Source organism: Schistocerca cancellata, chromosome 10, assembly GCF_023864275.1.
Source record: "Schistocerca cancellata isolate TAMUIC-IGC-003103 chromosome 10, iqSchCanc2.1, whole genome shotgun sequence".
Classification (NCBI taxonomy): domain Eukaryota; kingdom Metazoa; phylum Arthropoda; class Insecta; order Orthoptera; family Acrididae; genus Schistocerca; species Schistocerca cancellata.
Window position 1 is genome coordinate 35,287,896 of NC_064635.1, and position 144,179 is coordinate 35,432,074.

At 45.4% G+C, this 144,179-nt stretch overlaps 2 protein-coding genes across 2 annotated transcripts; both read right to left on the reverse strand.

Moving 5' to 3' along the window:
- Positions 1-502: 502 nt before the first annotated feature.
- LOC126106838 (uncharacterized) lies at positions 503-67,102 on the reverse strand. The gene is made up of 6 exons (XM_049913235.1): positions 67,024-67,102; positions 33,496-33,606; positions 24,262-24,466; positions 21,608-21,693; positions 12,300-12,489; positions 503-3,685 (listed from the first exon to the last, which is right to left on the reverse strand). Exons 2-6 carry the CDS (start codon positions 33,550-33,552, stop codon positions 3,585-3,587), a joined length of 639 nt encoding a protein of 212 aa, XP_049769192.1. The 5' UTR covers positions 33,553-33,606; positions 67,024-67,102; the 3' UTR covers positions 503-3,584.
- A 27,314-nt stretch (positions 67,103-94,416) lies between these two features.
- Positions 94,417-122,388, reverse strand: LOC126106839 (uncharacterized). The gene is made up of 5 exons (XM_049913236.1): positions 122,293-122,388; positions 119,613-119,778; positions 116,382-116,467; positions 108,829-108,982; positions 94,417-94,613 (listed from the first exon to the last, which is right to left on the reverse strand). The coding sequence occupies exons 1-5, from the start codon at positions 122,365-122,367 to the stop codon at positions 94,513-94,515; spliced, it is 582 nt and encodes a 193-aa protein (XP_049769193.1). The 5' UTR covers positions 122,368-122,388; the 3' UTR covers positions 94,417-94,512.
- Between the last annotated feature and the right edge of the window lie 21,791 nt (positions 122,389-144,179).

Consider the following 144,179-nt stretch of genomic DNA (forward strand, 5'->3'; position numbering starts at 1 on the left):
AGCGTTGTTGGGCTGGGCTATTACTTGGATGGGTGAACGTCCGGGCTGTTGGCAAGTGGGCTGCACTCAGCCTTCGTGAGGCAAACTCAGGAGCTATTTGATTGAGAAGTAGAGGCTCCAGTCAGGAAAATTGAAAACTGCCGGGAGAGCGGTCTGCTGACCAAATGCCCCCCGGTGACGCTTAGGGTCTGAGGATGACACGGCGGCCGGTCGGAACCGTTGCGCCTTCAAGGCCTATGCGGAGGTTGTTTGTTTTTTTTCTGAGCCCTACAGCAGTTCAGTTTCCAATACATAGTTCATGTTGTGTTGTGCTGCGACTTAGTTCGTTTATCGTTGCGAAGTGCATAATGAATAAATTTGTGGTCTATAGCGGCAACTACCTGCGGATTCGAGAAAGCATATTCATGACATAGAAAGAGCAAAATAAACCTCAGGCGTCTGTCTGGTTTCACCAGGGAATAAACAAGAAGAAAATGTTGAAAACATATATTGAAATCTTTATTTTATTTTTAATTTTACGAAACAACAGTCTTTATTATACAAATGCACTTAGTACAGCTATAAACAATAAATAAATAAATATATGGGTTTATCTGCTACCCCTTTTGATTAAGTTTATTTCTAAGAAAATCAGTCTTCTTGAGGACATATATTGTCTGTACAAATTCTAATATAAGTGAGACGATCTGATGCGGTTCAATGCCGCGGAGCAAATGATGAAATAAAATTAGCTATGGAACTAATACAATAAACAGACAACGCCTACCCAGTGAAAAAAAAAAGTTCAAATGTGTGTGAAATCTTATGGAACTTAACTGCTACCATCATCAGTCCCTAAGCTTACACACTATTGAAACTAAATTATGCTAAGGACAAACACACACACCCATGCCCTAGGGAGGACTCGAACCTCCGCCGGGACCAGCCGCACAGTCCATGACTGTAGCGCCTTGGACCGCCGACCCAGTGACTCCGGACTATTAAACGTTAGTTTAAGAAATTTCACTCAACAGCTGCAGTCTTTCAGAAGAAAAGACCGGGGTATCATGATTTTATGATTGAACGCGACATGGCTTTGAGGAGTGTGCAGCCACCCGTGGATTGCAGAAGAAGCCTCCCCAGGAAGTCCACAGCGGGCAAGCCTAAACGTGGAATTTGGAGAAGAAACTGAAGAGCCCTCTGACGCTACTTGGTCCTCCAGAAGATTTTACCTTCAGTACATACCATTTGCCGGTAGTATGTTGCAACAATTAAAAGAATATGCCATGCTCTGTAGCCTATAGAGTACATGTCTTCTTCGTATTTATTCAGTAGTTCCGTGCCATATAGTCCTGATGGTATGGTTTTTCTTCCCGATGACATTAGGCGTACAAAAAAACTATTACGTCGCACTTAACGTATGCGTCCGTACGTGACCATCCTAAACGCTGGACATTAGCACGTACGTGTCACTTCTTCGGTGAATTACAGGAAATGGTAGTTGACATTGAATGTAAAGGAGAGAGACATGGAAAGAAAATTAATGCAAGTAAAACAAAAGTAACGGCATTCGGTGGAAATAAAATGGAAAAGATGATGCTGAACACGTGCAAAATTTCAAATAACTAGGAAGCAGAATAGAAAGCGGGTAGGAATTGAAGCTCAGAAATTTGAGCCAGGATACCAGTGGCTGAAAAACACAAGATGAAGGCAGTGGTGTTCGCCGATGACTTAGTGATCTGGGATAACACGGAGGAGGAGAGGAGGAAGAGCAGGGTGCTTTGGAAGAAAGTGAGATGGTATAGAATGAAATTCAACGTAAACAAGTGTGAGATCCTGGTTGCAGCTAGAAAGAAAGATAGACCAAATAGCTGTATAAGGATTGGAAGTGAACAATTGAAGATAGAATGTGTTAAGTTCTTGAGAAGTGTGATAGAGGAGAGTGAAAGAAATGAGAAACAGATCAGTGGAAGTGGCAGAGAGACAGCATCCCTGCGACGTGTTAGGAGCGCAGTTTGGAATAAAGGCGTCCCACAAAAAAGGAAAGAAGTAATATACAGAAGTTACTACATTCCGTTGCTGACCTATGCATCTGAAACGTGGGTAATGAAGAAAGGAGATGTAGGCAGATTAGAGACACGTGAAATATAGGTCCTCAGACATAGGACAGGAGTAACAAGGAGGGAGAGGACGAGGAATGAAAGATAAGGGAAATAGTGTTTTTGGAACCTTTGCAGAGCACGATAGCAACATGATGGCTAAGATGGTATGGGCATTTAAAGAGAATAGGAAACAATAGGATTCCCAACAAGACACATGAAATGGATGTGCAAAGGAAACTACAAGAGGAAGACCAAGGAATAGAGGGCTGAAAGGTGTGGAGGAGTATGTTAAAATAAAAGGCAAGGACTGGACCAGAATGAACACAAAAGAGAGTGGGAAAACAGGACTAAATCTGGAGGCTTAACTTCCAAAGAGACCCAGCTTGGGAGTGAAAACTGTTCAAGATCATGATGATGATTATGATGATGATGATGATGATGATGATGATGATGATACCAACGGCAAAAGGGATATTTTGTAAGCAGAGGAGAGTTTCCTGCTGCAATATGGACAGTGATTTGAGGGGAAGACTGATAAAGTACTTTATTGGGATTTCCTCTTGTGTGCTACTGGAAATTGGAACGTGATGAAGAAAGACAGAGCAAGACTGTCATCTTGTGGACGACGGAAATAATGCAAAAAAATAAGGTGTATGGAAAGTGTAGAATATGGAGGGGTACTGAGAAGCGTAGGAGACCAGAGTTGTTGAGTATGAGAAATGTTACAAAGACAGGTTTAGAAGCGTATGTGGAGGCGCAGAGGAGGCAAGGGAGGAAGAGATTTGAGATACAGGACGATGTGCTGGAAGGCAGCGCATGCAGCAGTTTTAAAAAGGAAGAATTGGACCGCCATACAGGAGACAGAAGGAACTTTGCTAACATAACAGAAAACTGATGATGAGGATGGCTTCTTCGTGCAAGCATTCTCAAAAAAGGTGTGTTGTACAAGAATCGGGAAACTTAGCTTTCAGTGAGACATGATTGTGGAGTTACGCCACACGTATTTCTTGAGATATTTGTCGGAGATTAATCACCAACCAACATAGAGGTGCGAACTAAAAAAAATTTTGAGGGGAAGCGTCTAACCTATAGAACTTGTTTTCATTAAGGGGTATTTACATACTGCTACAGTTATTTCATTCGAATTCTGTACAGATATTGTCCAAATTAAACGCGAGGCTTATGAAACAGTTGAGTGACATCTCTTGCGACACCCTTAGTGAACCATGAGCATCAGACCTCTCGAACATTTACTTAATTACTTCCATTTACTATCGCGTCTACGCTATTTATTGACTAGGAAACAAAATGACAAAGAAGGTGAAGAGAGCAGCATCTTAGCGCCAGTCAGTGCTGACGAGTCTGGCGCGCGGCAGCCGTTGGACCTTGCAGAGCTGCCGGCAGGTTGGAGCTCTCTCGTTGGCCGCAGACCGCGTCCAGCAGTGTGGCCGGATGTGGCGACTGAACTTCCTGTGAGCGGGATCCGCCGTGTGGCAGCCTTCTTCAGATGGGTGCAGCCGGCGGCAGAACGCAGGGCCGAAGCCGCTGCGTCCTCAGCTCGCAGTAGAACTTGCGGACGCACACCAGCGACACAACGTCCACACCTGCACACAGGGAACCGTCGTCAATACCATGTGGAATACGAACTCCCGAAAATACACTGGCAGCACCAAAGTCAATACTAAGCTAAAGCATAATGCACTACTGGCCATAAAAATTGCTACACCAAGAAGAAATGCAGACGATAAAAGGGTATTAATTGGAAAAACATATTATACTTGAACTGACATGTCATTAAATTTTCACGCAATTTGGGTGCATAGATCCTGAGAAATTAGTACCCAGAACAACCACCTCTGGCCGTAATAACGGCCTTGATACGCCTGGACATTGACTAAAACAGAGCTTGGATGGCGTGTACAGGTGCAGCTGCCCATGCAGCTTCAACACGATACCACAGTTCATCAAGAGTAGTGACTGGCGTATTGTGAAGAGCCAGTTGCTCGGCCACCATTCAGTTGGTGAGAGATCTGGAGAATGTGCTGGCCAGGGCAACAGTCGAACATTTTCTGTATCCAGAAAGGCCCGTACAGGACCTGCAACATGCGGTCGTGCATTGAAATGTAGGGTTCCGCAGGGATGGAATGAAGGGTAGAGCCACGTGTCGTAACACATCTGAAATGTAACGTGCACTGTTCAAAGTGCCATCAATGCGAATAAGAGGTGACCGAGACGTGTAACCAATGGCACACCATACCATCACGCCGGGTGATACGCCAGTATGGCGGTGACGTATACACGCTTCCAATTTGCGTTCACCGCGATGTCGCCAAACACGCATGCGACCATCATGATGCTGTAAACAGAACCTGGATTCATCCGAAAAAATGACGTTTTGCCATTCGTACACCAAGGGTCGTCGTTGAGTACACCGTCGCAGGCGCTCCTGTCTGTGATGCAGCATCAACGGTAACCGCAGCCATGGTCTCCGAGCTGATAGTCCATGCTGCTGCAAACGTCGCCGAACTGTTCGTGCAGATGGTTGTTGTCTTTGAAACTTCCCCATCTGTTGACTCAGGGATCGAGACGGGGCTGCACGATCCATTACAGCCATGCGGATAAGATACCTGTCATCTCGACTGCTAGTGATACGAGGCCGTTGAGATCCAGCAGGGCGTTCCGTATTACCCTCCTGAACCCACCGATTCCATATTCTGCTAACAGTCATTGGATCTCGACCAAAGCGAGCAGCAATGTCGCGATACGATAAACCGCAACCGCGATAGGCTAGAATCCGACCTTTAACAAAGTCGGAAACTAGATGGTACGCATTTCTCCTCCTTACACGAGGCATCACAACAACGTTTCACCAGGCAACGCCGGTCAACTGCTGTTTGTGTATGAGAAATCGGTTGGAAACTTTCCTCATGTCAGCACGTTGTAGGTGTCGCCACCGGTGCCAACCTTGTGTGAATACTATAAAAAGCTAATCATTTGCATATCACAGCATGTTCTTCCTGTCGGTTAAATTTCGCGTCTGTATCACGTCATCTTCAAGGTGTAGCAATTTTAATGACCAGTAGTGTATCTGTAATAATGAAAAAAGCTTTTAGAAACAAATGGGAGGCTGAGTGGCAGAGAACAAAAAATGGGGGACACGCAGTTTCCCTACAATCCGCCAACGTCTAACGATTAATTTGCCGCTAGTGCTGAACATTAGACCCGACTTAACAGGCCACAGAAAACTGAAAGCCTAATACACGGTGCCGTCACAGTAATGTGACCACCGCCAGCGTGTAAAACCACTCGCAGAGGTGGATGGCAGCACTAGCAGTGGAGGGTATTTGAAGCGTGTCGGGGAACGCGGAAAACAGTGCAGTCTTGTAATGCGGTAACCTAGCCATTCATCTGATTTCCAAAATGGCAGGGGTGGAAGCATTTCTTTGCGACCGAGCTGTTCTAGGCGCTTCATTCGGGAACCGCGCTTCTGCTACGGTCGCAGGTCCTAATCCTGCCTTGGACATGGATGTGTGTGATGTCCTTAGGTTAGTTAGATTTAAGTAGTTCTAGGGGACTGATGACCTCAGCAGTTAAGTCCCACAGTGCTCAGAGCCACTCGAACCATTTGAACCCAAGTCTGACGTCAGTTCCGGCAGAGTTCGCTGCCTGTTCCGTTTTGCCAGTCTGACCAACCTACGACGTTCGACATTTCTAATGAGGAGTGCCACCCAACCCCACGACGTCTGGACTTGGATTCACCTCGGTTTCGGCACGTGTTGAAGACACTCATCACAGCATTCCCGGAACACCCGACATGTCGTGCAGTTTCCGAAACGACCTTGCCGAGGCTCTGGGTCATCACAATCTGCCCTCTGTCAGACTCAGATAGATCGCGCGCCTTACCCATTCTGCACACGGACTACACGCTCACCGGTACTACATGCACCGTGCATGTGCCTGACCAGCAGTCATTCCTTGCCAGGTCACGAAGCAATCGTCTTCACGGGTTTATATAGACAGTATGTAGGTGGTCATAATGTTCTCGCTGGTCAGAGTAAACATAACAGAATCTTAGAAGGGCTGGGTAGGAGGCGAGAGGGAGAGAAAGAAAAGAAAGATCCCTTCTGGAAGCAATCCACCAAGCTGTGGCTATACCAGGGGCGGGCAAACGCTGCAAGCGGCTCATGAGCACACAGCGCTGCACGTGTGCTGCTCGCGTGCAACCTTCGAACGGGACAGTGCCGACAGCCTGCAGGTTGCGGCAGTGTAGTACCAGGCTAAGCTGCGGACGTTGAAGCGAAGCGATCACTACGTAGTCAACGTTGTATTTCAATAACCGGAAAATGCAGAGTGAATCGAGGAAACGGAGAATTGGACATTTTCTATCTTTGAAAAAGGAATGGGAGAATCATTTGTTCTCTGTGGAAAAACATGAAAATTGGAAATGTATAATATGTGACAGTATTCTCGCTGGTGAGCGGAAGTTTAATATTGAACGCCATTATAATAAATTTCAGTATGTCGCCGTTCTTAGTGCAATAAAAGAGGAATTTCTCAAGCGATTTGGGGATATGTCTTACTTATCCCAAGGTTTTGAATAGTTCTCGAGAGAATCTGGTTACTGTAGATGATATTCATCTCAGTTTGCAAATGGAATTAATAGATCTACAGAGTAATTCTCGTCTGAGAGACAAATTCCTTTTGGCAAGACGTGTAATAGATTTTTATCACGACTTTCCACAGCAAGAGTTTCCTCGTCTCCATCGTGAAGCCATGAAGATAGTTAATGTTGGGCTTGACATACTTTTGTGAGAGATTTTTTTCTGTTATGAAAATTAATAAGTCTCGGTTAAGAGCAAAAATCAGTAATGAAAATTTACGTAACTGTTTGCGTTTGTCTGTATGTAGAAATTTTGTTCCAGACATTAAACGTATTGTAAACTCCACCTGTGATAATTAAATAAAACGTATCGTAGGTAATAGGTACTCTTTCAAACCATGATTTCTGTCAAGCACTCCTACTAACCTTATACCTTCATTTTATATTTAATAAAGCAGGCCAGGTAACAAAACGCATTACAGAGGAAGAAGCGGAGAGACGGTATGGTGGGGAGGGAGATAAGCGGGTGGCCAGCTTGCTCCTGTGTGCACGCAGAACACCTGTTACCTGCACACGTGCATGTGCACCGCACACGTGCAGAATTCCTGCCCGCCCCTGGGCTTTACCATTAAGAACTTCTATGAAGTTTAGAAAGTAGGAAACAAAACTGGAGAGCAGATCGTGAGTGGCGCTTGGATAGCTAAGTCGGCAGAGCACTTGCTCGCGAGAGGAAGAGGCCCCAGGTTCGAGTCGCACTCCGTCACATGTTAGTAATACGCAAGCAAGTTCCAGTCAGCGCACACTCAGCTGCAGAGCGTAAAGATTCTTTCTGGACTTCCAATAAGTTTGCCGAGGTAACGCTTGAAATATTGCGCTGTTTGACTACCTTGGAAACGACTATCTGTGAACGTGATATTTCGAGCTTCGTTAAGATTTCCGCGATTTGCGAACTACCTTCCATCATTCGATTTTGTTTAGACAGCCATTCGGCCTCCGCTCCGTGGTTTGGCTCCGCGAAAATAGACCGCGCTGGAGCGGATCTGTTTTCAGCACTCCTGCTGATCCGCGAAGAGCTTCTGAAAGTAACGTCGCGTATCGGCGAAAGAAATACGGGGTATCGCTGCACGCTGGGCGCTCCTTAAATAAGTCGGAGGTTTTTGGCCTTAGCAGCCAGACTCGTACCTTGAACTGCCAGAGCGCAGCGCTGCAGCATTCGGACGATTCGTGAATGCGCGCGTGGACATTGGTATGGCAGTAATGCTCATGCGTAGTCACAACGTGTTACTAGCCATAAACGCCATAATTAAGCAAGTTATAAAATCGATGCGTGCAATCTCCACTACGGGTATTTCACTTTTCGCCACGATTTAGAACACAGTTCTGCAGACTATGCCCTGCGAGCGAGTAAATGCTGTTTCTTTCAATGATTTCCCAGACGCGCTTTTACCCAGAATATACTCATGCAGTATTTTATAATAAGGGCACACAGCGACTTCCAAAAACCTCTAAACATAATTTCAAAAGTTTTTTTCGCTGCCAGCCGGGGTGGCCGAGCGGTTCTAGGCGCTACAGTCTGGAACCGCGCGACCGCTACGGTCGCAGGTTCGAATCCTGCCTCGGGCATAGCTGTGTGTGATGTCCTTAGGTTCGTTAGGTTTAAGTAGTTCTAAGTACTAGGGGACTGATGACCTCAGATGTTAAGTCCCATAGTGCTCAGAGCCATTTGAACCATATTTTTTTTCTCACTTGCACGTTTAACGTCAGTGTTTAACACGCTATAAAGTTATCTATTTCATATGTGGGAGTTCGATTCTTGAAAGAATCGTCGGTTTAGTGGTGTGTACTGTTGAATGCAAGACGCTACTACACCACTGTCCATCGAAATTACTACAGTAAGAATTGGAAATAACGAAATTTTATTGTAGGTAAACTTATGCAGTATTTATTTTCAACAGTTCTCGAGGAAACATACACTGGTGACGATTTTGCAGCTGTAGTAAATTTTATGAAATTTATTCGCAACTGAGGAATATTTCTAACTAGCTAAATTATGTATGAAGATATTACCTGTTGGTGATACATGAAAATTTGTGCCGGGACTCGAATCCGTATTTCTTACTTGTCCCGAGTCGCGAACGGTCGCTTTGACCACTTCCTAAAATCGTGCTCGGACAGCCAATGTGGTTAAAGCAACAGCTCGCGACATGCAGCAAATTTGAGTTCGATTCTTAGTATGGCACAAATTTTCAGTGTCACAAATAAGTAATATCTGCATACCTAATGATGTTAATGTCATAAAGATTACGCAATTGAGAAAAAATTTCATAGAAGTTACACAGTACAGTAGAGAGAGCCCATGGTCCAATTTGTGTGTAAGTCAGGCAAATTATATGTTCCAGAGACATATCACGCCTCCACTTTATCTGTGATACTGAATACAGGTCGGAAGAAGGAATCAAAATTTGTACCAAGTACAGGATTCGTACCCAGGTCTCCTTGCGCACTAGGCAGATGGGCTAACCACTGAAACACTCTAACACAACTCCCTTGATTGAACTAGCACATCTCCTTCTCAGCCTTGGTACGAATTTTAATTCATTGCTTCGGTCTGTATTCATTATGTATGTGAATTTTGGGATATACAGAATGTGGTATTTAGTGTACAGAGGTGCCATCTCTCACAGCAACAGTGCTTCTAACCTGAATAGTCAGTGAGTCTAGCTGAGATTGGATGACAGGCACAGGTACATAACTCCATGCTGCTTCACCGCCATATCAGAGCCCTTCAACCGTAGTAGCTAGTGGAAAGCGGCACGCCAGTCTCTCAGCAACCCATTGTCAGATATTGTCATTAAATGAGACACCTGAAGAATGTACTGGGCAGGGCAACAGTCTAATAACTCCTTACATTAGGACAGCACGTAGGAAAGAAGGAGGTAATTAGAGATGGACCACAAGCTCGGATTATTCCAAGATGGGGAACCATCCAGGCATTAACCTGGAGTGATTTAGCCAAATCACGCAGTACCGAAATCTACAAGGGCGTACGCAGCTCTGAACCGTCGTCCTCTCGAATGAGAGTCAGTTGCACTAACCATTGTGGCCTCTTGCTGGGTTCGTTTCACCCTGTTAAAAACGTACTGTGACAAAGACTTTGAAGATATTGCACAGACACTAGCGTCAACAGTCAAAAATGTAATGGGTGCTGTCCAGATCACATGCTGTGGAATCAGATATGATGCGTGTTTACTCATTCGCACCCTATACCAAAACACCAGGTACTGGCCTGGTATGGCAGTGAAAGATGCAGTCTGGAAACGATCGTTCTACTTCACTCGTGGATTCATACTTTGCGATGCTGTACCACAGAACTGCCACTCATCTGAAAAGACATTCCTGTGTCCAGGGTTTTCGTTCTGCTGCTGGTGCTCCAACATCGTCGCACGGTACCTGTGCACACTTGTCTTGCTGCAAACGATTTACTGAGTCGAGGTATCTATTGTGGCTGTACGACCCTGCTCAGTCTAGTGAATAATATGACTGTCCTCTTGTGCGCTAGTCGGGCAGGGTGGTTGAAACCCTGCATGGCGTTGAGTATGTGTCTCCAAATCTCATTGATTCTGTATGCTCATGGCAGTCTTGATATCATGATCAAGACAAGTGGCTGTGTAGTGGAACTAGTAATGCAGTGTCATCGAATTCTGACGCATTCTGATAGACAAATTTTCTTCTTCTTAGACGAAGCGTAACATGATCAGAAACAAATAACAATTAAATGCCATCTGAAGAGGAACCCGCTGCATAATTTTATATTACGTACAAAACGCAGTTGAAATTACACCGATTCACTTTGCATGATTGCACTAAAACGCTGTTCATACTCATATCCAAGCGTGTGGTACATTTCGGGCCAGTTGGAATTTTTTTTTTTTTTTGCATGCCACCTTCATGGTGTTTTAATGGCCAGTGGTGTAATAATGCCCAAAGTAGTTTTGACAAGTTACGTCATAGTAGTCTCAGTCAGTGTGGAACAATGTATCACTACTTTTAACAGGCAACACTACTTCCAGGAGAAGAAACTCGAATTTTGGAGACCATTTATAGATGTTGTGTTCACATATTAAGTCCTGAAACAGTTTTCCTACACCAGTCAAATTTAGCTTTTGCAATCGTCATTTGTCTTACACAAATGGCGTCTGGAAATCAGCTGGTCAGTTTCTTCATTTAGTAAGCACCAAGGCGGTTTGTGTTCAGTTAAATATTCGAGGTAGACAACTTCATGCTCTGTCTTGTATTATTACTGCTCCTTGACTGCATAAAAAGTCACTCCATGCATATTATCTGAAAATTTTTAAGGGGCTCCGGAAAGGCTCAAAATCATGAAAAGTTCAATTTTTACTTTTTTGCGTTTTCTGAATCTGCAGACTATTACCTTTTAATAGATATATAATTTATTCAATTCCGAAGACTACAACTATTTTTAATTTTTTTTTTGGAATGTGTTCTACATGGGCGTGACCCACTGTGGCCCTGTTAAACTGCTGTCAAATGGTGTTATTATTAACGTCCGTGTTCATCAGGTACATTTTAGTGATGTGACGTAAAGTATGTGTTGTGGCTAACCTGTGATGGTTCAATATATATCGCTGGTGTGATTGTCGATTGTTTCATGTTTATTTACTCTGTCGTTATCTCGAAAATATTCGTAATTAATTCTGTTTCTTGAGTCTCTGTTTTGTTGAAGTATAATAATGAGTAAAAGTAAAGTTGCTGTTGCGACTTTCAATGATGGCAACATTGTAAGGTGCAAGGTATTTAGAAATATGGGAATGAAGATAGGTTCTAACATGGTACGAGCGATGCTTGCTTTAGACAAGGAACGCCTTCGGGCTGCAGACAGGGCTGTAAAGAGTCTAGAAATACAAGCAAGAGTAAACAGGAGGAGGAACAAGAGGAAGCTGGAGGAGGAGTTTGCACAGGATGAAGATAATCCATCCTATGGACCTGGAATGCACTAAAAAGTTAATCCAATCTTTGTCGCTCGATTCCCAAAACTTTTATTTTCTCATACTAATTACATGTTTTCTAAGGATCTTCCAAACATATTTGTTTCAAACTTTCAGTAAATGTTACACAGTACCTTCTGTATAATTTAACACAGCCTTTTTCCAAAAAACTGTATATTTTTGAATATATAAATAAAAAATTGCAAAAAAATGTTGTGAATTTTCATTACAATTGAAAAAAAATCATCTTTAATAACTGAACTAAAATTTTGTAAAATCCCTGTGTTAAGTTGTAGCCCATATTCCAATAAATAATCTGTAAGAAGTTCAACTTCCTACCTCAAATACTTTGTGAGGAAAGATGTAATTTATAAGCGTTATTATAACATTGCAAGTATAGGGCGTTCCGGAGCCCCTTAAAAACAAGACGTAACCTCACAATCCAAGTATGTTTCAAACTGTATTGTGCTTTTACATGGGATCGGAAATTCATTGCGGAAGTGGACATTTGGAAGCTGGAATTACAGGAACATCTGGGAACAGTATAGATACATTGGTTTGGGGATTCTGGTTTTGGGAGCCCTGTATTGACATAGTGTATGTAGCACTCACCGAGATACAAGATGGCGGACACAGGCAGCGCGATGGCAGCGCCGCGCATGGTGAGTGTGGCAGGCATGGCGAACTCCATGCCTGGCCGGTCTTGGAGGAGCATCACCTCCACAACCACCACCTGCATAGCTGCCACGCCCACCAACAGCGCGCCCCCAAACAGGAACACCTGCAGCACTCGCTCCAGCTCCTGGCAACACCACATAGCTCACTGAAACCATCGCACACAGTCTCAAAGCTGCACAACACGTGCCGCGTATACGGTTACTCATAAATACCTCCATGGTTAGAGAATAAGACTCTACATCTACATCTACATCCATACTTCGCAAGCCACCTGACGGTGTGTGGCGGAGGGTACCTTGAGTACCTCTATCGTTTCTCCCTTCTATTCCAGTCTCGTATTGTTCGTGGAAAGAAAGATTGTCGGTATGCCTCTGTGTGGGCTCTAATCTCTCTGATTTTATCCTCATGGTCTCTTCGCGAGATATACGTAGGAGGGAGCAATATACTGCTTGACTGTTCGGTGAAGGTATGTTCTCGAAACTTCGACAAAAGCCCGTACCGAGCTACTGAGCGTCTCTCCTGCAGAGTCTTCCACTGGAGTTTATCTATCATCTCCGTAACGCCTTCGCGATTACTAAATGATCCTGTAACGAAGCGCGCTGCTCTCCGTTGCATCTTCTCTCTCTCTTCTATCAACCCTATCTGGTACGGATCCCACACTGCTGAGCAATATTCAAGCAGTGGGAACAAGCGTACTGTAACCTACTTCCTTTGTTTTCGGATTGCATTTCCTTAGGATTCTTGCAATGAATCTCAGTCTGGCATCTGCTTTACCGACGATTAACTTTATATGATCATTCCATTTTAAATCACTCCTAATGCGTACTCCCAGATAATCTATGGTATTAACTGCTTCCAGTTGCTGACCTGCTATTTTGTAGCTAAATGATAAGGGATCTATCTTTCTATGTATTAGTAGCACATTACACTTATCTACATTGGGACTAAATTGCCATTCCCTTTACCATGCGTCAATTCGCTGCAGATCCTCCTGCATTTCAGTACAATTTTCCATTGTTACAACCTCTCGATATACTACAGCATCATCCGCAAAAAGCCTCAGTGAACTTCAGATGTCATCCACAACGTCATTTATGTATATTGTGAATAGCAACGGTCCTATGACACTCCCCTGCGGCACACCTAAAATCACTCTTACTTCGGATGACTTCTCTCCATTGAGAATGACAAGCTGCGTTATGTTATCTAGGAACTCTTCAATCCAATCACACAATTGGTCTGATAATCCATATGCTCTTACTTTGTTCATTAAACGACTGTGGGGAACTGTATCGAACGCCTTGCGGAAGTCAAAAAACACGGCATCTACCTGTGAATCGTGTGTATGGCCCTCTGAGTCTCGTGGACGAATATCGCGAACTGGGTTTCACACGATCGTCTTTTTCGAAACCCATGCTGATTCCTACAGAGTAGATTTCTAGTCTCCAGAAAACTCATTATACTCGAACATTATACGTGTTCCCAAATTCTACAACTGATCGACGTTAGAGATATAGGTCTATAGTTCTCCATGGTTACAGAATTGGACTGTGCCGAAATTACAATACATGCCGAAAATACACAAACATCAGTGGTTCGAGAATCTCTGCTAGTTTTGTTTCGATATACACTCCTTGGTGTAGTTAACACCAGGTGCATGCATATCAGAACAAGAGAGCAAATCATTCACTTCATATTGTCACACTGAATTAGTTTATGCCTGTAGATAGATTACCCATTGAACAGATTTCCAAAGTGGAAATGATGTGACGCCTTCCCAGGCAATTCATGTCAGCAACTTTAATGAAATGCACGCACATATTGATGCATGCCACGTGATAAACAATGCCCATGTTGGGCACCTGTAATGTGCATTAAAAACTTGGAGAGATTCACTATCCATTGCTATCTATTTTCGATGTGTCTTGTAGTTTTTTTTGTACTCAGCCTTTGAAACACAGGAAGTACTTACGAATAAACCTGTGTTCCTGAGAAAATTGAAATTGTGGCATCAGCTGTAATCGAGCACTGAAATAAATTCAGTGGAGACAAGTGACAATTTTTGTCCTACCGGGAGTCGAACTCTGGTTTCCAGTTTTACTCGAGCGATCGCCTTAACAGCCGAGCGTGCTTCTTGTTCAAACAAAATTCCCAGTTTGTCACACACAAATTCTGTAGTGCCCCCCCGTCCATCACCCTAACTGCTCGCATCTTCATGCTGATTCCTGCGAGAGGTTGGATAAGGGTTGCATCTGCGCTGAATGCTCAGTTGCCGTCAAGGCACATACTTTTTTTTCTATGTATAATGCTTCTTCTTTTGGACATTTCCGAAAGAACAGGTACCACACAGACAAAGAAAACCTGTGTTCAGTTTGGCACATAAGTCTAGCACTCTCCTAAAATAATCTTGTTGTTGTAGTAGACATCAGCCCAAAAGCCGGTTTAATGAGTTTATCTGTCATGAAATACCATCTGAGGTCTGTCAAGCCACCAGTGTTTAACATCCAATGGCAAGTTATCTGGAAGTACTCTCACTTAACGCCATGTGTTCCTTTAGCACGAACTGTGACTGAGGAACTGAATCGTATACATTTCTGACACCAGTTATCGGACTCAGGTCACACATAAACAGAATCGCTCGCATATTAAATCACTTCACTCCTGCATTTGCCATCATATGCATATATTTGTGTCGTGGGTGCCCAGAACTGCTAGAAGCTACTTGAGGTTTCCGCATGGAAGTCTGTTGGAACCCTTGCTGTTCATGTTGTGTATTAATAACGTTACAGACAGTATTAGTAGTAACCTCGCAGATGATGTAGTTGTCTGTAATGAAGTACTGCCTGAAAAAAATCGGCACAAATATTCAGTGAGATTTTGATAAGATTTCAAACTTAGGCAAACATTTGTAATTTTCTTCAGATGTTCAGAAAGGTAAAATTAACATAGTATCTTGTGAATGCAATACCAATAGGTGTAAGAGTTTGTAGGTATATACGTAAATGGAACGATCCATACGCTCAGTCATAGGTAGAGCAGATGGCAGACTTTGGTGCCTTGGTAAGACACAAGGAAAATGCAGTTACTCTACAGTGGAAGTTACTTACAAAACACTCGTGCGACCTATTTTAAAATACTGCTCTCATTTTGGGGATTCATACAAAATAGGTTGAAGAGGGGATATTACAAAGAAGGGCTCCGAAAATGGTCACAACTTCGTTTCTCTCACAGGAGATCATCATGGAAATGCTGAAAAAACCTGAATTGGAAGATGGTTGAAGATACACCTGCGAAAACTTCGAGCTTTAAGAACTGGTATTAAGTGAAGAAATAGAGATTTTATTCAGCCCCTTTATAACGTTCCCATAGGGCCGTGAAGGAAACATTAATTACAGTGGGCACGGCAGTACATAACCAATTAATTCTTCATGTGCTCTATTCGCGACTGGAACGGAGAGTAAGTGGTACAATGCTAAGTACCCTTTGCCATGCACCTCACAGTGTATGTGGACGTAGATGCAGCTGTCCACGCTTGCCGGACTTGTGAAAGTCTTAGTCATTGACGTATGACTACTGCACTCCAAATATGTTGGAACCCGTATAAATCTTGGTCTGCCTCTATTTTTACCAATCACACTTCCCAGCCTCACTAAACCACATGTTCCTAGCGCCTTATTCAACAGTAAAGCATGTTGTCCTAATAAACCGTACGTAGTGTTCGTCAGACGTTCGAAATACACTCCTGGAAATTGAAATAAGAACACCGTGAATTCATTGTCCCAGGAAGGGGAAACTTTATTGACACATTCCTGGGGTCAGATACATCACATGATCACACTGACAGAACCACAGGCACATAGACACAGGCAACAGAGCATGCACAATGTCGGCACTAGTACAGTGTATATCCACCTTTCGCAGCAATGCAGGCTGCTATTCTCCCATGGAGACGATCGTAGAGATGCTGGATGTAGTCCTGTGGAACGGCTTGCCATGCCATTTCCACCTGGCGCCTCAGTTGGACCAGCGTTCATGCTGGACGTGCAGACCGCGTGAGACGACGCTTCATCCAGTCCCAAACATGCTCAATGGGGGACAGATCCGGAGATCTTGCTGGCCAGGGTAGTTGACTTACACCTTCTAGAGCGCGTTGGGTGGCACGGGATACATGCGGACGTGCATTGTCCTGTTCGAACAGCAAGTTCCCTTGCCGGTCTAGGAATGGTAGAACGATGGGTTCGATGACGGTTTGGATGTACCGTGCACTATTCAGTGTCCCCTCGACGATCACCAGTGGTGTACGGCCAGTGTAGGAGATCGCTCCCCACACCATGATGCCGGGTGTTGGCCCTGTGTGCCTCGGTCGTATGCAGTCCTGATTGTGGCGCTCACCTGCACGGCGCCAAACACGCATACGACCATCATTGGCACCAAGGCAGAAGCGACTCTCATCGCTGAAGACGACACGTCTCCATTCGTCCCTCCATTCACGCCTGTCGCGACACCACTGGAGGCGGGCTGCACGATGTTGGGGCGTGAGCGGAAGACGGCCTAACGGTGTGCGGGACCGTAGCCCAGCTTCATGGAGACGGTTGCGAATGGTCCTCGCCGATACCCCAGGAGCAACAGTGTCCCTAATTTGCTGGGAAGTGGCGGTGCGGTCCCCTACGGCACTGCGTAGGATCCTACGGTCTTGGCGTGCATCCGTGCGTCGCTGCGGTCCGGTCCCAGGTCGACGGGCACGTGCACCTTCCGCCGACCACTGGCGACAACATCGATGTACTGTGGAGACCTCACGCCCCACGTGTTGAGCAATTCGGCGGTACGTCCACCCGGCCTCCCGCATGCCCACTATACGCCCTCGCTCAAAGTCCGTCAACTGCACATACGGTTCACGTCCACGCTGTCGCGGCATGCTACCAGTGTTAAAGACTGCGATGGAGCTCCGTATGCCACGGCAAACTGGCTGATACTGACGGCGGCGGTGCACAAATGCTGCGCAGCTAGCGCCATTCGACGGCCAAGACCTCGGTTCCTGGTGTGTCCGCTGTGCCGTGCGTGTGATCATTGCTTGTACAGCCCTCTCGCAGTGTCCGGAGCAAGTATGGTGGGTCTGACACACCGGTGTCAATGTGTTCTTTTTTCCATTTCCAGGAGTGTATAATGTGTACTTCCCTAATACTTCCACAAGGTTACCATAAAATAGCTTCATCGCTAGGACTCAACCAGTGCAGGGAATCAGAGAGTCTAACCACGTCACCAGACAGAAAACTAAGCTGCTGCTAGATATCCCGATGCCTGCAAAGGATGAGGTAGCCCCAGCAAACGATCTGCCCTACCCTGTTTAGAGATCAATCAGTCCTCCTAGGACGGGCGTCTCCCATAGCAAGACCAATGCACAGATATCTGGCATCCTTCCATCTGTTCTGCGATTATGGGATTAAACAAGATCCGGTAAATGGTGTTCGTCAGAAGTTCGAAATACCAAACAGTCTCACCATAAACTTGAGTTCCATGACGCCACTATAAAACAGCTTCATCGCTAGCCTCAGCAGATGGAACCTTGGGATCTAACCCTGTCACCAGACGGAATCGAGTAAGTTGCCGTGGGTATTCCTATGCCTGCAAATGAAGACCTAGCCCAGGCAACGATCTGCCCTACCCTGTCTGGAAATCACTCAGCCGCCTTAGGGGAGGCGTCCCCGTTGCAAGACCAACATATAAAAATGAGGCATCCTTCCAATTGATGGAGACATGCCCTGCAAGGGCAAAACGGCAAAAGATCTGGTACATAGTATTCGTTAGGCGTTCATAACATAAGATACACTCGCCATAAACCTGAATTCAGTAAAGTCACCATAAAATAGCTTCATCTCTAGACTCAGCTGATGGAGGTAATCTTGGAATCTAACCACATCACCAGATGGAATCAGGTAAGCCAGTGCTGGAATTCCTATGCCTGCAAGGGCGCAGCTAGACTCAGGAAATGATCTGCTCTGAAAGTTTGGAGATGACTCAATCGTCTTAGGGTAAATGTCCCCTATTGCAAGACCAACATGCAAAAATGGGGTATCCTTCCAGCTGAGAGAGACGTGTTCCACAAGTGCAGAATAACACAAGACCTGGTACATAATGTTCGTCAGGCGTTGAGAATATGAGGTGCACTCCCTGTAAAACGGAGCTTCATTAGGTCACTATAAACTAGCCTCTCCGCTAGACTCAAATATCAGATGGAACCATGCAGTCTAATCGCATCACCAATGGAGGGCCGGCCAGGGTAGCTGAGCGGTTCTAGGCGCTACAGTCTGGAACCGCGCGACCGCTAAGGTCGCAGGCTCGAATCCTGCCTCGGGAATGGGTGTGTGTGATGTCCTTAGGTTAGTGAGGTTGAAGTAATTCTAAGTTCTAGGGGACTGATGACCTCAGAAGTTAAGTCCCACATGCTCAGAGCCATTTGAACCAGATGGAGGAATAAACTGCAGCCTGATATACCTGTGCATGCAAAGGAAGCTCTAGCCCCAGGAAACGATCTGCCCTTACCCTGTCTGGAGATAACTCAATCATCTCGAGGTAGACGTCCCCCGCTGCAAAGCCAACATTCGGAAATGGGGCGTCCTTCCAGCTGACGGAGACGTTTCTGCAGAACAATACAAGCTATGTGCCACTTGTTGGTATGACCTCCACTGGAACCACCTTGCATATCACAGTACTTGTTTGAGGCAAATACAAGTTGCTGCGCTCTGATGATGCTTAACGGACACTGAAATGAATGAGTACCCACAAAACAAGAATTTTACCCTGTCTGGAGATAACTCAATCATCTCGAGGTAGACGTCCCCCGCTGCAAAGCCAACATTCGGAAATGGGGCGTCCTTCCAGCTGACGGAGACGTTTCTGCAGAACAATACAAGCTATGTGCCACTTGTTGGTATGACCTCCACTGGAACCACCTTGCATATCACAGTACTTGTTTGAGGCAAATACAAGTTGCTGCGCTCTGATGATGCTTAACGGACACTGAAATGAATGAGTACCCACAAAACAGCCACAATGTTATAGTGTGGAATACAGTACAGACAGAGGGACCGAGCGAGGTGGCGCAGTGGTTAGACACTGGACTCGCATTCGGGAGGACGACGGTTCAATCCCGCGTCCGGCCATCCTGATTTAGGTTTTCCGTGATTTCCCTAAATCGCTCCAGGCAAATGCCGGGATGGTTCCTTTCAAAGGGCACGGCCGACTTCCTTCCCCGTCCTTCCCTAATGCGATGAGACCGATGACTCGCTGTCTGGTCTCCTTCCCCAAAACAACCAACCAACCAACAGACAGAGGACGAATGATGTGAGTGTTGCAGAAGCATATCGTAACATGGCGGGCACCAGGCATTAGCCCAGCTGATTCCAATTCAATAAAATTTCAGGTAGTCATCATTGTTGTTGCTGTTGGCTTCAGTCCTGAGACTGGTTTGATGCAACTCTCCATGCTACTCTATCCTGTGCAAGTTTCTCCATCTCCCAGTACCTACTGCAGCCTACATCCTTATGAATCTGCTTAATGTTTCCATCTCTTGGTCTCCCTCTACGATTTCTACCCTCCACGCTGCCCTCCAGTACTAAATTGGTGATCCCTTGATGCCTCAGAACATGTCCTACCAAGTCTAGTCAAGTTGTGCCACAAACTCCTCTTCTCCCCAATTTTGTTCAATACCTCATCATTAGTTATGTCATCTACCCATCTAATCTTCAGCATTCTTCTGTAGCACCACATTTCGAAAGCTTCTATTCTCTTCTTGTCCAAACTATTTATCGTCCATGTTTCACTTCCATACATGGCTACACTCCATACAAATACTTTGAGAAACGACTTCCTGACACTTAAAACAATACTCGATGTTAACAAATTTCTCTTCTTCAGAAACGCTTTCCTTGCCATTGCCACTCTGCATTTTATATCCTCTCTACTTCGACCATCATCAGTTATTTTGCTCCCCAAATAGCAAACCTCCTTTACTACTTGAAGTGTCTCATTTCCTAATCTAATTCCCTCAGCATCACCCGACTTCATTCGACTACATTCCATTATCCTTGTTTTGCTTTTGTTGATGTTCATCTTATACCCTCCTTTCAAGACACTGTCCATTCCGTTCAACTGCTCTTTCAAGTCCTTTGCTGTCTCTGACAGAATCACAATGTCATCGGCGAACCTCAAAGTTTTAATTTCTTCTCCATGGATTTTAATACCTACTCCGAACTTTTCTTTTGTTTCCTTTACTGCTTGCTCAATATAATTTTTTCACTATGCTGTTTGTAGTAGCTTACCCGCACTCCTATTTTTTTTATTCATTATTAAACCGACTCCTGCATTACCCCTATTTGATTTTGTATTTATAACTCTGTATTCATCTGACCAAAAGTCTTGTTCCTCCTTCCACTGAACTTCACTAATTCAAACTATATCTAACTTTAACCTTTTTAAATTTTCTAACGTACATGCCCGATTAAGGGATCTGACATTCCACGCTCCAACCCGTAGAACGCCAGTTTTCTTTCTCCTGATAACGACATCCTCTTGAGTAGTCCCCGCCCAGAGATCCTAATGGGCGACTATCTTACCTCCGGAATATTTTACCCAAGAGAACGTATCATCATTTAATCATAGAGTAATGCTGCATGCCCTCGGGAAAAATTATCATGTACTGGCCAAAAATTTGTTTCGTGCAAACGTCCAGTGAATTTCCTTTCTTGATATCAGTGCACCGGTTCCAGTCCCGTTACAAATCTAGCAGTACGCGTCGGAATTGCTTCAATGTCTTCCTTTAACCCGACCACGTATGGATCCCAAACAGAACTCAAGAATAGGTTGTACCAGCGTCTTATACTTAGTCTCCTTTACAGATGAACCACGCTTTCCTAAAATTATCCCAATTAACCGAAGTTGGCCATTCGCCTTCCCTACTGAAATCTTTACATGGTCGTTCAATTTCATAAACGACGTGACTGTGCCAAACAGCATACTAATAATGCTGTATTCGAACACTACGGCATTATTTTTCTTACTCAGCTGTAATAACTTAAATTCTTGTATATTTACTCCATGCTTATTTCTGTAGAGATATTCCTTCTCAAGAACGGTCATATTAAGTGTGTATGGAACGTGTCCCTTAACTCTACTACGTATAGGTGTCTGTGGTATTTTGCCAATGGTTTCACATATGTAAATGTCCTGTTGCTGTCACCACTCACCATCAAGGCGGCCACTAGCAGCACGACGGACAGGCTGGTCTTGACAACTCCCAGCGCCACGAACGAAATCGCGATCATCTTAGCTTCTGTTGAAAGAAAGAAACGGAAAGCTCGTTAGTTGAAATGGCTGTATGTCTTCATACATCGTATCCTCCTTTTTATTAAGCAACCATAAATAATTGCTGGTTGAGTGTAAGACGTAGTCTACAGCAAAGTCTTTAGGCTACATCATTCATACCAGCAGCGTTAATCATACGGGAAGAATTCCATCGTACACTGATTGGCCAGAACATTATGAGCACCTACCTAATGGGCTGTATGTCAACCTTTGGCACAGATGAAAGCGGAGATGTGTCGTGGCATGGAAGCAGTGAGGCCTAGGTAGGTCGCTGGAGAGAATTGGCACCACATCTGCACACACAGAAGTTACCTGATTCCCATAAATTCCGGGGATGGGGCGATGAGCTCTGATGCCACATCCAATCACATCCCAGATGTGTTCAATCGGGTTCACATCTGCAAAGTTGGAGGGCCTCCAAATAAATTGGAACTCGCCACATTATTCCTCGAACCACACCGTCACACTCTCGGCCTTGTGACAAGGCGCATTACCTTTTTGAAAAATGCCACAAAAAATGGTTCAAATCGCTCTAAGCACTGTGGGACTTAACATGTGAAGTCATCAGTCCCCTAGACTTAGAACTACGTGCACCTAACTAACCTAGGGACATCACACACATCTATGCCCGAGGCAGGATTCGAATCTGCGACCGTAGCAGCCGCGTGGTTCCGAAGCGCCTAGAACCGCTCGGCCACAGCGGCTGACGAAATATGCCACAGCCATCCGGAAACATGATCGTCATGAAGGGGTGTACGTGGTCTGCAAGTACTGTACCATACTCCTCGTACGTCACGATGTCATCTATGCACGAGCTCCATTGGACCTATAGAGCCGCGCGGGATTAGCCGAGCGGTCTGGGCGCTGCAGTCATGGACTGTGCGGCTGGTCCCGACGGAGGTTCGAGTCCTCCCTCGGGCATGGGTGTGTGTGTTTGTCCTTAGGATAATTTAGGTTAAGTAGTGTGTATGCTTAGGGACTGATGACCTTAGCAGTTAAGTCCCATAAGACTTCACACATATTTGGACCTATGGGTGCCCACATGAATGGTCCCTTAGAGCATAATGGAGCCGCCACCAGCTTGTCTCCGCCCCCTTGTACAAGTGTCAACGAGCTGTTCTCCCAGAAGACGACGGATACGCGCCCTCCCATCGTCATGATGAAGAAGGTATCGGAATTGATCTGACATTGCAATGCTCTGCCACTGCGCCAACGTTCATTGCCGATGGTCATGTGCCCATTTCAGTCGCAGTTGCCGATGTCGTGGTGTTTACATTGGCACATGCACGGATCGCCGGCTGTGGAGGCCCATCGGCAGGATTGTTGGGCGCACTGTGTGTTAAGACACATTTATTGAAGTCTGATGTTAGTACCACCACTGTTCGCTGCCTGTTCTGTTTTACCAGTCTTCCCAACCTGCGACATCCGACGTCTGCAATGAGGGATGCCCGCCAAACCCAACGATGTCTGGACGTTGTTTTGCCACGTGTTGAAGACACTCACCATGGCACTCCTCGAACACCCGATAAGTCGTGCGGTCTCTGAAATGGTCATTCCTAGCCTCCAGGCCATCACAATCTGCCCTCGGCCAAAGTCAGATAGATCGCGCCCTTTTCACTTTCTACACACATACAGCACTGATGCCACACGGACCGTGCGTGTGTGTGTGACTAGCTGTCATTCCGCGCCAGGTGAAGCTGCTATCGCCTGGTTGGGGATTACATCGATAGTAGATCGGCCAATTTTCGCTGCCTGTTCTGTTTTACCAGTGTTTCCAGCCTACGACATCCGACATCTGTAATGAAGGGTGCACGCCCAACCCAACGATGTGTGGACGTGGTTCCACTTGGTGTTGCCACGTGTTGAAGACACTCACCACGGCACTCTTCGAACACCCGATAAATCGGGCAGTTTCCAAAATGGTCGTGCCGAGCCTCCAGGCCATCAAAATCTGCCCTCGGCGAAACTCAGATAGATCGCGCCCTTTTCACTTTCTACACACAGACAGCACTGATGCCACACGGACCGCGCGTGTGTGACTAGCTGTCATTCCTCGCCAGGTGAAGCTGCTATCGCCTGGTTGGGGATTATATCGATAGTAGATCGGCCACTGTTCGCTGCCTGTTCTGTTTTACCAGTGTTCCCAGCCTACGACATCCGACATCTGTAATGAAGGGTGCACGCCCAACCCAACGATGTGTGGACGTGGTTCCACTTGGTGTTGCCACGTGTTGAAGACACTCACCACGGCACTCCTCGAACACCCCATAAATCGTGCAGTTTCCAAAATGGCCATGCCGAGCCTCCAGGCCATCAAAATCTGCCCTCGGCCAAACTCAGATAGATCGCGCCCTTTTCAGTTTCTACACACATACAGCACTGATGCCACACAGACCGTGCGTGTGTGTGACTAGCTGTCATTCCTCGCCAGGTGAAGCTGCTGTCACCTGGATGGGGACTCCAGCGATAGTAGATCGGTGGTCATAATGTTCTGGTTGGTCAGTGTACGTAGCCACGCGGAAAGTAGGTAACGGACCGTGTAGATCCCGAGAAGCTGCGATGGCCTCCCTCTCGGAGGCGGACAGCCGCTCCAGGCGCCTGCTCAGCAGCCGGAAGATCTTGAAGTCGATGGGGCTGGCTCGGTACTGCAGCCCGGTCTCTCCAGGCTGGACCGCGGTCTGCGCCACCGCCGCCCAAGACAGCCACAGGCGGCCCGCTGCGATCACCAGCACCCCCACCACCTGCGGACGCGACGCACCCATTCTCAGCTGTGTGGCTAAATACGAGGCTCACTCCAAAAGAAACGCACACTATTTTTTTTTAAATCCATCTTTTATTCTACGTGTTTGAAAGTTTTACAGTGTGTAGATACGAGGGCAGTTGAATAAGTAATGGAACACATTTTTTTTCTCTGCCAATTTCGGTTGAAAAAACCGGAAATTTCTTGTGGAATATTTTCAAACATTCACGCTTCGTCTCGTATAGTTTCATTGACTTCCGACAGGTGGCAGCGCTGTACGGAGCTGTTAAAATGGCGTCTGTAACGGATGTGCGTTGCAAACAACGGGCAGTGATCGAATTTCTTTTGGCGGAAAACCAGGGCATCTCAGATATTCATAGGCGCTTGCAGAATCTCTACGGTGATCTGGCAGTTGAGAAAAGCACGGTGAGTCGTTGGGCAAAGCGTGTGTCATCATCGCCGCAAGGTCAAGCGAGACTGTCTGATCTCCCGCGTGCGGGCCGGCCGTGCACAGCTGTGACTCCTGCAATGGCGGAGCGTGCGAACACACTCGTTCGAGATGATCGACGGATCACCATCAAACAACTCAGTGCTCAACTTGCCATTTCTGTTGGTAGTGCTGTCACAATTGTTCACCAGTTGGGATATTCAAAGGTTTGTTCCCGCTGGGTCCCTCGTTGTCTAACCGAACACCATAAAGAGCAAAGGAGGACCATCTGTGCGGAATTGCTTGCTCGTCATGTGGCTGAGGGTGACAATTTCTTGTCAAAGATTGTTACAGGCGATGAAACATGGGTTCATCACTTCGAACCTGAAACAAAACGGCAATCAATGGAGTGGCGCCACACCCACTCCCCTACCGAGAAAAAGTTTAAAGCCATACCCTCAGCCGGTAAAGTCACGGTTACAGTCTTCTGGGACGCTGAAGGGGTTATTCTGTTCGATGTCCTTCCCCATGGTCAAACGATCAACTCTGAAGTGTATTGTGCTACTCTTCAGAAATTGAAGAAACGACTTCAGCGTGTTCGTAGGCACAAAAATCTGAACGAACTTCTCCTTCTTCATGACAACGCAAGACCTCACACAAGTCTTCGCACCCGAAAGGAGCTCACAAAACTTCAGTGGACTGTTCTTCCTCATGCACCCTACAGCCCCGATCTCGCACCGTCGGATTTCCATATGTTTGGCCCAATGAAGGACGCAATCCGTGGGAGGCACTACGCGGATGATGAAGAAGTTATTGATGCAGTACGACGTTGGCTCCGACATCGACCATTGGAATGGTACCGTGCAGGCATACAGGCCCTCATTCAAGGTGGCGTAAGGCCGTAGCATTGAATGGAGATTACGTTGAAAAATAGTGTTGTGTAGCTAAAAGATTGGGGAATAACCTGGTGTATTTCAATGCTGACTAAAACAACCCCTGTTTCAGAAAAAAAATGTGTTGCATTACTTATTGAACTGGCCTCGTACATCCTTCAGGAAGAAAATTTTTCATTTCTCCACATAATTTCCATCCCTCTCAAGTGCCTTACGCCATCTTGGAACCAGCGCCTGTACACCCGCACGGTAAAATTCTGGACCAACCTGTTGGAGCCACAGTCTTTGTCCTGTCTTCATCGCTCCCCCCCCCCCCCCTCTTGGTTAGTTCCTCGGCCTCGAATTCGGATGGATCTCCGCCGAGGTCCGAAAGATTCCATCCCACCGATGGTGTTCCGTTCCTTTTTCCGCCGAATTTTATAGGAGTTTCGGGAGGCTGTTATTCTTTACACTGATGGCTCTAAATCTGCTGATCATGTGGGATATGCCTTCACGTCCTCTGTTGGAACGGAAAATCATCTGCTGTCACCTACGTATGGGGTGTTTACTGCGGAATTGATGGCAATTTCCCAGGCCCTTACCTTCATTAAACAGTACAGACTCTCCCGCATTTTACCTTTGATGTTGGCTGACGATTCCCGGGTGGTCGACCTCGTTCTCGGTTTCCTCCGGGAAAGTGGTTTTTACTCTCAGTTTTAAGGTTTTTAATCTCTCTCTGGTGTTGGGGCAGGGCGGTGAGTGTTGGGTTATCTCCCACTGTAAGCCGTGTTTGGAGGTTCCTGACTCCCCTCCCTGGCCGAGATCCTCTTTTCTTCCCCTTTTACTCTATCATTTTTTAGGATTGGTTAGTCTCCTTTGCCCATACGCACTTCCACATTTTAGCGGTTGCACCTTTCTTTAAGTCGCAGGTGGTCTTACCTCTGCTGCTTCAGAGTTGGGATATTTCCTGCCTCTACCATAGCGATGGGTTCGCTCTCTTGCTGACTTACCTCATTTTGTTTTTACCATTGACAACATGACTGCCTTTTTACATTTTTTAGCCTTTTCCCCTTTTATCGTTCTGACTTTTCTGAGATGTCACGCTATCGGCATCGACTACATTTGAAACAAGGGACTGATGACCTTGCTGTTTGGTCCCTTCAACCCCAACCAACCAACCAACCAACCAACTGTTTGGCAGCGTGCACATGGGAGTCATCATCTTCAAACCTTGTTCCACGAAGAGAGTCTTTCAGTTTCACAAAGAGATGATAGTCAAATGGAGCCAGGTCAGGACTGTAATGCGGGTGTTTCAGTGTTGTCAATTCGAGTTCGCTTCCACGGTTGTTTGACTGACATGTGGCCGTGCATTGTCGTGCAACAGCAAAACATCCTCCTTTTGCCGATGTGGTCGAACACGACTCAGTTGAGCTTGAAGTTTCTTCAGTGTCGTCACATACGCATCGGAATTTATGGTGGTTCCACTTGCCATGATGTCCACAAGCAAGAGTCCTTCGGAATCGAAAAACACCGTAGCTGTAACTTTTCCAGCAGAAGGTGTGGTTTTGAATTTTTTTTCGTGGGTGAATTTGCATGATGCCACTCCATTGATTGCCTCTTCGTCTCTGGTGAAAAATGATGGAGCCATGTTTCATTACCTGTCACAGTTTTTCCAAGAAATACATCTCCACCATTCTCGTACTGTTCCAAATTTCGCTACATACCGTTTTTCTTGTTTCGATGTGAGCCACTGTCAACATCATGGGAACCCACCTGGCACAAACCTTTTTTGACGCTTTCAGTATTCTGCAAACACTTCCTTCCCCTATCCCAACGTAGCGTGACAATTCGTTCACTGTGATGCGTCTGTCAGCAGTCACCAATTAGTTAACTCTCTGCACACTGTCTGGAGTGTGTGCAGTACGAGGCCTGCCGCTGCGAGGACAATCCTCAATACTGCCGTCCCCGCTTTCACCACGTCACCTCCTTGCCCACCGACTAACTGTACTGCGATCGACAGCAGCATCTCCATACACATTTTTCAACCTCTTGTGGATGTTTCCCACTGACTCGTTTTCACAGCACAGGAATTCTATGACAGCACGTTGCTTCTGACGAACGTCAAGTGTAGCGGCCATTTTGAAGACATGGTGTGACGGCGCCACTCACGGGAACAGTTTGAACTAATTTGAAAACAAGCGGGAAGGATGTATCTACACACTGTAAAACTTTCACACATGCAGAATGAAAACTGTATTTTTACAAACATAGTGTTTTCGGATCGCAGGATTTTTTCCCCCAAGATTTTAATACACCGTATTATTTCCGACTCTTTCGACTACAAAACCCTATTTTTCGGCATAATCACCGTTCAGTGCAATTATATTATGGGACCTTAATGGCAGGGCAAATATTCCCACATGGTACGAGTCCAATGGTCGACTTGCTGCATCAGTAACCTCCCCATGTAGTGCTTCTTATGGAGTGCACCCTTCATTGGGTCAAGGAGATGAAAGATCTTCATGGTCTTCTGTGAAGCAGCGAGGAACCAAGCTGAGACACATCTCTGAGTACCCCAACAGGAGGACGAGAGTGATGGGACTACCAACAGAGACGTCCAGTTGGGCAGCGAGGTTTTTCATTGTGATCCGTCGCTCACCTCGATTAAGATTGCCCGCACAATCCAACACTGGAAAAGTCAGAGAGAGTGTCCGCACGCTCAAACACTACAAGAGCCTCAGCTATGTATGGTTGGCCGACACGCGACTTCGTTACAGTGATGCCTAGCCAAGGACTGACCGTGTTTTTGTTCAATGGCAGATCTCAGTGGACATTCTGCAAGCGCCTAAGAATATCTGTGATCCTCTGGTTTTGCGTCGAAAGAAGCTCAGTGACAGCTCTGAGCTTGGAAGCACCACCGTTACAGACGACATTTTGAAGCCTAGATATGGCGCCGCCACATATCGGAACTTTATGAAACTATAAGGGATGAATGATGGTCACGAAGTAGATGAAGTTAAGGAATTCTACTACCTAGGCAGGTAAGGAAATGTATCATGAAATGTTTCGTTTGGAGTGTGGTTCTATAAGGATGTGAAACTGGAAGAGAAAAGAGAAGACGGCTAGAGGCGATGGAGATGTGGTGCTATAGAAGGATGATGTAAATCAGCTGGAGAGACAAAGTAACAAATGAAGATGTGCTTAGAAGAGTACAGGAAACCAGACCTCTGTGGAGGCACATCCAAACAAGAAGAGAGAAACTTGTAGGGCACATTCTACGACGCAACAACATCATTAGAACAATAGCAGAAGGAGCTATTGATGGAAGGAATCGGCGGGGCAACCAAAGATATCATACATGCAACAGATCATGAATGACGTTAGATGTAACACATACGTGGAAATGAAGAGGAAGACAGAAGAGAGCTGCAAACCAACCTTAGGGTTGAACACTAAAAGAAAATAGCAGAAGGCAGCAAAATAGCCAATGACAGACACAGTCCAAGGAGGACATTAAAAGCAGACTAGCACAGGGGGCATTCCTGGCCCAGAGAAGTCTACTTGTATCAAACATAGGCCTTAATGTGAGGAAGAAATTTATGAGAATGTACGGTTGGAGCACAGCACTGTATGGTAGTGAAACACGGACTATGGGAAAACCTGAGCAGAAGAGAATCGGAGCATTTAAGGTGTGGTTCTATAGAGGAACGTTGAAAATTAGGAGTACTGGTAAGGTAAGGAATGAGATGGTTCTGTGCAGAATTGGAGAATAAAGGAGTATGTGGAAAACAGTGACTGACAGAAGGAACAGGATGACAGGACATCGGTTAAGATATATGGGAATGACTTCCGTGGTACTACAGGGAGCTGTAGAGGGCAAAAACTGTAGAGGAAGACAGAGTTTGGAATACATCGAGCAAATAATTGAGAACGTAGGTTGCAAGTGCTACTCTGAGATGAACAGGTTGGCACGGGAGAGGAATTCTTGTCTGACCGTATAAAACCAGGCAGAAGACTGATGAAAAAAAAAATAAAATAAAAAGTGGGGGCGGGGATGAAGCGGAAGTATTCCACGATGTCCCACAGCAAATTCCCCATTTTTTTCATCCGAAAGTGGCCGAGAAGAAAATGTGTTGCATTACTTACTAAGCGGCCCTTTTAGATACAGGCTACGAGTCTCACAGCGACTGGAGGTAACCGCACAAGAGTAAATGTACGGATGTTTTAAATAGCAGGCCAGTGCCCTAAGTGTCGGTCTAATGCAGGATCCTTGATCATACTCCAAGCTTCAATATAGTCCCTATCCTAAAAAGAGAGCAATTTCTATCAGAGGTGAATCAGCATGGATTTAAAAAGCAACGCTCGTGTAAAAGCCACCTCAGCCTTTTCGCGCACGATACACTGTGAGCCATGGATGCATGGCATCAGGCAGGTTCTAAGCCCACTGGACAAAATTAGTCATCTCATCCCCTCCCCCTCCCCCCACCTTGCCTCAAACAGCTCACTGGACACTTTGGACGTCTATGCAACTTGTAAAAGGTGATGATGTGATCCTTGTAATGAGTTTAAGGTACTGGAGTTGATTTCAATGGGTAACGATCTCTTCATTTTACATCGCGGTAGCGATAAGTTCGATTTGTCAGTTTTGTTTGAAAAGTTTTGGCAAATTATTATAGAGTTTCTTTTGGAGTATGAATGCATGAATGACCCTGTCAGTCCATAAAGGCATCTGTCAGGAAATTCATTGTCTTGCCTAGTTACAATATACAATAAGAACGTTTCAGAATAATTATTTTACTTTACAAAACAATTTTCTTATCATATTTCTATAACAAGTGAACAAAATCATAAAAGCAACATTTATTATTTTTTGTAAAATCGTATTTATCCGCCATGTTTCAAGTAAGAAGAGACGACTCTATATGGAAGTTTGGGTCTAGCGTTAATCGACGCACGGATAGCCAAAACGGTTAAAGCGACTGCTCGCGTAACTAACCTAAGGACATCACACACACCCATGCCCGAGGCAGGATTCGAACCTGCGATCGTAGCAGCAGCGCCGTTCCGGACTGAAGTCCCTAGAATAGCTCGGCCACAGCGGCCGGCCCATGCAAAATGAATGGGACAGTTTCGAATAGGGGGGAGAACATAGCAATCAACATCCTCAAAAACTCGTTCCACTACAGTGTATAACGAAATGTTTACGTAATGTGTATACATAAACATACAATTATAAATGGCTCCGTTCGTAGTCGCTAATTATAGCAATATGTTTACTTTTGTGCTGTAACATATAGCTATAATCAGCGGTGGAAACATATTTGCGAACGCCGACCGTGTGCGGCTGTCTCTTGTTGGATCGTCTGATCAGTCGGAAGTTGCATTGCAGAGGAGAGTAAATGTCTATTCAAAATATAATTATTTTTGGATAGCTCAACATAAATTTCCTAAGGGACCGTAGTTTATTACGCATTTACCAGTAGAATATGGCGCGGAGAAAATATTTCGCTGCATACAACTTCCGTCCGATTTCGTCGAAGGAATTCGTGACTGTGAACTCTCTATTTGGCAGAAACATAAAGAAAATTAAATAACTTCGTGAAGGAGTGAGACATAGATTCTGTATTAAATAAATAGTCCATACACCAGTTCCATTTAACTCTGAATTTATGGCAATTAATAGATGAACTTACACTGCGATGGACATTTAACATGGATGCTGTTTTGACTGGCACTTCTCGTAATAAAATGATTCCTTTGACGTTTTCACATACACGCCGCACAATAAATCTACTGCTATGCAGTATTGCACTTTCAGTATTACACATTTACTTTACACTAAAATAATATTTTTAACGATAATAATACGGCGGCAAGACATGAGCGTCCGACACAAGTTACAAGAGACAAGAGAAGAAATGAGTAACTGTTCATCGAGAATATCTCGTACATAAAAAAATTTGTGAAAGTGTTCTTCCTCTGTCCGTTTTTCGCGCCGCGGTTTTCAAAGTCAATAACTCACTGCATCTCTGACTGCGCTTCGACAATAAACAAGTTACGTCACAGGTCGTTCACCTTTTACATTCTCGCAACATTATTTGCTAACTGTACCTGTTGTCGAGCGACTGCTCGATTAGTGAATGATTTAAAATGATAAGGCAATCATATAATATTACAAGTGCTCTCCTTCAGCTGGATCTGACGTACCGAAATAAATTTCTGGATGAGTTTCCTCGTCAAACTGAGATAGTTATTAAGGAAACAGCCGGCCGGGGTGGCCGAGCGGTTTTAGGCGCTACAGTCTGGAGCCGCGCGACCGCTACGGTTGCAGGTTCGAATCCTGCCTCGGGCATGGATGTGTGTGATGTCCTTAGGTCAGTTAGGTTTAAGTAGTTCTAAGTTCTAGGGGACTGATGACCTCAGAAGTTAAGTCCCATAGTGCTCAGAGCCATTTGAACCATTCTACATCTACATCTACATTTATACTCCGCAAGCCACCCAACGGTGTGTGGCGGAGGGCACTTTACGTGCCACTGTCATTACCTCCCTTTCCTGTTCCAGTCGCGCATGGTTCGCGGGAAGAACGACTGTCTGAAAGCCTCCGTGCGCGCTCTAATCTCTCTAATTTTACATTCGTGATCTCCTCGGGAGGTATAAGTAGGGGGAAGCAATATATTCGATACCTCATCCAGAAACGCACCCTCTCGAAACCTGGCGAGCAAGCTACACCGCGATGCAGAGCGCCTCTCTTGCAGAGTCTGCCACTTGAGTTTGTTAAATATCTCCGTAACGCTATCACGGTTACCAAATAACCCTGTGACGAAACGCGCCGCTCTTCTTTGAATCTTCTGTATCTCCTCCATCAACCCGATCTGGTACGGATCCCATACTGATGAGCAATACTCAAGTATAGGTCGAACGAGTGTTTTGTAAGCCACTTCCTTTGTTGATGGACTACATTTTCTACGGACTCTCCCAATGAATCTCAACCTGGTACCCGTCTTACCAACAATTAATTTTATATGATCATTCCACTTCAAATCGTTCCGCACGCATACTCCCAGATATTTTACAGAAGTAACTGCTACCAGTGTTTGTTCCGCTATCATATAATCATACAATAAAGGATCCTTCTTTCTATGTATTCGCAATACATTACATTTGTCTATGTTAAGGGTCAGTTGCCACTCCCTGCACCAAGTGCCTATCCGCTGCAGATCTTCCTGCATTTCGCTACAATTTTCTAATGCTGCAACTTCTCTGTATATTACAGCATCATCCGCGAAAAGCCGCATGGAACTTCCGACACTATCTACTAGGTCATTTATATATATTGTGAAAAGCAATGGTCCCATAACACTCCCCTGTGGCACGCCAGAGGTTACTTTAACGTCTGTAGACGTCTCTCCGTTGATAACAACATGCTGTGTTCTGTTTGCTAAAAACTCTTCAATCCAGCCACACAGCTGGTCTGATATTCCGTAGGCTCTTACTTTGTTTATCAGGCGACAGTGCGGAACTGTATCGAACGCCTTCCGGAAGGAACCATCAAGGGCACAGTCTGTGCTAGACGGCATTAACGTCTTATCTTCTGGGGGTGACAGTCGAGCAGTCGCAAGATTGGACCTGCAGTTTAGTTTCGGGCAGTGGACAGCATGTTTATGAACGATCTGGATTCTTTGAGTGCGATTACAGAATATGCTACATGCAGGAAGCGCATTTGTGACTCACCGTGAAGAAAGCTCCGAAGGTGACGAGGCCATTCCGATGCCAGCAGCAGAGCGCCATCGTGGGCCGAAGTGCCGGCCCCTTCTGCAGCCAAAGCGTCCGGCAGGGCAGCGCCTGCAAAGACCACAGCGGGATAGTCAGAGGGATTTGCGCTCGTACGGCGACTCGCTGACAGTCGTCCACCTACTGTACCAATCGCGACTGGAAAAGAAAAGGAGGTACCCACTGTGAGCGAGAACGTTCTGACCACTGCCCACCGCAACTCTGGAACTCGCCTGGTGGCGTTACGAAGACGTGACGCGGTAACAGAAGTGTGTAAGTGGAGCATACACACACGGGGTAACCCAAGCGAAGATATGGGCTGTAAGTGGGGGACTCCATCAAAATAAGGGAGATAATTACACTACTGGCCATTAAAATTGCTACACCACGGAGATGGCGTGCTACAGACGCGAAATTTAACCGACAGGAAGACGATGCTGTGGTATGAAAATGGTTAGCTTTTCAGAGCATTCACACAAGGTTGGCGCCGGTGGTGACACCTACAACGTGCTCACATAAGGAGAGTTTCCAACCGATTTCTCATACACAGTTGACCGGCGTTGCCTGGTAAAACGTTGTCGTGATGCCTCGTGTAAGGAGGAGAAATGCGTACCATAACGTTTCCGACTTTGATAAAGGTCGGATTGTAGCCTATCGCGATTGCGGTTTATCGTATCGCGACATTGCTGCTCGCGTTGGTCGAGATCCAGTGACTGTTACCAGAATATGAAATCGGTGGGTTCGGGACGGTAATACGGAACGCCGTGCTGGATCCCTACGGCCTCGTATCACTAGCAGTCGAGATGACAGGCATCTTATCCGCATGGCTGTAATGGATCGTGGAGCCACGTCTCGATCCCTGAGTCAACAGATGGGGGCGTTTGCAAGACTACAACCATCTGCACGAACAGTTCGACGACGTTTGCAACAGCATCGACTATCAGCTCGGAGACCATGGCTGGGGTTACCCTTGACGGTGCATCACAGGCAGGAGCACCTGTGATGGTGTACTCAACGACGAACCTCGATGCACGAATGGCAAAATATCATTTTTTTTATGAATCCAGGTTCTGTTTACAGCATCATGATGGTCACACCCGTGTTTGGCGACATCGCGGTGAACGCGCTCATTCGAAGTATGTATTCGTTTTCGCCATACTGGCGTATCACCCGGCGTGATGGTATGGGGTGCCATTGGTTACACGTCTCTTGTTCGCATTGACGGCACTTTGAACAGTGGACGTTACATTTCAGATGTGTTACGACCCGGGGCTCTACCCTGCGAAACCCTACATTTCAGCAGGATAATGCTCGACCGCATGTTGCAGGTCCTGTACGGTCCTTTCTGGATACAGAAAATGTTCGACTGCTGCCCTGGCCAGCACATTCTCCAGATCTCTCACCAACTGAAAACGTCTAGTCAATGCTGATCGAGCAACTGGCTCGTCACAATACACCAGTCACTACTCTTGATGAACTGTAGTATCGTGTTGAAGCTGCATGGACAGCTGTACCTGTACACGCCATCCGAGCTCTGTTTGACTCAATGCCCAGGCGTATCTAGGCCGTTATTACGGCCAGAGGTGGTTGTTCTGGGTACTGATTTCTCAGGATCTATGCACCCAAATTGCGTGAAAATGTAATCACAAGTCAGTTCTAGTACAATCTATTTGTCTAATGAATACCCATTTGTCAACTGCATTTATTCTTGGTGTAGCAATTTTAATTGCCAGTAGTGTAATTTAACCTCTAAGGTGCAGGTACTGTATCTTCCTCTCATAAAACACATTTTGAACAAGACATGATTCCATGTACACCTACGACACTATAGACCAAGGTTTCCCAAACTGTGTTCCGCAGAACACTAGTGTTCTGTGGGAAGGTAATAACTGCTCGACGAAAAATTGTTTATAGCAGGGCGGTTTTCTTCGACATCTTCGCAATACTAATGATTTTTTATTATAATTTCTGTGTTATCAATCACGATTAAAATTGATGTAATCAATGAGTGAAATAAGCTGTTCTCATTCTTTAAAAAAAAAGTTTCTCAACCTTCAAAATAAACAAGGTATTTCATCAAAGAATCAACATCATCATAATTTTCGTCAGAGGACGAGTTTGGGAACCCCTGTACTACACTAACTGAATAATAAATGTTTTTGAGCTAAGTACACTGTTTACGTTATCTTACGCCTCTTTTTGTGTATCCTGTTTCACGTAACTGCTGCCATTGCATCAAGGTTTGACCTCGAACTAATTTCCGAGAATGGCGGATGCGGACATCCTGGTTGCAACGCGGGGATTTATCTAGTGTAGCCTGGACATTGACCATGTCACAATGTTGCCACCCTGCTAGACGACGGGTTGAGTGTTTGGATGTGGAAGGAGAGGGCACGGGTTTGGGAGGCACTGAGGCACTGAGGCACTCTATCGTTCGACAGAATTCTCTGGTGAGGACGATGTCTTGCCGCGTCAATTCGGGATAAAATGTCGATCTTTCGACGATAGCCTTCATCGTCACGAACAACTGTCGCTGACGATGGAGGCTATCACCGAAAAATCGAGATTTTATCCCGAATTGACGAGGCAAGAAAACCGAGAATGCTTTACATACAGCCATCTCTGATACAGACTTTTCTCGACACAAGAGGTGCAATTAAGGTCCTCGGTCCTTACTAAGAAACTTGTAGTGTATCATCTTCTAACCTTAGAGGGCAGTATGCAGAGGAGCTATAATCTGAATCAGATTATGCCGTGTTCCTTGATTTCAGTAAGCCATTTGACACCGTCCCGCATTGCCGTTTAACGAAAAAAAAAAAAAAATACGAGCTTACAGAGTATCAAAGCAGACGTGCGATTGGATTCAAAACTTTCTTGCAGATGGAACTCAACACGTCGCTCTTAACGGAACTAAACTGACAGATGTATACGTAATATCTGGAGTACTACTGGGAAGTGTGATACGACCGTTGCTGTTTACAATATATATAAATGATCTAGTAGGAAGCGCCGGATGGTGCAGTCGTTGACACCAAAGTAGCAACGCCAGAAGATAGGAAGAATTTGCAGAACGACCTGCAGAGAATTGATGAAAGGTGCAGACTCTGGCAGTTGACCCTGAACGTAAAAAAATGTAACTATCCAGAGCGACCTTAAAGGGCTCCGGATCTATTACATCATGAAAAGTTCAATTTTTACTTTTTTGCGTTTTCTGAATCTGCAGACTATTACCTTTTAATAGATATATAATTTATTCAATTCCGAAGACTACAACTATTTTTAAATTTTTTTTGAAATGTGTTCTACATGGGCGTGACCCACTGTGGCGCTGTTAAACTGCTGTCAAATGGTGTTATTATTAACGTCCGTGTTCATCAGGTACATTTTAGTGATGTATTTTAACATTGCAAGTATAGGGCGTTCCGGAGCCCCTTAAGTGGAATGACCAGAAAGAGATAGTGGAAGAGCAGACAACAGACTCAGATTCATCGGAAGAATCCTAAGAAAATGTAACTCCACGAAGGAAGTCGCTTATAAGGCGCTTGTTCGCCCGTTTCTTGAGTTTTGTTCATCTATCTGGCATCACTGTCGGGTAGGACTGATAGAGGAGATAGAGAAGTTCCAACGAAGAGCGGCGAGTTTCGTCACGGGATCATTTAGCTGGCGAGAGAGAGTCACGGAGATGCTAAAACAAACCCCACTGGCAGACGTTATAACAGGGGCGTTGTGCATCACGGAGAGATTTACTATTGAAATTTCGGGACAGCACTTACCAGGAAGCCGGCCGGTGTGGCCGAGCGTTTTTTTTTTTTTTTTTAATCTCATTTTGTTCGTTTTCGTTCGTTGCGTCTGCTCGGTGCGGACGTCGCAAAACACCCGTTTCAGTTCGTCGTTGATCCATTAACTCAGGTTTTTATTTATTACAGAGGGCAGCTAACCCTCTGACCGAACACGCCGAGTTACCGTGCCAGCAAACCGACGAACATCCTTCCCACGCACTTTTCGCGTGTGGAACAGGTTTGGTGGGATCAGATAGTGGCACCGAAAGTACCCTTCGCCACACACCATTAGGTGGCTTGCGGAGTATGATGTAGATGCAGATTTTGTGGGCCAGGAATGTCACGTTTCTCTTGGATCTGGCCAGATAGACCGCCACGCCTGGGGAACGTGGTCTTGGTTGATAGCTGCACAAGAGCCAGCATCGGGTTAGAGGTTTTCGCTTTCAGGGTGGGAGATACTACACTGGATTTGTCTAAACTGCATAAGGTGCGCTGTTCAGGAGATAAACAACGCACGCTGAATGTTGTAGTCAGTCGGGAAGACTCCGGAACGCCCTATACTTGCAATGTTAAAATAACGCTTATAAATTACATCTTTCCTCACAAAGTATTTGAGGTAGGAAGTTGAACTTTTTACAGATTATTTATTGGAATATGGGCTACAACTTAACGCAGGGATTTTACAAAATTTTAGTTCAGTTATTAAAGATGATTTTTTTTCAATTGTAATGAAAATTCACAACATTTTTTTGCAATTTTTTATTTTAACATTGCAAGTATAGGGCGTTTCGGAGCCCCTTAAGAGTCTTCCACTGGAGTTTATCTATCATCTCCGTAACGCTTTCGCGATTACTAAATGACCCTGTAACGAATCGCGCTGCTCTCCGTTGGATCTTCTCTATCTCTTCTATCAACCCTATGTGGTACGGATCCCACACTGCTGAGCAGTATTCAAGCAGTGGGAACAAGCGTACTGTAACCTACTTCCTTTGTTTTCGGATTGCATTTCCTTAGGATTCTTCCAATGAATCTCAGTCTGGCATCTGCTTTACCGACGATCAACTTTATATGATCATTCCATTTTAAATCACTCCTAATGCCTACTCCCAGATCATTTATGGAATTAACTGCTTCCAGTTGCTGACCTGCTATATTGTAGCTAAATGATAAAGGATCTATCTTGCTATGTATTCGCAGCACATTACACTTGTCTACATTGAGATTCGATTGCCATTCCCTGCACCATGCGTCAATTCGCTGCAGATCCTCCTGCATTTCAGTACAATTTTCCATTGTTACAACCTCTCGATACACCACAGCATCATCTGCAAAAAGCCTCAGTGAACTTCCGATGTCATCCACAACGTCATTTATGTATATTGTGAATAGCAACGGTCCTATGACGCTCCCCTGCGGCACACCTGAAATCACTCTTACTTCGGATGACTTCTCTCCATTGAGAATGACATGCTGCGTTTTGTTATCTAGCAAGTCCATATGCTCTTACTTTGTTCATTAAACGACTGTGGGGAACTGTATCAAACGCCTTGCGGAAGTCAAGAAACACGGCATCTACCTCGGAACCCGTGTCTATGGCCCTCTGAGTCTCGTGGACGAATAGTGCGAGCTGGGTTCCACACGACCGTCTTTTTCGAAACCCATGCTGATTCCAACAGAGTAGATTTCTAGTCTCCAGAAAAGTCATTATACTCGAACATAATACGTGTTCCAAAATTCTACAACCTATCGACGTTAGAGATATAGGTCTATAGTTCTGCACATCTGTTCGACGTCCCTTCTTGAAAACGGGGATGACCTGTGCCCTTTTCCAATCCTTTGGAACGCTACGCTCTTCTAGAGACCTGCGGTACACCGTTGCAAGAAGGGGGGCAAGTTCCTTCGCGTACTCTGTGTAAAATCGAACTGGTATCCCATCAGGTCCAGCGGCCTTTCTTCTTTTGAGCGATTTTAATTGTTTCTCTATCCCTCTGTCGTCTATTTCGATTTCTACCATTTTGTCATCTGTACGACGTCAGCGCAGGAACTTCGGTGACACCTTGAACCAACGACTGTAAACAACAGACGTGTGTTCACCCACTCAGGTGTGAGCAGGCAGTGTTATTAGACGTGCGGTCGTTGTGTACCAACGTTGTTGTGATACAAATCGCAATGGAGCAACTTAGCTAAGGTCAAGTGTTTAATATGAGAAAAGTTTGTGTAACGTATGACTCTCACACTTTGTCTCTAGAGTAAAAGCAGCGAGTCGTGGACGCCTGCCGCGATTTGACTGAAAGCAAAATGCTATTATCTAAAAAAATAAATAAAAAAAAACATCGCGGTTGACAAGACTACAAGACTTCGTGTTATCAATACGAACCTCACAGGAAATGACAAAGGACAGGGTCAATGCTTTGACGAAATAACCCACATTCAAAACAGAGATGTTATGTGCCCTATACCCGGTGGAAAACTACGTAGAACTGCTGAAGCATTAAAACCGCCATCTTCAAGACTTCATTGCAGGTGGATGTCAACACGTCGCTCGGAATAAAATCGACAGATGTAAAGGTAATTTCTAGAGTACACTAAGTAAGTGTGACAGGACAATTCTTGCTTACAGTGTATATAATTGATCTAGTAGAAAGCATCGGATGCTCTTTTATACTGCTTGCTCTCTCTCTCTCTCTCTCTCTCTCTCTCTCTCTCTCTCTCTCTCCCACTCTCTAAATAAAAATATTATATTAATTCTTCTCTATCTACATATGAAGGGCTTATTTCAATAATGGTACAAGTCCATTACCTCCACTTTTCTGCCTATAATGCTTCTGACGTTATTGATCCAAACAAACAGAAAGAAATGTTTATCTCAAGCAAGAAGCCATATGCTTGAATATTTCTCGTATCTCAACTGCAGATTTTTCAGCGCTCATTTAACTGTAGGACTGTATATCTCAAAATGAACAAAAATGGACTTGTACCACTATTGAAATAAGCCCTTCATATATAAACTGAACTCACTTTCTTGCTTCTTCCTGTATTTTTGGGCTAGTCTAGCCCAAAAATAGAAAAAGAAAGAAGAAGGAGATTTCAGTTTATATATGTAGATAGAGAAAAATTAATACAATATTTTTTATTTACTTACTAAAACATGGCTACTACTACAGTTTATCTTTGCATATAGTAATCTCCATCTGTTATGCTTTTGATTGAGGATGAATGCAGCGTATGTTGTAACGACAAAAAAATATTTTTTATGTGATCCCAGTTTAACGATTTTCAAGTTTTTTAAACTTACTTGGACTGTGAAACCTTGTTTCATCCCAAATTTCATGATTCTAAGTCAACGGGAAGTACCACATACGAGGGTCGTTTGAAAATTCCGTGCAAAAATAAAAACAACTTACGTGTTTGTGGTAAACCTTTTTTTATTTTTCGACATAGTCTCCTTTTAGACTCGCACACTTCGGCCAACGCTGTTCTAATTTGTTGATCCCTTCCGAATAATATGAATTGTCCAAGTCCGCAAAATAGCTATTAGTTGCTACAATCACTTCCTCATTTCAATAAAATCTTTGTCCAGCCAGTCATTTCTTCAAATTTGGGAACAAATAGTAGTCCGAGGGAGCCAAGTCTGGAGAATAGGGGGGATGTGAAACGAGTTGGTGTCCTATTTCCAATAATTTTGCGACCACAACTGCTGAGGTGTGTGCTGGTGCATTGTCGTGATCGAAAAGGACTTTTTTCGGTCCAGTCGTTGGCTTTCTCTAGCAGCTCGGTTTTCAAACGGTCCTATAACGATGAATAATATGCACCTGTAATAGTTTTACCCTTTTCCAGATAGTCGATGAGGATTATCTCTCGCGAATCCCAAAAGACAGTCGCCATAGCTTTTGTTTCCGAAGGACTGGTCTTCGCCTGTTTTGGTACAGATTCTCCCTCCCTTGGTAACCCAATGTTTAGATTGTTGTTTGGTCTCAGAATTATAGTACTGTATCCATATTTCATCCACAGTGACGAAACGACGCTTAAAGTCCTGCAGATTCTTCCTGAACAGCTGAAAACCTTCCTTGCAACACTTCACACGATTCCGATTTTGGTCAATCGTGAAAAATCGCGGAACCCATATTGCGGATAGCTTTCTCATGTCCAAATGTTTATGCAAAATATTATGTACCCGTTCATTCGACATGCCCACAGCACTAGCAATCTCACGCACCTTAACTCTTCTGTCGTCCATCACCATATCATGGATTTTATCAATGATTTCTGGAGTCGTAACCTCCAGAGGGTGTCCGCAGCTCGTGGTCGTGCGGTAGCGTTCTCGCTTCCCGTGCTCGGGTTCCCGGGTTCGATTCCCGGCGGGGTCAGGGATTTTCTCTGCCTCGTGATGACTAGGTGTTGTGTGCTGTCCTTAGGTTAGTTAGGTTTAAGAAGTTCTAGGGGACTGATGACCATAGACGTTAAGTCCCATAGTGCTCAGAACCATTTGAACCTCCACGGGGCGTCCAGAAAGTTCAGCATCACTTGTGCCCATATGCCCACTCTGAAAATTTTGAAACCACTTCTAAACTGTCCTGATTGAAGGTGCAGAGTCACCGTAATGTTTATCAAGCTTCCCTTTAGTCTCCTGTGCCGTTTTGCCTTTCATAAAGTAATGTTTAATCACCACATGAAATTCTTTTTCGTCCATTTTTTGACAATCACTCGACTTCCTTGATCCACACGAATGCCAAACACAAATAAATAGACCATTATGCCTGAAACTTGGTGTGCGTTCTTTCCAAAGATGTTACTAACTAAACATGACCTCGATACGCACTGGTGGTGCCATCTCTCGGACTTTGCACGGACTTTTCAAACGCCCCTCGTAGGTTTTGATGAGTTAGTTTTCGAGTATCGAAATACGTGACGTAAACTGACTACATTGACTTAGAAGCGTGTTTTACACGGCAAAGGGACAGCAGACTTTAGTATGTGATATAAATTTCAGCGTGATATGCGTTCGCGTTCTAGACGAAGAAAGGTTCAACAGTCGAACAGACAGACTAACTTTCGAAAAGACTAAGGTAATAACAAACATAAAACATCCGCCGAGACATTTTAAAGTTGGAAAACAAAGCACAGAAATTGTCAAAGATTTCAGATATCTTGGAGAATGGATCAGACGGAATGCCCTTGCGGAAAAGATAGTGGCAAACAAAGTTGAAATAGACTTCGACTTTACCAAAGAAACATACAACAGAAAGTCCACGTCAGAGAATGCAAAAATAGACATTATGGCCTTCTAATGGAACCGAAAGCCCCACGCGCTGCCGAAACACTGTCCATTACCAACCAACTGAAAAGGAAGTAAGGTATTAAGAAAAATCCTTTGCTCCCAAATTCCATGGCAACAACCTAACCCATGTCAGAAATGGAACCCTTCACGGAACAATCAAAAACCTTCGAAACTCAGTGATGGAAAGAAGAACTGGTTTTTATACACACGTCCTCAGAATTACCTAACAGAAAAAAAATTTTCTTTCTTTCCGCAGCAAGGAAATCTAACCTAGTTACTTTAAGGAGAAGGAGAAAGTGTTAAAAGAACTCAAAATCACAGAAAATTTGCCTACGAATATAACTGCAAAAAAGAATAGTAATAACATTGCCAGTAGTAAATTAATAGCGTGTAATTTAGCAGTATTTGAAAGCTGTTAAAGAAAATGTCGCTGTCTCTCATAGTTGGCGCCTTGATGCATTACATAATAATTTTAAGGAAAGGAACCCGTGGTTAACTACCCACTGCAGCGCCTCTAACCGCGACTTAACGGAAACGAGGAAGACGATCGGATGCGGCCAGGCTGTTTATAAATAAACGCATTGGTCGCCTTGAGGTGCTGAATGCGCAGCGTTTGCCAGACCTTCCTCCACCCAACGTGGCGCATCGCGCCGCCATAGGTTGTACGTACCATGTGTAGTCATGAAATCATCTCGAAAGTTATGTAACTAATATGATTGTGAACCAGGGCTGTAGACATGTATTTGGAAACAAGCAGAAAGTTCAAATTAGTTGAGGCTTTCGTGGCCACTTGTTGACAAACTACCTGTTGGTTTCTGTGTAGGGTTTGTTGGCCGAGATGCCGGAGCGGGCGATGTTATGCCTCGGAAGACATTCACTAGGACTGCCATACGACCTGAAGTAGTAATCGCAGGCAGTGGTCCACGTTCGCAAAGGTTTGAAATTATGTGTAAAGTTGGTTCCAAGTCGCTAAGTGATGGGAATTCACACGTAACAGGCTGCGGTTACATTTCATCCCCCTCCGCTCTTTCGATAGGTGTGTGTGTGTGTGTGTGTGTGTGTGTGTGTGTGTGTGTGTGTGTGTGTTTTGTACCTCCACAATGTAGGTCACCAGATAGTAAGGTATATTTGAACCACGTTTGATTAAAATTGGTCCACTGGTTCAGGAGATGTCGAAACCTGCCTCTCCCTCCCCCCCCCCTCTCTCTCACTCTCTCTCTCTCTCTCTCTCTCTCTCTCTCTCTCTCTCACCCACACACACACACACACACACACACACACACACGTTCCCTTTTTAATATGCATAGATTAATAAATACGATATACCAAGCATAATTTCGTTTTATTTAAGTGTCACCTAGCCCTGACAAAACTCTACCCTCTCGTGAGCAAAATGTATGAGACAGGCGAAATACCCTCGGACTTCAAGAAGAATATAATAATTCCAATTCCAATCCCAAAGAAAGCAGGTGTTGACAGGTGTGAAAATTACCGACCTATCTGTTTTATAAGTCAACTCTGCAAAATACTAACACGAATTCTTTACAGACGAATGGAAAAACTGGTAGAAGCCGACCTCGAGGAAGATCAGTCTGGATTCCGTAGAAATGTCGGAACACGTTAGGCAATACTGACCCTACGACTTGCCTTAGAAGATAGATTAAGGAAAGGCAAACCTACGTTTCTAGCATTTGTAGACTTAGAGAAAGCTTTTGACAGTGTTGATTGGAATACTCTCTTTCAAATTCTGAAGGTTGCAGGGGTAAAATACAGGGAGCGAAAGGCTATTTACCATTTGTACAGAAACCAGATGGCAGTTATAAGAGACGAGGGGCATGAAAGGGAAGCAGTGGTTGGGAAGGGAGTGAAACAGGGTTGTAGCCTCTCCCCGATGTTATTCAATCGGTATATTGAGCAAGAACTAAAGGAAACAAAAGAAAAATTCGGAGTAGGTATTAAAATCCATGGAGAAGAAATAAAAACTTTGAGGTTCGCCGATGACATTGTAATTCTGTCAGAGACAGCAAAGGATCTGGAAGAGCAGTTGAACGGAATGGACAGTGTCTTGAAAGGAGGATATAAGATGAACATCAACAAAAGCAAAACGAGGATAATGGAATGTAGTCGAATTAAATCGGGTGATGCTACGTGAATTAGATTAGGAAATGAGACGCTTAAATTCGTAAATGAGTTTTGCTATTTGCGGAACAAAATAACTGATGATGGTCAAAGTAGAGTGGATATAAAATGTTGACTGGAGATGGCAAGGAAAGGGTTTCTGAAGAAGAGAAATTTGTTAACATCGAGTATAGATTTAAGTGTCAGGAAGTCGTTTCTGAAAGAATTTGTAATGAGTGCAAATGGTTCAAATGGCTCTGAGTACTATGCGACTTAACTTCTGAGGTCATCAGTCGCCTAGAACTTGGAACTAATTAAACCTAACTAACCTAAGGCCATTACACACATCCATGCCCGAGGCAGGATTCGAACCTGCAACCGTAGCGGTAGCCAGGTTCCAGACTGTAGCTCCTAGAACCGCACGGCCACTCCGGCCGGCTTGTAATGAGTGTAGCCATGTATGGAAATGAAACGTGGACGATAAATAGTTTGGACAAGGAGAGAATAAAAGCTTTCGAAATGTGGTGCTACAGGAGAATGCTGAAAATCAGATGGATAGATCACATAACTAATGAGGAGGTATTGAATAGAATTGGGGAGAAGAACAATTTGTGGCTCAACTTGACTAGAAGAAGGGATGGGTTGGTAGGACATGGTCTTAGGGATCAAGGGTTCACCAAGAAGGGCAGCGTGGAAGGTAAAAATCGTAGAGGGAGACCAAGAGATGAATACACTAAGTATATTCAGAAGGATGTAGGTTGCAGTAGGTACTGGGAGATGAAGAAGCTTGCACAGGATACAGTAGCATGGAGGCTGCATCAAACTAGTCTCTGGACTGAAGACGACAACAACAACAAACAACAGAAAAATTGAAAAGAGGGTTCCACTTAGGGACCGTCCCTTCGACTCTTCGATTACTGTTTTGTACTGTTTCTGCTGCTCCAACCGCTGCCTGGAAACTCTGCTAACAAACACTAATCAGCCAGAACATGGTGACCATCTACCTAACAGCCGGTATGTCGACCTTCGGCGCAGGTAACGGCGCCAACGCGTCGAGGCACAGAGGCAAAGGGGCCTTGGTAGGCTGCTGGAGGGAGTTGTTCAGCATCTGCACACACAAATCACGTAATTCCCGTGAATTCTTGGGTGCCCGGCGATCAGTTCTGAAGCCACGTCCAATTACATCTCAGATATGTTTCATCTGGCAAGTTGGGAGACCAGCACATCGATTGGAACTGCGACTGTGTTCCACGAACCACTGTATCACACTTCTGGCCTTGCGACATTGCGCATTTTCTTGTTGAAAAATGTCACTGCCGTCGGGAAACATGATTGTCATGAAGAGGTGTACTTGGTCTGCCATCAATTTACGCTACTCCTTGACCATCACGGGCTCCACTGGACCCTTAGATGTCCATGTGAACGTTCCGCAGAACATAATGGAGCCACCACCAGCTTGTCTCTGTCCAGCTGTACAGGTGTCAAGGAGCTATTCCCCTGGAACACAACCGATTTGCGTCCTCCCATTGGCATGAAGAAGGAGGTTCGTCAGACCGTGCAATACTCTGCCACTGCGCCAACGGCACCTGCCAATTTCAGCAGTAGTTGCTGATGTCGTGGTGTGAACATTGGCACATGCATGGGTCGTCAGCTGTGGAGGCCCATCGTTAAGAGGGTTCGGTGCACCATGTGCTGAGACACACTTGTGCTCTGTTCAGCAGTAAAGTCTGATGTTAGTTCCGCCACAGTTCGCCACCTGTCCTGTCTTGCCCATTTGCCCAGCCTACGACGTCCAACATATGTGATAACAGCGGTGGCTACCCAACCCCACAACGTTTGAACGTGGTTTCACCTTGGTTTCACCGCATATTGAAGACACTCACCACAGCGCCACTCGAACACCCGACAAGCGTGCAGTTTCCGAAATGCTCGTGCCGACCCTCCAGGCCATCACAACCTGCCCTAAGACATACTCAGAGAACGTGCCTTCCCTATTCTACACAGGGACAGCATGCTCACTGGTACTACATACGCACCGTGCATGTGCCTGACCAGCAGTCATTCCTCACCAGATCTACATCTACATGAATACTCTGCTATTCACAATAAGGTACCTGGCAGAGGGTTGAATGTACCACCCTCAAGCTGTGTCTCTACCGTTTCAGCCGGTCGGTGTGGCCGAGCGGTTCTAGGCGCTTCAGTCTGGAACCACGCGACCGCTACGGTCGCACCTTCGAATCCTGCCTCGGGCATGGATGTGTGTGATGTCCTTAGGTTAGTTAGGTTTAAGTAGTTCTAAGTTCTAGGGGACTGATGACCTCAGATGTTAAGTCCCATAGTGTTCACAGCCTCTACCGTTCCACTCTCGAACGGCACGCTGGAGAAACGAGCACTTAAATTTTACTGTGCGAGCCCTGATTTCTCTTATTTTCTCGTGATGATCATTTCTCCCTATGTAGGTGGGTGCCAACAGGATGTCTTCGCAATCGGAGGAGAAAACTGGTGATTGAAATTTCATGAGAAGATCCCGTCGCAACGAAAAACGCCTTTGTTTTAATGATTGCCATTCCAATTCACGTATCACGTCTGTGACACTATCTCCCCTATTTCGCGATAGTACCAAACGAGCTGCCCTTCTTTGCACTTTTAGGATGTCATCCGTCAGTCCCACCTGATACGTATCCCACACCGCACAGCAATACTCCAGAATAGGGCGGACAAGCGTGGTGTAAGCAGTTTCTTTAGTAGACCTGTTGCACCTCCTAAGTGCTCTGCCAATGAATCGCAGTCTTTGGCTTCCTCTACCCACAATAGTATCTATGTCATCGTTCCAATTATTTGTAATTCTAATCCTTAAGTATTTAGTATATAAGATGACGCTGCAGTCGCCTGGACGGGTTCATATCGGTAGTAATTCGATGGTCATAATGTTCTGGCTGATAAGTGTAAATGGCTTCTGCCTCTCCCGACATGCCCCACAAATGCTATATGTTCTAAACCTTTGGTCACCTGTAGCTCACACTTCTCTCCCACGTATTTCCGGCCAAGTACTTTTTGTGGGGTTTTAGGGAGCTCGAGGCCAAATACTGCTTATAGAACAAGTTTGGATGCAATAAGGGATGACGAGTAGGCGCAATCGCCTTGTGGGTCGGGCGATAGTGCACAAGCATGCGGTTAGCCACCTCGGCCATGCTGGTGTAACGTATTTATTTCAAAAAGGAATTAAATACACTCCTGGAAATTGAAATAAGAACACCGTGAATTCATTGTCCCAGGAAGAGGAAACTTTATTGACACATTCCTGGGGTCAGATACATCACATGATCACACTGACAGAACCACAGGCACATAGACACAGGCAACAGAGCATGCACAATGTCGGCACTAGTACAGTGTATATCCACCTTTCGCAGCAATGCAGGCTGCTATTCTCCCATGGAGACGATCGTAGAGATGCTGGATGTAGTCCTGTGGAACGGCTTGCCATGCCATTTCCACCTGGCGCCTCAGTTGGACCAGCGTTCGTGCTGGACGTGCAGACCGCGTGAGACGACGCTTCATCCAGTCCCAAACATGCTCAATGGGGGACAGATCCGGAGATCTTGCTGGCCAGGGTAGTTGACTTACACCTTCTAGAGCACGTTGGGTGGCACGGGATACATGCGGACGTGCATTGTCCTGTTGGAACAGCAAGTTCCCTTGCCGGTCTAGGAATGGTAGAACGATGGGTTCGATGACGGTTTGGATGTACCGTGCACTATTCAGTGTCCCCTCGACGATCACCAGTGGTGTACGGCCAGTGTAGGAGATCGCTCCCCACACCATGATGCCAGGTGTTGGCCCTGTGTGCCTCGGTCGTATGCAGTCCTGATTGTGGCGCTCACCTGCACGGCGCCAAACACGCATTCGACCATCATTGGCACCGAGGCAGAAGCGACTCTCATCGCTGAAGACGACACGTCTCCATTCGTCCCTCCATTCACGCCTGTCGCGACACCACTGGAGGCGGGCTGCACGATGTTGGGGCGTGAGCGGAAGACGGCCTAACGGTGTGCGGGACCGTAGCCCAGCTTCATGGAGACGGTTGCGAATGGTCCTCGCCGATACCCCAGGAGCAACAGTGTCCCTAATTTGCTGGGAAGTGGCGGTGCGGTCCCCTACGGCACTGCGTAGGATCCTACGGTCTCGGCGTGCATCCGTGCGTCGCTGCGGTCCGGTCCCAGGTCGACGGGCACGTGCACCTTCCGCCGACCACTGGCGACAACATCGATGTACTGTGGAGACCTCACGCCCCACGTGTTGAGCAATTCGGCGGTACGTCCACCCGGTCTCCCGCATGCCCACTATACGCCCTCGCTCAAAGTCCGTCAACTGCACATACGGTTCACGTCCACGCTGTCGCGGCATGCTACCAGTGTTAAAGACTGCGATGGAGCTCCGTATGCCACGGCAAACTGGCTGACACTGACGGCGGCGGTGCACAAATGCTGCGCAGCTAGCGCCATTCGACGGCCAACACCGCGGTTCCTGGTGTGTCCGCTGTGCCGTGCGTGTGATCATTGCTTGTACAGCCCTCTCGCAGTGTCCGGAGCAAGTATGGTGGGTCTGACACACCGGTGTCAATGTGTTCTTTTTTCATTTCCAGGAGTGTATACATTTCCGAGCAGTAGTTTCCTATCTCAAACCTCTGTGTTTAGCGTCCTGACCAGCTCTGTTACAAACTCGGAAGCCCTTTGTTGACTGCCTGTACCATCCTTGTAAGGACACTGAGGACAGTGTGTGTGTGTGTGTGTGTGTGTGTGTGTGTGTGTTTGGTGTGCGCAGCTGTGTGACCCGTCCGGATTCCGCGAGTTAAAGCTGATACGCAGCTAATCAAGTTGCTGGCGGGAGATCGCGACCCGAGAACTGTAAACAGATGGCGCGCAGGCCTGTTTTGTTAGCGTCTATCCTGCTTCAACAATGACGTGTTATTTACATAGTCCCTAAACAGAGGATTGGTGCTGCACCTATCTCCTTTCCCAGAATATGCGGTCTTTGTTTTAAGCGTGCTGTCGCTTCGCAGATACGCTGCCAGCTACGAAACTGCAACAGCATGAAGGAGGCATGTAGAGGTCGTGAAAGTGGTATAAAATGTGCACTGATATTGAAATAATTGCTGGCCTGCGGTGGTCTCGCGGTTCTAGGCGCTCAGTCCGGAGTCGCGAGACTGCTACGGTCGCAGGTTCGAATCCTGCCTCGGGCATGGATGTGTGTGATGTCCTTAGGTTAGTTAGGTTTAAGTAGTTCTAAGTTCTACGGGACTGATGACCACAGATGTTAAGTCCCATAGTGCTCAGAGCTATTTGAACCATTTCAATTGCTGGCCTGTGTGGCCGAGCGGTTCTAGGCGCTTCAATCTGCAACCCCGCGACTGCTACGGCGGCAGGTTTGAATCCTGGCACGGGCATGGATGTATGTGATGTCCATAGGTTAGTTAGGTTTAAGTAGTTCTGAGTCTAGGGTACTGATGACCTCAGACGTTAAGTCCCATAGTGCTTAGAGGCATTTGAACCTTTTTTTTAAAAAATATAATTAGCATTTCAGCGAAACCACACGTGCTAAGTATGAGAAATGCCATCTATATTCTGTGTACAAGGAAAGATATCGGAACAGGTTTCTGATTCAGAAACTGAATTTCAGTATTCGATGTTTGTAAGAAACTCTTGATACAGTATGTGATCAGAAGTATCCGGACACCCCCAATAACATAAGTTTTTCATATTAGGAGCATTGTGCTGCCACCTACTGCCAGGTACTGCGCATGAGCGACCTCAGTAGTCATTAGACGTCGTGAGAGAGCAGAATGGGGCACTACGCAGAACTCACAGACTTCGAACGTGGTCAGGTGATTGGATGCCACTTGTGTCGTACGTCTGTACGCGAGATTTCCACAATCCTAAACATCTCTAGTTGCACTGTTTCCGATGTGATAGTGAAGTTGAAACGTGAAGGGACACGTACAGCACAAACGCGTACAGGCTGACCTCGTCTGTTGACCGACAGAGACCGCCGACAGTTGAAGAGGGTCGTAATGTGTAAGAGGCAGACATCTATCCAGAGTCAACACCTAAGTCTACTGCCTTCTTGCCTTACGTAGGAAACACGTCCAATAAGATCGGTCGTATTTTACGGAAATACGATGTGAAATGTGTTTTCCGACCTCCATCCAAAATTAGAGCACTTTTGAGTTCCGTTAAGGATGATCTTGGACTGCGTAAGGCGGGTGTATATCGTATTCCTTGTAGCTGTGGCATGGCATATATTGGTCAAACTATCAAGACCGTTGAGGACCGATGTACTGAGCATAACGGCACACACGATTACAGCAGCCAAGTAGATCTGCTATTGCCGATCACTGATTGGATACTGGTCACCACATGTTATATAATAACACCGAGATATTGGCATGCACGTCCAGCTATTGGGACAGTGTCATTAGGGAGGCAGTTGAGATTAAATTAGCGTGCAACCTCGTTAACAGGGATGGAGGTTTCTGTTTAAACTCTGTTTGGAATCCGGCTCTCTCCCTTGTCAAAAAAACAGAGGAACAGAGTCAATACTGCCTCACCTGCGAATTCATAGTCTCACTATCGATAGCTCTGACTTTGGTCATCTTTGGTGGCACTAGTGTTCAGTGTGTGTGTGTTATCTTTCCTGCTTCAGTCCGAGAACCGAGGTATTAAATTTGCATGTACGGCGCCTGTCCGTTGCAGTTTGCCTTGAAAATGGCGGGGTGTTCTCCCGCCGAAATGTCGGCGGTCGCTGAAAGTGTTACCTGGCTGAATTCCCGGAAGTTATTTGAAAATCTATCCAGACCATCACACGAATTCCAGAATGCATCAGGATCCACTGCAAGTACTATGACAGTTAGGCGGGAGGTGAGGAAACTTGGATTTCATAGTCGAGCGGCTGCTCATAAACCACACATCACACCGGTAAATGCCAAACGACGCGTCGTTTGGTGTAAGGAGGGTAAACATTGGACGATTGAACAGTGGAAAAACGCTGTGCGGAGTGACAAATCACGGTATACCATGTGGCGGTCCGATTCCAGGGTGTGGGTATGGCGAATGCCCTGTGAACGTCATCTGCCAACGTGTGTAATGCCAACAGAAAAACCGGCCGGCTATCTCAATAGCGTGAAGCAAGTTCTCGGAGCAGTTATTTTACTCTACAACAGATGTTATAGAGTTCATCTCCAGCACATAATTTTAATCTGTCGGGTTCTTTTCGTGTTACAAAACGTTGCGCAGGCGACTGGCTGTCGAACTGATGTTTCCAAAGCTGTTTCACAGAGGAAGACCGCACTGCAGTTCCTTCTCTAAATCCTCGCACCAACGAAAAAATGGCAGACATCGAAATAAGTGTCCAAGGAATAGAAAAACAACTGGAATCACTCAACAGAGGGAAGTCCACTGGACCTAACGGGATAGCAATTCGATTCTACACAGAGTACGCGAAAGAACTTGCCCCCCTTCTAACAGCCGTGTACCGCAAGTCTCTAGAGGAACGGAAGGTTCCAAATGATTGAAAAAGAGCACAGGTAGTCCCAGTCTTCAAGAAGGGTCGTCGAGCAGATGCGCAAAACTATAGACCTATATCTCTGACGTCGATCTGTTGTAGAATTTTAGAACATGTGTTTTGCTCGAGTATCATGTCGTTTTTGGAAACTCAGAATCTACTATGTAGGAATCAACATGGATTCCGGAAACAGCGATCGTGTGAAACCCAACTCGCTTTATTTGTTCATGAGACCCAGAAAATATTAGATACAGGCTCCCAGGTAGATGCCATTGTACTTGACTTCCGGAAGGCGTTCGATACAGTTCCGCACTGTCGCCTGATAAACAAAGTAAGAGCCTACGGAATATCAGACCAGCTGTGTGGCTGGATTGAAGAGTTTTTAGCAAACAGAACACGGCATGTTGTTATCAACGGAGAGACGTCTACAGACATTAAAGTAACCTCTGGCGTGCCACAGGGGAGTGTTATGGGACCATTGCTTTTCACAATATATATAAATGACCTAGTAGATAGTGTCGGAAGTTCCATGCGGCTTTTCGCGGATGATGCTGTAGTATACAGAGAAGTTGCAGCATTAGAAATTTGTAGCGAAATGCAGGAAGATCTGCAGCGGATAGGTACTTGGTGCAGGGAGTGGCAACTGACCCTTAACATAGACAAATGTAATGTATTGCGAATACATAGAAAGAAGGATCCTTTATTGTATGATTATATGATAGCGGAACAAACACTGGTAGCAGTTACTTCTGTAAAATATCTGGGAGTATGCGTGCGGAACGATTTGAAGTGGAATGATCATATAAAATTAATTGTTGGTAAGGCGGGTACCAGGTTGAGATTCATTGGGAGAGTCCTTAGAAAATGTAGTCCATCAACAAAGGAGGTGGCTTACAAAACACTCGTTCGACCTATACTTGAGTATTGCTCATCAGTGTGGGATCCGTACCAGATCGGGTTGACGGAGGAGATAGAGAAGATCCAAAGAAGAGCGGCGCGTTTCGTCACAGGGTTATTTGGTAACCGTGATAGCGTTACGGAAATGTTTAACAAACTCAAGTGGCAGACTCTGCAAGAGAGGCGCTCTGCATCGCGGTGTAGCTTGCTCGCCAGGTTTCGAGAGGGTGCGTTTTTGGATGAGGTATCGAATATATTGCTTCCCCCCACTTATACCTCCCGAGGAGATCACGAATGTAAAATTAGAGAGATTAGAGCGCGCACGGAGGCTTTCAGACAGTCGTTCTTCCCGCGAACCATACGCGACTGGAACAGGAAAGGGAGGTAATGACAGTGGCACGTAAAGTGCCCTCCGCCAAACACCGTTGGGTGGCTTGCGGAGTATAAATGTAGATGTAGATGTAGATGTCATTGAGAGCGTGTAGAGTCTACTCGTGTACTGCACTGGCATGGAACATAATGGGTAAGTGAGACAGTTGTACACTACACTAAGGTGATCCTGCCAAACGCATCCTGTGCCGTAGATAACCTGGCACGTCAAAGCAGACTCTGACCGCTTTCAACTCGGTCGGCGTCTGCGCACTCGTCTGCCAGACAGGCAGCATGGAAGCGCCATTGAGGGGTCCGCCTTACGTCATCTCCAGTCAGGGCCGTGAGCAAGGCGACCCGGGCACTGCGTTCGCAGCCGCAGGCCATTTGCACATCGCTTCTGTTTCCTGCTCTCGTACTGCGTTAGTGAATGAGGCGCTCGTGTCGAAACGCCGGCGCCGGTGTTCCTTTTCCGCTGCTGCTTTCGAAACAAATTCTGTGCTTCCCGTCTGGTCGACGAAACGAGGTTGAGACACTGGACTCGCCTCCAAAGGTCTGGCTGTCCAGATTTACTTTTTCTAAACCACTTCAGGCGACTGTCTAACACAAGCTCACTGCCGACTCCGTGCTAGTCATTGGTCAATCCCAGCAAATGCTACTTAAAATCCGTCTTGATTTCAAAAAAAAAATTTTTTTTTATTATTCATATGACCGGTTTCGGTTCATTCAGAACCATCTTCAGATCATCATCATCATCATCATCATTTAAGACTGATGATGCCTCTCAGCGTTCAGTCTGCAGCATAGCCCCCCTTATACAGTTCCTCCATGATCCCCTATTCAGTGCTAACATTGGTGCCTCTTCTGATGTTAAACCTATTACTTCAAAATCATTCTTAACCGAATCCAGGTACCTTCTCCTCGGTCTGCCCCGACTCCTCCTACCCTCTACTGCTGAATCCATGAGTCTCTTGGGGAACCTTGCTTCTCCCATGCGTGTAACATGACCCCACCATCTAAGCCTGTTCGCCCTGACTGCTGCATCTATAGAGTTCAGATCTGTAAAAATAATTATACTAATTTACTATTTCACGGAAGCAAATGTTTTTCATCCTATCTAATCAACATCAAATGTAGCAGAACGTACCTGATATTTCAGTTACAGGAGTAACCCGTCCAAATCCAGCAACTTTCACATGCTACGTCACATAAAATTGGTTGGCAGACTGCACGTCATTTATATTAATTATAACACTATTACCGACAGGTGGCGTCTGGTACATTTGTTACATTCCATTTGTACATACTGTATTCAGCAGATCTTTTTTATATTAAAAATATTTGGTTAAAATATGTAGATGTCAAAGTTAAAATCTGTACTACTAAGATGACAACTGTTGCGTGTGGAGATCCAGGCCGAGGGATGAGAGATGGTGCGCGGTGGAGAAGCCGGAAGACGCGTGCAGCGCCTGGCGTCGTTGACGGGGCCCTCCTGTGCGGCCCTCTTGCCCGCGGCGATGGACATCAGACGACTGAGCGCACCGTGGCACAACACCAAAATGGCGGGAACCACGGAAGCAGACCGTAGAGGAAAACAAGTTCACACCAGCACCATAGATATATAAATCGCCCTATGCTTTTAGATCGTATAAAAATGACAATTTTACTGTTTTTTAATCCTGAGAAGTACAGATTTTAACTTTGACATCTACATATTTTAACCAAATATTTTTAATATAAAAAAGATCTACTGAATACAGTATGTACAAATGGAATGTAACAAACGTACCAGACGCCACCTGTCGGTAATAGTGTCATAATTAATATAAATGACGTGCACTCAGCCAACCAATTTTATGTGACGTAGCATGTGGAAGTTGCTGGATTTGGACGGGTTACTCCTGTAACTGAAATATCAGGTACGTTCTGGTACATTTGATGTTGATTAGATAGGATGAAAAACATTTGCTTCCGTGAAATAGTAAATTAGTATAATTATTTTTACAGATCGGAAGATGGTTCTGAATGAACCGAAACCGGTCATATGAATAATAATAAAAAAAAATTTTTTTTGCAATCAAGACGGATTTTAAGTAACATTATAAAATCACTGATTGCTGTTATCCCATAAGACATTATGTCGGTTTTTGCCCAGCAAATGCTCCGTCTACCTCTGTATTCACTGATGAGCCAAAACATTCTGACCACTCCCCCACAGCGAGGCTCAATGACCCCTAGTGTGGAAGACATACAGGCGGAGCAGCGATGAATGGGGAATCATTATAGCGACGGTACGGGCTACAAATGGGGAAGCACACTGGCATAAGCGATTGTTAAGGCCCGGTCCCTCTGAACGGACATCTCTCAAACGTCGTATCTGGTCGGTTGTTCGGGTGTTTGTGTTGTGAGCGTTTATGGAAAGTGACTGAAGGGCGGGGAAACGGCTGGTAGACAAAGTGTTGTACGTTCACGTCTACATCTACATAAGCCACCGCACAGTGCATGGCGGAGGGTACCTTTTACCAATACTAGCCATTTCCTGTGCTGTTCTACGAATAAAAAACGGCTGTTGACATGCTTCCGTAGGAGCCCTAATTTCTGCTGTCTTATCTTCGCGGACCTTACGCGAAATGTACGATGTCTGCAGTAGAATCGTTCTGCAGTCAGCATCACAGGCTGCATCCGTAAATTTTCTCAATACTGTTCTCTGAAAAAGAATATCGCCTTCGCTTCAGTCATAGGCATTTGAGTTCCTGAAGCATCTCCGTAATACTGGCGGGTTGTTCGAACCTGCCGGTAAGAAATCTAGCAGGCCGCCATTGAATTTCTTCGACGTCCTTTAATTCGACCTCGAGCGGATCCCAAACACTCGAGCAGTACTCATGAATAGGTCGCACTAGCGTCGTGTATGCGGTCTCCTTTACAGTTGAGCCACACTTATCCAAAATTCTCCCAATAAACCGAAGTTCAAAATGGTTCAAATGGCTCTGAGCACTATGGGACTTAACGTCTGAGGTCATCAGTCCCTTGTAACTTAGAACTACTTAAACCTAACTAACCTAAGGACATCACACACATCCATTCCCGAGGCAGGATTCGAACCTGCCGTCGTGGCGGTCGCGCGGTTCCAGACTGAAGCGCCTAGAACCGCTCGGCCACTGCGGCCGACTAAACCGAAGTCGACCATTCGCCTCCTCTACCACAATCCTCATACGCTAGTTCCATTTCATATCGCTTTGCAGCGTTACGCCCAGACATTCTGCAGACGCAACTGTGTCAAACAGCACAATACTAATACTGTATTCTAGCATTACGGGTTTATTTCTTCTACTCATCCGCATCAATTTTAATTTTTTTTTTACAATTAGAGCTAACTGTCATTCACCAACTACAAATTTTGATTAAGTCATCCTGTATCCTCCCTCAGTCAAAGCTTTGACACCTTTACCATACACCACAGCATCATTGTAATACCGAAATGGCGTTCCATCCGGACCTCGCGATTTCTTTGTATTCAGCTCTTTCAGTCGTTACTCTATTCACGTAATGCATGTTAGTATGTCATCCATACAGGAATCGTCCGCAGCTCGTTGTCGAATGGCTAGCGTTGCTGCCTCTTGATCACGGGGTCCCGGGTTCGATTCCCAGCCGCGTTGGGGATTTTCTCTACGCGGAGACTGGGTGTTTGTGTTGTCCTCATCATTCGTGACAGTGGCTACAGTGGATTGTGTAAGCAAATTCGACTTTGTAAAAATTGGGGCTTTGTACGGGAGGTGACGAACGCGCAGTTCAGCACCCCACAGACCAAACATCATCAAAAAAATGGTTCAAATGGCTCTGAGCACTATGGGACTCAACTGCTGTGGTCATAAGTCCCCTAGAACTTAGAACTACTTAAACCTAACTAACCTAAGGACAGCACACAACACCCAGCCATCACGAGGCAGAGAAAATCCCTGACCCCGCCGGGAATCGAACCCGGGAACCCGGGCGTGGGAAGCGAGAACGCTACCGCACGACCACGAGATGCGGGCCAAACATCATCATAGAGGAATCAGTGCGATGGGTTAAACGACGGTATATTTGTACGATTCTCCTGGGTGAAGTATTTCACGTCACAGAACCCCGCTCTGTTAACCAGGGTAGACGGTGATGTGTCAGAACAGAGAACAATGCTGGTGCGGGTAGAAGTGCTTTGGCGCGCAGCGTTCAGCGCGCTTTGTTAAATACGGGATTCCGCAGCAGACGTATGCTATGTGTTTCCATGTTGACCCAGCAACATCGTCTATTGCTTTTTCAGTGGCACGGGAGCATAGATATTGAACAGTGGGTCAGCGGAAACATGTCGCATGGTCGAATGACCCACATTTTGTGTGTTACAGCCGGTCATGTACGTGTGTAGATACGCAATCATCCAGACGAACAAGAGCTCAAAACATACAACGCGCCATGGACATAGGCCCGTGGGGGCAATATTATGCCTCGGAGGACATTCGCTTGGACTTTCATCCGACCTGTAGTAGTAATCGCAGGTACCTTAACAGCCTTGGTGCACACGAACATTGTTACGGACTAGCTGTATCCCGTCATGCTTGATGTCTCCACGACGGTATGTCATCTTCCAACAGGATAACTACCCCTGTCGCAAAGCCACCGAACTTACCTGATATGAACGTGTTGTAGCATACCTGGGATGCTATCGCACACGAGCTCTCCGCACTCAAATCACTGTGTTCCAAATCACCACCACACTACTAAGGAGCTACATTCCCGCTCAGGCTGCGGAGGTGAGCTGATCGCTGTATGTTAGCGCTAGCTCCCCAGCATGTATGGACGACGCGGAAAGGGAGGCAAAGCTGCTGCCCTGCTGCAATTGCTGAGCCTCGTGCTCGGCGCATCAGAAGACGGGGAACGCAAGAAGACGGCGGAGCGGAAGGAGCAGTGCTATCGCTGCCAAAAACTTGGCCATGTTGCCAAGTACTGCCGTAATGCAGTGGCGTGTCTTCGTTGTGCGCATGCACACGATTCGCGCCACTGCGCCAAGCAAGACGCCACACGCTGCTGCGGCAATTGTGGCGGCCCTCATGCGGCGAATTACCGCGGGTGCAGCTACATCAAGAACTGGAGTCGCAGCGGCGTCAAAGCTAGACGGAGACACAAGACCACCAAGAACTTGGATACAGCCGAGGCCGTTGCGTCCTCGCCACCCCCCGCCTCTGGCGGGTCCGCGGTGGCTGATGACGTGGCTGTACCACCGGACGCAGTCAGCGAGGAGTGCGCCAGGGTCCGCGCCGCCGCCGATGAAGAAATTGCTGCCCTCAAAGCTGCAATGGCGGAAGAGAGGGCAACACTCCGAGCCGAACTAGCCGAGGCTCGGCTGCTGGTGCACAGTCTCCGTGATGCATTGGCCAGCCAGCCCCACACAGCACAGATGAAGGATGCCGACACGCAGACTGCCGCCCCCGTGGAACCTGTAGTAATACAGGAAGCCACGAGGGTGGAAACACGAGACGCAGCCGCACAGACAATCATCGCGGCGAAGAACATGGCAACCCAAGTCATCATGGAGGAGGCTCCTTGCCCCCTCTCCAAGAAGCAGTTGCAGAAGGTAGTGTCCATTCACTTGGATACTCTCAGGTCCTACAACGCCCGCCCTCCTCTCACGCCTGTTCAGTGGGAAGCTCTCTTCGTCTCAATAGAAAAACAAGAACAAGAAGAAGAGAACGCAAGCCAACAACAAGTTGCGAGGACCGCCGAAGACGCCGAAGCTGCCAACTGGGAGGATGTGACACATCCTAAAGTGTCACAAGTAGACACATACTACAACAACAAGAAGAATAAGAATAAGAAGAGGTACCCTGACGCCAGGAGGACTTAGAAGACTCTCCTCCTCACTGCGCCCGACACCCATCACCATCATCATCAAATATCCGCTCTGTCAGTCGCTGACTGACAGTCCCAGGCGTCGACAGGGCCAGTCATGTAAAGGCCCCTAGCCGATGCATACCTGTCAATTCACGTGACCTACCGCCTGTCTCTGACCGGCAATCATATGTACCCAAACACGCACAACCGTCCCAGTTATTTCCAAATGTCCCAGTAAACTTCAACCCATCTAAGTGGAGTAAATGTCTAACGACAACAAACTCCCCCTTAACATCCTCAAGAAGAGGAATTCAAGTGCAAAGCAGCAGCACTAAGGAGCTGCTCATAACGATTTGACTGGTGACTGTATAAGCTCCGGAAACCGATTAGCGATTTTCTTTCCTATTCCAACCGCGTATTGGCTAGAAGGGGGGGGGGGGGAGGGGGAATGTTCAAATGTGTGTGAATTCGTAAGGGAGGAAACTGCTGAGGTCCCTAGATTTACACACTACTTAAACTAAGAACAACATCACACCCGTGCCCGAGGGAGGACTCGAACCTCCGGCGGGAGTGGCCGCACCATCCCTGACATGGCGCCTCAAACCACGCGGCCGTTCCGCGAGGCTGCTGGAGGGAGAGACGGGCTCCCTCTATAGGTCTGTACGCACACTAATCTCTCATCCGATCCCCACGATTCCTAAACGATAAAAACTCCGAAATGAAACTGATCTCCGCAGGAATTCCGCAGGGCTCTGTCATTTCACCTCTACTTTTCAACTTATATATAAAAATGACATCCCACCAGTCCCCCTTGTTACGGCGAGTTTTTATGCGGACGATACGGCCTTTCTGACAACTGGACGACACTTGGACCAGCTAATCGCTAGGATGTAACGGCAACTTGCTGTAATGGAACGCTGGGCGCTGCACAGTAAGATAACGATCAACCCGACGAAGACGGCAGCCGTTCTGTTCACACGGAGACTCAACGACAGACTCCAAATAGCTGACCAATTTATCCCATGGTCGCCGGGAGTGAAGTATCTCGGTGTCTACCTTGACAAAAAATTACTCTTTACGCAGCATATTGACGACAAGAAGACGGCAGCCCAGAAGATGGCCAGGTCGTTGATTCCGTTCCTGAAGAGTAAGGATCTCAACCCTAAGACTAAACTCCAATTGTATAAGGCAACGGTGGAACCCACAATGTTGTGTGGCTCCACCTCGTGGGGAACTACGTGCGTCTCCAACTACAACAAACTCCAAGCGCTGCAAAACATTTGCTTTCGATGGATCACAGGCGCTCCATGGTGGACAAGAAACGTCGACATCCGCACCGCACTCCCCGAGACCACCATACAAGAGAAGGTCCGTGACAAGGCTCTACGAGTTTTTGACAAGATCGATGCCCTTAGGGACGGAGTTCGACCATTACAATCGGTAGGAACGGTAAACCCTGCAAGATGGCACAAGTATCACGTACCGAAGTCAACAACGTTTCACCCCCCATAGGCAATCTGTCATAACACAAGGAAGCAGTCACACATAACAGCCTTGACACATTTCACCCTCCACAAGAGATAGACATCACCAAAGACAGCAGGCTAAAGGACCCATTGCGTGCCCAAGCCTAACTGAATGCGTAATAAATAAAGTGTTTTCCTTTTATCCTTACATCCCATCCTAGAAGAATAAGTCATCAAGGATGATCTCTTCAGTCCACACTACACACCAAAAAAAAAAAACCGATTCCTATGCGCTACAGCTTATACGACGATGCCAGCAGAACCATCGCACAAACGTTCTAGAATACCGGTTACCTAAGTTTATCCAAAAGGATTTCGTGAGACTAACATCGCCTATCTTTCAAAGAATACCGTTCCCAATTCGAATAGAATCTTCTTGGATACAGAGCCGTGTCATTTTGAAGCACTGAAACCCCTACGAGGTGTTCGAAAAGTCTCTCCGCAGTGCCGTATAATTGCTAGCAGCGCGTGCCGTATGCCGCAGTGAATATACCGAAATGAAACTCAGTGAAATACAAGTCATTAATTTATTGAATATTCATTTTTGCTTACAAATTTTCACATTAAATGTTGTAAGTGTCCCCCCTGTTGTTGAATACACAATTCAATTCGTCTGATCATGTTTCCAAACACAAGCTGTAACATTTCTTCTGTAACAGAAGCAGTGAAAGTGTATATTGCAGTTTTCTATTCATCGATGGATTTTGGACAGTTTTTATAGACAGTTGTGTGGTGTCACCGCCAGACACCACACTTGCTAGGTGGTAGCTTTTAAATCGGCCGCGGTCCGCTAGTATACGACGGACCCGCGTGTCGCCACTGTCAGTAATTGCAGACCGAGCGCCACCACACGGCAGGTCTAGAGAGACGTACTAGCACTCGCCCCAGTTGTACAGCCGACGTTGCTAGCCATGGTTCACTGAGAATTACGCTCTCATTTGCCGAGACGATAGTTAGCATAGCCTTCAGCTACTTTCGCTACGACCTAGCAAGGCGCCATTACCAATTGATATTGTGATTATGAAGCCTGTAAAGTAATGAGAGATGTTCTACAAATGTGGATTAAAGTTAAGTATTCCAGAAGCTACGTACTTCTCTTTATAGCATTCATTACGTATCCTGTTTCAGAGCTCACGCCAGCCTGCGTGAGCTTATAGCGTGCATTTCGGCCTCCTCTAAAAAACAGTGTTGGCAATTCTGCCGACACTTCAAGTTGCTTTCGCTGCACTCCAGAACAAAAAGTCAATTGGTGTTAGATCAGGCGATCGTGGAGGCCAAAGTCGCTGTGAAATTACGCGATAACCAAAAACATCAGCAAACAGTGACACTGAAACGCGGGCTGTATGCGTGGTTGCACCTTCTTGTTGAAAATAACCGTTCAGTACTTCAGTTAACATGGGTTCTCCTATGCAAGGGTACAGAATATCAGTGCAGTATCGTTACGCGTTTACTGTTTCGTTGAAAAATATGGGACCCACAATCCGACGTCTAGAAATTGCAATCCAAACTCCTATTTTCACAGAATGAAGTGGTTCCTCATGAATACACGACGGATTTGCAGTACTCTACATACGAGAAATTTGCCAGTTCATGTACCCGGATAAATGGAACTACGCCTCATCAGTGAAAGACGTTTCATTAAGAATATCCCTTCCATTTTGTTGAACGAAATTTTTGAACCATTGACAATAATGCAGTATCTTGCCAAGATCAGTATTGTTCAGTTCTTGCACGACTGTCACTTTGTATGGGAAAAGTTCTAATTTTTTCCTTACAGCTGTGTGGGCTGTTTTGATACTAACATCGATTTCCTGGGCGAGTTTTCTTACCGACTTGTTCGGACTCATGGACATTTTATCGGAAATATCGAGGAGTTTATCCTCAGACAAAACGCTAGGACGACCACTTCTCAGTCCATCTGTCACTGAACCCGTACTTCGAAATTTGTTAATCAAACTCGCACAGTATCGCGATGTGGGAGTGTTGTCTCCGGGAAAACCGAATTATATTTTTGACGAACTGAAACCGTGTATTTACCGCCAGCTTTGAACACTTGTTCGACTAAAAACACATATTCTTCAATGGTTAGCATTTTAACAGTGATTAAAGCGAAACAAAGGAACTATACTTGAACGTTCACGTCAACACGTAACGACACACACCAACGATACTACCGACGCTGTCTGAGATCAACGAAACAGTGGAATGTTGGGAGAGGGCACTTGAAGGGAAGTAACCCAGGCAGGCGAACAATCATACGGCACGCACGGCTAACAATCATACGGCACAGCGGAGAGACTTTATGAACACCCCGTATAAAGCCGTAATTTTGACCGTCATGGCAGCGGTTCTCTTCAGGGCGACAAAACTGCTGAAAATAGTATGAAAGCGTTAGCTCCTATGTTACTGTTTCGCTTCCCCGAGCATCTCTGTTACAATGACGTGCATCTCTTCTAACAGCCGTGTACCGCAAGTCTCTAGAGGAACGGAAGGTTCCAAATGATTGGAAAAGAGCACAGGTAGTCCCAGTCTTCAAGAAGGGTCGTCGAGCAGATGCGCAAAACTATAGACCGATATCTCTGACGTCGATCTGTTGTAGAATTTTAGAACATGTTTTTTGCTCGAATATCATGTCGTTTTTGGAAACTCAGAATCTACTATGTAGGAATCAACATGGATTCCGGAAACAGCGATCGTGTGAGACCCAACTCGCTTATTTGTTCATGAGACCCAGAAAATATTAGATACAGGCTCCCAGGTAGATGCTATTTTCCTTGACTTCCGGAAGGCGTTCGATACAGTTCCGCACTGTCGCCTGATAAACAAAGTAAGAGCCTACGGAATATCAGACCAGCTGTGTGGCTGGATTGAAGAGTTTTTAGCAAACAGAACACAGCATGTTGTTATCAACGGAGAGACGTCTACAGACGTTAAAGTAACGTCTGGCGTGCCACAGGGGAGTGTTATGGGACCATTGCTTTTCACAATATATATAAATGACCTAGTAGATAGTGTCGGAAGTTCCATGCCGCTTTTCGCGGATGATGCTGTAGTATACAGAGAAGTTGCAGCATTAGAAAATTGTAGCGAAATGCAGGAAGATCTGCAGCGGATAGGCACTTGGTGCAGGGAGTGGCAACTGACCCTTAACATAGACAAATGTAATGTATTGCGAATACATAGAAAGAAGGATCCTTTATTGTATGATTATATGATAGCGGAACAAACACTGGTAGCAGTTACTTCTGTAAAATATCTGGGAGTATGCGTGCGGAACGATTTGAAGTGGAATGATCATATAAAATTAATTGTTGGTAAGGCGGGTACCAGGTTGAGATTCATTGGGAGAGTCCTTAGAAAATGTAGTCCATCAACAAAGGAGGTTGCTTACAAAACACTCGTTCGACCTATACTTGAGTATTGCTCATCAGTGTGGGATCCGTACCAGATCGGGTTGACGGAGGAGATAGAGAAGATTCAAAGAAGAGCGGCGCGTTTCGTCACAGGGTTATTTGGTAACCGTGATAGCGTTACGGAGATGTTTAACAAACTCAAGTGGCAGACTCTGCAAGAGAGGCGCTCTCCATCGCGGTGTAGCTTGCTGTCCAGGTTTCGAGAGGGTGCGTTTCTGGATGAGGTATCGAATATATTGCTTCCCCCTACTTATACCTCCCGAGGAGATGACGAATGTAAAATTAGAGAGATTAGAACGCGGACAGAGGCTTTCAGACAGTCGTTCTTCCCGCGAACCATACGCGACTGGAACAGGAAAGGGAGGTAATGACAGTGGCACGTAAAGTGCCCTCCGCCACACACCGTTGGGTGGCTTGCGGAGTATAAATGTAGATGTAGATGTAGATCTCTAAATGTGTAAAAATGTGAGTTAATCCCGATGCGTAGGATGAACAAGCGCGTAATTTCCGGATACAACGTTAGTAGTGTCCTGCATGACAGGTCTTTCAACTATCTGGCCGTAGCGTTGCAAAGCGATATGAAACCGAACGACCATGTGACGATTATCATAGGGCAGGCGACTGGACGACTTCGGTTTATTAGGAGAATTTTGGAGAGTCGTGGTTCACCCCTAAAGGAGACGGCTTGTAGCACCCTAGTGCGACCTATTCGCAAGTACTGCTCGAGTGTTCGGGATCCGTACCAGGACGGGTTAAAGTAAGGCATTGAAGCAATTGAGAGACGGACTGCTAGTTTTGTTACAGGTAGATTAGAGCAACATGCAAGTATTGCAGAAATGCTTCGTGAGCTCAAATCGGAATCCCTGGAGGGACGACGATGTTCTTTTCGAGGAACTCTATTGAGAAAATTCAGAGAACGGCTTTTGAAGCTGACTGCAGGACGATTCCGCTGCCGCCAACATACATTTCGCACAAGGACCACAAACATAAAGTACGAGAAATTAGGGCTCATTCGGAGACACACAGAATGTCCGTTTGTTTCGATTTATTTGCAGATGGAACAAGAAAAGAAACTACTAGTAGTGGTACAGGGTACCCTACGCCACGCACCGTACAGTGGCTTCTGATGCAGGTAGATGGAGGTGTAGATGTAACTATAGCAGAAGTAACTAGCAGATAAAACCCATCTTACTAACACGAAGAAAATCTTTCATGTAAAGGGGAAATGCGACACTAATTAAGCATTATGATCTATTTTCCGAAAGTGTTTGGGTGGAGCGTAACATTACATGGAGGTGATCGTGATCGATAAATAGTACGGACAGCGCGAGGATAGCTTTTGTAATGTGGTAAACCGAGTAACTAGTGACGTACTGAACTGAATTGGCGAGAAGAATCTAAAAGAGCACATAGGGTGTTGGGGCACATAGTGACGCATGAAGGAATAGTTAATTCGGCACTGGATCGACGTGTGGTAGGTGAAAATTGTAGCAGGTTCATGTTGATGTGAGTTACAAGGAGTTGCAAAGACAAAGAGATCTGAAGAGTTTAGGCTGTGTGGAGAGCTGCGTCAAGGCAATATTTGCACTGCGAACAACAACAGCAACAGCTACAGCAAGAAAGTATTTAATGGTCTCCGCCCCTAGTGAACTGACTAATTTGTGTAAGAGAATTAAGTGACGCTAGTATGGAGCCCTGAGGAACACCAAACGTCTCAGTCTGGCACGCAGTTTTAAAGAGTCACATATTACTAGAGTGAAATTTTCACTCTGCAGCGGAGTGTGCGCTGACATGAAACTTCCTGGCAGATTAAAACTGTATGCCGGACCGAGACTTGAACTCGGGATCTTTGCCTTTCGCGGATAAGTGCTCTAAAACTGAGCTACCCAAGCACGACTCACTCCCCGTCCTCATAGGTTTTAATTCCGCCAGTACCTCGTCTACTACCTTCCAAACTTTACAGAAGCTCTCCTGCGAACCTGCAGAACTAGCACTCCTGAAAGAGAGGATATTGCGGAGACATGGCTTAGCCACAGCCTGGGGGTTGTTTCTAGAATAAAATTTTCACTCTACAGCGGAGTGTGCGCTGATATGAAACTTCCTGGCAGATTAAAACTGTGTGCCGGTCAGACACTCGAACTCGGGATCTTTGCCTTTCGCGGGCAAGTGCTCTACCAACTGAGCTACCCAAGCACGACTCACGCCCCCTCCTCACAGCTTTACTTCAACCAGTACCTCGTCTCCTACCTTCCAAACTTTACAGAAGCTCTCCTGCGAACTTCCCCGCGAAAGGCAAAGGTCCCGAGTTCGAGTCTCGGTCCGGCACACAGTTTTAATCTAACAGTCACATACTGTCAGCACGACCTTTAATTCGCAAAGAGCAAAATAGCTGCATTTCGTGCGCATGTGAGTAAATACTTTTGCCGCCACACATTTTAATTGTAACTTAATTACCATTGACTGCTGCATTTGGTGTAACATTTTTTGTACAAGGCAAAAAAGTGGCCCTAGTATGGAACCCCGAGGAACACACAATATCACGGGACGACATGGAGTTCTAAATTGACGCATATCTTCAGCACAGCGCACGATCGGAGAGGCGTAAGAGAAAAGCCATTTCCAACGCGAACTTTTGTTAAGGCTTGCTGCTACCAAAGCGAACGCGGCGACATGCGGGCACTTACGGCTGTGTCGTGGAAGCGCCGCTCGTCGGCCGTCGCTCTCGCGCGACTTCCCGGTTGATAGTGCGGCTCCGTCGGCAGCTGCGGCGTGGTTGGGACCGCGCGTCCCGCCACTGCGCATGCGCCGGCTTCGGCTCCCATCAAGCCGACAGCCGGCACACCACGTGTGGCTTTTATCGCGCGTAATCCTAAACTATCGTGTCTGAAGCGAGGGGGCGGGAACATCTCCCCGAGCTCACATCGGTGTAACAGTCTCGCTAACAGTGCGAAAACACAACAAATTTAGGGAACATTTTTTACATTTTTTTTTTTTTCGTTTGTCACTCTTCTCAGCCATCTACAATGCTATAAGAAGAAGCAGTCTAAAGTACAGTTACAAATAAGCTACTGGCCATTAAAAATGCTACACCACGAAGATTATATGCTACAGACGCGACATTTCGACATTTAAGCGACAGGAAGAAGATGCTGTGATATGCAAATGATTAGCTTTTCAGAGCATTCACACAAGGTTGGCGCCGGTGGCCACACCTACAACGTACTGAGCTGAGGAAAGTTTCCAACCGATTTCTCATACACAAATAGTAGTTGACCGACGTTGCCTGCTGAAACGTTGTTGTGATGCCTCGTGTAATGAGGATAAATGCGTAGCATCACGTTTCCGACTTGGATAACGGTCCGATTGTAGCCTATTGCGATTGCGGTTTATCGTATCGCGACATTGATGCTCCCGTTGGTCGAGATCCAATGCCTGTTAGCAGAATATGGAATCGGTGGGGTTAGGAGGGTAATACGGATCGCCGTGCTGGATCCCAACGGCCTCGTATCACTAGCAGTCGAGATGACAGGCATCTTATCCGCACGGCTGTAACGGATCGTGCAGCCACGTCTCGATCCCTGAGTCAACATATGGGGACGTATGCAAGACGACAACCATCTGCACGAACAGTTCGACGACGTTTGCAGCAGCATGGACTATCACCTCGGAGACCATGGCTGCTGTTACCCTTGACGCTGCATCACAGACAGGAGCGCCGCAATGGTGTACTCAACGACGAACCCGGGTGCACGAATGGCAAAACGTCATTTTTTTTGGATGATTTACAGCATCATGATGGACACATCCGTGTTTGACGATACACATTGGAAGCGTGTGTTCGTCATCGCCATACTGGCGTATCACCCAGCGTGATGGTATGGGGTGCCATTAGTTACACATCTCGGTCACCTCTTGTTCACATTGACGGCACTTTGAACAGAGAACGTTACATTTCATATGTGTTACGAACGGTGACTCTACCCTTCATTCGATCCCTGCGAAACCCTACATTTCAGCAGGATAATGCACGACCGCATGTTGCAGGTCCTGTACGGGCCTTTCTGGATACTGAAAATGTTCGACTGCTGCCTTGGCCAGCACATACTCTAGATCTTTCACCAATTGAAAACGTCTGGTCAATGGTGGCCGAGCAACTGGCTCATCACAATACGCCAGTCGCCACTCTTGTTGAACTGCGGTATAGTGTTGAAGCTGCATGGGCAGCTGTACCTGTACACGCCGTCCAAGCTCTGTTTGACTCAATGCCCAGGCGTATCGAGGCCGTTATTACGGCCAGAGGTGGTTGTTCTGGGTACTGATTTCTTAGGATCTATGCACCCAAATTGAGTGAAAATGTCAGTTGTAGCAGAGTATATTTGTCCAATGAATACCCGTTTATCATCTGCATTTCTTCTTGGTGTAGCAATTTTAATGGCCAGTAGTGTACTAATGTATATGTCCTGTGAGTATGAACGTCCTATGTCTAGTCGTTCAAGGTGTTCCGTTTGTTCTGAACGTGAGTGTAGTTGACTGTGGGAGAACAGAGCTACGACAAGACTGAAGGAGGTAGTATCGGTGCGACAGGAATAAAGAGAAGGAGACACCGGAAGTGGGCGAGAGCCAGCGATAATGAGAGACAGTCTGTGGCATTGACAACGATGAAAAGAGATTGTAGAATGAAGGCTTTCACGACCGGTTGACATGGCTGTTGATATACTTTCCGGGATGTGAGGTCGTGGTCCAAGAACTTCTCTGCTCCTTACGTTTCGTCCAGGACTGCGCTGGACTTCCTCAGAGGCGCTGCTCCGCTGAGTCTTGCCGACTGTCTGGTCGGGTGTCTGAGAGCGACTTATATATTGTGAGAAAGGGGGGCGTGGTTCAGGTGACACGTGATGAGCAGTGATAATCCATAGCAAAGATAAGGTTGAGTATCGATTACCACCTTGTCAAAGATAAAAATTGTTAGCAGTTTTGTAGAGCCACTGTCCATATATCGCTAAGTTTCATAGCCTCCTCTTTCTTATTAAAATTATCGTTATGTTTATAAATTTCGATAGCTTCTCTATTAAGCCGTGGATAGTAATTTAACGTTGTAGATAAAACTTCGGTATCCGAAAACTTCACTTGGTGGTTGCCTGGTTGAAGAGCATGTTCCGCTACAGCTGAGTTTTCTATTTTTCCAAGTCGACAAAGACTTTTATGCTCTTTCAGTCGCGTGTTTACGCTTCTTTTGGTAGTACCAATGTAAACTTTACCACAGGTACATGGAATTTTATACACACCACATGTCGACAGGGGAAGCGTAAACACGCGACTGAAAGAGCATAAAAGTCATTGTCGACTTGGAAAAATAGAAAAGTCAGCTGTAGCGTAACACGCTCTTCAACCAGGCAACCACCAAGTGAAGTTTTCGGATACCGAAGTTTTATCTACAACGTTAAATTACTATCCACGGCTTAATAGAGAAGCTATCGAAATTTATAAACATAACGATAATTTTAATAAGAAAGAGGAGGCCATGAAACTTAGCGATATACGGACAGTGGCTCTACAAAACTGCTAACAATTTTTACCTTTGACAAGGTGGTAATCGATACTCAACCTTATCTTTGCTATGGATTGTCACTGCTCATCACGTGTCACCTGAACCACGCCCCCCTTTCTCACAATATATAAGTCGCTCTCAGACACCCGACCAGTCAGTCGGCAAGACTCAGCGGAGCAGCGCCTCTGAGGAAGTCCAGCGCAGTCCTGGACGAAACGTAAGGAGCAGAAAAGTTCTTGGACCACGACCTCACATCCCGGAAAGTATATCAACAGCGATGAAAAGAGACATAGCGACAGTGAGAAGAGAGCAGCAGTGGAAAGAAATGGATGAGACAGTAGAAGTAATAGGTTGCAAGTGGGAGACAGTAACAGCGATAGGAAACAGTAGTAGTAGGACAGGACGAAGGTGATATTAGGTCTTGATAACCTTGCAGTCTAGTCCCTTCAATGTACAAATCAACCAAAAAATTAACGAGGGAGACCGTAGCTGTGAGATACGAAACGATGACAGTTGGAGAGACACGCTGACCAGATGAATGGGGTAAATCATTCGCGGAATTCAGGCCTACTTTCTGACGAGACTCTACAATTATTTTTGGCGGAAGAAGCGGAGGAAGTATTTTACATGGCGGAAGCAGATGTTACAAGCGAGTAGTGCCCACAATATCTTGCTGAAAGTTTCCTCGTCGGGCCCAAAGCGAAGAGGAAGTTGTCATAAAGCAGGAATTAATGCCTTCTTTTCCCCGCGGACTGCCAAGCGCGGTTTCCGCCACAAGTCTTTTAAGTCAGCTTCAGGCCGTAGAAGCTGCTGTGTCGCAAGCGGAGCTCTAAATTCGCAGAGTTTGCAGTGGAAGGGAGCGGCTATTTTGCGGTGTGGACTTCGTATCAACTTGGATGGCGGTTAGTTGCAGGACTCTTGGGGTATTCAAGAGTTTCAGCACCGTTAGTCCTCAGCGAAATTGGGTGTTGCCTTATTGGTTTGCAGCGGTGACGATTAATCAGTTCATTGCTAATGGAGGATCAGTGCTTAACTTTTTTTCTTTTTTTCGCGTTAGAACCCGTATCCAGGTACAGAAGTGGTGACAAAATGTTATACCGTATGTATTCGGTATTTTCGAGACACGTACCCTTAAGGGGCTCCGGAAAGGATCAAAATCATGAAAAGTTCAATTTTTACTTTTTTTATGTTTTCTGAATCTGCAGACTACTACCTTTTAATAGATATATAATTTATTCAATTCCGAAGACTATAACTATTTTTAAATTTTTTTTTAAATGTGTTCTACATGGGCATGACCCACTGTGGCGCTATTAAACTGCTGTCAAATGCTGTTATTATTAACGTCCGTGTTCATCAGGTACATAATGGAGGTGATAAAACCTATTTTCAGAGACTTAGAAGCACCTGAACTGTTGAAGAAGTGTATTCACGGAAAAACTTAAAACCCCCAATGAAAGTGTAAATAGTGTTATATGGTCGAGAATCCCCAAGACTGTATTTGTTGGAATAGAAACACTTCACTTTGGTGTGTATGATGCTGTTGCGACTTTCAATGATGGCAACATTGTAAGGTGCAAGGTATTTAGAAATATGGGAATGAAGATAGGTTCTAACATGGTACGAGCGGTGCTTGCTTTAGACAAGGAACGCCTTCGGGCTGCAGACAGGGCTGTAAAGAGTCTAGAAATACAAGCAAGAGTAAACAGGAGGAGGAACAAGAGGAAGCTGGAGGAGGAGTTTGCAGAGGATGAAGATAATCCATCCTATGGACCTGGAATGCACTAAAAAGTTAATCCAATCTTTGTCGCTCGATTCCCAAAACTTTTATTTTCTCATACTAATTACATGTTTTCTAAGGATCTTCCAAACATATTTGTTTCAGACTTTCAGTAAATGTTACACAGTACCTTCTGCATAATTTAACACAGCCTTTTTCCAAAAAAAACTGTATATTTTTGAATATATAAATAAAAAATTGCAAAAAAATGTTGTGAATTTTCATTACAATTGAAAAAAAATCATCTGTAATAACTGAACTAAAATTTTGTAAAATCCCTGTGTTAAGTTGTAGCCCATATTCCAATAAATAATCTGTAAAAATTTCAACTTCCTACCTCAAATACTTTGTGAGGAAAGATGTAATTTATAAGCGTTATTTTAACATTGCAAGTATAGGGCGTTTCGGAGCCCCTTAACAATGTATTCATTCATTACTTTTTACTTTCGGTACAGATCGTCATTACGTATAAAGTCTCTAAGACAATGGTCGTCAAACTGTGACCACAAACAAGTGTTCGTGCGGCCTGTGGTTCTCAGCCGTATGTTACAATAATATGCTTCTAGTAGCTAACAACCGAACCATAAAAAGGTCAAGTAACTTTAAATGCTTGTTAAGAGAGTATTTAACTTGTTCACTAACAAACACAGATGCTTACGGAGACAGTAATGTTTTAAGCTGTCCTTCATTTTAATAGGCGATGGTGAATTCGGCCGTGAGCTAAGATACTGGCAGAAGTAAAGCTGTGGGGACTGGGCGTGAACCGTGCTTGGGTAGCTCAGTTGGTAGAGCTCTTGCCCGCGAAAGGCAAAGGTCCCGAGTTCGAGTCTCGGTCCGGCACACAGTTTTAATCTGCCAGGAAGTTTCATATCAGCGCACACTCCGTTGCAGAGTGAAAATCTCATTCAGCTAAGAGGAGTTTGCCGCTTGCGTCAGCGCCACTGCGGCCACTACAGTGTTACTACACTGAAGAGCAAAAGAAAGTGGTACACCTGCCTAACATCGTGTAGGGCCCCCGCGAGCACGCAGAAGTGCCGTCGTACGACGTGTCATGGACTCGACTAATGTCTGAAGTAGTGCTGGAGGGAACTGACACCATGAATCCTGCAGGGTTGTCCATAAATCCGTACGAGTACGAGGGGGTGGAGATCTCTTCTGAACAGCACGTCGCAAGGGATCCCAGATATGTTCAATAACGTTCATGTCTGGGGAGTTTGGTGGTTAGCGGAAGTGTTGAAACTCAGAAGTGTTCCTGGAGCCATTCGGTAGCTATTGCGGACGTGAGGGGTGTCGCATTGTCTGATGGAATTGCCCACGTCCGTTGAAATGCACAACTGACATGAATGAATGCAGGAGATCAGTCATGATGCTTACGTACGTGTCACCTGTCAGAGCCATATCTAGACGTATGGCGGGTCCCATCACTCCAACTGCACATGCCCCACATCATTACAGGACCTTCACAAACTTGAAGAGCCTCCTGCTGACATGCAGGGTCCATGGATTCATTAGGTTGTCTCCATTCCGTACGCGTCCATCCGCTCGACTCAATTTGAAACGAGACTCATCCGAACAGGCAACATGTTTCCAGTCATCAACAGTCCAATATCGGTGTTGACGGACGCAGGCGAGGCGTAAAGCTTTGTGTCGTGCAGTCATCAAGGGTACACGGGTGGGCCTTTGGCTCTGAAAGCCCGTTTCGATGATGTTTCGTTGAATGGTCCGCACGCTGACACTTTTTGATGGCCCAGCATTGAAATATGCAGCAATTTGCGGAAGGTTTGCACTTGTGTCACGTTGATGATTCTCTTCAGTCGTCGTTGGCCCCGTTCCTGCAGGATCTTTTCTCCAGCCGCAGCGATGTCATAGACTTGATGTTTCACTGGATTCCTGACATTCACGGTACACTAGTGAAATGGTCCTACGGGAAAATCCCCACTTCATCTGCATCTCGGAGATGCCGTGCGCCATTGCTCGTGCACCGACTACAACACGACGTTCAAACTCACTCAAATCTTGATAACCTGCCATTGTAGCAGCAGTAGCCGACCTAACAACTGCTTGCCGACCGCTGCACCGTATTCTGCCTGTTTACATATCTCTGTATTTGAATACGCATGTCTGTACCAGTTTCTTTGGCGCTTCAGTGCAGAAGTGAGAGGGGGAATGTTTCATCATTTGTCTTCCAATGCTAACAGCATGCGCAACTACCACCGATCAGTTCCTACACTATAAATGTCAAACTGAAGTAAAGTGATTCTTGAACACGTGTTACGGAAACGGTCATCTTCAAACGCTGTCCGTGTTTGTAGCAAGTAATGCGATATCAAATTAAGGCTGTTGTAATACAAAGAAATGAGTAAAAGAAAAATGTCATTCACAACATTTAGTAAACAGTTGTGGTAGTGTCCCCATATTGCAGTTACTGTTATTAATTAATATAACGTACTAATTTTTATAGGTTACCTTTTAACAGTGAAATCAATGGGGGAAAGATCTGTAAAGTGGCCAGGGCGGGAAAAGGGGCCATTGCAGGTTCTTCGCTCTGAGCGGTGCTACTGGCTGCCCAGTAGTAGTCAGACTAGCTCTAATATAGCCTATATCGTCAATGTTGTCAGTGAGTTTGACAGAGGATGCTTGTTTCGTTATTTTTTTTCGTAAAAACGTTCTTGGTTTTGAGTCGTCTCACTCAGGATAAGTTGTTTATATTATTTTTGTTACCTCACTTTTATGTGGAGTAATAAGTTTTTATAATATCAATGTTTAAACAACGTAATTTGGCCCACAAATGTAGTTTCTCCTTGTGCGTTTCAGTTAGTTTCTTCTGAGGATCATTAGTGCCGACATGGCGTTCTATCATGAAAAGTGGCCACTTCGCTAGTCGGGAAGTCTGTCCAAAGTGCTCAACCAAGTAATAGTTTCTTCCAAAAAACACACATACAACCAACATGTAAAATGTACTTCTAAACCCTTTTATATATAAGGTTGTCGTCACCAATTCTATTCTTCTGTGACAGTTTTGAATTAAGTTATGTATAAGTGCCTCTGTTCTGTTTGGCCTGATACAGAAGCAGGCAGGCAGGCAGAAGTAGGCAAAAAGGAATACAAACGTGTCAAAAGTGAGATCGACAGGAAGTGCAAAATGGCTAAGCAGGCATGGCTAGAGGACAAATGTAAGGATGTAGAGGATTATCTCACTAGGGGTAAGATAGATACTGCCTACAGGAAAATTAAAGAGCCCTTTGGATAAAAGAGAACCACTTGTATGAATATCAAGAGCTTTGATGGAAACCCAGTTCTAAGCAAGGAAGGGAAAGCAGAAAGGTGGAACGAGTATATAGAGGGTCTATACAAGGGCGATGTACTTGAGGACAATATTATGGAAATAGAAGGGGATGTAGACGAATTTGAAATGGGAGATATGATACTGCGTGAAGAGTTTGACAGAGCACTGAAAGACCTGAGTCGAAACAAGGCCCCGGGAGTAGACAACATTCCATTAGAACTACTGACGGCCTTGGGAGAGCCAGGCCTAACAAAACCCTACCATCTGGTGACCAAGATGTATGAGACAGGCGAAATACCCTCAGACTTCAAGAAGAATATAATAATTCCAATCCCAAAGAAAGCAGGTATAGACAGATGTGAAAATTAACGAACTATCAGATTAATAAGTCACAGCTGCAAAATACTAACGCGAATTCTTTACAGACGAGTGGAAAAACTGGTAGAAGCCGACCTCGGGGAAGATCAGTTTGGATTCCGTAGAAATATTGGAACACGTGAGGCAATACTGACCTTACGACTTATCTTAGAAGAAAGATTAAGGAAGTGCAAACCTACGTTTCTAGCATTTGTAGAGAAAGCTTTTGACAATGTTGAATGGAATGCTCTCTTTCAAATTCTGAAGGTGGCAGGGGTAAAATACAAGGAGCGAAAGGCTATTTACAATTTGTACAGAAACCAGATGGCAGTTATAATAGTCGAGAGGCATGAAAGAGAAGCAGTGGTTGGGAAGGGAGTGAGGCAGGGTTGTAGCCTCTCCCCGATGTTATTCAATCTGTATATTGAGCAAGCAGTAAAGGAAACAAAAGAAATATTCGGAGTAGGTATTAACATCCATGGAGAAGAAATAAAAACTTTGAGGTTCGCCGATGACATTGTAATTCTGTCAGAGACAGCAAAGGACTTGGAAAAGCAGTTGAACGGAATGGACAGTGTCGTGAAGGGAGGATATAAGATAAACGTCAACAGAAGCGAAACGAGGATAATGGAATGTAGTCGAAAAAAAAGGGTGATGCTGAGGGAATTAGATTAGGAAATGAGACACTTAAAGTAGTGAAGGAGTTTTGCTATTTGGGGAGCAAAATAACTGATGATGGTCGAAGTAGAGAAGATATAAAATGTAGACTGGCAATGGCAAGGAAAGCGTTTCTGAAGAAGAGAAATTTGTTAACATCGAGTACAGATTTAAGTGTCAGGAAGTCGTTTCTGAAAGTATTTGTATGGAGTGTAGCCATGTATGGAGGTGAAATATGGACGATAAATAGTTTGGACAAGAAGAGAATAGAAGCTTTTGAAATGTGGTGCTACAGAATAACGCTGAAGATTAGATGGGTGGATCACATAACTAATGAGGAGGTATTGAATAGAATTGGGGAGGAGTTTGTGGCACAACTTGACTAGAAGAAGGGATCGGTTGGTAGGATATGTTCTGACGCGTCAAGGGGTCACCAGTTTGTATTGGAGGGCAGCGTGGAGGGTAAAAATCGTAGAGGGAGACCAAGAGATGAATACACTAGGCAGATTCAGAAGGATGTTGCAATAAGTACTGGGAGATGCAGAAGTTTGCACAGGGTTGGGTAGCATGGAGAGCTGCATCAAACCAGTCTCAGGACTGAAGACCACAACAACAACAACAACAACACAGAAGTCCGATAGAAAATGGCTGCTGCAACCGCTTGGTATTCTGTCAGATATTGGGGCGGGAAGATGCCTAGAGAACGTGCCCAGAAATCATAAAAACCAACACGGGATCCAGTTGGGCTGGCACTGGCAACAATACCCTCTTGCGGACGGAAAATTGGCCACTACGCAAAGTTTCGGACAAAAAGCATCTAGTTCCAATGCATTGTTTTCTTGAATATCTGTTTGAGTTGTCACTTTACCCCCAGCCCCCTTCCTATGCGGCCCGAAGTGTTACCGTACTACGTCAACATTGGCTCTTAAAAAAAAAAAGAAGTTTGACGGCCACTGCTCTAAGACATGCCGTTAAAACTTAGCAACGAGCTTCCTGGTGTTTGTTGACAAATGAATAGCGCTACAGGTGACCGGTGGAGGGGTGGGGTGGGGAAATTGCAGGCCGAACGGTTATTTTGCGACGTCAGGTACCGTGGATAAAGTTATCAAAAATAGGACGGTTTTGTACGATTTGTTAAAGCCAAGCACGGAAAATGGCATCCTGTTAGGGCGCACATATCGACCACTATAGCTATTCAAGAAAGCAGATACGATTAACAATGTAAGTGCAGACGACATGTGGCCTGAATTCAAAGAAATAGTATTGACAGCAATTGAGAGATTTATACCACATAAATGAACATACGATGGAGCTGTCTTCCCCTGGTACACAAAATATGTCACAACAACGCAGCAGAAACAACGATAAAAACATTACACATTTAAACGAAAGCAAAATCTCCAAGATAGGCGATCTTTTGCAGAAGCTCGAAATTTAGCGCAGACTTCAATGCGAGATTTTCATAATAGTTTCCAAAACGAAACTTTGTCTCGAAACGTGGCAGAAAATCCAAAGAGATTCTGGTCGTGCGTAAAGTGTGCTAGTGGCAAGACACAGTCGACGATAGCCCTGCCAGAACAGAGTTAATAAACACAGTCTTCCGAAATTTCTCCACCAAAGAAGACGAAGTAAATATTCCAGAAATCGAATCAAGAACAGCTGCCAACATGAGTAACATAGAAGCAGATATCCTCGGAGTAGTGAAGCAACCAAATCACTTAATAAAAGGAAGTCTTCTGGTCCTGACTGTATACGAATTACGTTCCTTTCAGAGTATGCCGATGCAATAGCTCAGTACTTAACAATCATATACAACAGTTCGCTCGACGAAAGATCCGTACCCAAAGACTGGAAAGTTGGACAGCTCACGCCAATATTCAAGAAAAATAGTAGGAGTAATCCACTAAATTACAGGTCCGTATCACTAACATGCAGCAGGATTTTGGAACACGTATTGTGTTCTAACATTATGAATTACCTCGAAGAGAACGATGTATTGACACACAGTCAACAAGGATTTAGAAAGAAATCGATCTTCTGAAACACAACTAGCTCTTTACTCACACGAAGTGTTGAGTGCTGTTGACGAGGAATTTTAAATTTATTCTGTATTTCTAGATTTCCAGAAGGCTTTTGACACTGTATCACACAAGCAGTTTGTAGTGAAATTGGGTGCTTATGGAATATCGTGTCAGTTATGTGACTGGATTCCTGATTTCCTGTCAGAGAGGTGACAATTCGCAGTAACTGACGGAAAGTCATCGAGTAAAATGGAAGCGATTTCTGGCGCTCCCCAAGGCTGTGTTACAGGCGCTTTGCTGTTCATTACTTATATAAACGATTTAAGAGACAATCTGAGCAGCCGTCTTAGGTTGTTTGCAGATGATGCTGTCGTTTACCGACTAGTAAAGTCATCAGAAGGTCAAAACAAATTGCAAAACGATTTGGAAAAGGTATCTGTATAGTGCAAAAATTGGCAATTGAAAACTTTGAACATTGCTGCTAAGGTTCACAACTATTCATGACGTCGCCTCTCCGGCTTAGATCTTTTTTAATATGTGACTTGTAAGTACTGCATCTTTTCCAGTCAGTACAAACTTTAATTTTATTAATTTGCTATATACCTAATATGTTTTAGAACAATTAGTCTAATTCTGAAGACGACGCTCATAGTAGCGTCGAAACCTGCTCAATTTTGACTTAATATTTGTGACCGAGGGCTTATTTGTTCTACTATAATTGGCAATTGAGTCTAAATAAGGGTGAGGTGATCAACAGGAGTGCTAAGAGGAATTCTTTAAACTTCGGTTAAGCGATAAATCAGTCAGATCTAAGGGCCATAAATTCACCTAAATACCTAGGAATTACAGTTACGCACAATTTAAATTGTAAAGAACACCTAGAAAATGTTGTGGGGAAGGCTAACCAAAGACTGCGTTTTATTGGCAGAACACTTAGAAGATGCAACAGATCTACTAAAGAGACTGCTTACACTACGCTTGTCCGTCCTAGTTTCGAGTGCTACTGGGCGGTCTGGGATCTTTACCAGATAAGATCAACGGAGTACATATAAGTTCAAGTAAGAGCAGCACGTTTTGTATCATCGGGCAACAAGGGAAAGAGTGTCACTGACATGATGCAGAATTTGGGGTGGTCATCATTGAAACAAAGGTGTTTTTCTTGCGGCGGAATCTTCTCACGAAATTTCAATCATCATCTTGCTCCTCTTAATGTGAAAATATTTTGTTGACGCCAACCTATAGAGGGAGAAACAATCATAATAATAAAATAAGAGAAATCAGAGCTCGCACGGAAATATACGGGTTTCATGCGCGTTGTTCGATATTGGAATAATAGAGAATTATTATGAAGATGGTTCGATAAAGCCTCTGCCAGCACTAAAATGAGATTTGCAGAGTATCCATGCAGGCGTAGATGTGATGTATGTACTTGATGGATGGAATCCACGCCTGCCCTTCTTTGTCGCCGTGCAGCGGCATCGCTTACGGGGATGTCCCGTAGTTATGGGAGGGACAGGTTGGCGCCTGGACATCTTTCGGTGAGAAGGAGTGAGTGAACCATCACACGACTAGGACGCGAATGTATGTGAGAAAAGCGATCGTGGTTAAAGGAATAATTTGCAAGCACAGGGTCGATTTCGTAACGGCGGAGATCTTACATAATTAAAAGGCCACGTACTGTAAGGAATCGGCAATTGTAAAATCATCGGAGCTCGTAATACTCGAGTGAATGTTATCAGAGGAAGTGGGGAGGTGTGACTTGAAATTAATTATGTAGTACAAAAGTGTTCACATATTGCAACGTCTTCATTACTGTTAGAACATTTTGGAAGGGACTTAGTTATAGAACAGTACTGGAGAATAGACAGGGCATGCGTCGTGGGCACGAGGTCAGAACTTTCGTTATAGGCGCATGTATCTTGCGAGTAAGTTCGCCTTCCAAAACTGGATACTTACGAACGTCCGAGGCTACACCATAGCAAGCTATAATCAAGTATAAATTAACAGATAATGTGGAGTGGATGAAATTAAGTCGGAACTCATCAAATACAGTGGAATGTCAGGTCTTAAATGGCTACACACGATAACTGAAATGGCCTGGGAGTCGGGACAGGTTCTATCAGACTGGACGAAAGCAGTAATCACACCAATCTTTAAACATGGAAACAGAAAAGATTCTAACTGATCTCTTTAATCGGCGTTGTGGGTAAAATCTTCTCAGGTATTGTTGAAAGGAAAGTGCGAGTATTAGTTGAGGACAAATTGGATGTAAATCAGTGTGGGTTTAGGCCCCTTAGAGGTTGTCAGGACCAGATCTTTAGCTTACGGCAAATAATGGAGAAGTGTTACGAGTGGAACAGGGAATTGTATCTATGCTTTATAGATCTAGAAAAGGCATATGACCGGGTTCCTAGGAGGAAGTTATTGTCTGTTCTGCAAGATTATGGAATAGGAGGCAAACTTTTGCAAGCAATTAAAGGTCTTTACATAGATAGTCAGGCAGCAGTTAGAGTTGACGGTAAATTGAGTTCATGGTTAAGAGTAGTTTCAGGGGTAAGACAAGGCTGCAACCTGTCTCCACTGTTGTTCATATTATTTATGGATCATATGTTGAAAACAATAGACTCGCTGCGTGAGATTAAGATATGTGAACACAAAATAAGCAGTCTCGCATATGCGGATGACTTAGTTGTGATGGTAGATTCGATTGAAAGTTGGCAAAGTAATATTTCAGAGCTAGATCAGAAATGTAAGGACTATGGTATGAAGATTAGCATCTCCAAAACGAAAGTAAGGTCAGTGGGAAAGAGATATAAACGGTTTGAATGCCAAAATAGGAGGAACAAAGTTAGAACAGGTGGACGGTTTCAAGTACTTAGGATGCATATTCTCAAAGGATGGCAACATAGTGAAAGAACTGGAGGCGAGGTGTAGCAAAGCTAATGCAGTGAGCGCTCAGCTACAATCTACTCTCTTCTGCAAGAAGGAAGTCAGTACCAAGACTAAGTTATCTGTGCACCGTTCAATCTTTCGACCAACTTTGTTGTATGGGAGCGAAAGCTGGGTGGATTCAGGTTACCTTACCAATAAGGTTGAGGTTACGGATATGAAAGTAGCTAGGATGATTGCAGGTACTAGTAGATGGGAACAATGGCAGGAGGGTGTCCGCAATGAGGAAATCAAAGAAAAACTGGGAATGAACTCTATAGATGTAGCAGTCAGGGCGAACAGGCTTAGATGGTGGGGTCATGTTACACTCATGGGAGAAGCAAGGTTACCCAAGAGATTCATGGATTCAGCAGTAGAGGGTAGGAGGAGTCGGGGCAGACCGAGGAGAAGGTACCTGGATTCGGTTAAGAATGATTTTGAAGTAATAGGCTTAACATCAGAAGAGGCACCAATGTTAGCACTGAATAGGTGATCATGGAGGAATTTTGTAAGGGGGACTATGCTCCAGACTGAACACTGAAAGGCATAATCAGTCTTAAATGATGATGATGATGATGGAGTGGCGCCTTACAGTGTCGACATGTAAAATGTTACCATTTCGATACCGTATCTCACTTTGAAGGTATAACTTCCTCCTAGGAACCCGGTCATATGCCTTTTCTAGATCTATAAAGCATAGATACAATTCCCTGTTCCACTCGTAACACTTCTCCATTATTTGCCGTAAGCTAAAGATCTGGTCCTGACAACCTCTAAGGGGCCTAAACCCACACTGATTTACATCAAATTTGTCCTCAACTAATACTCGCACTTTCCTTTCAACAATACCTGAGAAGATTTTACCCACAACGCTAATTAAAGAGATCAGTTGTTAGAATGTTTTCTGTTTCCATGTTTAAAGATTGGTGTGATTACTGCTTTCGTCCAGTCTGATGGAACCTGTCCCGACTCCCAGGCCATTTCAATTACCCTGTGTTGCCATTTAAGACCTGACATTCCACTGTATTTGATGAGTTCCGACTTAATTTCATCCACTCCATATTATCTGTTAATTTATACTTGATTATAGCTTGCTATGGTGTAGCCTCGGACGTTCGTAAGTAGCCAGTTTTGGAAGGCGAACTTACTCGCAAGATTCATATCGACAAGAATGTCGACCTCATACACACGTCGCTAAAATGAGTTCGCTACAACTTCTGCTCGGTGGAAATCAGTCGATTTGATTGTGGCGACAGACTGGTCTGTAGCGCGGCCCGAGGTCTAGGTTAGGTTGAAAGGAGATACTTTGTACAAGACAGACATGTAGCGTAGCCTAATGTTTACGTACGTGCCATATTTCATGGGCAGACTTAAAAGAACAAAGAAGGGTGGTTTATATTCAAACTCCCGTCGACAACGGATTCATCAGCGACGAAGCACAGTCTGGGATTAAGGATGGCCGCGGAAGGAAATCGCCCGTCTCCTGCCAAAAGAACCGTACCACCATTCGTCTTGAGTTATTTTGGAGGTATTGGGGGAAACCTAAATAAAGAAGGCCGGACGAGGATTTGAACCGCCGTCCTCCCGAATGCTGGTCCAGAGCGCTGACCACTGCGTTACCCCACTCGGTCGGTGGATTGATTTCAAGCGAATGCCAGTTGTACGGTACACAGGATAGTTGCTCGTTTGCCGCACAATTTACTAGCGCCATCTATCGCACGCGCGTAACCCATCTGAGAATAAGGAATTCGAGGATTACGAATACTGCCGACTGACCGAGTCGAATAAGAATTGCATGCGGAAAGAAAACACGACTGCTGGCAAAATGTATTTGCTAGTGTATTTCACTAACGATTTTCTCCACTGAGAATTAAGCAATTGGAGGAATTCGAAGACCACCGAGTTAGCATGAAACTTTCAGGAAAGAAGACAGTCGAGTAGACATACTAACTGTTTACGTGTACATGGACATTATTTTATTTATTTATTCCCAAATTATAAACGTGTTACCTGATGTTTAAAACAGGTCGTACATCTTACAATTTTCGTTTTTCATCTTTTTACAGTTTTCTTTTCTTTTGTTTTATCTACAACATTTAGAAAGAATGATACTTTTCAAAATAACAATAATTTAAGGTTGAAATATAAATAAAATTTTGTTGTTTTTTAGGAAGAATATAAAAAGAAGATAGGATAGAGGAGAGATTTGTTGGTCCATCACCGAATGTGACTGACGGTGAATACCTCGGAATGGTTTCTTCGAGCCGTTGACCGCCACACACACACACACACACACACACACACACACACACACACATATTCAAATGGTTATTAGTAGAGAAATAATGTTGCTTATCCTATTTATTACTAATCCTATGTACTAACTACTGTAGGTGCCCATCCATGTAGAGTGTTTGGTGTTTTCTTGGCTATATCACCAGCACTTTTGCTTATTTACTATCACATCTCAGCTTCCTCCTCCTGTTCATCCTCATTGTCACTATTTTCGCTGTCACTGTGGGTATCGCTGTCCATCCTCTGGAGATTGTTGTTACGTTGCACATAGGCATGTCTGTAAAGTCGTGTCCACATGTACTCTTCATGTGTTGTTTCTGAAATACTGTTTGTCACTGCGTTTAATTGTGCCCATTGTTCTTCGTCCTTTTTGCTGTGTATATATCTATGTCTGTATCTGTTTAGTCTAAGTGTACATGGACAGGAGAACAAAACCCGACCGAGGTGCTGCCGTGGTTAGCACACTGGACTCGCATTCGGGAGGACCACGTTTCATACCATCGTCCGGCCACCCTGATTTAAGTTTCCCTGAATCACTTCAGGCAAGTTCCGGGGTGATTCCTATGAAAAGGCATGGCCGGTGACCTTCTCCATCCTTCCTAATCCGAACTTCTCCTCTGTCTTTAATGATCTCGTTGTCGACGGGACGTAAGACTAGTCTCCAGGAGAACAAAGGGCAAGTCGCGCTACATCCTACTGTCTCTCCCCAGCGTTTATTCTCCGCCTGTCACTGCGTGCCGGCCGCTGTGGCCGAGTGGTTCTAGGCGCTTCAGTCTGGAACCGCTACCGCTGCGGTCGCAGGTTCGAATCCTGCCTCGGGCATGGATGTGTGTGATGTTCTTAGGTTAGTTAGGTTTAAGTAGTTCTAAGTTCTAGGGGACTGATGACCATAGATGTTAAGTCCCATAGTACTTAGAGCCATTTGAACCATTTTTTGAAATGGAAATCCCGACATCGTCTGCACTCGGGCATCGAAAAGAATTCAGTGGCGAGAACTGAAAATTTGTGCCGTACCGGGACTCAAATCCGGATTTGCCTCTTCGGCTATCCGAATACACTTCCTGTCCAACCCAAATTCCCAACTTGTGGCACACTATTTACGTGGCGCCCCCGTCCCTGTTGGACGGAAAGCGCTCCTTTGATAATACTACTGCATGAAGCTCCGTTTCATACATTTTTCAAATTGCTCTCCTCTAAAATTTTTTGTGGTCTGCTTCACTTCTGGTTGATGAATGCCAACGAGAACTGGCTGCACTCTGCCGCTATCTCGCCGCCAGAGCCTGGGACGCGTCTCGTCTGGGGTTCGGGAGTACCAAAGTGACGTCAGCCTCGAATCCGGCAGTCCACGCACAGCCGACTGATAGGCGAGCGGCGATAGAAGAAACTAGGAAGTCGCTATAATTATGATGCTGCGGGCGCCCCCTAAGCGATAACTACAGTACCAGACGCTTCCGTAGGAGAGTATGACGTCACTGCCACCTACAGTGCACCGGGGGTAAAACGGGCGACGATCAATGGTCGTCTCAGCAAAGAAAAAGACGGCTCCGGCATGACGAAGTATTTTATATAAGGGACGTTCAAAAAGAAACGAGCCGGAGGCTTAATTACCTGCATGTTAGAAGGCTGGCTGTTGAGACACAAGGCGGTGAATGGCTGTCTCATAAAATTCCCGGGGCTCCGATGTTAACCAGTTCTGCATGTACAGCTGGACGTCGTTCGTCCGAGGTGAATCGGAAAGGTTATGCTGACGTTCTTCTTTGACAAAGACGGCCCCCTTCTGATTCACTTCCTGCAGCACGGGACAGCAGTGAATGCCCAGCGTTACTCGCAAACCTTGACCACCCTTCGCCAAGCGATCAAATCTAAACAACCAGGCAGTCTCACCCTTGGGGCCATTCAGCTCCACGACAATGCAAAGCCTCATACGGCCAACACAGTCGCGGCACTCCTGCAGAAATTCAAATGGGAGGTTCTCCGCCACCCTCCATACAGTGATTACAACATTTTTGGTCCCCTTAAAAAGGCTCCGAGGGGCACTCACCGCCTTGTGTCACAGTACGACAAGTGTCTCAACAGCCAGGGTCAATACTTCTAACATACAGGTACCGCTTTCTGTAATTAGGCCTTTGGCTCTTTTTTTTTTTAATGCCCCTTATATTTTAAGCATCCGCAGTTGTTAAAAGCCAAAACTGTGACAACAATATGGTAATTGTGAGTTCGCCTTGATGCAATACACTTTGTTGTTTGTTTACTTATTTATTCCCCAATATATCCCCAGATATCGCCATAGTCAGTGGGCTCTTACAATGTAGAACAGGAAGAAAATAGCATAGTTATACAGACACTATAAAACATTATTACATTTTTGCTGTTCGTTTTTTGAAATATAGTTTTCTGTGGATCCTTTTATACTATCTTATTTATTGTACGTTATGGAATGTTTTTAAGAGTCCGCAGCTCGTGGTCGTGCGGTAGCGTTCTCGCTTCCCACGCCCGGGTTCCCGGATTCGATTCCCGGCGGGGTCAGGGATTTTCTCTGCCTCGTGATGACTGGGTGTTGTGTGATGTCCTTAGGTTAGTTAGGTTTAAGTAGTTCTAAGTTCTAGGGGACTGATGACCATAGATGTTAAGTCCCATAGTGCTCAGAGCCATTTTGTTTTTAAGAATTGTTGTCGCTGTTCTGGCATATTTTCTGTGCTTTTTCTTTTGCCGTTTTTCTCAGCGTACATCATGTCACCTGCAACTGTTTGAGCGGCTTTTAGTAAGCAAATACTACGAGGTGAACTTACGTATGTCAGCGTTATACACTTAGAAGAACGGCAACAGGAAAAGCACAGGAAATATGCCTCAAACAGCGGCAAGAATTCTTAAAAACATGCTATGACGCACAATAAATAAGGTAGTATGAAAGTATCCATAGAAAACTCTATTTCAAAAAACGAACAGTAAAAATGTAATAATGGTTTGTTTGTATAACTACGCTATTTTTTGCATGTTTTACATTTAAAGAACCCACTGTCGCCGGCCGGGATGGCCGAGCGGTTCTAGGGGCTACAGTCTGGAACCGCGCGACCGCTACGGTCGCAGATTTGAATGCTGCCTCAGGCATGGATGTGTGTGATGTCCTTAGGTTAGTTATGTTTAAGTAGTTCTAAGTTCTAGGGGACTGATGACCTCAGCTGTTAAGTCCCATAGTGACCATACCATTTGAAACCCACTGTCGATGGTGATATTTGTCGCTGAAACTAGTGCGGGGAAGAAATGAGTAAACAAACGACAAAATGTATTGTATCACGTCAGACTCACAGTTCTCATATTGTTGGTTTCCATGCAAACACGGACCAGATGGAAGAGCTACAAGATAAAGTTATTACTGACAAAACTGTGGTAAATAAATATAATGAAGCGAGTGTATACTTCATTACATGCAATGACTGACGTAAGAAATATATAGGGAAAACTGATCGGTCATTTCGAAAAGATTTCACTAACACCTTAACTTCAATAATCCCCGATCTGCCTTAACAACGCAGACAGGAGTAACCGTGCAGGGCATTATAAGCCATTCAGAAAATTTAAAAATACTTCATAAAAAAGAAAAAAAGCTATATTCTAAGTGTATTAGAATAAGCAGAAATTTTTAGGTAGAAAAAAGAAATAGCGCAGTTCATTACTCTAGATACCTATACTGACGCGTTTTCCAGAGATCTTCAGTATTAGTTTATATTCATAGGATATTACGATTTGATACCAAACCCATGAAATACAAGCTTCAATTAACACAACGAAATCCAATGTGTAGTTTCCTCAGAATTAGATATGAGCACGAAAGTCGATAGACATCTAAAACGTTCGAAACTTGACGTGTGTACGTCATAATTATTTTACGGAGAGGTATCACCGTGGCGAGCCTAAAGTCTCCACAAAAGGAAGTTGTATCGATTGATTTGAAGAGAGAAAGACAGTTAATGAATAACAAGAAAACAAGAATGTGTTGTTCGAAATAAAATATCGAAGATGGCATTAGTAATAGGACTAGACAGAAAAAATACTTACCCAGTGTCCTCCGTACCTAATTTCCTTCCCCAGAAATTTACCTGTGGATTTTGTTTCTCGAAAAATTCACCCAAACACATATTTTCGCCAGAATCGCGACAAAGAAAAAATCAGTCTTTGGTCGCTTGGCATACAGGCGCCCGAACGGCAGCGCTTGGGCATTGTAGAAAATAATCCCGCGAAAGAGCCCGTTCTCAAAGAGGGGACGGACACTAACGTGAGACCAAATATCTAGCAAAGAGAAAAAGTAGCAACAGTACACAGCTCTTAAGGGGCTCCGGAAAGGCTCAAAATCATGAAAAGTTCAATTTTTACTTTTTTGCGTTTTCTGAATCTGCGGACTATTACCTTTTAATAGATATATAATTTATTCAATTTCGAAGACTACAACTATTTTTAAATTTTTTTTGAAGTGTGTTCTACATGGGCGTGACCCACTGTGGCGCTGTTAAACTGCTGTCAAATGGTGTTATTATTAACGTCCGTGTTCATCAGGTACATTTTAGTGATGTGAGATAAAGTATGTGTTGTGGCTAACCTGTTTTCAGAGACTTAGCAGCACCTGAACTGTTGAAAAAGTGTATTCGCGGAAAAACTCTAAACCCCAATGAAAGTGTAAATAGTGTTATATGGTCGAGAATCCCCAAGACTGTATTTGTTGGAATAGAAACACTTCACTTTGGTGTGTATGATGCTGTTGCGACTTTCAATGATGGCAACATTGTAAGGTGCAAGGTATTTAGAAATATGGGAATGAAGATAGGTTCTAACATGGTACGAGCGATGCTTGCTTTAGACAAGGAACGCCTTCGGGCTGCAGACAGGGCTGTAAAGAGTCTAGAAATACAAGCAAGAGTAAACAGGAGGAGGAACAAGAGGAAGCTGGAGGAGGAATTTGTAGAGGATGAAGATAATCCATCCTATGGACCTGGAATGCACTAAAAAGTTAATCCAATCTTTGTCGCTCGATTACCAAAACTTTTATTTTCTCATACTAATTACATGTTTTCTAAGGATCTTCCGAACATATTTGTTTCAAACTTTCAGTAAATGTTACACAGTACCTTCTGCATAATTTAACACAGCCTTTTCCCAAAAAACTGTATATTTTTGAATATATAAATAAAAAATTGCAAAAAAATGTTGTGAATTTTCATTACAATTGAAAAAAAATCATCTTTAATAACTGAACTAAAATTTTGTAAAATCCCTGTGTTAAGTTGTAGCCCATATTCCAATAAATAATCTGTAAAAAGTTCAACTTCCTACCTCAAATACTTTGTGAGGAAAGATGTAATTTATAAGCGTTATTTTAACATTGCAAGTATAGGGCGTTCCGGAGCCCCTTAACCTGTACAAAACTCAGACAATGAAGACTATGTAAATACGTAAAGAGCGAGATGCGAAATACCAAGACATGCGAGTCTTCCAGAAAACAAGCGATTAGTAAAGGGGTACAACAGACTACGTCATACCGTTATCGATTGCAGCAGCCAGTAAAACCACTGACCACTACCAACCGAAATACGATCATACATTTGGCTGCGCAAGTCGCAACATTCTTTAGGGTAAATTTAACATTGATGGCTTTCAAGACACAAAGAAAAAGTGAAGCACATCCTTTTCAATAAATCAAAGCGTCATGTCAAATAGCTCATACGTTTTTTTTTATGAAGAACCTTAAAATGAGTAAGGAAAAATTACTACTGTGTTTCGTGTGATTCAGTGTTGGGGCCGCTCCTGTTTGTGTATGCGAGGTGGTCAGAAACAGTCTGAAAAGCTTTTAAGGATATTGCAGGGTAAGCTGTGCTGAGAAATAATACAGGGTCATTCAAAAAGAATACCACAACTTTAAAAATGTGTATTTAATGAAAGAAACATAATACACTCCTGGAAATGGAAAAAAGAACACATTGACACCGGTGTGTCAGACCCACCATACTTGCTCTGGACACTGCGAGAGGGCTGTACAACCAATGTTCACACGCACGGCACAGCGGACACAACAGGAACCGCGGTGTTGGCCGTCGAATGGCGCTAGCTGCGCAGCATTTGTGCACCGCCGCCGTCAGTGTCAGCCAGTTTGCCGTGGCATACGGAGCTCCATCGCAGTCTTTAACACTGGTAGCATGCCGCGACAGCGTGGACGTGAACCGTATGTGCAGTTGACGGACTTTGAGCGAGGGCGTATAGTGGGCATGCGGGAGGCCGGGTGGACGTACCGCCGAATTGCTCAACACGTGGGGCGTGAGGTCTCCACAGTACATCGATGTTGTCGCCAGTGGTCGGCGGAAGGTGCACGTGCCCGTCGACCTGGGACCGGACCGCAGCGACGCACGGATGCACGCCAAGACCGTAGGATCCTACGCAGTGCCGTAGGGGACCGCACCGCCACTTCCCAGCAAATTAGGGACACTGTTGCTCCTGGGGTATCGGCGAGGACCATTCGCAACCGTCTCCGTGAAGCTGGGCTACGGTCCCGCACACCGTTAGGCCGTCTTCCGCTCACGCCCCAACATCGTGCAGCCCGCCTCCAGTGGTGTCGCGACAGGCGTGAATGGAGGGACGAATGGAGACGTGTCGTCTTCAGCGATGAGAGTCGCTTCTGCCTTGGTGCCAATGATGGTCGTATGCGTGTTTGGCGCCGTGCAGGTGAGCGCCACAATCAGGACTGCATACGACCGAGGCACACAGGGCCAACACCCGGCATCATGGTATGGGGAGCGATCTCCTACACTGGCCGTACACCACTGGTGATCGTCGAGGGGACACTGAATAGTGCACGGTACATCCAAACCGTCATCGAACCCATCGTTCTACCATTCCTAGACCGGCAAGGGAACTTGCTGTTCCAACAGGACAGTGCACGTCCGCGCGTATCCCGTGCCACCCAACGTGCTCTAGAAGGTGTAAGTCAACTACCCTGGCCAGCAAGATCTCCGGATCTGTCCCCCATTGAGCATGTTTGGGACTGGATGAAGCGTCGTCTCACGCGGTCTGCACGTCCAGCACGAACGCTGGTCCAACTGAGGCGCCAGGTGGAAATGGCATGGCAAGCCGTTCCACAGGACTACATCCAGCATCTCTACGATCGTCTCCATGGGAGAATAGCAGCCTGCATTGCTGCGAAAGGTGGATATACACTGTACTAGTGCCGACATTGTGCATGCTCTGTTGCCTGTGTCTATGTGCCTGTGGTTCTGTCAGTGTGATCATGTGATGTATCTGACCCCAGGAATGTGTCAATAAAGTTTCCCCTTCCTGGGACAATGAATTCACGGTGTTCTTATTTCAATTTCCAGGAGTGTACAACCTTCTGTTATACATCATTACAAAGAGTATTTAAAAAGGTTTTTTTTCACTCAAATCAAGTTCAGAGATGTTCAATATGGCCCCCTCCAGACACTCGAGCAATATCAACCCGATACTCCAACTCGTTCCACAGTCTCTGTAGCATATCAGGCGTAACAGTTTCGATAGCTGCTGTTATTTCTCGTTTCAAATCATCAATGGTGGCTGGGAGAGGTGGCCGAAACACCATATCCTTAACATACCCCTATAAGAAAATATCGCAGGGGGTAAGATCAGGGCTTCTTGGAGGCCAGTGATGAAGTGCTCTGTCACGGGCAGCCTGGCGGCCGATCCATCGCCTCGGGTAGTTGACGTTCAGGTTTCATAACTAACCTTTTTCGTAGGACTCTCCATACAGTTGATTGTGGAATTTGCAGCTCTCTGCTAGTTCTGCGAGTCGATTTTCCTGGGCTGTGAACAAATGCTTGCTGGATGCGTGCTACATTTTCATCACTCGTTCTCGGCCGTCCAGAACTTTTCCCTTTGCACAAACACCCGTTCTCTGTAAACTGTTTATACCAACGTTTAATACACCACCTATGAGGAGGTTTAACACCATACTTCGTTCGAAATGCACGCTGAACAACTGTCGTCGATTCACTTCTGCCGTACTAAATAACACAAAAAGCTTTCTGTTGAGCGGTCGCCATCTTAGCATCAACTGACGCTGACGCCTAGTCAACAGCGCCTCAAGCGAACAAATGTACAACTAAATGAAACTTTATAGCTCCCTTAATTCGCCGACAGATAGTGCTTAGCTCTGCCTTTTGTCGTTGCACAGTTTTAAATTCCTAAAGTTGTGGTATACTTTTTGAATCACCCTGTATTGTTAAGAACATTCGATACGCTCCGCCGTTTCCGAGTTAATTAGCGTTGAAGTTAGCTAATTAGGCCGCTGCGGGCGCAGATTCAAGCGGCCCACCTGAGACGGTGCCGACAAACATGTTATTCGTTCGGTTTCTTAAAGGATCGAACCCGAGCCAAAGCCTGGGCAATCTCTTGCGCCACCATTTACGCTGTGGGAACAACTGACACTTATTGTATCTGACGGGCCTCTTGAATCTATGCCTGCAACGACCTGACTGGTTAAATTGCAGTGCTAATTAACTTGGAAACGGCGAAACGCTTCGAATTTTTTGTTAATAATTATTTCTCAGCGCAACCTACCCTACAACACCCTTAAAAGCTTTTCAGACTCTTTCTGACCACCCAGTATACAGAAAGTCCCAAAAAATGCCGACATACTTTAGGGACAGATTTCTTACACCAAAATAAGAAAAAAGTCCAATAAACAGGGCCGTTAGAATGCGTAGCCGAAGAACTTGTTAAGGAGAAGAGATGTGTTTCGCACTAATGTCATAGCCCTTAAAAGATGCATTTTAAACCCGATGTTTACTGCACATTTTTTTCTAGGTTTGCTCAATACTTCTTCCCCACAAAATATTGAAGATGATCAAATGCTCGTAGCCGTTATGGTATACACTGTAGAGCCCATCTTTAGTAGACTCTTTTACTTATTTCTGTACAAGGAAACTGTCCCTACTGAAGTTCGTCGGTGTTTCCTTGGGATGTCCTGTGTATCTTCTAGACTCTCTTTCCCGGCTGTAACATTTAGTCGTCCAGCATGTCCGTGTGTGACGCTTTCTTCTTCTTATTTCTGTGCATATCTTAAACCGCAGCTAGCACATGACCGATTGCATTTAGCTCAAAATGCAATTCCTCTTCACTTTTGGTTACATCTGCTGTATCATCAGTCTATCGTGTTGTGCTATTTTTCTTCCCTTACTAAACAATAGCAGTTATTCACTGATGCTAAATGAATCTAAAGCTACAAAAATTACAGCACCACAATAAACTCCGAAATACAAACTCATTTGCATTTTGAACATATTTCTCCACTCCATATCCACAATACACAGTTGTCTCTCACTATATTTATACATGCCATCCGATTGGCGGCGCTGCAGTGGTGAAGTTGCTCAAAAACTGTGGGTGTTTTCTGGCTCATTTTCTTAGACTCCCGTATAACTAACCTTTAATAGTAAATAAAACGAAAAAGTTTCTTTTAAGTCAGTAACGCCATTAGACCGTTTTTTTATTTGGAGTGTTACATTTACACGATCATGGGTTCGGCTTCAGAGTGTCATTATCAAGTGTTTTAATGTCATACTGTAGCTAAGATGGCATACTGTCGTATTTAAAATACACTATTAGACACATTGTCTAAGGGTCAATGGTGTCTAACAGTGTATTTAAAATATGACAGTATGCCATCTTAGGCACTATATAACATTAAAACACTTGATAATGGCACTTTGAAGCCGAATTCATGATCGTGAAAATGTAACACTGCAAATAAAAAACAGTCTAATGGCGGTACTGACTTTAGAGAAATATATTATGACTGTGACCCCACATTATGAAAAAAATACTAAAACAAAATAGCACCAAAACCTATCACAGTAAAAATAAGAAGGGACCTCAAAATTTATTGCTCAAGGTGTCATCCTCCATTTGCTTCAATTATTCATCCTTCGGTCAGAAAGTCACCGAAATAATTTTGTGCTGTGAAGACTGCCTCGTAGGATCAGTAACATTATACGAGGACTGTTCGGAAAGTAAGATCAGATCGGTCGCGAAATGGAAGGCATTGTGAAAATCAAAAATGTTTTATTTGCAACAGTTAGCTACAACTTCGAGCTACTTCTGTAAATAGTCGCCACTCCGACTTAGACATCTGTCGTAGCCTTGTACCAACTTTCAAATCTCCTCATCACAGGAGGCACCTGCTTGTTTATTTCCACCAATTCTCTACGCTGTGCCAAAATGTTGTCTTCATAGGTAGCTGTTCATGTGAGCAGAGGTGAAACTCAAAGAGAACCAGTTCCGGACCGTATTGTGGGTGATCAAAAACTTCCCATGGAAAACGATGCAAGGAGCATCTTCATTGCCCGTGCAGAATGCGGCCGAGAACTGTCATGAATAACGAAATGTGTGACAGTTACGTTATGTGGGCTGCATGACATTAGGCAAAATCTCTCACCAGGCACTCATACTTGGCAAAAGCTTAATCGGATCTTCGCTGTTGTTTCCATTTCGTGCTTACTTTTCGAATAGCCTTCGTAATTCGCACCCTGGCAAGAAAAGTGATACAAGTCGAGAAACAGCAATTTTTAAGAAACTTCCTGCCAGATTAAAACTGTGTCCCAGACCGAGACTCGAACTCGGGACCTCTGCCTTTCGCGGACAAGTGCTTACTAGATCAGAGACGAGGTACTGACAGAATTGAAACTTGAGTCGTGCTTGGGTAACTCAGATGGTAGAGCACTTGCCTGCGAAAGGCAAAGGTCCCGAGTTCGAGTCTCAGTCCGGCACACAGTTTTAATCTGCCAGGAAATTTCATAACTGTGCACACTCCGCTGCAGAGTGAAAATCTGAATTTTTAGTTCGTCACTGAAAAATACACGTGAAGTACCCAAATGTGCACAACCAATATAATGGGATTCAGTGCCAGCAATACATACTTAAAATTTAAGGGAAGCTTGTAACATTTCAGTATAAGTATTACAAAATTAATTCTTTAAGTCAAGTTTTCTCAAGTACTGCATTTTTGAGTTGTGTCACTGTCCTTGTCGGGGTGCAAAATGTGAAGCTATGAAGGATTCAGTGCTGATATGTTTAGGAGGTCAGAGGAATAATGTTGCAGAAACACCTTTTAATTGTAATTTTATTTGCATATTTTACTGGCGACAAGATGATGCTGAAAATACTATACAAGTTCATTTGCATTTTATTACTGTGATACTTGAGGTAATGAGCTGTGTCCTGCAGCTTAGTGAAACACAAGTAGACAGATGTGGACCAGACAGGAGATGCTGGCTGGCAAGCGTGGCCGGGTCAGAGGGCGCTGCAGTGTGCCGGGACGGGCGAGCCGGTGCCGGCGTGTCGCAGCTGGTAGTCGAAGCTGCCCACCACCATCAGCGCGTAGATATTGGCCACTGAAACACAAGGTATTCAGGCCATAAGGTGTCATCAGACAGGCCGACGCAGGTGCGATGATGAAAAGTGCTGGTCCAGTACATAGCACAATATCCTTTCTGGACCCAATGCAAGACGTGTTCCAGATGATTCAACTATTACACTCCTGGAAATTGAAATAAGAACACCGTGAATTCATTGTCCCAGGAAGGGGAAACTTTATTGACACATTCCTGGGGTCAGATACATCACATGATCACACTGACAGAACCACAGGCACATAGACACAGGCAACAGAGCATGTACAATGTCGGCACTAGTACAATGTATATCCACCTTTCGCAGCAATGCAGGCTGCTATTCTCCCTTGGAGACGATCGTAGAGATGCTGGATGTAGTCCTGTGGAACGGCTTGCCATGCCATTTCCACCTGGCGCCTCAGTTGGACCAGCGTTCGTGCTGGACGTGCAGTCCGCGTGAGACGACGCTTCATCCAGTCCCAAACATGCTCAATGGGGGACAGATCCGGAGATCTTGCTGGCCAGGGTAATTGACTTATACCTTCTAGAGCACGTTGGGTGGCACGCTATACATGCGGACGTGCATTGTCCTGTTGGAACAGCAAGTTCCCTTGCCGGTCTAGGAATGGTAGAACGATGGGTTCGATGACGGTTTGGATGTACCGTGCACTATTCAGTGTCCCCTCGACGATCACCAGTGGTGTACGGCCAGTGTAGGAGATCGCTCCCCACACCATGATGCCGGGTGTTGGCCCTGTGTGCCTCGGTCGTATGCAGTCCTGATTGTGGCGCTCACCTGCACGGCGCCAAACACGCATACGACCATCATTGGCACCAAGGCAGAAGCGACTCTCATCGCTGAAGACGACACGTCTCCATTCGTCCCTCCATTCACGCCTGTCGCGACACCACTGGAGGCGGGCTGCACGATGTTGGGGCGTGAGCGGAAGACGGCCTAACGGTGTGCGGGACCGTAGCCCAGCTTCATGGAGACGGTTGCGAATGGTCCTCGCCGATACCCCAGGAGCAACAGTGTCCCTAATTTGCTGGGAAGTGGCGGTGCGGTCCCCTACGGCACTGCGTAGGATCCTACGGTCTTGGCGTGCATCCGTGCGTCACTGCGGTCCGGTCCCAGGTCGACGGGCACGTGCACCTTCCGCCGACCACTGGCGACAACATCGATGTACTGTGGAGACCTCACGCTTCACGTGTTGAGCAATTCGGCGGTACGTCCACCCGGCCTCCCGCATGCCCACTATACGCCCTCGCTCAAAGTCCGTCAACTGCACATACGGTTCACGTCCACGCTGTCGCGGCATGCTACCAGTGTTAAAGACTGCGATGGAGCTCCGTATGCCACGGCAAACTGGCTGACACTGACGGCGGCGGTGCACAAATGCTGCGCAGCTAGCGCCATTCGACGGCCAACACCGCGGTTCCTGGTGTGTCCGCTGTGCCGTGCGTGTGATCATTGCTTGTACAGCCCTCTCGCAGTCTCCGGAGCAAGTATGGTGGGTCTGACACACCGGTGTCAATGTGTTCTTTTTTCCATTTCCAGGAGTGTATTTTAGCCGACCAGTTTTTAAACGTACAGGCCAAAAGAGGTGTTAGTTGTTGTTTGCTAACCGTCCTCTGCAGCTGAATTCACTAACGCACTCATGTACAGTAAGCCATTTCCACTCCTGGTGGTCGAATATTTTCACTGCCAATGTTGGCCCAACAAGGGGAGAAGTGGTGATGGCGTAAAGTCCCTGATTACCAGTCTGTGCAAGTGTCCTAGATTAAATTCCAGATCACTGCACAAGTCAATACAGAGTGAACGTGTGACACTCTTCATCCATTCTTTGGATGTTAAGTTTGGCTGCCCCCTTGGTGCCCACGGAGAGGAGTAGCTGTGTGCTGGCACTAGGTTTCATCGTCTCCCCTCCCTTCATCCATAAAAACTCAAACCCAACACTACACTGAACTACACTACTCTACTCGTCATTGTCATCAACATGATACAGGTACACACTTGACACTTCTCAACAGGTCGGAGGCAGGCAATGACAAACCACTTCCATTGGAACGCCGCGTGGGATTAGCCCAGCGATCTAAGGTGCTGCAGTCATCGACTGTGAGGCTGGTCCCAGCGGAGGTTCGAGTCCTCCCTCGGGCATGGGTGTGTGTGTTTACCCTTAGGATAATTTAAGTAGTGTGTAAGCTTAGGGACTGATGGCCTTAGGAGTCAAGTCCCATAAGATTTCACACACATTTTTCCATTGGAACCTTGTGAAGAGTGGTTATGCTTCTGCTCCCCAGTGCTCATTTCCTGAGTATTGGACTACTTTGACTTTTGAATGGATTTTAAGCCTCTAGTAGCCTCAACATAGACTCTTCCTTCGTCTGATCACCGTCATCACCACTACCTGCACCACCACTTCCAACACCCCATCCATATCCAATTCCACACTATCCTTACCATCACCAATTCCTTTTACCATCATCATATCTTACCAGAACCAACAGCATCTGCCCATCGCTATCGTCGCAAGCTCCTTCTACCACCACCACCACATCTGCTTAGCATCAAATCGCTACCATCACACCACTGTCATCAGTGCCACCACCAATTCTCACCGCCACCTCTCACCACCACCACCTCTTAACGCCAAATCCAGAGCCACCATCACGAACTCCTTCTGCCACCACAATAATTTTCAACGGAACCTCCATACAACCACCATCACCACATACAGACACCCCAGATCCACATCTTACCATCACCAACATCGCCCGCATCTCGTGGTCGTGCGGTAGCGTTCTCGCTTCCCACGCCCGGGTTCCCGGGTTCGATTCCCGGCGGGGTCAGGGATTTTCTCTGCCTCGTGATGGCTGGGTGTTGTGTGATGTCCTTAGGTTAGTTAGGTTTAAGTAGTTGTAAGTTCTAGGGGACTGATGACCATAGCTGTTAAGTCCCATAGTGCTCAGAGCCATCACCAACATCAACAATTAAAATTACTACCACCACCATTAAGAATAACAACAACAACAACTACTACTACTACTACTACTACTACTACAAATTCTACCAAGTGACTGACTAGAATTTGTTTATTCACTTTTCTTTTCTTAATACTGCAGTTTGCAGCGACAGGCAAATACTTCACACACAGCATTATAGTTTTTAGTGGCAGAACGTCATTTAATGTTGCTTGTATGCTGCAGCTGTTGTGTCCTGCAGACCCCTGACATTCATAGTCTTTTACTGGTTGTACTGAAATACGTTAATACTGTAAATATCCACATGCCACTAGTGCCATATTTATTTACACTCCTGGAAATGGAAAAAAGAACACATTGACACCGGTGTGCCAGACCCACCATACTTGCTCCGGACACTGCGAGAGGGCTGTACAAGCAATGATCACGCGCACGGCACAGCGGACACACCAGGAACCGCGGTGTTGGCCGTCGAATGGCGCTAGCTGCGCAGCATTTGTGCACCGCCGCCGTCAGTGTCAGCCAATTTGCCGTGGCATACGGAGCTCCATCGCAGTCTTTAACACTGGTAGCATGCCGCGACAGCGTGGACGTGAACCGTATGTGCAGTTGACGGACTTTGAGCGAGGGCGTATAGTGGGCATGCGGGAGGCCGGGTGGACGTACCGCCGAATTGCTCAACACGTGGGGCGTGAGGTCTCCACAGTACATCGATGTTGTCGCCAGTGGTCGGCGGAAGGTGCACGTGCCCGTCGACCTGGGACCGGACCGCAGCGACGCACGGATGCACGCCAAGACCGTAGGATCCTACGCAGTGCCGTAGGGGACCGCACCGGCACTTCCCAGCAAATTAGGGACACTGTTGCTCCTGGGGTATCGGCGAGGACCATTCGCAACCGTCTCCATGAAGCTCGGCTACGGTCCCGCACACCGTTAGGCCGTCTTCCGCTCACGCCCCAACATCGTGCAGCCCGCCTCCAGTGGTGTCGCGACAGGCGTGAATGGACGGACGAATGGAGACGTGTCGTCTTCAGCGATGAGAGTCGCTTCTGCCTTGGTGCCAATGATGGTCGTATGCGTGTTTGGCGCCGTGCAGGTGAGCGCCACAATCAGGACTGCATACGACCGAGGCACACAGGGCCAACACCCGGCATCATGGTGTGGGGAGCGATCTCCTACACTGGCCGTACACCACTGGTGATCGTCGAGGGGACACTGAATAGTGCACGGTACATCCAAACCGTCATCGAACCCATCGTTCTACCATTCCTAGACCGGCAAGGGAACTTGCTGTTCCAACAGGACAATGCACGTCCGCATGTATCCCGTGCCACCCAACGTGCTCTAGAAGGTGTAAGTCAACTACCCTGGCCAGCAAGATCTCCGGATCTGTCCCCCATTGAGCATGTTTGGGACTGGATGAAGCGTCGTCTCACGCGGTCTGCACGTCCAGCACGAACGCTGGTCCAACTGAGGCGCCAGGTGGAAATGGCATGGCAAGCCGTTCCACAGGACTACATCCAGCATCTCTACGATCGTCTCCATGGGAGAATAGCAGCCTGCATTGCTGCGAAAGGTGGATATACACTGTACTAGTGCCGACATTGTGCATGCTCTGTTACCTGTGTCTATGTGCCTGTGGTTCTGTCAGTGTGATCATGTGATGTATCTGACCCCAGGAATGTGTCAATAAAGTTTCCCCTTCCTAGGACAATGAATTCACGGTGTTCTTATTTCAATTTCCAGGAGTGTAGTTACTCGATTGTGTAGCGCAGCAGTACATTAATTCAGTAATAATTAAATATGTGACTTGAACAACTATAATGTGTCCGCAGTAGATGTTAATTTCAAATTACTACAGCTGGCCTTTTCCAAATGATGACGAGATGATGGCCATGCCCAGTTGGGAAAATGTGCAGTATTTGCTTCAAATGATTTGCAAAAAACCATATCATGCTGCATGGTCCTGGTAAAATGCTCGAGTTCTCCTTACAAGTCGATCATTTGCCACCGAGCGAGATAGCGTAGTCATTATCACTCTGGACTCGCATTCTGGAGGACTGCGGTTCAAATCCCCATCCGGCCATCCAGACTTTTCGGTGATTTCGCTAAATCGTTGCAGGCAAATACTGGGAAGATTCCTTCTAAAACGGCACGGCCGATTTCCTTCACTATTATTTGGTAATCTGCGCTTGTGCTCTGTCTAATGACAGCTGCAGTTTGCGTGTCTTGATCACACTTTTATTTTTCAACAATCTTACGCGTTTTGATTTTCCGTCATTTTCAAAGGCCGAGTTGTGTCAGTCATCTAAAACCATTCATTAGATACAATGTATCACGTCAACATTCTCGATCACGAGACAATTGCAAATCTCATGATTGGGAATGTTGACGTGATACAATGAATCTAATGAACGGTTTCAGGTAACTGACGTAATGCTGACTCTGAAAATGACGGAAAGTCGCAACGCATAAGTCTGTTGAAAAATAAAAGTGTAGTCAACACATAAGAAAAGTTATTAAAATCATAATGACAGCGTTGCCGACAGGGCGTTAAATCTAGTCTTTCTTCCTTTAATCATTTACTATCATCACAGTCATTATTTCATCTACTACTGATGACATGACATCAATACAGCTTAGTCATGTTATAATAAAATTGCATTAATTCTGAGCGAGGTCTGACCAGTGTACCTTCGCTTTCCTGTTCTACACACACACACACACACACACACAGAGAGAAAGAGAGAGAGAGAGAGTGCAAAAAAGAAGAAGCTGTTGAATACGTTTTCAGTTTCCTTCTTTATTGCAGTGTTGAAAGGCTATGCTTTTTAGATGTCCAGTTTGTGTATTATGCTGCGGGAGATGGGGCCACGTAGTGAGAAAATCGGATCCCTCTTCCGTACCTCGTTCTCCTAGAACGCTTGCTGCAGCCAATAAGGATCACCAGTGAGGGCTACATACACTTCTTCCCCTGAAGGTTTCTTTAGGAGTCTGTTTTGACCACTGGAAAATCGCTGAGGCAATAGCAGCACGGCTGGTGAATGTGCGGCCACGGAGAGTGTCTTTCATTGTTGGAAAAAGCCAAAAGTCACTAGGAGCCAGGTCAGGTGAGTAGGGAGCATGAGGAATCACTTCAAAGTTGTTATCACGAAGAAACTGTTGCGTAACGTTAGCTCGATGTGCGGGTGCGTTGTCCTCGTGAAACAGCACACGCGCAGCCCTTCCCGGACGTTTTTGTTGCAGTGCAGGAAGGAATTTGTTCTTTAAAACATTTTCGTAGGATGCACCTGTTACCGTAGTCCCCTTTGGAATGCAATGGGTAAGGATTACGCCCTCGCTGTCCCAGAACATGGACACCATCATTTTTTCAGCACTGGCGGTTACCCGAAATTTTTTTGATGGCGGTGAATCTGTGTGCTTGCATTGAGCTGACTGGGGCTTTTTTTCTGGATTGAAAAATGGCATCCACGTCTCATCCATTGTCACAACCGACGAAAAGAAAGTCCCATTCGTGCTGTCGTTGCGCGTCAACATTGCTTGGCAACATGCCACACGGGCAGCCATATGGTCGTCCGTCAGCATTTGTGGCACCCACTTGGGTGACACTTTTCGCATTTTCAGGTCGTCATGCAGGATTGTGTGCACAGAACCCACAGAAATGGCAACTCTGGAGGCTATCTGTTCGACAGTCATTCGGCGATCCCCCAAAACAATTCTCTCCACTTTCTCGATCATGTCGTCAGACCGGCTTGTGCTAGCCCGAGGTTGTTTCGGTTTGTTGTTGCACGATGTTCTGCCTTCATTAAACTGTCACACCCACGAACGCACTTTCGACACATCCATAACTCCATCAGCACATGTCTCCTTCAACTGTCGGTGAATTTAAATTGGTTTCACACCACGCAAATTCAGAAAACGAATGATTGTACGCTGTTCAAGTAAGGAAAACGTCGCCATTTTAAATATTTAAAACAGTTCTCATTCTCGCCGCTGGCGGTAAAATTCCATCTGCCGTACGGTGCTGCCATCTCTGGGACACATTGACAATGAACGCGGCTTCATTTTAAAACAATGCGAATGTTTCTATCTCTTTCCAGTCCGGAGAAAAAAAATCAGAGGCCTTAGAACTTGAATGCACCTCGTACTTCTCCCACATTCTCCTCTTGATAGAGTTCTCTGTTTATGAAGTAGTGAGCGATTGCGCGAAACGAAATTGTAACATTCCCTTTTTTCTTAATTGCATCCAGACTTTAATATATTTTGCATTAAAGCGGTCGTTTCTTCTATTCACTAGGAAACGAGCTGGTACGTCAGACTGAACGTAACGTATTCCTAATCGCGATTTCACAACGGCAGCTCTCTCTAGGGGAAGTTGTCAGCTGTAAAGTGTTTACGAAAAGGGACGCGCATAAAATTGTTGCGTTAGTTCTATTAAAAACGCACATTATCTCCTGCAGCATTGGCAATCTACCCCTGCTCTACCGGCAACCCGCATTTCAGCAGAGTTACGTGGGCAGTCGGCTTGTTAGGTGACAACACTCGAAGGCTTCCACGTTTCGACGGCCACTAGACGGCAACCCAAGCACGGGCAGAGGCAGCTGGCCCCAGGGACTTTCACCGAACGCAGGCTACGTGACTGGAAACAGGACCGGCTCCATCCTGGCGCCAGGGTCGTATTTAGGGCAGCGCAAAGGCCGTGAGTGACAGTACACTCTAAGTGGGTTTCGAGAGCCAGGCGCCGTGTATAGTCACCTCTTATCAATCTGGAACTCACATCGGATCCGCCACAACGACGATGACGAGTTTCGTGTGAATACTTCTGCGAGTGGAGATGAAAGAATTCTGGACTCTGTTTTCATTAGCGACAAACAGGACGTGACTACGTCTTCGTCATACTGGAACTTTAATATTGTACTGTCGTTCAGAGACTGTAACTTGAATAGAGTTCTGGGCACTTAAACTTGGGACTGTCCTGTCAGGAATTTAAATTTTTTCTGTCCTACTGCTTTCTGTATTTACTAGTTATTAATCTTTCCCAATATTGTTTGTTTCCTTTGTAGAGGCCTTCTGCCATAGTGTTATATTTATGATAATTCTTTCTTGTCACCAGATCTGAATTTAGTTTAGGACTGACATTTTGCTAATCCCTTCTAGAGTGTAATTCGGTACATTGTGCGTGAAGACTTTAGTTGTGAACTGCAGCAGTAACTGTTTGGGATTGAGGTCAGAAGATTCTGTTTCGTTTGATAGCTAGTTACGTAGTGACCACAACCGAAAATAACTGTGTTGATTGTGTCTCAGTTTTTTTCTTCCTTTATAAAGGGTGGAGCCCCTCCACGCCCTCCCAGACTTGACCATCTCAAAAAATCTACTGTCACCTACGTATTTGTAAGTTACTAAGGTCGTTATATGGGTGGTCGATTGGTCATAAATCGATAGCACTGTCTAAGGGTTTTGGTTGGGTTTGTTTGTGTTTAGTGTACCCGTGGTCTAGGGGTAGCGTCTTTGATTCATAATCAAAACGTCTTCGGTCCCGGGTTCGATCCCCGCCACTGCCTAAATTTTGATAGATAATCAGCATTGGCGGCCGAAGACTTCCGGCATAAGAAGTCAGCCTCATTCTGCCAACGGCCTTGTCAAAGAGGGCGGAGGAGCGGATAGAGGTTCAGGGCACTCTCTTGTCCAAGGGGTGGGAAATTGCCCCTAAAGGCAGACGAATCAGCAATGATCAACGACATGAGTATGCAGAAGGCAATGGAAACCACTGCATTAAAGACACGTAACGTGTATCCACAGGACATGTGGCCTGTATTTGAAGAAGTGTCATGATGATCTCTCCATTGGCAAAAGATTCCGGAATAGTCCCCCATTCGGATCTCCGGGAAAGGACTGCCAAGGGGGAGGTTACCATGAGAAAAATATTGAATAATCAACGAAAGGATAACGTTCTACGAGTCGGGGCGTGGAATGTCAGAAGCTTGAACGTGGTAGGGAAACTAGAAAATCTGAAAATGGAAATGCAAAGGCTCAATCTAGATATAGTAGGGGTCAGTGAAGTGAAGTGGAAGGAAGACAAGGATTTCTGGTCAGATGAGTATCGGGTAATATCAACAGCAACAGAAAATGGTATAACAGGTGTATGATTCGTTATGAATGGGAAGGTAGGGCAGAGGGTGTGTTACTGTGAACAGTCCAGTGACCGGGTTGTTCTAATCAGAATCGACAGCAGACCAACGCCGACAACGACACTTCAGGTATACATGCCGACGTCGCAAGCTGAAGATGAACAGATAGAGAAAGTGTATGAGGATATTGAAAGAGTAATGCAGTATGTAAAGGGGGACGAAAATCTAATAGTCATGGGCGACTGGAATTCAGTTGTAGGGGAAGGAGTAGAAGAAAAGGTTACAGGAGAATATGGGCTTGGGACAAGGAATGAAAGGGGAGAAAGACTAATTGAGTTCTGTAACTAGTTTCAGCTAGTAATAGCGAATACCCTGTTCAAGAATCACAAGAGGAGGAGGTATACTTGGAAAAGGCCGGGAGATACGGGAAGATTTCAATTAGATTACATCATGGTCAGACAGAGATTCCGAAGTCAGATACTGGATTGTAAGGCGTACCCAGGAGCAGATATAGACTCAGATGACAATATAGTAGTGATAAAGAGTAGGCTGAAGTTAAAGACATTAGTCAGGAAGAATCAATACGCAAAGAAGTGGGATACGGAAGTACTAAGGAATGACGAATAACGCTATAGATACAGCAATAAGGAATAGCGCAATAGGCAGTACAGTTGAAGAGGAATGGACAAATCTAAAAAGGGCCATCACAGAAGTTGGGAAGGAAAACATAGGTACAAAGAAGGTATCTGCGAGGAAACCATGGGTAACAGAAGACATACTACAGTTGATTGATGAAAGGAGGAAGTACAAACATGTTCCTGGAAAATCAGGAATACCGAAATACAAGTCGCTGAGGAATGAAATAATTAGGAAGTGCAGGTAAGCTAAGACGAAATGGCTGCAGGAAAAATGTGAAGACATCGAAAAAGATATGATTGTCGGAAGGACAGACTCAGCATACAGGAAAGTCAAAACAACCTTTGGTGACATTAAAAGCAGCGGTGGTAACATTAAGAGTGCAACGGGAATTCCACTGTTAAATGCAGAGGAGAGAGCAGATAGGTTGAAAGAATACACTGAAAGCTTCTATGAGGGTGAAGATTTGTCTGATGTGATAGAAGAAGAAACAGGAATCGATTTAGAAGAGATAGCGTATCCAGTATTAGGATCGGAATTTAAAAGAGCTTTGGAGGACTTACGGTCAAATAAGGCATTTCTAAAATCATTGGGGGAAGTGGCAACAAAACGACTATTCACGTTGGCGTGTAGAATATATGAGTCTGGCGATATACCATCTGACTTTCGGAAAAGTATCATCCACACAATTCCGAAGACGGCATGAGCTGACAAGTGCGAGAATTATCGCACAATCAGCTTAACAGCTCATGCATCGAAACTGCTTACAAGAATAATATACAGAAGACTGGAAAAGAAAATTGAGAATGCGCTAGGTGACGATCAGTTTGGCTTTAGGAAAAGTAGACGAGAGAGGCAATTCTGATGTTACGGCTAATAATGGAAGCAAGGCTAAAGAAAAATCAAGACACTTTCATAGGATTTGTCGACCTGGAAAAAGCGTTCGACAATATAAAATTCGAGATTCTGAAAAAAGTAGGAGTAAGCTATAGGGAGAGACGAGTCCTATACATTATGTACAACAACCAAGAGGGAATAATAAGAGTATATATTAAGAACGGTGTAAGACAAGGCTGTAGCCTTTCGCCCCTACTCTTCAATCTGTACATCGAGGAAGCAATGATGGAAATAAAAGAAAGGTTCAGGAGTGGAATTAAAATACAAGGTGAAAGGATATCAATGATACGATTCGCAGATGACATTGCTATCCAGAGTGAAAGTGAAGAAGAATTAAATCATCTGCTGAACGGAATGAACAGTCTAATGAGTACACAGTATGGTTTGAGAGTAAATCGGAGAAAGACGAAGGTAATGAGAAGTAGTAGAAATGAGAACAGCGAGAAACTTAACATCAGGATTGATGGTCACGAAGTCAATGAAGTTAAGGAATTCTGCTACCTAGGCAGTAAAATAACCAATGACGGACGGAGCAAGGAGGACATCAGAAGCAGACTCGCTATGGAAAAAAAGGCATTTCTGGCCAAGAGAAGTCTACTAATTTCAAATACCGGCCTTAATTTGAGGAAGAAATGTCTGAGGATGTACGTCTGGAGTACAGCATTGTATGGTAGTGAAACATGGTCTGTGGGAAAACCGGAACAGAAGAGAATCGAAGCATTTGAGATGTGGTGCTATAGACGAATGTTGAAAATTAGGTGGACTGATAAGGTAAGGAATGAGGAGGTTCTACGCAGAATCGGAGAGGAAAGGAATATGTGGAAAACACTGATAAGGAGAAGGGACAGGATGATAGGACATGTGCTAAGACATGAGGGAATGACTTCCATGGTACTAGAGGGAGCTGTAGAGGGCAAAAACTGTAGAGGAAGACAGAGATTGGAATACGTCAAGCAAATAATTGAGGACGTAGGTTGTAAGTGCTACTCTGAGATGAAGAGGTTAGCACAGGAAAGGAATTCGTGGCGGGCTGCATCAAACCAGTCAGTAGACTGATGACCAAAAAAAAAAGTGTGGAATATGGCTTCCCTGATTTGCCAGTTGGCCAGTTAGGTTACAGCTGGCAACGCCCGTTAGCTTTGCTGTGCTGCAGGGGCTCTCCAGTATTTGCCATGACGGTGTGTTGGTGCTACCCATAGGTAGTGTTTTTGGACTGTTGAGGTTCCACCTATGGTTGTTTTTCCTGATGCAATAATTTACCAACAGCCGTATAATTTGTAGAAGTTTATTTTATTTTATGAACTTCTATGTGCTACCAGTTTCGGCATTACATTGATGCCATCTTCAAGCCCCACTCGTCATAGTCGTAAAATCACTATACACAGAAGGAGCCATATAACTGGATCCGTGAATCAGTCGTCCTGCAACAGCTCTTGGTGGCATCAATGTAATGCCGAAACTGGTAGCACATAGAAGTTCATAAAATACACTCCTGGAAATTGAAATAAGAACACCTTGAATTCATTGTCCCAGGAAGGCGAAACTTTATTGACACATTCCTGGGGTCAGATACATCACATGATCACACTGACAGAACCACAGGCACATAGACACAGGCAACAGAGCATGCACAATGTCGGCACTAGTACAGTGTATATCCACCTTTCGCAGCAATGCAGGCTGCTATTCTCCCATGGAGACGATCGTAGAGATGCTGGATGTAGTCCTGTGGAACGGCTTGCCATGCCATTTCCACCTGGCGCCTCAGTTGGACCAGCGTTCGTGCTGGACGTGCAGACCGCGTGAGACGACGCTTCATCCAGTCCCAAACATGCTCAATGGGGGACAGATCCGGAGATCTTGCTGGCCAGGGTAGTTGACTTACACCTTCTAGAGCACGTTGGGTGGCACGGGATACATGCGGACGTGCATTGTCCTGTTGGAACAGCAAGTTCCCTTGCCGGTCTAGGAATGGTAGAACGATGGGTTCGATGACGGTTTGGATGTACCGTGCACTATTCAGTGTCCCCTCGACGATCACCAGTGGTGTACGGCCAGTGTAGGAGATCGCTCCCCACACCATGATGCCGGGTGTTGGCCCTGTGTGCCTCGGTCGTATGCAGTCCTGATTGTGGCGCTCACCTGCACGGCGCCAAACACGCATACGACCATCATTGGCACCAAGGCAGAAGCGACTCTCATCGCTGAAGACGACACGTCTCCATTCGTCCGTCCATTCACGCCTGTCGCGACACCACTGGAGGCGGGCTGCACGATGTTGGGGCGTGAGCGGAAGACGGCCTAACGGTGTGCGGGACCGTAGCCGAGCTTCATGGAGACGGTTGCGAATGGTCCTCGCCGATACCCCAGGAGCAACAGTGTCCCTAATTTGCTGGGAAGTGCCGGTGCGGTCCCCTACGGCACTGCGTAGGATCCTACGGTCTTGGCGTGCATCCGTGCGTCGCTGCGGTCCGGTCCCAGGTCGACGGGCACGTGCACCTTCCGCCGACCACTGGCGACAACATCGATGTACTGTGGAGACCTCACGCCCCACGTATTGAGCAATTCGGCGGTACGTCCACCCGGCCTCCCGCATGCCCACTATACGCCCTCGCTCAAAGTCCGTCAACTGCACATACGGTTCACGTCCACGCTGTCGCGGCATGCTACCAGTGTTAAAGACTGCGATGGAGCTCCGTATTCCACGGCAAACTGGCTGACACTGACGGCGGCGGTGCACAAATGCTGCGCAGCTAGCGCCATTCGACGGCCAACACCGCGGTTCCTGGTGTGCCCGCTGTGCCGTGCGTGTGGCTCTGAGCACTATGGGACTCAACATCTTAGGTCATAAGTCCCCTAGAACTTAGAACTACTTAAACCTAACTAACCTAAGGACATCACACACACCCATGCCCGAGGCAGGATTCGAACCTGCGGCCGTGCGTGTGATCATTGCTTGTACAGCCCTCTAACAGTGTCCGGAGCAAGTATGGTGGGTCTGACACACCGGTGTCAATGTGTTCTTTTTTCCATTTCCAGGAGTGTAAAATAAACTTCTACAAATCATAGGCTGTTGGTAAATTATTGCATCAAGAAGCTCATGCCAGCTGTCGTCCCACGATCCATAATGGATTAACGAAGATATGGTTGTGTTTGTGGATGTGTCTCAGTCAACGTCAGATTTATTTTATACGAGGACGTCCTTTTTTTAACCGCCTGCGGCGGCTACTTTATCTCCCTTGACCATATGCTAGCCTTGTTATGACGTCACAAAACTGGAGCAGTTCCACCGGTTCCGCGTGAGGACCGCATCGTGAGAAACGCGCCTCCGGCGGCTGAATGGTTCAAATGGCTCTGAGCACTATGGGACTCAACTGCTGTGGTCATAAGTCCCCTAGAACTTAGAACTACTTAAACCTAACTAACCTAAGGACAGCACACAACACCCAGCCATCACGAGGCAGAGAAAAACCCTGACCCCGCCGGGAATCGAACCCGGGAACCCGGGCGTGGGAAGTGAGAACGCTACCGCACGACCACGAGATGCGGGCTCCGGCGGCTGAGAAACTCACCCAGGTAGACGGCGATGGCGAACGCCGCCACGATGCCGAAGGCGGAGCCGAAGAGGGCGAACACCATGAGGTCGGCGACGACTGCGGCCACGAGGGTCGCCGCCAGCACGATGGCGTCCACCACGATCCACGGGATCATCAGGCACACGCACTCCTGCACACAGCACCGCAGTCCAACCTTATATCAGAGGAAAAGTGGTACTTGCAGCAATAATACTGACTCTTCTCAATGGACGCCAATTTCGGACACACGTACTAACTGTATGCAATGATTGCCAAAACTCCGCTGTCCCCAGATTTGTGTGCGACGCCTGTACGAGGTGCATTCAAGTTCTAAGGCCTCCGATGTTTTTTTTCTAATTAACTACTCACCCGAAATCGATGAAACTGGCGTTACTTCTCGACGTAACCGCCCTGCAGACGTACACATTTTTCACAACGCTGACGCCATGATTCCATGGCAGCGGCGAAGGCTTCTTTAGGAGTCTGTTTTGACCACTGGAAAATCGCTGAGGCAATAGCAGCACGGCTGGTGAATGTGCGGCCACGGAGAGTGTCTTTCATTGTTGGAAAAAGCCAAAAGTCACTAGGAGCCAGGTCAGGTGAGTAGGGAGCATGAGGAATCACTTCAAAGTTGTTATCACGAAGAAACTGTTGCGTAACGTTAGCTCGATGTACGGGTGCGTTGTCTCGGTGAAACAGCACACGCGCAGCCCTTCCCGGATGTTTTTGTTGCAGTGCAGGAAGGAATTTGTTCTTTAAAACATTTTCGTAGGATGCACCTGTTACCGTAGTGCCCTTTGGAACGCAATGGGTAAGGATTACGCCCTCGCTGTCCCAGAACGTGGACACCATCATTTTTTCAGCACTGGCGGTTAGCCGAAATTTTTTTGGTGACGGTGAATCTCTGTGCTTCCATTGAGCTGACTGGCGCTTTGTTTCTGGATTGAAAAATGGCATCCACGTCTCATCCATTGTCACAACCGACGAAAAGAATGTACCATTCGTGCCGTCGTTGCGCGTCAACATTTCTTGGCAACATGCCACACGGGCAGCCACGTGGCTGTCCGTCAGCATTCGTGGCACCCACCTGGATGACACTTTCGCATTTTCAGGTCTTCACGCAGGATTGTGTTCACAGAACCCACAGAAATGCCAACTCTGGAGGCGATCTGTTCAACAGTCATTCGGCGATCCCCCAAAACAATTATCTCCACTTTCTCGATCGTGTTGTCAGACCGGCTTGTGCGAGCCCGAGGTTGTTTCGGTTTGTTGTTGCACGATATTCTGCCTTCATTAAACTGTTGCACCCACGAACGCACTTTCGATACATCCATAACTCCATCACCACATGTCTCCTTCAACTGTCGATGAATTTCAATTGGTTTCACACCACGCAAATTCAGAAAACTAATGATTGCACGCTGTTCGAGTAAGGAAAAAAACGTCGCCATTTAAGTATTTAAAACAGTTCTCATTCTCGCCGCTGGCGGTAAAATTCCATCTACCGTTCGATGCTGCCATCTCTCGGACGTATTGAAATTGAACGCGGCCTCATTTTAAAACAATGCGCATGTTTCTATCTCTTTCTAGTCCGGAGAAAAACAATCGGAGGCCTTAGAACTTGAATGCACCTCGTACAGGGTTTTGTAGCGGCGACTCCCACTGAGCTGAGCACAGATGCTGAGGGTGGATGCACGTGGCACAATACTTTGTACAAATGCTACTCTATATGGTATGATTTTTTTTTCACTGAGTGCATTTCTAATATCTTCTATTTCCTTACTCTTTACGCTTGCGTTTAAGGCTCCGCAGTAAATTGGTAGAGCTATTTTCATAAAGAAAAGCGGAGAAGGAACCGAAACAGGAACTTGGCTCAGTCTACTTCCTACCATTCGGAGTAGATGACTGGATTATAGGCAACAAACTCTGCATAAACACTCCACAGGATGCCGCTCAGGGGTATAATCAATACAGAAGAACGCCCAGTGTCGCCGGAAAGGATCAGCGAACATTTGGTCTCTAGCAAAAGTTGCTCCACATAACTCGATCTATCATCCTTAAACGTTTAACGCAAAGGCTTGGAAAGACCCTCGTATACAGGGTGTTACAAAAGGGTACGGCCAAACTTACAGGAAACATTCCTCACACACAGAGAAAGAAAATATGTTATGTGGACATATGTCCGGAAACGCTTACTTTCCATGTTACAACTCATTTTATTACTTCTCTTCAAATCGCATTAATCATGGAATGGAAACACAAAGCAACAGAACGTACCAGCGTGGCTTCAAACACTTTGTTACAGGAAATGTTCAAAATGACCTCCGTTAGCGAGGATACATGCATCCACCCTCCGTCGCATGGAATCCCTGATGCGCTGATGCAGCCCTGGAGAATGGCGTATTGTATCACAGCCGTCCACAGTACGAGCACGAAGAGTCTCTACATTTGGTACGGGGATTGCGTAGACAAGAGCTTTCAAATGCCCCCATAAATGAAAGTCAAGAGGGTTGAGGTCAGGAGAGCGTGGAGGCTATGGAATTGGTCCGCCTCTACCAATCCATCGGTCACCGAATCTGTTGTTGAGAGGCGTACGAACACTTCGACTGAAATGTGCAGGAGCTCCATCATGCATGAACCATATGTTGTATCGTACTTGTAAAGGCACATGTTCTAGCAGCACAGGTAGAGTATCCCGGATGAAATCATGAAAACGTGCTCCATTGAGCGTAGGTGGACGAAACTAAAATGAGCTCTAACATGGAAATTAAGCGTTTCCGGATACATGTCCACATAACATCTTTTCTTTATTTGTGTGGGAGGAATGTTTCCTGAAAGTTTGGCCGTATCTTTTTGTAACACCCTGTATAGATGCGCGTAATGAAGCTTTTGGAAAATACTCTAATTACAGCTTAATTATGCATCCAGTAATAATCTAAAAGACATGTAAAATAGGTAACAAATATACACATTAGAGACGGTGAGTTTAGCTGAACACTGTATAATCAAAAACGGCAAAAGTTGCTAAACACATTTTATGCCGCTTAATTTGGAATGTGCAATTCGACGATACGAGCCCGTCATGAATTTACTAGAAACTTGACATTTCTAATTTGACTTTTTTTAAACTAACGTCTTGTTTTTCTGAAATTGAGCATTTTAGAACTCAGAAAAAATGGGACTACAGAATTACAGCACGGAATTTTGGAAAGAATATCACTTATAAGTTCGATCACTCTAGAACACGATAATTTCAAATGAAAGTAACTTTCGAACTAATAAGTTTTTGGAAAAGATAAAGTTTTTCTTTCAGAGACAGAATGAGACCTTTCAAAGAATTTATGTTAGTTTTAGAACAAACAATTGAGCATATACGCAGTATACTTATCACGGAGATAAAGAAACGAGAAAAAAGAAAAGTTTGTGCAAGGGGAGTATAAGAACAAAAAAACAAATAAGGTACCTAAATTTGATACTACACCATATAACAATTGACCAACATAACGCCGCACGTCCCATCAAGAGGCAAAAGGCAAAAGGCCCGCACTTGGCTTTCGCGTCACCGACCCCACTGCCTTTCTCTCTCTCTCTCTCTCTGTCTCTCTCTCTCTCTCTCCCCCTCTCTCTCTCTCTCTCTCTCCCCCTCTCTCACACACACACACACACACACACACACACACACAGCACCGGAATTACGCACAGACCAGGTAGTCCTACGCGAATTTCGAACATCTTATATACTATTTTACGTTTTCCACCGCTCTTTCTACGTCGACAAATCAGGCAGCCAGCGTGTGATATCTTGTATCACAGACTACGTAGCCAAAAATTCTTTGTATTATGCGTTGAGTGGTGGGGGAAGGAATTAGTCATGCAGCTACTTAACATGATTAATTGGAGGGATATCCCGCCGTCTTCAAGATATCGTACGTTTAGTTTTCTTTGGCCAAATTTCTATCTTGCTTTTGATAATCTCTTTTTTTTTTTTGTTCGGTCTGAAAATCATTATGACATAGGGTGAACATTAATAAAGCCGACCGAGCGAGGTGGCACAGTGGTTAGACACTGGACTCGCATTCGGGAGGACGACGGTTCAATCCCGCGTCCGGCCATCCTGATTTAGGTTTTCCGTGATTTCCCTAAATCACTCCAGGCAAATGCCGGGATGGTTCCTCTGAAAGGGCACGGCCGACTTCCTTCCCCATCATTCCCTAATCCGATGAGACCGATGACCACGCTGTCTGGTCTCCTTCCCCAAACAACCAACCAATAAAGGAGGGGAAAAGACCCTATGAACGTGTGTCCATAAATGCAGCGTTGCAACGGTAGATGGCGACGACGAATGAAAGTTCCTCTGACCAAGTGCCTTGTGTTCGTTGCGTGTTGCAGAATGGTCCGGTATTCGCGTCGGGAACAAGCCAAGATGTTGTTTGTGTATCGCCAAGCAGATGGAAATGGTCGAGAGGCAGCACAGCTGTAGCAAAACAAGTACACTCACAGACACCAACCACATCACACAACATTTAGAGTCATTTTCGGGCGTTTGTGTGATCATCGACCTTCCAGACAGACGAACGAGCAGGGAGGGGCTGGTCTGTGCGTGCACCAGATTTGGAGGACGGGGTTCGAAATGATACTGGGGTGAACCCTGGTACAGGCTCCAGGCAAGTGACCCGCCAACGTAGTGTAAGCCAAAGTACGATTACGTGTATTCTGCACTACGACCGGTACTATTCATATCACGTGTAACGAGTGCAAGGATTATCAGCTCTGGATTTCCCGTTGTAGGAAGGATTTTGTCGATGGTTTCTGCACCAGACCATCTAAATTATGCGGTTTCTGTCATCAGTCTTCTAAGCAACCTTTACCAGAACTGGTATCATCCGTTTTGGGTTACAGACACAGCACGTGGCCTGATGAACTTTCATTCATCAGCGTCAATCTACGAGGGCAGTTCAATAAGTAATGCAACACATTTTTTTTCTGAAACAGGGGTTGTTTTATTCAGCATTGAAATACACCAGGTTATTCCCCAATCTTTTAGCTACACAACACTATTTTTCAACGTAATCTCCATTCAATGCTACGGCCTTACGCCACCTTGAAATGAGGGCCTGTATGCCTGCACGGTACCATTCCACTGGTCGATGTCGGAGACAACGTCATACTGCATCAGTAACTTCTTCATCATCCACGTAGTGCCTCCCACGGATTGCGTCCTTCATTGGGCCAAACATGTTTCATCGCCTGTAACAATCTCTGACAAGAAATTGTCACCCTCAGCCACATGACGAGCAAGCAATTCCGCACAGATGGTTCTCCTTTGCTCTTTATGGTGTTCGGTTAGACAACGAGGGACCCAGCGGGAACAAACCTTTGAATATCCCAACTGGTGAACAATTGTGACAGCACTACCAACAGAGACGTCAAGTTGAGCACTGAGTTGTTTGATGGTGATCCGTCGATAATCTCGAACGAGTGTGTTCGCACGCTCCGCCATTGCAGGAGTCACAGCTGTGCACGGCCGGCCCGCACGCGGGAGATCACACAGTCTTGCTTGACCTTGCGGCGATGATGACACACGCTTTGCCCAACGACTCACCGTGCTTTTGTCCACTGCCAGATCACCGTAGACATTCTGCAAGCGCCTATAAATATCTGAGATGCCCTGGTTTTCCGCCAAAAGAAACTCGATCACTGCCCATTGTTTGCAACGCACATCCGTTACAGACGCCATTTTAACAGCTCCGTACAGCGCTGCCACCTGTCGGAAGTCAATGAAACTATACGAGACGAAGCGGGAATGTTTGAAAATATTCCACAAGAAATTTCCGGTTTTTTCAACCAAAATTGGCCGAGAAAAAAAATGTGTTGCATTACTTATTGAACTGTCCTCGTACCATGGCAAAGATGCATTCCTCCATGAGCGAGTCAATAACGCGTTGGTCCACCTCTGTCTCTTATGCAGCACTTATTCGGCTTGGTATCGGTTGATGGAGTTGCTGGATGTCCTTCTGAACTATATCGTACCAAAATACGTCCAATTGGATTGTTAGATCGTCAAAACACCGAGCTGCCTATGATGCTCCAAACATTTTCGATTGAGGAGAAATCCGGTAACCGTGCTCGTCAAGGTAGGATTTGGCAAGCCAAAATCAAGTAGTAGAAACTCTCGCCATGTGTGGGCGGGCATTATCTTGTTGAAACATAAGCCCAGGATGGTTTTCCATGAAGGGCAACAGCGTCCTGCTGTGCAATAAGTTTGCCGCGGACGACAATCAAATGAAATGGCACACCAGAGCACCGCTCTTGGTTGTCAGGTCGTATCGCGGGCGGCACTCCAGTTGATATGTCACCGCTGTCTGGGGCGTCACCAGACACGTCTTCCGCCTGGAATCTGATTGACTGGAGTAGAATCGTTTTCAGTACCGAGTCGCCCTTCGAAATGAGCCCTTATGACCATCACAGACATGTCTGGAGACGCCAAAGACAGTGGCGGTGTACCAACCTGACCGCCACCAGCCACATGGCCCCACAATCAGGAATGATGGTCTGGGGCGCCATTTTTTTTTCACGGCAATACCCCTTTGGTTTTCATCTGCGGCAGCCCACAGCACAGTGGTACTTCGGCCCAGTTTTGTTACCCATCGTGGCAATCCATCCTGGGCTTACATTTGAGCAAGGTAATGCCTGCCCACACACCGAGAGTTAGAAGCTCTGTGTGTGTGTGTGGGCAGGCATTATGTTGCTCAAATGTAAGCCCAAGATGGATTGCCACGATGGATAACAAAACTGGGCTTGTCTTCGTGCTTGCCAGAGTCTAACTTGTACAGCAACGATTGAGAACATTCGGAGCGTTATGGGCAGGACCCTCCAACCAGATCGGAATTTGGACGATCCAACGCGCCAGTGCATGCGTATAATTCCTTCGTGGTGTGTCGATTTTTTTGTGTGTTATACAAGTGATAATCAGAGCTTGCACGAATAATACAGAGGCGCCAAGTTAGAGAATTTAAAATGTACCAAAAAGACTTGTACAGGTCTGGACTCTGCCGACTCTGTTCCCTGAGTCCTGCTGTTCTGTTACCACGTATCCTTTGGAAGAACCTTCGGTGATCCTCTTAATAAATCATAGCTACAGAACATGAGCTGGCAATGCAGTTCTGACCGAGCGAGGTGGCGCAGTGGTTAGCACACTGGACTCGCTTTCGGGAGAACGACGGTTCAATCTCGCGTCCGGCCATCTTGATTTAGGTTTTCCGCGATTTTCCTAAATCGCTCCAGGCAAATGCCGGGATGGTTGCTTTGAAAGGGCACGGCCGACTTCCTTCCCCGTCCTTCCCTGATCCGATGAGACCGATGACCTCGTTGTCTTATCTCCTCCCCCAAACACCCCCACCCCCAACCCATTCCAATTCTGAGTCGTGCTCAAATAGGCCAATGTTTAAGGAGAATGCTCATGAATAGTGAGGAATCTGAGTTCGACTCCCGCTGAGGCACAGATCCTTGACAGTCATAATCTAATCGCAGTGTGGCTTGGAGTTGCTTACCGTGAGCGCTCCGACCAAAAGGAAGACGGCACACACGCCCTGGATGACACCAATAGCGAGGAAGGCCACGGCTGGGGTGCTGACCGCTGCAACAGAAACCTGCACTGCACTACATGGCTCCCAGCCCACACCGCCATGTCTACTGTGTTAAACAGTTTATTACACTGATGAAATCTTCTGGGGTTATCAGCCGAATCGTGTCGTCATGCTGTCGCATCGTTGCGACGAGTTTCATATTTATCATCATCATCAGGATAAGTCGCCACCACTCGGCTGGTAATCCAAGAAGACTTTGTCTATGAAATTCTCTGGAAAAACCTGTATTCCACTACAACACATCAATAGCCAAATGCACCAACCTCGGTCAAAAAGCAAGATAACCGAGGTCCCTTGATCACAGTTAAGAGTAAATAGCGTTTAATATGTCTCTGCGGTGCACCGACGTTGCCTGACGGTCAGCAAACTGTCGTCAGCCAACAGTGTATTTGACTGCAGTTAAGTCCATGTGTTGCAATGGAAGGCGCCCTGTGGACGCAAAGATATTAATACAGATACGAGTTTGCGCCCGGCCGCCTATGTACATAAGTTTGTAGACAATCACTGACGAGCAGAACTGTGATTATGCACTACAAGTCTGTGCGTTTAACTTTGGCGAAATGGAACACGAAAGGACACCACCAAAGTTTTCCAAGTACAAGGTGGATATACACTCCTGGAAATGGAAAAAAGAACACATTGACACCGGTGTGTCAGACCCACCATACTTGCTCCGGACACTGCGAGAGGGCTGTACAAGCAATGATCACACGTACGGCACAGCGGACACACCAGAAACCGCGGTGTTGGTCGTCGAATGGCGCTAGCTGCGCAGCATTTGTGCACCGCCGCCGTCAGTGTCAGCCAGTTTGCCGTGGCATACGGAGCTCCATCGCAGTCTTTAACACTGGTAGCATGCCGCGACAGCATGGACGTGAACCGTATGTGCAGTTGACGGACTTTTGAGCGAGGGCGTATAGTGGGCATGCGGGAGGCCGGGTGGACGTACCGCCGAATTGCTCAACACGTGGGGCGTGAGGTCTCCACAGTACATCGATGTTGTCGCCAGTGGTCGGCGGAAGGTGCACGTGCCCGTCGACCTGGGACCGGACCGCAGCGACGCACGGATGCACGCCAAGACCGTAGGATCCTACGCAGTGCCGTAGGGGACCGCACCGCCACTTCCCAGCAAATTAGGGACACTGTTGCTCCTGGGGTATCGGCGAGGACCATTCGCAACCGTCTCCATGAAGCTGGGCTACGGTCCCGCACACCGTTAGGCCGTCTTCCGCTCACGCCCCAACATCGTGCAGCCCGCCTCCAGTGGTGTCGCGACAGGCGTGAATGGAGGGACGAATGGAGACGTGTCGTCTTCAGCGATGAGAGTCGCTTCTGCCTTGGTGCCAATGATGGTCGTATGCGTGTTTGGCGCCGTGCAGGTGAGCGCCACAATCAGGACTGCATACGACCGAGGCACACAGGGCCAACACCCGGCATCATGGTGTGGGGAGCGATCTCCTACACTGGCCGTACACCACTGGTGATCGTCGAGGGGACACTGAATAGTGCACGGCACATCCAAACCGTCATCGAACCCATCGTTCTACCATTCCTAGACCGGCAAGGGAACTTGCTGTTCCAACAGGACAATGCACGTCCGCATGTATCCCGTGCGACCCAACGTGCTCCAGAAGGTGTAAGTCAACTACCCTGGCCAGCAAGATCTCCGGATCTGTCCCCCATTGAGCATGTTTGGGACTGGATGAAGCGTCGTCTCACGCGGTCTGCACGTCCAGCACGATCGCTGGTCCAACTGAGGCGCCAGGTGGAAATGGCATGGCAAGCCGTTCCACAGGACTACATCCAGCATCTCTACGATCGTCTCCATGGGAGAAGAGCAGCCTGCATTGCTGCGAAAGGTGGATATACACTGTACTAGTGCCGACATTGTGCATGCTCTGTTGCCTGTGTCTATGTGCCTGTGGTTCTGTCAGTGTGATCATGTGATGTATCTGACCCCAGGAATGTGTCAATAAAGTTTCCCCTTCCTGGGACAGTGAATTCGCGGTGTTCTTATTTCAATTTCCAGGAGTGTACTTCTCGAATTGGTCAGTGCGATTCCGTCAGTTGTTGAAAATAGAGGAACTGACACGTGCAGTACAAATGAAGTCGTGTACAGTGTCTTGTTTCTGTCAATATGTTTTAATTCAGTTCGAATACCTATGCCACTTAAATAGTCGACAAATATTAACACATCTGATTGTCATTTTTATGAAAAATGCACGCCTTGTTATTTCAAACTCCATACTGCATACAAAATCCAGTTCTCGTTGTGAACAATTATTCTTAATTACCAATCTTTTGTAAGGACTGTTAATCAACATTGTATAGTTAAAAAACTACAGATTATTTTTTTCCATCTTTGCTTTTTGTGCCTCAAGTAAATGCTCTCATGGAACATGCATTTTGGTTTAAAACTTTAATTCACATGGAATCAAACTCTGGACCCCCACTCAGCGAGCAAGCACGCTACTATAGAGCCACACTGCTTCCCCAAACAAAACCTGTCTCATTTTGGTATCTTGGTTGGATAACTTCAGAGTCATTTTTCTCGAGACTTCTTGAGAGTTGCATCGAACTGCTTTGGGAGATCAATTTGGTCACATGTGGAGTCACATTGTAATTCTACTCCCGGTAATTTTGATTCATAAATTAATAAATTTTCTGGGTTTATTTTTTGTATAAGATATGGTATACGATGTCTTGAATCTGTCTCAGTACATCGAAACAGGCAGCCATGTTAAAGACTGTACACTTATAAAACTCTGGTCATCTTGCAAAAACCGGGCATGTGAGCCATGGTCAAAATTTTTGGTGCACCAGAATTTTGCATTAAACACAGTTACTGTGCGGCTGGTCCCGGCGGAGGTTCAAGTCCTCCGTCGGGCATGAGTGTGTGTGTGTGTGTGTGTGTGTGTGTTTGTCCTTAGGATAATTTAGGTTAAGTAGTGTGTAAACTTAGGGACTGATGACCTCAGCAGTTGAGTCCCATAAGATTTCACACACATTTTAACATTTTTTTAAACACAGTCACGTGGTTAACTTTTAATCGAGGTTGGTGCACTCAGCCATACGTTGTCATTATGAAACGAACGGTGGTTAATTCGTATAGTGTTAGAGTTAGCAGTGACTCACAGCTGGCCGGGCTGGGCTCATCGAGCACCCTGGAGATGACGTCGGTCAGCTCCGCATCGATCAGCTCCACATCTGGCGGCAGCCGGCCTCCTCTGACAGCCGGTGGCGGTCTGGACTCCTGATGGATCAGGTTGGCTGTGACCACGACTACAGCTGCGCTCATGAGCTGCAACACCACGACCGGTTACTGTACTGAGGTATATCAGACACCCATCTAGCATTCAAAATGGCATGGCCATCAGAATGTGTGCGATGGATTTATGCCAACAGAGATAACAGGCACCCTGGATTAAAAAAAAAAAAAATAGTCACCCTCAGGAGCAGGCCGCGGTTGTCTAACGGTTCTAGGCGCGCAGTCCGAAACCGCGCGACTGCTACGGTCGCAGGTTCGAATCCTGCCTCGGGCATGGATGTGTGTGATGTCCTTAGGTTAGTTAGGTTTAAGTAGTTCTAAGTTCTAGGGGACTGATAACCACAGCTGCTAAGTCCCACAGTGCTCAGAGCCAGCGATACGATAAACCACAATCGCGATAGGCTACGATCCGACGTTTATCAAAGTCGGGAACGTGATGCTACGCATTTCTTCTCCTTACACGAGGCATCACAACAACGTTTCACCAGGCAACGCCGGTCAACTGCTGTTTGTGTATGAGAAATCGGTTGGAAACTTTCCTCATGTCAGCACGTTGTAGGTGTCGCCACCGGCGCCAACCTTGTGTGAATGCTCTGAAAAGCTTATCATTTGCACATCACAGCATCATCTTCCTCTCGGTTAAATTTCGCGTCTCTAGGACGTCATCTTCGTGGTGTAGCAATTTTAATGGCCAGTAGTGTAATTATTCAGAGCGATGAGCTCAATGCTCCCAGCATCATTTGACCTATTTCGATTATAATCTGTAGCCATTGTTTCACCTTAATGTTCAAACTGATAACACTTGTTCACGACATTATCAATCCCAATGCACTAATGTCATAAAACAAAATTGTTAAGGCTTTCGTGGCCGCTTGTTGACAAACTGCCTATTGGCTTCTGTCTCGGGTTCTTCGGCCGACGTTCATATAATGATATCACTGACGTTTCGCCAGCACAAGTGGCTGGCTTTGTCAAAGCTTCACCCTCCATTGCCGGTGGTGTGTGTGAGCTTTGACAATGCCAGCCACTCGTGCTGGCGAAACGTCAGTTGTGGTGTCACCGCCAGACACCACACTTGCTAGGTGGTAGCTTTTAAATCGGCCGCGGTCCGCTAGTATACGACGGACCCGCGTGTCGCCACTGTCAGCGATTGCAGACCGAGCGCCGCCACACGGCAGGTCTAGAGACACTTCCTAGCACTCGCCCCAGTTGTACAGCCGACTTTGCTAGCGATGCTACACTGACAAATACGCTCTCATTTGCCGAGACGATAGTTAGCATAGCCTTCAGCTACGTCATTTGCTACGACCTAGCAAGGCGCCATGACCAGTTTATATTGAGATTATATAATGTATCAAAAAGAGCGATGTTCACCAATTATGGAATAAAGTTAAGTATTACTTCAACTATGTACAGGGTTATTACAAAAGATTGAAGCGATTTCACAGCTCTACAATAACTTTATTTTTTGAGATATTTTCACAATGCTTTGCACACACATACAAAAACTCAAAAAGTTTTTTTACGCATTCACAAATGTTAGATATGTGCCCCTTTAGTGATTCGGCAGACATCAAGCCGATAATCAAGTTCCTCGCACACTCGGCACAGCATGTCCCCATCAATGAGTTCGAAAGCATCGTTGATGCGAGCTCGCAGTTCTGGCACGTTTCTTGGTAGAGGAGGTTTAAACACTGAATCTTTCACATAACCCCACAGAAAGAAATCGCATGGGGTTAAGTCGGGAGAGCGTGGAGGCCATGACATGAATTGCTGATCATGATCTCCACCACGACCGATCCATCGGTTTTCCAATCTCCTGTTTCAGAAATGCCGAACATCATGATGGAAGTGCGGTGGAGCACCATCCTGTTGAAAGATGAAGTCGGCGCTGTCGGTCTCCAGTTGTGGCACGAGCCAATTTTCCACGGCCTACTCGTGAAACTTGCCCGCACGCGTTCAACCGTTTCTTCGCTCACTGCAGGCCGACCCGTTGATTTCCCCTTACAGAGGCATCCAGAGGCTTTAAACTGCGCATACCATCGCCGAATGGAGTTAGCAGTTGGTGGATCTTTGTTGAACTTCGTCCTGAAGTGTCGTTGCACTGTTATGGCTGACTGATGTGAGTGCATTTCAAGCACGACATACGCTTTCTCGGCTCCTGTCGCCATTTTGTCCCACTGCACTCTCGAGCGCTCTTACGGCAGAAACCTGAAGTGCGGCTTCAGCCGAACAAAACTTTATGAGTTTTCCTACGTATCTGTAGTGTGTCGTGACCATATGTCAATGAATGGAGCTACAGTGAATTTATTAAATCGCTTCAATCATTTGTAATAGCCCTGTACTTTATTTGCTATATTAATTACATTGTAATGTTCCAGACCTCACGCCAGTCTGCGTGAGCTTAACGCGTGCCTTTCGGCATCCTCGCATAGTGACTTGGCTGTCTTGCCAAGTCACAACGTCAGTAATGTCATAAACACGAGAAATCGAGTAGGGAGAAAAGTGGCAGCGGTGAAGACACTAACTAGAGCAGCTCTTCCTTACCAGAAAGAGCACGGAAACGACGACGACGCCCGTCTTGAGGGAACAGCCGCAGCAGCAGTGCTGCAGACACGCCATTGTGGGCCGGAGTGCCGGATCTCGGAGACGCTGAGGAAGATCGGAGCTACACCAGGCGCCGAGCGGTTGTCGCATCCATTCCTCAGAACGCAGCTACGGGGAAGCGGGGCCGTCGCTACCTGCGTGCAATAAAGAGCTGGCTGTGAGGCGGACTGCGCCTTGTGTTCGTCACGACAGCAGCCACTTTAGCGTAACGGCGTTGCTTATACATATGTCTTTGGGTTGGACCCCCTGTAGCAATACACAATTTTGTTTTTTAACCCAAAAATGTTTTACTGCAGTTGCAGCATCTTCAGTGGGCTTTTATTTTATGGCTGTTACAGATAAAGAACGTTCGTTACTGTTTGCATAGATGAAAAGTTTTAAAAGCGTATTACAGATATTTGAAAAATACATAAAATTATGAATTCATAGCCAGTCCTGACAAAAAATTACCATCTGGTGAGCAAAATCTATGAGACCGGCGAAATACCCTCAGACTTCAAGAAGAATATAATTATTCCAATCCCAAAGAAAGCAGGTGTTGACAGATGTGAAAATTACCGAACAATCAGTTTGATAAGTCACGGCTGCAAAATGCTAACGCTAATTCTTTACAGACGAATGGAAAAACTGACAGAAGCCGACCTCGCGGAAGATCAGTTTGGATTCCGTAGAAATGTTGGAACACGTGAGACAATACTGACCCTACCACTTATCTTAGAAAACAGATTAAGGAAAGGAGAACCTACTTTTCTAGCATTTGTAGACTTAGAGAAAGCTTTTGACAATGTTAACTGGAATACTCTCTTACAAATTCTAAAGGTGGCAGGAGTAAAATACAGGGAGCGAAAGTCTACTTACAATTTGCACAGAAACCAGATGCCAGTTATAAGAGTCGAGGGGCATGAAAGGGAAGCAGTTGTTGGGAAGGGAGTGAGACAGGGTTGTAGCCTGTCCCCGTTGCTATTCAACCTGTATATTGAGAAAGCAGTAAAGGAAACAAAAGAAAAATTCGGAGTAGGTATTAAAATCCATGGAGAGGAAATAAAAACTTTGAGGTTCGCCGTTGACATTGTAATTCTCTCAGAGACAGCAAGGGACTTGGAAGAGCATTTGAACGGAATGGACAGTGTCTTGAAGGGAGGATATAAGATGAACATCAACAAAATCAAAACGAGGATAATGGAATGTAGTCGAATTAAGTCGGGTGATCCTGAGGGAATTAGATTGGGAAATGAGACACTTAAAGTAGTAAAGGTGTTTTGCTATTTGGGGAGCAAAATGACTGATGATGGGTCGGAGTAGAGAGGATATAAAACGTAGACTGGCAATGGCAAGGAAAGAGTTTCTGAAGAAGAGAAATTTGTTAACATCGAGTATAGATTTAAGTGTCAGGAAGTCGTTTCTGAAAGTATTTGTATGGTGTGTAGCCATGTATGGAAGTGAAACGTGGACGATAAATAGTTTGGACAAGAAGAGAATAGAAGCTTTTGAAATGTGGTGCTACAGAAGAATGCTGAAGATTAGATGGGTAGATCACATAACTAATGAGGAGGTACTGAATAGAATTGAGGAGAAGAGAAGTTTGTGGCACAACTTGACTAGAAGAAGGGATCGGTTGGTAGGACATGTGGTGAGGCATCAAGGGGTCACCAATTTAGTATTGGAGGGCAGCGTGGAGGGTAAAAATCGTAGAGGGAGACAAAGAGACGAATACACTAAGCAGAGTCAGAAGGATGTAGGCTGCAGTAGGTACTGGGAGATGATGAAGCTTGTACAGGATAGAGTAGCATGGAGAGCTGCATCAAACCAGTCTCAGGACTGAAGACCACAACAACAACTCGAATCTGGGACCTTTGCCTGTCAGGGGCAAGTGCTCTGTCAGCTGAGGTATCCAAGCACGACTCACGACCCGTCCTCACAGTTTCACTTCCGCCGCGACCTCATCTATCTTCCGGGGAAGGATTTATTGTTATCTTTCGTGGTTTAGTGTTTAAAATCAAGTACTAGTCATTCAATATAGACCTATCGCCGTTCACTTCACATAAAACACTTTTCTTCTCATGTTCACACGTGTCAAAAACAAAACCAAAAAATTGGTTGCTCCCTGTCATGTCTTGATTGTCTTACAACAGAAGAATAATGGTTTTCGAGCCCCCACATATGCGCATTATGACGGTGAACCTTACCGCTAATATGGAAAGTTGCCTCGTGGCTGAATATCAACTGTGACATAGAAGTGTCATCTTCCATGTCCTCTAGAATAGCATTGCTAAAGTCCACTCGCTTCACTTTGTCAGTATCTCGAAGAGCTTGTACCAGTTTTAATTGGTATTTTTTCTGAAACTTTAGACGATGCCGATTACATCCAGCGTTGTTTCAGTTACCTAGTGACATTTGTCTCAATATTATTACAAGTTAAAATCAGGTTATTCTTTTTGGGACACCCTGTATGACGAGTTCTACATATTTAAGTGCTGTATAATATAGTTATTTGGAGGATATTTTAATGCTTTATTTACAGAGTTTTTTAGCGACTAAAATACTATTTTTAAATCTGCTTACACGACGTGAGGACGGTTAAACCACACGGAGTCAAGTCGTGTGGTGGAACACGTGATACTTGAAACCGACTTTCTTTGATGTACTAACCGTCTTCCTTGTCTCGAGAATGGATATTTGTGTTAGTTTCCAATACTTTGTTTCAAAATCGCTGTATCTTCTAACTGGTTTTTGAGAATACTATTTCTTACTTTGATTTCACTTAGCTATGATTGGCATGTAGTTGACTAATACTGTAACACACAGACTATTAAGCACAGTATTGACAAGATTTTCTCGACTGCAAGACTTCTAAGTCTGAACAGCATATATTTTCCTACGTACACGACCAGCTGTACGTAGAAACAGATTTTCACTTTTGCAAAAACCTCACTTTTCCTGAGCAATTTTTTTCACAAAAATCACACTCAAGGCGAATGCTATCATTTCAAAACGGAATAAGAAAATGTACTGCTCTTCTATTACAGGGTTAGATAGATGCGAAAGGGTGACAGGGTGACAAGTGTTCCGTGGTAGAACACTCTTCACTATAGGAGTAGGTTTAATTGTAGAAAATAAGGTAATAATCACAATGAACGTATAATTGATAGGCCTGATTCTTCTTATTGCTAACTGGTATAGGCATGCGTATACAGAGATAGGCAATCGTATACCGATGTAAACAGGCAGAATACGGCGCCGCGGTCCGCAACGCCTTATAAGAAAACAATCCGGCGCAGTCATTTCATCGGCCACTGCTGCTACAATGGCAGCTTATCTAGATTTTAGTGAGTTTGAACGTGGTGTTATAGTCGGCGCAGGAGCAATGGGACCCAGCGTCTCCGAGGTAGCGATTAAGTGGGGACTTTGGCCAGCCGATGTGGCCGAGCGGTTCTAGGCGCTTCAGACCAGAATCGCGATGCTGCTACGGTCGCAGGTTCGAATCCTGACTCGGGCATGGATGTGTGTGATGTTCTTAGGTTAGTTAGGTTTAAGTTGTCCTAAGTCCGGGGGACTGATGACTTCAGATGTTAAGTCCCATAGTGCTTAGAGCCATTTGAACCAAGTGGGAATTTTCCGTACGAGCGTTTCACGAGTGTACCGTGAATATCAGGAATCCGGTAAAATACTAAATCTCCAACATCACTGCGGCTGGAAAAAGATCCATCAAGAACGGGACCAAGACTACTGAAGAGAATCGTTCAAAGTGACAAAAATGCATTTCTTCCGCAGATTCAACGCTGGGCCATCAACAAGTGTCAGCGTGTGGACCGTTCAACGAAACATCATCGAAAATGACTGCACGATACAAAGCTTTACGCCTCGCCTGGGCCTGTCATCACCGAAATTGGACCGTTGATCGCTGGAAACATATTACATGGCCGGTTGATTATCATTTCAAATTGTACCGAGCGGATGGACCCGTACGGGTATGGAGACAGCCTCATGAATCCATGGACCCTGTATGTTAACAGGGTAATGTTCAAATTGGTGGAGGCTCTGTAATGGTGGGAGGCGTGTGCAGCTGGAGTGATATGGGACCCCTGATACGTGTAGATACGACTCCGACAGGTGACACGTACGTAAGCATCTTGTCTGATCACCTGCATCCATTCCTGTCCACTGCGCGTTACGACAGACTAGGACAATTCCAGCAGAACAATGCGACACCTCACACGTCCAGAATTGGAACAAAGTGGCTCCAGAAACACACTTCTGAATTTAAACACTTCCGCTGGCCACAAGACTCTCCAGACATGACCATTATTGAGCATATCTGGGATGCCTTACAACGTGCTCCACACCTTCGCACTCTTACGGATTTATGGACAGCCCTGCAGTATTCATGGTGTCATTTCCCTCCAGCACTACTTCAGACATTAGTCGAGTCCATTCCAGGTCGTTTTGCGGCACTTCTGCGTGCTGGTGGTGGCCCTACGCGATATTATGAGGGTGTACAAGTTTCTTCGGCCCGTCAGTATATGAATAAAAGTATCCACTGAAGATGGGCTAAAGGTGCCGAAACTTCTCTGGGTTCTCTGTATAATTCTCATAATTTATCGTACAAACACGGTTGTTGTTAGAGCTTTTGAACCGAACGCTGATTATAGATGTTTTCGACCTTTTGTAGCGTGAACGCCACGCGAGAGGAATGCTCATAAAAAATGACTTGCAGCTGTTGTCATCACGGCGCGACCGCCGCTGTGAAGGAAGCTAGTCGCGTGCGACAGGGTCGCGGTGTACGAACACTTGAGATTCACTCGCCCTGTCTTGCCGGGTCCTTCGCGCAAATGTGCCACCGCGCTCTAGGTCCCCGTACGTTGGCGCAGCGCCCGTAGGCCGGTCGGCTTTCTGGCCGCGTGCGCCGGGAGGTCAGTGTAACCGAGGTCACCCTGTCAGCTGTCAACAACTCCTGAAACAGCGCTAAATTTCTTTACGCTTGGGTCCGTAACAGTGATGTTAAGAACAGGCGAGGAAACTATTGGTGGGACTTTGGAGGAACTCCCTCCTTTAACACAGGCGGAGCATTGCTGGAACTATGGACTCACATTCGCGAGGACAGTGGTTCAAATCCTCGCCCCACTATCTCTGTTAGGTTTTCCATGGTTTCTCCAAATCGCTTACGGCAATGGCTGGAGTGGTTGCTTTGAAAGGGCACGGCCAGTTTTCTCCGACTTCCTTCGCCAACCCCGTCTTACACTCCGTCTCTAATGACCTTATATCAAGGAGCGTTAACACAATTCTTCCTTCCCTCATCTCCTAAATCTACATACATTCCCTGCAAGCTAATGCTATCAGTTTGACAGGGGGTACTTTTTATAGTGATATATTTTAAAGTTTCGAAGCAAGACTTCAGAAAAATAAAGTCAAGTTGAAACTTCGTAGCAGATTAAAACTGTGTGCCGAACCAGGGCTCTTAACTCGGGACCTTTGCCTTTCGCGGGCAAGCTACCCGATCACGACTCAAGACGCGTCATCATAGCTTTACTTCCGCATGTACTTCGTCTCCTACCTTCCAAACTTCACAGAAGCTCTCCTGCGAACCTTTCAGAAGAAACACTACTGGAAGAAAGGATATTGCGGAGGCATGGCTTTGCCACAGCCTGGGGGGTGTTTCCAGAATTTCCGCGAAAGGCAAAGGTCCAGAGTCTCGGTCCGGCACGCAGTTTTAAGCTGCCAGGAACTTTCATATCAGCGCACACTCCGCTGCAGAGTGAAAATTTCATTCTATAAAGTCAAGTTGTTAGGATCTGTCGAGCCAGAAAGAAGTTCGACAGTGTAAAATGATGAAGGTAATCGAAATTCTGCGCAAAGTGTGGGTAAGCTATAGGGGAAAAGGAGCAATGTATAATACGAACAAGAACCAAGAGGGAACAATAAGACTAGAATATTAAGGTGGAAGTGCTCGGATTGAAAAGTTGTAAGACAGGCATGTAGCTTTTCGCCGTACTCTACATCGAAGAAGCAATGACGAAAATAAAATAAAGGTTCAAGGCTGGGATTAAAATTCGGGGTGCAAGTATATCAATGGTCAGATTTGTCGGTGACTATCCACTTCTCAGTGAAAGTGAGGAACAACTTTTGAACAGAATGAAAACTCGAGTAAATACAGAATATGGATCGAAGGTGATGAGGAGTACCAGGAACTTAACATCAAAATGGGGGACCACAAAGCAGACGAAGCTAAGGAATTTTGGTACTTTGGAAACAAAATAACACGTTACGGACGAAGTAAGGGGGACGTGAAAAGTAGACTAGGAACGGCGAAGAGGGCATTTCTCGCTGAAAGAGGTCTAGTGGTATTAAGCATCGACCTCAATTTTTGGAAGACTTTTCTGAGAATGAGTGGGTGTGGAGCATCGACGGTGGATATTCCGGAAGAGAACTCAAGCGCCTGGAAGGTTGTGCAATAGAAGGACGTCGAAAATTAGGTGGACTGATAAGTTACGGAATGGGGGGCGGTCTGCAGCAACAGCGAGGAAAGGAGCACATGGAAAATACTGAAAGAGAAGGGGCATGATGATAGGACACGTGTCAAGATACCAGGGAATAGCCTTTATGGTACTACAGGAGGGATTCCCAAACTGTGTTCCGCGTAACACCGGTGTGATTGAGTAGGGGCGTTATGGGACTAAATGGCGAGGTCCCTAGCAAACATGTGACCATTCGTGCTGTCCTTCTCTACATACTTCAGTATCCGCTTTTAGTCGTATTTGGTACAAGTCCTACATTCTTCAGCAGTATTCTACCACGTTTTTTACCACAATATTTTTGTAGATTGATTGAATTTTCGTAGCATCCGACCAAGGACCGAAGTTTGCCACCTATTTTACGTGTGTAAACAGGGCGAGGCATTTCTGGAAATATCTGGAGAACTACATATCGGATTAAAACTAGGTTGTAATAAAAGTTGTTCGTCTCAAAGGAGCTCATCAAGTGAGTCCAAACTCGCCCTCCCTGCTTCACCCCTAGGGGATGGAAGAGCGTTATCTATGAAATATTAGACACGAACCCAAATTTTTATTGCGGATTCGAAACCTCCTGGAAAAAATAGGTAAATTTTAACATTTCTTTCGTAGCGTGATAGAGGGCGCTGTAGTTAGCAAAAATACCAATATGTTAAAAACTGTTGAAAAATGACAATATCTCTAAAAATACACATCAGATTAGGATCCTAGTAGGTTAAAAAGGCTATTATTTTAAAATCTGTAATAAGAAATCAGTTTCTTTTACGGGAAAAAATCAGATTCTCCAGAAATAATACATTACTTTGCTTACACTATTGGTGTAATTTCTTTCGCGATTCGCCGCGTGGGGAAGCCGCGCGGTTTCGGGCGCCTTGCCACGGTTCGCGCGGCTGCCCCCGTCGGAGGTTCGAGTTCTCCCTCGGGCATGGGTGTGGTTTTGTCCTTAGTGTTAGTTAGTTTAAGTTAGAGTAAGTAATGCCTAAGCCCAGGGACCGATGACCTCAGCAGTTTGGTCCCACAGGAACTTACCAGAAGTTTCCAATTTTTTCTTTCACGGTTCCTAGGTAATGTTTTTATTTTTTAAGTCAGTCGTACACAAACCAATGAATTATTCCGACTGCTATCCGTTTCAGTGACACCTGTGCAACGAATTAGACCAATATGCGGACAATATAATGTATTACGTTCTGGAGAATCAAATTTTGTTGCTATAAAAACCGGTTCCTCATTAAATACTTTTGAGTAGCTGCCTTTGTGACCTAATAGGATCGCACTCTGAAGTGTACTCCTTGCGATATTGTCATTTTTCAACGGCTTTTAACCTGTTTGGGTTTTTGTTCACTACACTGCCATCCTTCACTCAACGAAAAACAATATTCAGTACAAAAGTTACGTATTTTTTTCCGGAGGTACCGGATCCGCCATTAAAAAAGGAGTTTCTTTTTAAGATTTCAAAACTGGCCCCCTTCCGCTACCTGGAGGTGGGGCGGAAGGGTCGAGCTTGTCGTCATTGAATGTCCCACTTCGAGACGAACAATATAGGTTTCAAACTTTTTACAGTCCAATTTTTAGTTTTCTAGATATTTCCAAAAACGATTTTAAATGCCTCAATCTGTATATTACTAGCGGATAAAAACACCAGACCCCGAGCAGCTGGTTCCCAATGTAACGGCTTCCAGGACAACAAAAAATTGATTTACAATATTTTACATAATTTTTGGCCGAATTTTAAAATTTAAAATGCTGTCATCTACATCATTACGGACTCTAACTGTACGTTAAAAACTTAACATAGTAAGTGAAGCATTAAAGATAGAAACTGTCTTGAGGCAACAAAGTTCACAGAACTCAAATAACCCAGACTGTTCAGCCAGTATTTGACAACTAGAGCACTCAGTGGCTTGCAACAAACATCACATGTACTTTCCACTCATTTCGGAACTTTTTCTCGCTAACACCCTCCCCCTACCCCTCCCCCCACACACAGACCAAAAAATGAAGGGAAAGAAATTTAAATGTTCTCTGTTTATTCAGTAAAACATCTGTAATAGGTACAACGTTTTAATTTACTACTTATTTTGTAATAACTGTATTCGTAGTACATTTTTCAGGTATACATGGACAAGAAATAAAAACTTTGAGGTTCGCCGATGACATTGTAATTCTGTCAGACAGCAAAGGACTTGGAAGAGCAGTTGAACTTATTGGACAGTGTCTTGAAGGGAGGATATAAGATGAACATCAACAAAAGCAAAACGAGGATAATTAAATGTAGTCGAATTAAATCGGGTGATGCTGAGGGAATTAGATTAGGAAATGAGACGCTTAAAGTAGTAAAGGAGTTTTGCTATTTGGGGAGCAAAATAACTGATGATGGTCGAAGTAGAGAGGATATAAAATGTAGACTGGCAATGGCAAGAAAATCTTTTCCGAAGAAGAGAAATTTGTTAACATCGAGTATAGATTTAAGTGTCAGGAAGTCGTTTCTGAAAGTATTTGTATGGAGTGTAGCCATGTATGGAAGTGAAACGTGGATGATAAATAGTTTAGACAAGAAGAGAATAGAAGCTTTCGAAACGTGGTGCTACAGAAGACTGTTGAAGATTAGACGGGTAGATCACATAACTAATGAGAGGTATTGAATAGAATTGAGGAGAAGAGAAAATTGTGGCACAACTTGACTAGGAGAAGCGATCTCTTGTTAGGACATATTCTGAGGCATCAAGGGATCACCAGTTTAGTATTGGAGGGCAGCGCGGAGGGTAAAAATCGTAGAGGGAGACAAAGAGATGAATACACTAAGCAGCTTCAGAAGGATGTATGCTGCAGTACGTACTGGGAGATGAAGAAGCTTGCACAGGATAGAGTAGCATGGAGAGCTGCATCAAACTAGTCTCTGGACTGAAGACCACAACAACAACAACAACATCCACGTACATGTACCGGCAAAATTTAATAATTGTGTGACTCAGAGTAGCAGGAAATATAACACCATAAACATGAAATACCCAAAAAATAGACTATTGCGTCTTTAACGGTAAAAGTTTTACATGTGTAACTCATTAACATGCTTAACTCATTTCTAAATTAGCCATCCATCTGAAACTATTTTATACATGGCAGTTCGATTCTTTAATGAATCGACTTCTAATCAAATTGCTTCCCTTTGGAGTATCTTCTCGATTGGGCGCCTGGTTTCGCATTTTCCTATGACAAAGGCCACAGTTCGTAGTAACTGACGGAAAATCATCGAGTAAAACAGAAATATGTGTCGTTCCCCAAGGAGGGCTTTCAGGCACTCAGCTGTTTTAAATCTATATAAACGATTTGGGAGACAAATATGAGCAGCCCTCCTGCATTGTTTGCGGATGATGCCGTCATTTACCGTCAAGTAATCAGAAGATCAAAACCACTAGCAAAACAATGTAGACAACGTATCTGTATGGTGGGAAAAGTGACAGTTTTCTCTAAATAATGAAAAGTTTGAGGTCATCCACACGAGCGCCAAAAAGAATCCGTTACATTTCGGTCCCAGGATAAATAACACAGGTCTAAAAATGATCTAGGGATTGCGATACGAACAACTTAAATTGAAACGATCACATTCAAAATGTTTTGCTGCGGGGGGGGGGGGGGGGGGGGGGCAGTGAGACAACCCAATGACTCCGTTTTGTTGGTGGAATACTTAGAAGATGCAGCGTGTGTACTAAAGAGACTGCCTACACCACGTTTTTCCGTCGTCTTATGGAATACTGTTGCGCTGTATGGGGTCCGCATCACATAGGATTCACGAAGTTCATCGAGAAAGTTCCGAGAAGGGCATCAAGTTTTGGATTACCGCGAAACAGGAGAGGAGAGAGAGAGAGAGAGAGAGAGAGAGAGAGAGAGTCACGGATATGATCCACGAGTTAGGGTGGCAGTCATTACAACAAAGGCGTATTTTGTTGCGGCGAGAACTTTTCACGAAATTCCGATCACCAATTTTCTCGCCGCGCGGGGCTAGCCGAGCGGTCTACGGCGCTGAAGTCATGGACTATGCTGCTGATCCCGGCGGAGGTTCGAGTCCTCCCTCGGGTATGGGTGTGTGTGTTTGTCCTTAGGATAATTTAGGTTCAGTAGTGTGTAAGCTTGGGGACTGATGACCTTAGCAGTTAAGTCCCATAAGATTTCACACACATTTGAACATTTTTGAAACAATTTTCTCCTCCGAATGCGAAAATTTTTCTTGACGCCAACCTACGTAGGGAGAGATTATAATCGTAAATAAGGGAACTCTGAGCTCGCACGGAAAGATTTAAGTATTTGTTTTCCCCGCGCGCTATCCGAGAGTGGAACGCTAGAGAAATAGCCTGAAGGTGGGTGGATGAACCCTCTGCCAGGCACTTTAAGTACGACTTGCAGTGTATTCATGTAGATGTAGATGAATGTTCAAAATACAACCAGCAGTTCTCTTGATAAAAATGTCTTGACACTGACGTTGTGAGAATACTTGTTTGGTGGCACTGTACCTTCGACTGTCGACAGAGACTGTATTTCACCTCCTCTGGATGGAGTGCGTGGAACGGACTAGCTGGGATCGCAGCTGGAGACGCAGCTGGAGAGGCTGGAGCGGGCTGCTGCTACCTGTTGCGAACTGCGAGAAGCGACTGAAACCTCAGCGTCTACTGGGCTGTTGACGCCTTCGCTACCGGCGCGTCCTTCAGACTGCCTCGGTCAGCTCGCGGTCTCCCTGCGCGAGCGTCCCGAATAACTTGACGCACACCCTGTTATCGCTCACAATACAGCTGCTGTACCTGCCACGCTCCGGTTTCACACGGAATGTGCAGGGAAACCCAAACCCTTGGGCTCACATTTATGCATACGGTGTTGATGGTGTTGTTGTTGTGGTATTCAGTGGTTTGATGCAGCACTCCATAACAGGGATCCTGTGCAAACCTCTCATCTATTTATAAGTTGTGCACTGTACAACCATCTACTATTTTAGCTTCCCATTCCACAATTGCCTCCATTACCAAATTGACGATTGTTTCATGACTCTTTCTTGCGGTCTTTTCAAGGCGTTTGATTGTGTAGATCATGATACTCTCTTAGAAAAAGTCACGTTTTATGGAACTAATGGCTTTACACATACCTAGTTTCAATCATACTTAACAAACGAATAGAAAACGTTGCGCTGAATAATTCAGACAATGTCGGAAAGGTAGAAAATTTTAGTGACTTGTAAAAAAAAAAAAAAAAAAAAAGAAATCACAAAGGGAGGCCCCCACAGGGTTGAGTTTTCGGTCCACTTCTATTCCTTGTGTATGTGAATGACCTTCCAGTTGACATTCATCAAGCAAAATTGGAAGTTTTTGCAGATGATACTAGTGTTACAATAAATCCCATTAGACAGAAAGCAGCAGAAGAGTTGGTAAATGATACTTGCCAAATAATTGTGAAGTAGTTCTCTGAAAATCAACTCCCCAAAATTTAAAAAAAAACATACTACATTCAGTTCTGTGCCTCAAACGGGGTGATAGCAATAACTGATGTAGCACATCAGCACGAGTCAGTGAATAGGGTAGAAAGCTCCAAATTTTTTGGGTCCATATTAATGAGAGAGAACATGGACTGGAAGAATTCTATTACTGAACTTATCGAACAATTAAATTCAGGTACTTTTGGCCACGGTACCTCTTCAAGGAGCTAGGCATTTTAACTATGCCGCCACAAAACATTTATTCGCTAGTGAAATTCATCATAAATAAACCATCACAATTCGAGAAGAAAGTGGCTTACATACTTTCAACACTAGAGGGAAAAATAACCTTCGTTACCCATTGTTAAGGCTTTCAGTGACTCAGAAAGGAGGTCAATATGCAGCAACAAAAGTTTTTGATCATTTGCCGAATAACATAAAATACCTAACACGTAGCGAAACGAGATTTAAATCTGATTTAAAATGATTTCTCATAGACAACTCCTATTCCATTAATGAATTTCTATTTAAAAACTGTAGTGAGTAAAAAAAAAGAAAAAGAAAGAAATTTAAGTGTAGTTGCATCAGTAGGACTGAAAATAATAATATGTTACAAATGTAAATGTCGTGTGACTAGGGCCTCCCGTCGAGTAGACAGTTCGCCGGGTGCAAGTCTTTCGGTGTGACGCCACTTCGGCGAGTTGCTCGCTGATAGGGATGAAATTATGATGATAGGGACAACACAACACCCAGTCCCTCAGGGGAGAAAATCTCCGATCCAGCCGTGAATCGAACTCGGGCCCTTAGGTCTGACCTTCTGTCACGCTGACTACACAGCTACCGGGGGCGGACAACGACTCAGGTACAGGGGGCGGACAATAATGTGTTTATTAATGTTGACACTAACTGTGTATAAATATCCTGTCAACTGACTCATTCACATCGTAAAAGAATCTTTGAAACGACCTGTGGAACATGCTAACTAAGATCAGGAAGTGTCCTGTCGACAGATACTTCCTTTCTGTAAAAGTTTTTCTCCTCAGTATTTCTTCATTAGTTACTCAGTTTACTCATCTAATCTTCAGCATTCTTCTATAACACTATAATTTGATAGCTTCTATTCTCATCTGGCTTCAACTGTTTATTCTCCACATTTGACTTCCATATAAGGCTACAATCCATACAAATACATTCAGAAAGGACTTCCTAACACATTACACCGTCCAGTCGCATTAAGGGGCTCCGGAAAGGCTCAAAATCATGAAAAGTTCAATTTTTAATTTTTTGCGTTTTCTGAATCTGCAGACTATTACCTTTTAATAGATATATAATTTATTCAATTCCGAAGACTACAACTATTTTTAAATTTTTTTTGAAATGTGTTCTACATGGGCGTGACCCACTGTGGCGCTGTTAAACTGCTGTCAAATGGTGTTATTATTAACGTCCGTGTTCATCAGCTACACTTTAGTGATGTGTGATAAAGTATGTGTTGTGGCTAACCTGTGATGGTTCAATATATATCGCTGGTGTGTTTGTCGATTGTTTCATGTTTATTTACTCTGTCGTTATCTCGAAAATATTCGTAATTAATTCTGTTTCTTGAGTCTCTGTTTTGTTGAAGTATAATAATGAGTAAAAGTAAAGTTATTAGAAATCCTCTGAAGGCTTTTAAGAAAAGGAGAAATGTTGGAAAGCCTAAGGTATGTGTTATTATTGTAAATAATAACATTCTAACATGGTACGAGCGATGCTTGCTTTAGACAAGGAACGCCTTCGGGCTGCAGACAGGGCTGTAAAGAGTCTAGAAATACAAGCAAGAGTAAACAGGAGGAGGAACAAGAGGAAGCTGGAGGAGGAGTTTGCAGAGGATGAAGATAATCCATCCTATGGACCTGGAATGCACTAAAAAGTTAATCCAATCTTTGTCGCTCGATTCCCAAAACTTTTATTTTCTCATACTAATTACATGTATTCTAAGGATCTTCCAAACATATTTGTTTCAAACTTTCAGTAAATGTTACACAGTACCTTCTGCATAATTTAACACAGCCTTTTTCCAAAAAACTGTATATTTTTGAATATATAAATAAAAAATTGCAAAAAAATGTTGTGAAATTTCATTACAATTGAAAAAAATCATCTTTAATAACTGAACTAAAATTTTGTAAAATCCCTGTGTTAAGTTGTAGCCCATATTCCAATAAATAATCTGTAAAAAGTTCAACTTCCTACCTCAAATACTTTGTGAGGAAAGATGTAATTTATAAGCGTTATTTTAACATTGCAAGTATAGGGCGTTCCGGAGCCCCTTAATGTGATCGCCGGTGAAATACCTGAATAACCAGCTTTAGCAGCACGTACGCAGCCATAAGTGCGGAAAAGAGTCGGTGAAATTATGGAAGGCACCGACAGGGACGTGGGACTCTGCTGACTGCAGTACCGTGGTCGACTACGGTAGGTTTCTCGTTTGAGGATCCACAGCGTGAACACCCAGACCGAGGCGGTCCCACAGATCCTCGACTGGGTTGGCATCCAGGGATGGCCGGGAGAGTACGGCAGACTCATCCTGCTGCACTTCAAACCACGTATGTACACTGCGAGCTGTACGACACGCTGCATTATCCTGCTGGTAGATGCCATCGTACCGAGGAAAAACAAACTGCATGTGCACGTGGACACGGTCCCCATGGAGAAATGCATACATGTGTTGTCCCATTGTGTCTTATATAATGAAAAGATCACTCTGAGATTCCCACGAAAACATTTCCCAGACCATAGCGCTTCCTCCTTCGGCCTGAACCCTTCCGACTAGAGATGGGCAAACTGAAACACGTAACTGTTTCGAAATAAATGAAACAGTACAATGTAATGTTTCGATACGCTGTTTCGAAACAGTGAAACAATTTGTGTTTTGTAATCTAATAAACCTACACATTTTATCATCTTGACTGTCTACTGTATAAGTATGTCCACATAAACACAAATGAGGTGCCAGAGCGCTAATCATATCGCAGAAAGTATGAAACTATCACTTAGGCGTCTTGGCAGTTTCGTATTTCCTGCAGCAAATGCGCTGCTTTCGTGTAGTGTGACTTTCATACTTTTCAATCACCTGAGGACAGCCATAGCTGAAGACAGAAGAACCACCACGAACGGATCTGGAGGTGGTAGCAAACTGCAGAAACAACGGATTTGCTACTGGGATTCCCACATTCCGTTAGTATGGGTAATATACCCATCTTTCTAATTTCCATGCACACAAAGGGAATCATTGTGGATAATAGGCACCGTGACTATAGACTCACAAATAATGCCAAATAATTCGAATAAATAACAAAATATATCAGAAAAATTTTTTGTCTTTCAAGGTGTTTCGAACCGTTACTATAAATTCACCATGCTTTCCAGCCCTTCCCGTTCACCATTACACTATCAGTGATATGTCAAACATATAGCTTGCAATTATACCTACATCAAATTTATGTATATGTCTAATAACTGTCACTCTACGCCTTTTTTTTTATTCAAAATGTTGTAGGCTTACTTGCGTTTCTTAATATGATTACTGTACATCAACAGAGAAGCGTATGTTTCAAAAAAGTGTAATTTAGCTGAATTATTTTCACATATTTATTATTTTGAATTTGAATAGTATGCGTTGTTTTATTGTTTGGTTAGTGTTTATAAAGCAGATGTTACGCCATTTCGGAATAGGACAGTCAGCTAGAAACGAAGCTTTATTTTCGTATATCTTAAGCTTCATGTTGTTGCCTGTCAAAAAGATTTCGACACTCTTGAAAGTGTTTCACGAAGTGGTATGTTGTGTTTCAGTACCTGTGCCGAGCCCGAATCTCGTCCGACACAGAGCGGAATGAAACATCACTGTTTCGATACAATCAGTCCGTTCCAAGCACAGGTGGACTGAAACAGCCTTATTTTGAAACCACGATACAGCTTCGGTGTCTGGCTCGAGATCGGATCTGGTCCGGTTATCCGAGACAGGGGCGGAATGAAACACCTCTGTTTCGAAACAGTGAACCACAGCCGTTCCGAAACACTGAAACAGTTCCACGTATCGATACACTGAATCGAAACATAGAAATAGTGGCCAAGTCTACTTCCGACGGTTGTTCCCTGGTATCATTTTTTTTTCTTCTTTTCCTTCTTCTTCAGGCATTTCACGCCGTACATACCATAGCCATCTGTCGCACAGAGCATAAAACGCGATGCATATGAACGGCCCACCTGTCCATACTGAGCAGACGTTAATTTGCGGTACTGGATTGCAGATTCCAGCATTTACCGCCAACGAACGGCAGTCAACCTGGGTGTATGAACCAGGCGCCTGCTCTGGAACATTTGCCCACACGCAGAAACGTTCGCTGAACCGCCGTTGAGGAGACACTGTTGATAGGCCGTTGGTTCATTTGGGCGGTCAGTTGTTCGACTGTTGCACGTCTGGTCACCCATACACATCACCGCAGCCATCGTTCACCCCTTTCATATGCGGCCTGGTGCATCCCAGCGGCCTCTTGCATAGCTCTGTTTTTCCATGCGCTCTATACTTTAACCACGGCGGCACGGGAACAGTTTACAATCCTAGTCGTTTCGGAAATGTCCGAAAGAACAAGTACCATCGGTGACCTTGCAGCTCTCTAGAATGAAATGATAATTAAACCAAGACCTTAAGCTGTCGACAGGCGTTGATATACAGGGTGTTTCAAAAATGACCGGTATATTTGAAACGGCAAAAAAAACTAAACGAGCAGCGATAGAAATACACCGTTTGTTGCAATATGCTTGGGACAACAGTGCATTTTCAGGCGGACAAACTTTTGAAATTACAGTAGTTACAATTTTCAACAACAGATGCCGCTGCAAGTGATGTGAAAGATATAGAAGACAACGCAGTCTGTGGGTGCGCCATTCTGTACGTCGTCTTTCTGCTGTAAGCGTGTGCTGTTCACAACGTGCAAGTGTGCTGTGGACAACATGGTTTATTCCTCGGAACAGAGGATTTTTCTGGTGTTGGAATTCCACCGCCTAGAACACAGTCTTGTTGCAACAAGACGAAGTTTTCAACGGAGGTTTAATGTAACCAAAGGACCGAAAAGCGATACAATAAAGGATCTGTTTGAAAAATTTCAACGGACTGGGAACGTGACGGATGAACGTGCTGGAAAGGTAGGGCGACCGCGTGCGGCAACCACAGAGGGCAACGCGCAGCTAGTGCAGCAGGTGATCCAACAGCGGCCTCGGGTTTCCGTTCGCCGTGTTGCAGCTGCGGTCCAAATGACGCCAACGTCCACGTATCGTCTCATGCGCCAGAGTTTACACCTCTATCCGTACAAAGTTCAAACGCGGCAACCCCTCAGCGCCGCTACCATTGCTGCACGAGAGACATTCGCTAACGATATAGTGCACAGGATTGATGACGGCGATATGCATGTGGGCAGCATTTGGTTTACTGACGAAGCTTATTTTTTCCTGGACGGCTTCGTCAATAAACAGAACTGGCGCATATGGGGAACCGAAAAGCCCCATGTTGCAGTCCCATCGTCCCTGCATCCTCAAAAAGTACTGGTCTGGGCCGCCATTTCTTCCAAAGGAATCATTGGCCCATTTTTCAGATCCGAAACGATTACTGCATCACGCTATCTGGACATTCTTCGTGAATTTGTGGCGGTACAAACTGGCTTAGACGACACTGCGAACACCTCCTGGTTTATGCAAGATGGTGCCCGGCCACATCGCACGGCCGACGTCTTTAATTTCCTGAATGAATATTTCGATGATCGTGTGATTGCTTTGGGCTATCCGAAACATACAGGAGGCGGCGTGGATTGGCCTCCCTATTCGCCAGACATGAACCCCTGTGACTTCTTTCTGTGGGGACACTTGAAAGACCAGGTATACCGCCAGAATCCAGAAACAATTGAACAGCTGAAGCAGTACATCTCATCTGCATGTGAAGCCATTCCGCCAGACACGTTATCAATGGTTTCGGATAATTTCATTCAGATACTACGCCATATTATTGCTACGCATGGTGGATATGTGGAAAATATCGTACTATAGAGTTTCCCAGACCGCAGCGCCATCTGTTGTTGAAAATTGTAACTACTGTAATTTCGAAAGTTTTTCTGCCTGAAAATGTACTGTTGTCCCAAGCATATTGCAACAAACGGTGTATTTCTATCGCTGCTCGTTTAGTTTTTATTGCCGTTTCAATTATACCGGTCATTTTTGCAACACCCTGTACATCAACGGAGACACTTGAAAATGTGTGCCCCGACCGGGACTCGAACACGGGACCTCCTGCTTACATGGCAGGAATCAGCATGGGTTTCGAAAAGGACGATCGTGTGAAACCCAGCTAGCGCTATTCGTCCACGAGACTCAGAGGGCCACAGACACGGGTTCACAGGTAGATGCCGTGTTTTTTGACTTCCGCAAGGCGTTCGATACAGCTCCCCACAGACGTTTAATGAAAAAAGTGAGAGCATATGGACTATCAGACTAATTGTGTGATTGGATTAAAGAGTTCCTAGATAACAGAACGCAGCATGTCATTCTCAATGGGGAGAAGTCATCCGAAGTAAGAGTGATTTCAGGTGTGCCGCAGGGGAGTGTCATAGGACCGTTGTTATTCACAATATACATAAATGACCTTGTGGATAACATCGGAAGTTCACTGAGGCTTTTTGCAGATGATGCTGTAGTATATCGACAGGTTGTAACAATGGAAAATTGTACTGAAATGCAGGAGGATCTGCAACGAATTGACGCATGGTGCAGGGAATGGCAAAAGAATCTCAATGTAGACAAGTGTAATGTGCTGCGAATACATAGAAAGAAAGATCCTTTATCATTTAGCTACAATATAGCAGGTCAGCAACTGGAAACAGTTAATTCTATAAATGATCTGGGAGTAGGCATTACGAGTGATTTAAAATGGAATGACCATATAAAATTAATCGTCGGTAAAGCAGATACCAGACTGAGATTCATTGGAGGAATCCTAAGGAAATGCAGTCCGAAAACAAGGGAAGTAGGTTACAGTACACTTGTTCGTCCACTGCTTGAATACTGCTCACCGGTGTGGGATCCGTACCAGATAGGGTTGACAGAAGAGATAGAGAAGATCCAACGGAGAACAGCGCGCTTCGTTACAGAATCATTTAGTAATCGCGAAAGCGTTACGGAGATGGTAGATAAGCTCCAGTGGAAGACTCTGCAGGAGAGACGCTCAGTAGGTCGGTACGGGCTTTTGTTGGAGTTTCGAGAACATACCTTCACCAAGGATATTTCACGAAGAGACCATGAGGATAAAATCAGAGAGATTAGAGCCCGCACAGAAGCATACCGACAATCTTCCTTTCCATGAACAATACGAGACTGGAATAGAAGGGAGTACCGATAGAGGTACTCAATGTACCCTCCGCCACACACCGTCAGGTGACTTGCGGAGTGTGGATGTAGATGTAGATGTAGACTTTTTTGTTTCGAATGATCATTTCCGTCATATCCCTGAATATTGATCATAACTTCTGAAACACCCAGTATACAGTAGCCATCGAAATGTACACCGTGCCGCGGGGAACTTAATAATTTTGACGTTCCAAATGGAATGCAGTTTAATCACGTAGTATCTGTAGTGTGATTGGCGTCGGATTGGTGCTTCATGGTGTAACGCTTTGCATTTCCGCCTGTGTGTGTGTACGACGCATCAACCCTCACACTGTGACGAGACGGGCGATACACCAGTTGGTAGCGGCGTGGTCTTCTAGTGCGTCTAAGCTGCGCACGGAAGATTGCTGGCTGTCCATGTCTCAGCAGTGACGCCGCTGTTTCCTCGGCGCGAGACGATGCCGGCAGGCGTTGAGCTGCGTGTGCGTCTCGCATTACCCTACGCAGGAGCTACGCGCCGGCTCAGCACCGCTCACGCACTTCCTGCGGGAGAGATTGCTCCCAGCTTCTCGCAGCGCAGCCACGCGTGTACCACAGTCTAACGTAGACAGTCACGACACTCCTTTTTTAGTGTTTTCCACCTCAATTGGGAAAAACGGAACTCTTTAAAGGATCACTTCGTCTGCCTCTCTGTATGGCTCAAATGGCTCTGAGCACTATGGGACTCAACAGCTTAGGTCATAAGTCCCCTAGAACTTAAAACTACTTAAACCTAACTAACCTAAGGACTACACACACACACCCATGCCCGAGGCAGGATTCGAACCTGCGACCGTAGCAGTCCTGCGGTTCCGGACTGCAGCGCCAGAACCGCTAGACCACCGCGGCCGGCCCTCTCTGTATGTCTATCTTTCTGTCCCTTTTCTCAGGAATAGGTAGACGCTTCAATTGAAATTTATGTCACATATTCAGGTCCACGGTCACTTGGCGATGTAGAAAAGTAAATCTCCTAAGACAGTGCAGTCAAAACATACGGCCATTTCTGACACATATTTTGACATTCGTAATCTCACTTATAAAAACCCACAGGGTTGACCTAAAATCAAAAAATTTGCCAAGAAGCAAGATGCCACATTACAACTGAAGAAAAAAATCAGGAAATTATTAATTTGTAACCATATCTCACGAAAAAATAAATTTTTCGCCGTTTGTTATCAGACAGTTTTTCTGTCAGTCTAGCCGGCCGGTGTGGCCGTGCGGTTCTAAGCGCTTCAGTTTGGAACCGCGTGACCGCTACGGTCGCAGGTTCGAATCCTGCCTCGGGCATGGATGTGTGTGATGTCCTTAGGTTAGTTAGGTTTAAGTAGTTCTAAGTTCTAGGGGACTGATGACCTCAGTAGTTAAGTCCCATAGTGCTCAGAGCCATTTGAAAAAAAATGGTTCAAATGGCTCTGAGCACTATGGGACTTAATATCTGTGGTCATCAGTCCCCTAGAACTTAGAACTACTTAAACCTAGCTAACCTAAGGACAACACACACATCCATGCCCGAGGCAGGATTCGAACCTGCGACCGCAGTAGTTGCGCGGTTCCGGACTGAGCGCCTGAACCGCTAGACCACCGCGGCCGGCAGCCATTTGAACCATTTTTTTCTGTCAGTCTGTTGAAACTCCCTTTCTCTCTGGAAGCGTAGACCATCACATTAAAATGTATGTCACATACTGAGGTCTATAGTAACTTGGTGGCGTAATGAATCTAAGCTTCTAAGTCAGTGCAATCAAAAGGTACGGCTATTCATGTCACGTACTTTGATATTCGCAAATAGCCGGCCGATGTGGCCGAGCGGTTCCAGGCGCTTCAGTCTGGAACCGCACGACCGCTAGGGTGCAAGTTCGAATCCTGCCTCGGGCATGGATGTGTGTGATGTCCTTAGGCTAGTTAGGTTTAAGTAGTTCTAAGTTCTAGGGGACTGATGACCTCAGATGTTAAGTCCCATAGTGTTCAGATCCATTTGAACCATTTGTTATGGGGTTGTGGACTACTGAGGGCTACGGCGGGACGGAGCTGTCTATATCAGTAACTTTGTGCGGAACCCTCAATGCGAGAATCGTAGTCGCACCTGGGCAGTTTTTGATACACACTGCAACAGCGGTGCTCCAAGCGGACAGAAAGCTACATTTAAGAATTCGGTATCGGATGAGTGCAATTACTATTGTATTGTTTGTATTGATTTGTATAGTAGTTTTTGCAGTACGGAGCATAGATAGCGGCATCAAAATTGGCACTACGTAAAAAAATTGGCCAAATGCTACTAAGTCTCACTCACTGAGAGTTTCGTACAAACTTAATTATGTGGGTAGATAATTCGTCTGTCCCCGGCATCGAGAATCTAGACGATTTTTTTCCTGTTACTAATAACAATATTAGCAATATACCGACCCCGGGAATTC

Bases quoted from the DNA above. Each gene is read 5' to 3' on its own strand.
- LOC126106838 (XM_049913235.1), bottom strand. From the start codon at position 33,552: ATGGCGCTCTGCTGCTGGCATCGGAATGGCCTCGTCACCTTCGGAGCT. The intron at 24,467-33,495 runs GTGAGTCACAAA...TCGCGTCCGCAG, and splicing joins CCTTCGGAGCTTTCTTCACG to GTGGTGGGGGTGCTGGTGAT. The intron at 12,490-21,607 runs GTGAGTGGTGAC...TGGTGTTGCCAG, and splicing joins TGCTAGTGGCCGCCTTGATG to GAGCTGGAGCGAGTGCTGCA.
- LOC126106839 (XM_049913236.1), bottom strand. From the start codon at position 122,367: ATGGCGTGTCTGCAGCACTGCTGCTGCGGCTGTTCCCTCAAGACGGGC. The intron at 116,468-119,612 runs GTGAGTCACTGC...TTTCTGTTGCAG, and splicing joins TGAGCCCAGCCCGGCCAGCT to CGGTCAGCACCCCAGCCGTG. The intron at 94,614-108,828 runs GTGAGTTTCTCA...CTTGTGTTTCAG, and splicing joins CGCCATCGCCGTCTACCTGG to TGGCCAATATCTACGCGCTG.